At 33.2% G+C, this 130,000-nt stretch overlaps 2 protein-coding genes, 1 long non-coding RNA gene and 1 other non-coding gene across 5 annotated transcripts; 1 reads left to right on the forward strand and 3 right to left on the reverse strand.

Moving 5' to 3' along the window:
• Positions 1-24,174: 24,174 nt before the first annotated feature.
• On the reverse strand, positions 24,175-24,293 carry LOC136032513 (5S ribosomal RNA). Its single transcript, XR_010618728.1, has one exon. It is a non-coding gene; the product is annotated as a 5S ribosomal RNA (ribosomal RNA).
• A 17,227-nt stretch (positions 24,294-41,520) lies between these two features.
• Positions 41,521-51,967, forward strand: LOC136032400 (capping protein inhibiting regulator of actin dynamics-like). Its single transcript, XM_065712710.1, has 2 exons — positions 41,521-41,747; positions 51,752-51,967. Exons 1-2 carry the CDS (start codon positions 41,544-41,546, stop codon positions 51,965-51,967), a joined length of 420 nt encoding a protein of 139 aa, XP_065568782.1. The 5' UTR covers positions 41,521-41,543.
• A 31,852-nt stretch (positions 51,968-83,819) lies between these two features.
• On the reverse strand, positions 83,820-85,068 carry LOC136032385 (uncharacterized). The gene is made up of 2 exons (XR_010618714.1): positions 84,875-85,068; positions 83,820-84,136 (listed from the first exon to the last, which is right to left on the reverse strand). It is a non-coding gene; the product is annotated as an uncharacterized LOC136032385 (long non-coding RNA).
• A 1,109-nt stretch (positions 85,069-86,177) lies between these two features.
• LOC136031806 (eukaryotic translation initiation factor 4 gamma 1-like) lies at positions 86,178-100,932 on the reverse strand. Of its 2 annotated transcripts, none has more exons than XM_065711612.1 (5): positions 100,631-100,932; positions 92,997-93,342; positions 92,113-92,210; positions 89,304-89,579; positions 86,178-86,611 (listed from the first exon to the last, which is right to left on the reverse strand). In XM_065711612.1, exons 2-5 carry the CDS (start codon positions 93,256-93,258, stop codon positions 86,186-86,188), a joined length of 1,062 nt encoding a protein of 353 aa, XP_065567684.1. In that variant the 5' UTR covers positions 93,259-93,342; positions 100,631-100,932; the 3' UTR covers positions 86,178-86,185. The 2 variants fall into 2 exon arrangements, with proteins under 2 accessions (XP_065567684.1, XP_065567683.1); XM_065711611.1 differs by lacking the exon at positions 100,631-100,932 and adding an exon at positions 97,856-97,984.
• Positions 100,933-130,000: the final 29,068 nt, after the last annotated feature.

Consider the following 130,000-nt stretch of genomic DNA (forward strand, 5'->3'; position numbering starts at 1 on the left):
GTCCGTGGAAAAAATGAAGATATTAGACTATTTTATGATTGCACATGGTAAAGAATGTGATTAAAGGCTCTTTTTCTATTTCAAAAGTTTTAGTTTTCGGGGGTAATAGCTACGTCCGTGGAAAAAATGAAGATATTAGACTATTTTATGATTGCACATGGTAAAGAATGTGATTAAAGGCTCTTTTTCTATTTCAAAAGTTTTAGTTTTCGAGGGTAATAGCTACGTCCGTGGAAAAAATGAAGATATTAGACTATTTTATGATTGCACATGGTAAAGAATGTGATTAAAGGCTCTTTTTCTATTTCAAAAGTTTTAGTTTTCGAGGGTAATAGCTACGTCCGTGGAAAAAATGAAGATATTAGACTATTTTATGATTGCACATGGTAAAGAATGTGATTAAAGGCTCTTTTTCTATTTCAAAAGTTTTAGTTTTCGGGGTAATAGCTACGTCCGTGGAAAAAAATGAAGATATTAGACTATTTTATGATTGCACATGGTAAAGAATGTGATTAAAGGCTCTATTTCTATTTCAAAAGTTTTAGTTTTCGGAGGTAATAGCTACATCCGTGGAAAAATTGAAGATATTAGACTATTTTGTGATTGCACATGGTAAAGAATGTGATTAAAGGATCTTTTTCTATTTCAAAAGTTTTAGTTTTCGAGGGTAATAGCTACGTCCGTGGTAAAAATGAAGATATTAGACTATTTCATGATTGCACATGGTAAAGAATGTGATTAAAGGCTCTTTTTATATTTCAAAAGTTTTAGTTTTCGAGGGTAATAGCTACGTCCGTGGAAAAAATGAAGATATTAGACTATTTTATGATTGCACATGGTAAAGAATGTGATTAAAGGCTCTTTTTCTATTTCAAAAGTTTTAGTTTTCGAGGGTAATAGCTACGTCCGTGGAAAAAATGAAGATATTAGACTATTTTATGATTGCACATGGTAAAGAATGTGATTAAAGGCTCTTTTTCTATTTCAAAAGTTTTAGTTTTCGGGGGTAATAGCTACGTCCGTGGAAAAAATGAAGATATTAGACTATTTTATGATTGCACATGGTAAAGAATGTGATTAAAGGCTCTTTTTCTATTTCAAAAGTTTTAGTTTTCGAGGGTAATAGCTACGTCCGTGGAAAAAATGAAGATATTAGACTATTTTATGATTGCACATGGTAAAGAATGTGATTAAAGGCTCTTTTTCTATTTCAAAAGTTTTAGTTTTCGGGGTAATAGCTACGTCCGTGGAAAAAATGAAGATATTAGACTATTTTATGATTGCACATGGTAAAGAATGTGATTAAAGGCTCTTTTTCTATTTCAAAAGTTTTAGTTTTCGAGGGTAATAGCTACGTCCGTGGAAAAAATGAAGATATTAGACTATTTTATGATTGCACATGGTAAAGAATGTGATTAAAGGCTCTTTTTCTATTTCAAAAGTTTTAGTTTTCGAGGGTAATAGCTACGTCCGTGGAAAAAATGAAGATATTAGACTATTTTATGATTGCACATGGTAAAGAATGTGATTAAAGGCTCTTTTTCTATTTCAAAAGTTTTAGTTTTCGAGGGTAATAGCTACGTCCGTGGAAAAAATGAAGATATTAGACTATTTTATGATTGCACATGGTAAAGAATGTGATTAAAGGCTCTTTTTCTATTTCAAAAGTTTTAGTTTTGGGGTAATAGCTACGTCCGTGGAAAAAATGAAGATATTAGACTATTTTATGATTGCACATGGTAAAGAATGTGATTAAAGGCTCTTTTTCTATTTCAAAAGTTTTAGTTTTCGAGGGTAATAGCTACGTCCGTGAAAAAATGAAGATATTAGACTATTTTATGATTGCACATGGTAAAGAATGTGATTAAAGGCTCTTTTTCTATTTCAAAAGTTTTAGTTTTCGAGGGTAATAGCTACGTCCGTGGAAAAAATGAAGATATTAGACTATTTTATGATTGCACATGGTAAAGAATGTGATTAAAGGCTCTTTTTCTATTTCAAAAGTTTTAGTTTTGAGGGTAATAGCTACGTCCGTGGAAAAAATGAAGATATTAGACTATTTTATGATTGCACATGGTAAAGAATGTGATTAAAGGCTCTTTTTCTATTTCAAAAGTTTTAGTTTTCGAGGGTAATAGCTACGTCCGTGGAAAAAATGAAGATATTAGACTATTTTATGATTGCACATGGTAAAGAATGTGATTAAAGGCTCTTTTTCTATTTCAAAAGTTTTAGTTTTCGAGGGTAATAGCTACGTCCGTGGAAAAAATGAAGATATTAGACTATTTTATGATTGCACATGGTAAAGAATGTGATTAAAGGCTCTTTTTCTATTTCAAAAGTTTTAGTTTTCGGGGGTAATAGCTACGTCCGTGGAAAAAATGAAGATATTAGACTATTTTATGATTGCACATGGTAAAGAATGTGATTAAAGGCTCTTTTTCTATTTCAAAAGTTTTAGTTTTCGGGGGTAATAGCTACGTCCGTGGAAAAAATGAAGATATTAGACTATTTTATGATTGCACATGGTAAAGAATGTGATTAAAGGCTCTTTTTCTATTTCAAAAGTTTTAGTTTTGGGGGTAATAGCTACGTCCGTGGAAAAAATGAAGATATTAGACTATTTTATGATTGCACATGGTAAAGAATGTGATTAAAGGCTCTTTTTCTATTTCAAAAGTTTTAGTTTTGAGGGTAATAGCTACGTCCGTGGAAAAAATGAAGATATTAGACTATTTTATGATTGCACATGGTAAAGAATGTGATTAAAGGCTCTTTTTCTATTTCAAAAGTTTTAGTTTTCGAGGGTAATAGCTACGTCCGTGGAAAAAATGAAGATATTAGACTATTTTATGATTGCACATGGTAAAGAATGTGATTAAAGGCTCTTTTTCTATTTCAAAAGTTTTAGTTTTCGAGGGTAATAGCTACGTCCGTGGAAAAAATGAAGATATTAGACTATTTTATGATTGCACATGGTAAAGAATGTGATTAAAGGCTCTTTTTCTATTTCAAAAGTTTTAGTTTTCGGGGTAATAGCTACGTCCGTGGAAAAAATGAAGATATTAGACTATTTTATGATTGCACATGGTAAAGAATGTGATTAAAGGCTCTTTTTCTATTTCAAAAGTTTTAGTTTTCGAGGGTAATAGCTACGTCCGTGGAAAAAATGAAGATATTAGACTATTTTATGATTGCACATGGTAAAGAATGTGATTAAAGGCTCTTTTTCTATTTCAAAAGTTTTAGTTTTCGAGGGTAATAGCTACGTCCGTGGAAAAAATGAAGATATTAGACTATTTTATGATTGCACATGGTAAAGAATGTGATTAAAGGCTCTTTTTCTATTTCAAAAGTTTTAGTTTTCGGGGTAATAGCTACGTCCGTGGAAAAAATGAAGATATTAGACTATTTTATGATTGCACATGGTAAAGAATGTGATTAAAGGCTCTTTTTCTATTTCAAAAGTTTTAGTTTTCGAGGGTAATAGCTACGTCCGTGGAAAAAATGAAGATATTAGACTATTTTATGATTGCACATGGTAAAGAATGTGATTAAAGGCTCTTTTTCTATTTCAAAAGTTTTAGTTTTCGGGGTAATAGCTACGTCCGTGGAAAAAATGAAGATATTAGACTATTTTATGATTGCACATGGTAAAGAATGTGATTAAAGGCTCTTTTTCTATTTCAAAAGTTTTAGTTTTGAGGGTAATAGCTACGTCCGTGGAAAAAATGAAGATATTAGACTATTTTATGATTGCACAGAATGTGATTAAAGGCTCTTTTTCTATTTCAAAAGTTTTAGTTTTCGGGGTAATAGCTACGTCCGTGGAAAAAATGAAGATATTAGACTATTTTATGATTGCACATGGTAAAGAATGTGATTAAAGGCTCTTTTTCTATTTCAAAAGTTTTAGTTTTCGAGGGTAATAGCTACGTCCGTGGAAAAAATGAAGATATTAGACTATTTTATGATTGCACATGGTAAAGAATGTGATTAAAGGCTCTTTTTCTATTTCAAAAGTTTTAGTTTTCGGGGGTAATAGCTACGTCCGTGGAAAAAATGAAGATATTAGACTATTTTATGATTGCACATGGTAAAGAATGTGATTAAAGGCTCTTTTTCTATTTCAAAAGTTTTAGTTTTCGGAGGGTAATAGCTACGTCCGTGGAAAAAATGAAGATATTAGACTATTTTATGATTGCACATGGTAAAGAATGTGATTAAAGGCTCTTTTTCTATTTCAAAAGTTTTAGTTTTCGAGGGTAATAGCTACGTCCGTGGAAAAAATGAAGATATTAGACTATTTTATGATTGCACATGGTAAAGAATGTGATTAAAGGCTCTTTTTCTATTTCAAAAGTTTTAGTTTTCGAGGGTAATAGCTACGTCCGTGGAAAAAATGAAGATATTAGACTATTTTATGATTGCACATGGTAAAGAATGTGATTAAAGGCTCTTTTTCTATTTCAAAAGTTTTAGTTTTCGGGGTAATAGCTACGTCCGTGGAAAAAATGAAGATATTAGACTATTTTATGATTGCACATGGTAAAGAATGTGATTAAAGGCTCTTTTTCTATTTCAAAAGTTTTAGTTTTCGAGGGTAATAGCTACGTCCGTGGAAAAAATGAAGATATTAGACTATTTTATGATTGCACATGGTAAAGAATGTGATTAAAGGCTCTTTTTCTATTTCAAAAGTTTTAGTTTTCGAGGGTAATAGCTACGTCCGTGGAAAAAATGAAGATATTAGACTATTTTATGATTGCACATGGTAAAGAATGTGATTAAAGGCTCTTTTTCTATTTCAAAAGTTTTAGTTTTCGGGGGTAATAGCTACGTCCGTGGAAAAAATGAAGATATTAGACTATTTTATGATTGCACATGGTAAAGAATGTGATTAAAGGCTCTTTTTCTATTTCAAAAGTTTTAGTTTTCGGGGGTAATAGCTACGTCCGTGGAAAAAATGAAGATATTAGACTATTTTATGATTGCACATGGTAAAGAATGTGATTAAAGGCTCTTTTTCTATTTCAAAAGTTTTAGTTTTCGAGGGTAATAGCTACGTCCGTGGAAAAAATGAAGATATTAGACTATTTTATGATTGCACATGGTAAAGAATGTGATTAAAGGCTCTTTTTCTATTTCAAAAGTTTTAGTTTTCGGGGTAATAGCTACGTCCGTGGAAAAAATGAAGATATTAGACTATTTTATGATTGCACATGGTAAAGAATGTGATTAAAGGCTCTTTTTCTATTTCAAAAGTTTTAGTTTTCGAGGGTAATAGCTACGTCCGTGGAAAAAATGAAGATATTAGACTATTTTATGATTGCACATGGTAAAGAATGTGATTAAAGGCTCTTTTTCTATTTCAAAAGTTTTAGTTTTCGGGGTAATAGCTACGTCCGTGGAAAAAATGAAGATATTAGACTATTTTATGATTGCACATGGTAAAGAATGTGATTAAAGGCTCTTTTTCTATTTCAAAAGTTTTAGTTTTCGAGGGTAATAGCTACGTCCGTGGAAAAAATGAAGATATTAGACTATTTTATGATTGCACATGGTAAAGAATGTGATTAAAGGCTCTTTTTCTATTTCAAAAGTTTTAGTTTTCGAGGGTAATAGCTACGTCCGTGGAAAAAATGAAGATATTAGACTATTTTATGATTGCACATGGTAAAGAATGTGATTAAAGGCTCTTTTTCTATTTCAAAAGTTTTAGTTTTCGAGGGTAATAGCTACGTCCGTGGAAAAAATGAAGATATTAGACTATTTTATGATTGCACATGGTAAAGAATGTGATTAAAGGCTCTTTTTCTATTTCAAAAGTTTTAGTTTTCGAGGGTAATAGCTACGTCCGTGGAAAAAATGAAGATATTAGACTATTTTATGATTGCACATGGTAAAGAATGTGATTAAAGGCTCTTTTTCTATTTCAAAAGTTTTAGTTTTCGAGGGTAATAGCTACGTCCGTGGAAAAAATGAAGATATTAGACTATTTTATGATTGCACATGGTAAAGAATGTGATTAAAGGCTCTTTTTCTATTTCAAAAGTTTTAGTTTTCGGGGGTAATAGCTACGTCCGTGGAAAAAATGAAGATATTAGACTATTTTATGATTACACATGGTAAAGAATGTGATTAAAGGCTCTTTTTCTATTTCAAAAGTTTTAGTTTTGGGGGTAATAGCTATGTTTGTGGAAAAAATGAAGATATTAGACTATTTTATGATTGCACATGGTAAAGAATGTGATTAAAGGCTCTTTTTCTATTTCAAAAGTTTTAGTTTTCGAGGGTAATAGCTACGTCCGTGGAAAAAATGAAGATATTAGACTATTTTATGATTGCACATGGTAAAGAATGTGATTAAAGGCTCTTTTTCTATTTCAAAAGTTTTAGTTTTCGAGGGTAATAGCTACGTCCGTGGAAAAAATGAAGATATTAGACTATTTTATGATTGCACATGGTAAAGAATGTGATTAAAGGCTCTTTTTCTATTTCAAAAGTTTTAGTTTTCGAGGGTAATAGCTACGTCCGTGGAAAAAATGAAGATATTAGACTATTTTATGATTGCACATGGTAAAGAATGTGATTAAAGGCTCTTTTTCTATTTCAAAAGTTTTAGTTTTCGAGGGTAATAGCTACGTCCGTGGAAAAAATGAAGATATTAGACTATTTTATGATTGCACATGGTAAAGAATGTGATTAAAGGCTCTTTTTCTATTTCAAAAGTTTTAGTTTTCGGGGGTAATAGCTACGTCCGTGGAAAAAATGAAGATATTAGACTATTTTATGATTGCACATGGTAAAGAATGTGATTAAAGGCTCTTTTTCTATTTCAAAAGTTTTAGTTTTCGGGGGTAATAGCTACGTCCGTGGAAAAAATGAAGATATTAGACTATTTTATGATTGCACATGGTAAAGAATGTGATTAAAGGCTCTTTTTCTATTTCAAAAGTTTTAGTTTTCGAGGGTAATAGCTACGTCCGTGGAAAAAATGAAGATATTAGACTATTTTATGATTGCACATGGTAAAGAATGTGATTAAAGGCTCTTTTTCTATTTCAAAAGTTTTAGTTTTCGAGGGTAATAGCTACGTCCGTGGAAAAAATGAAGATATTAGACTATTTTATGATTGCACATGGTAAAGAATGTGATTAAAGGCTCTTTTTCTATTTCAAAAGTTTTAGTTTTCGGGGGTAATAGCTACGTCCGTGGAAAAAATGAAGATATTAGACTATTTTATGATTGCACATGGTAAAGAATGTGATTAAAGGCTCTTTTTCTATTTCAAAAGTTTTAGTTTTCGAGGGTAATAGCTACGTCCGTGGAAAAAATGAAGATATTAGACTATTTTATGATTGCACATGGTAAAGAATGTGATTAAAGGCTCTTTTTCTATTTCAAAAGTTTTAGTTTTCGGGGTAATAGCTACGTCCGTGGAAAAAATGAAGATATTAGACTATTTTATGATTGCACATGGTAAAGAATGTGATTAAAGGCTCTTTTTCTATTTCAAAAGTTTTAGTTTTCGAGGGTAATAGCTACGTCCGTGGAAAAAATGAAGATATTAGACTATTTTATGATTGCACATGGTAAAGAATGTGATTAAAGGCTCTTTTTCTATTTCAAAAGTTTTAGTTTTCGAGGGTAATAGCTACGTCCGTGGAAAAAATGAAGATATTAGACTATTTTATGATTGCACATGGTAAAGAATGTGATTAAAGGCTCTTTTTCTATTTCAAAAGTTTTAGTTTTCGAGGGTAATAGCTACGTCCGTGGAAAAAATGAAGATATTAGACTATTTTATGATTGCACATGGTAAAGAATGTGATTAAAGGCTCTTTTTCTATTTCAAAAGTTTTAGTTTTCGAGGGTAATAGCTACGTCCGTGGAAAAAATGAAGATATTAGACTATTTTATGATTGCACATGGTAAAGAATGTGATTAAAGGCTCTTTTTCTATTTCAAAAGTTTTAGTTTTCGAGGGTAATAGCTACGTCCGTGGAAAAAATGAAGATATTAGACTATTTTATGATTGCACATGGTAAAGAATGTGATTAAAGGCTCTTTTTCTATTTCAAAAGTTTTAGTTTTCGGGGTAATAGCTACGTCCGTGGAAAAAATGAAGATATTAGACTATTTTATGATTGCACATGGTAAAGAATGTGATTAAAGGCTCTTTTTCTATTTCAAAAGTTTTAGTTTTCGAGGGTAATAGCTACGTCCGTGGAAAAAATGAAGATATTAGACTATTTTATGATTGCACATGGTAAAGAATGTGATTAAAGGCTCTTTTTCTATTTCAAAAGTTTTAGTTTTCGGGGTAATAGCTACGTCCGTGGAAAAAATGAAGATATTAGACTATTTTATGATTGCACATGGTAAAGAATGTGATTAAAGGCTCTTTTTCTATTTCAAAAGTTTTAGTTTTCGAGGGTAATAGCTACGTCCGTGGAAAAAATGAAGATATTAGACTATTTTATGATTGCACATGGTAAAGAATGTGATTAAAGGCTCTTTTTCTATTTCAAAAGTTTTAGTTTTCGGGGGTAATAGCTACGTCCGTGGAAAAAATGAAGATATTAGACTATTTTATGATTGCACATGGTAAAGAATGTGATTAAAGGCTCTTTTTCTATTTCAAAAGTTTTAGTTTTCGAGGGTAATAGCTACGTCCGTGGAAAAAATGAAGATATTAGACTATTTTATGATTGCACATGGTAAAGAATGTGATTAAAGGCTCTTTTTCTATTTCAAAAGTTTTAGTTTTCGAGGGTAATAGCTACGTCCGTGGAAAAAATGAAGATATTAGACTATTTTATGATTGCACATGGTAAAGAATGTGATTAAAGGCTCTTTTTCTATTTCAAAAGTTTTAGTTTTCGAGGGTAATAGCTACGTCCGTGGAAAAAATGAAGATATTAGACTATTTTATGATTGCACATGGTAAAGAATGTGATTAAAGGCTCTTTTTCTATTTCAAAAGTTTTAGTTTTCGGGGGTAATAGCTACGTCCGTGGAAAAAATGAAGATATTAGACTATTTTATGATTGCACATGGTAAAGAATGTGATTAAAGGCTCTTTTTCTATTTCAAAAGTTTTAGTTTTCGAGGGTAATAGCTACGTCCGTGGAAAAAATGAAGATATTAGACTATTTTATGATTGCACATGGTAAAGAATGTGATTAAAGGCTCTTTTTCTATTTCAAAAGTTTTAGTTTTCGAGGGTAATAGCTACGTCCGTGGAAAAAATGAAGATATTAGACTATTTTATGATTGCACATGGTAAAGAATGTGATTAAAGGCTCTTTTTCTATTTCAAAAGTTTTAGTTTTCGGGGTAATAGCTACGTCCGTGGAAAAAATGAAGATATTAGACTATTTTATGATTGCACATGGTAAAGAATGTGATTAAAGGCTCTTTTTCTATTTCAAAAGTTTTAGTTTTCGAGGGTAATAGCTACGTCCGTGGAAAAAATGAAGATATTAGACTATTTTATGATTGCACATGGTAAAGAATGTGATTAAAGGCTCTTTTTCTATTTCAAAAGTTTTAGTTTTCGGGGTAATAGCTACGTCCGTGGAAAAAATGAAGATATTAGACTATTTTATGATTGCACATGGTAAAGAATGTGATTAAAGGCTCTTTTTCTATTTCAAAAGTTTTAGTTTTCGGGGGTAATAGCTACGTCCGTGGAAAAAATGAAGATATTAGACTATTTTATGATTGCACATGGTAAAGAATGTGATTAAAGGCTCTTTTTCTATTTCAAAAGTTTTAGTTTTCGGGGTAATAGCTACGTCCGTGGAAAAAATGAAGATATTAGACTATTTTATGATTGCACATGGTAAAGAATGTGATTAAAGGCTCTTTTTCTATTTCAAAAGTTTTAGTTTTCGAGGGTAATAGCTACGTCCGTGGAAAAAATGAAGATATTAGACTATTTTATGATTGCACATGGTAAAGAATGTGATTAAAGGCTCTTTTTCTATTTCAAAAGTTTTAGTTTTCGAGGGTAATAGCTACGTCCGTGGAAAAAATGAAGATATTAGACTATTTTATGATTGCACATGGTAAAGAATGTGATTAAAGGCTCTTTTTCTATTTCAAAAGTTTTAGTTTTCGAGGGTAATAGCTACGTCCGTGGAAAAAATGAAGATATTAGACTATTTTATGATTGCACATGGTAAAGAATGTGATTAAAGGCTCTTTTTCTATTTCAAAAGTTTTAGTTTTCGAGGGTAATAGCTACGTCCGTGGAAAAAATGAAGATATTAGACTATTTTATGATTGCACATGGTAAAGAATGTGATTAAAGGCTCTTTTTCTATTTCAAAAGTTTTAGTTTTCGGGGTAATAGCTACGTCCGTGGAAAAAATGAAGATATTAGACTATTTTATGATTGCACATGGTAAAGAATGTGATTAAAGGCTCTTTTTCTATTTCAAAAGTTTTAGTTTTCGAGGGTAATAGCTACGTCCGTGGAAAAAATGAAGATATTAGACTATTTTATGATTGCACATGGTAAAGAATGTGATTAAAGGCTCTTTTTCTATTTCAAAAGTTTTAGTTTTCGGGGTAATAGCTACGTCCGTGGAAAAAATGAAGATATTAGACTATTTTATGATTGCACATGGTAAAGAATGTGATTAAAGGCTCTTTTTCTATTTCAAAAGTTTTAGTTTTCGAGGGTAATAGCTACGTCCGTGGAAAAAATGAAGATATTAGACTATTTTATGATTGCACATGGTAAAGAATGTGATTAAAGGCTCTTTTTCTATTTCAAAAGTTTTAGTTTTCGGGGGTAATAGCTACGTCCGTGGAAAAAATGAAGATATTAGACTATTTTATGATTGCACATGGTAAAGAATGTGATTAAAGGCTCTTTTTCTATTTCAAAAGTTTTAGTTTTCGAGGGTAATAGCTACGTCCGTGGAAAAAATGAAGATATTAGACTATTTTATGATTGCACATGGTAAAGAATGTGATTAAAGGCTCTTTTTCTATTTCAAAAGTTTTAGTTTTCGGGGTAATAGCTACGTCCGTGGAAAAAATGAAGATATTAGACTATTTTATGATTGCACATGGTAAAGAATGTGATTAAAGGCTCTTTTTCTATTTCAAAAGTTTTAGTTTTCGAGGGTAATAGCTACGTCCGTGGAAAAAATGAAGATATTAGACTATTTTATGATTGCACATGGTAAAGAATGTGATTAAAGGCTCTTTTTCTATTTCAAAAGTTTTAGTTTTCGAGGGTAATAGCTACGTCCGTGGAAAAAATGAAGATATTAGACTATTTTATGATTGCACATGGTAAAGAATGTGATTAAAGGCTCTTTTTCTATTTCAAAAGTTTTAGTTTTCGAGGGTAATAGCTACGTCCGTGGAAAAAATGAAGATATTAGACTATTTTATGATTGCACATGGTAAAGAATGTGATTAAAGGCTCTTTTTCTATTTCAAAAGTTTTAGTTTTCGAGGGTAATAGCTACGTCCGTGGAAAAAATGAAGATATTAGACTATTTTATGATTGCACATGGTAAAGAATGTGATTAAAGGCTCTTTTTCTATTTCAAAAGTTTTAGTTTTCGGGGTAATAGCTACGTCCGTGGAAAAAATGAAGATATTAGACTATTTTATGATTGCACATGGTAAAGAATGTGATTAAAGGCTCTTTTTCTATTTCAAAAGTTTTAGTTTTCGAGGGTAATAGCTACGTCCGTGGAAAAAATGAAGATATTAGACTATTTTATGATTGCACATGGTAAAGAATGTGATTAAAGGCTCTTTTTCTATTTCAAAAGTTTTAGTTTTCGAGGGTAATAGCTACGTCCGTGGAAAAAATGAAGATATTAGACTATTTTATGATTGCACATGGTAAAGAATGTGATTAAAGGCTCTTTTTCTATTTCAAAAGTTTTAGTTTTCGGGGTAATAGCTACGTCCGTGGAAAAAATGAAGATATTAGACTATTTTATGATTGCACATGGTAAAGAATGTGATTAAAGGCTCTTTTTCTATTTCAAAAGTTTTAGTTTTCGAGGGTAATAGCTACGTCCGTGGAAAAAATGAAGATATTAGACTATTTTATGATTGCACATGGTAAAGAATGTGATTAAAGGCTCTTTTTCTATTTCAAAAGTTTTAGTTTTCGGGGGTAATAGCTACGTCCGTGGAAAAAATGAAGATATTAGACTATTTTATGATTGCACATGGTAAAGAATGTGATTAAAGGCTCTTTTTCTATTTCAAAAGTTTTAGTTTTCGAGGGTAATAGCTACGTCCGTGGAAAAAATGAAGATATTAGACTATTTTATGATTGCACATGGTAAAGAATGTGATTAAAGGCTCTTTTTCTATTTCAAAAGTTTTAGTTTTCGAGGGTAATAGCTACGTCCGTGGAAAAAATGAAGATATTAGACTATTTTATGATTGCACATGGTAAAGAATGTGATTAAAGGCTCTTTTTCTATTTCAAAAGTTTTAGTTTTCGAGGGTAATAGCTACGTCCGTGGAAAAAATGAAGATATTAGACTATTTTATGATTGCACATGGTAAAGAATGTGATTAAAGGCTCTTTTTCTATTTCAAAAGTTTTAGTTTTCGAGGGTAATAGCTACGTCCGTGGAAAAAATGAAGATATTAGACTATTTTATGATTGCACATGGTAAAGAATGTGATTAAAGGCTCTTTTTCTATTTCAAAAGTTTTAGTTTTCGAGGGTAATAGCTACGTCCGTGGAAAAAATGAAGATATTAGACTATTTTATGATTGCACATGGTAAAGAATGTGATTAAAGGCTCTTTTTCTATTTCAAAAGTTTTAGTTTTCGAGGGTAATAGCTACGTCCGTGGAAAAAATGAAGATATTAGACTATTTTATGATTGCACATGGTAAAGAATGTGATTAAAGGCTCTTTTTCTATTTCAAAAGTTTTAGTTTTCGAGGGTAATAGCTACGTCCGTGGAAAAAATGAAGATATTAGACTATTTTATGATTGCACATGGTAAAGAATGTGATTAAAGGCTCTTTTTCTATTTCAAAAGTTTTAGTTTTCGAGGGTAATAGCTACGTCCGTGGAAAAAATGAAGATATTAGACTATTTTATGATTGCACATGGTAAAGAATGTGATTAAAGGCTCTTTTTCTATTTCAAAAGTTTTAGTTTTCGAGGGTAATAGCTACGTCCGTGGAAAAAATGAAGATATTAGACTATTTTATGATTGCACATGGTAAAGAATGTGATTAAAGGCTCTTTTTCTATTTCAAAAGTTTTAGTTTTCGGGGTAATAGCTACGTCCGTGGAAAAAATGAAGATATTAGACTATTTTATGATTGCACATGGTAAAGAATGTGATTAAAGGCTCTTTTTCTATTTCAAAAGTTTTAGTTTTCGAGGGTAATAGCTACGTCCGTGGAAAAAATGAAGATATTAGACTATTTTATGATTGCACATGGTAAAGAATGTGATTAAAGGCTCTTTTTCTATTTCAAAAGTTTTAGTTTTCGAGGGTAATAGCTACGTCCGTGGAAAAAATGAAGATATTAGACTATTTTATGATTGCACATGGTAAAGAATGTGATTAAAGGCTCTTTTTCTATTTCAAAAGTTTTAGTTTTCGAGGGTAATAGCTACGTCCGTGGAAAAAATGAAGATATTAGACTATTTTATGATTGCACATGGTAAAGAATGTGATTAAAGGCTCTTTTTCTATTTCAAAAGTTTTAGTTTTCGGGGTAATAGCTACGTCCGTGGAAAAAATGAAGATATTAGACTATTTTATGATTGCACATGGTAAAGAATGTGATTAAAGGCTCTTTTTCTATTTCAAAAGTTTTAGTTTTCGGGGTAATAGCTACGTCCGTGGAAAAAATGAAGATATTAGACTATTTTATGATTGCACATGGTAAAGAATGTGATTAAAGGCTCTTTTTCTATTTCAAAAGTTTTAGTTTTCGAGGGTAATAGCTACGTCCGTGGAAAAAATGAAGATATTAGACTATTTTATGATTGCACATGGTAAAGAATGTGATTAAAGGCTCTTTTTCTATTTCAAAAGTTTTAGTTTTCGGGGTAATAGCTACGTCCGTGGAAAAAATGAAGATATTAGACTATTTTATGATTGCACATGGTAAAGAATGTGATTAAAGGCTCTTTTTCTATTTCAAAAGTTTTAGTTTTCGAGGGTAATAGCTACGTCCGTGGAAAAAATGAAGATATTAGACTATTTTATGATTGCACATGGTAAAGAATGTGATTAAAGGCTCTTTTTCTATTTCAAAAGTTTTAGTTTTCGGGGTAATAGCTACGTCCGTGGAAAAAATGAAGATATTAGACTATTTTATGATTGCACATGGTAAAGAATGTGATTAAAGGCTCTTTTTCTATTTCAAAAGTTTTAGTTTTCGGGGTAATAGCTACGTGTGGAAAAAATGAAGATATTAGACTATTTTATGATTGCACATGGTAAAGAATGTGATTAAAGGCTCTTTTTCTATTTCAAAAGTTTTAGTTTTCGGGGTAATAGCTACGTGTGGAAAAAATGAAGATATTAGACTATTTTATGATTGCACATGGTAAAGAATGTGATTAAAGGCTCTTTTTCTATTTCAAAAGTTTTAGTTTTCGAGGGTAATAGCTACGTCCGTGGAAAAAATGAAGATATTAGACTATTTTATGATTGCACATGGTAAAGAATGTGATTAAAGGCTCTTTTTCTATTTCAAAAGTTTTAGTTTTCGAGGGTAATAGCTACGTCCGTGGAAAAAATGAAGATATTAGACTATTTTATGATTGCACATGGTAAAGAATGTGATTAAAGGCTCTTTTTCTATTTCAAAAGTTTTAGTTTTCGGGGGTAATAGCTACGTCCGTGGAAAAAATGAAGATATTAGACTATTTTATGATTGCACATGGTAAAGAATGTGATTAAAGGCTCTTTTTCTATTTCAAAAGTTTTAGTTTTCGAGGGTAATAGCTACGTCCGTGGAAAAAATGAAGATATTAGACTATTTTATGATTGCACATGGTAAAGAATGTGATTAAAGGCTCTTTTTCTATTTCAAAAGTTTTAGTTTTCGAGGGTAATAGCTACGTCCGTGGAAAAAATGAAGATATTAGACTATTTTATGATTGCACATGGTAAAGAATGTGATTAAAGGCTCTTTTTCTATTTCAAAAGTTTTAGTTTTCGAGGGTAATAGCTACGTCCGTGGAAAAAATGAAGATATTAGACTATTTTATGATTGCACATGGTAAAGAATGTGATTAAAGGCTCTTTTTCTATTTCAAAAGTTTTAGTTTTCGGGGTAATAGCTACGTCCGTGGAAAAAATGAAGATATTAGACTATTTTATGATTGCACATGGTAAAGAATGTGATTAAAGGCTCTTTTTCTATTTCAAAAGTTTTAGTTTTCGGGGGTAATAGCTACGTCCGTGGAAAAAATGAAGATATTAGACTATTTTATGATTGCACATGGTAAAGAATGTGATTAAAGGCTCTTTTTCTATTTCAAAAGTTTTAGTTTTCGAGGGTAATAGCTACGTCCGTGGAAAAAATGAAGATATTAGACTATTTTATGATTGCACATGGTAAAGAATGTGATTAAAGGCTCTTTTTCTATTTCAAAAGTTTTAGTTTTCGGGGTAATAGCTACGTCCGTGGAAAAAATGAAGATATTAGACTATTTTATGATTGCACATGGTAAAGAATGTGATTAAAGGCTCTTTTTCTATTTCAAAAGTTTTAGTTTTCGAGGGTAATAGCTACGTCCGTGGAAAAAATGAAGATATTAGACTATTTTATGATTGCACATGGTAAAGAATGTGATTAAAGGCTCTTTTTCTATTTCAAAAGTTTTAGTTTTCGGGGGTAATAGCTACGTCCGTGGAAAAAATGAAGATATTAGACTATTTTATGATTGCACATGGTAAAGAATGTGATTAAAGGCTCTTTTTCTATTTCAAAAGTTTTAGTTTTCGGGGGTAATAGCTACGTCCGTGGAAAAAATGAAGATATTAGACTATTTTATGATTGCACATGGTAAAGAATGTGATTAAAGGCTCTTTTTCTATTTCAAAAGTTTTAGTTTTCGGGGTAATAGCTACGTCCGTGGAAAAAATGAAGATATTAGACTATTTTATGATTGCACATGGTAAAGAATGTGATTAAAGGCTCTTTTTCTATTTCAAAAGTTTTAGTTTTCGAGGGTAATAGCTACGTCCGTGGAAAAAATGAAGATATTAGACTATTTTATGATTGCACATGGTAAAGAATGTGATTAAAGGCTCTTTTTCTATTTCAAAAGTTTTAGTTTTCGAGGGTAATAGCTACGTCCGTGGAAAAAATGAAGATATTAGACTATTTTATGATTGCACATGGTAAAGAATGTGATTAAAGGCTCTTTTTCTATTTCAAAAGTTTTAGTTTTCGGGGTAATAGCTACGTCCGTGGAAAAAATGAAGATATTAGACTATTTTATGATTGCACATGGTAAAGAATGTGATTAAAGGCTCTTTTTCTATTTCAAAAGTTTTAGTTTTCGAGGGTAATAGCTACGTCCGTGGAAAAAATGAAGATATTAGACTATTTTATGATTGCACATGGTAAAGAATGTGATTAAAGGCTCTTTTTCTATTTCAAAAGTTTTAGTTTTCGGAGGGTAATAGCTACGTCCGTGGAAAAAATGAAGATATTAGACTATTTTATGATTGCACATGGTAAAGAATGTGATTAAAGGCTCTTTTTCTATTTCAAAAGTTTTAGTTTTCGGGGGTAATAGCTACGTCCGTGGAAAAAATGAAGATATTAGACTATTTTATGATTGCACATGGTAAAGAATGTGATTAAAGGCTCTTTTTCTATTTCAAAAGTTTTAGTTTTCGGGGGTAATAGCTACGTCCGTGGAAAAAATGAAGATATTAGACTATTTTATGATTGCACATGGTAAAGAATGTGATTAAAGGCTCTTTTTCTATTTCAAAAGTTTTAGTTTTCGAGGGTAATAGCTACGTCCGTGGAAAAAATGAAGATATTAGACTATTTTATGATTGCACATGGTAAAGAATGTGATTAAAGGCTCTTTTTCTATTTCAAAAGTTTTAGTTTTCGGGGTAATAGCTACGTCCGTGGAAAAAATGAAGATATTAGACTATTTTATGATTGCACATGGTAAAGAATGTGATTAAAGGCTCTTTTTCTATTTCAAAAGTTTTAGTTTTCGAGGGTAATAGCTACGTCCGTGGAAAAAATGAAGATATTAGACTATTTTATGATTGCACATGGTAAAGAATGTGATTAAAGGCTCTTTTTCTATTTCAAAAGTTTTAGTTTTCGAGGGTAATAGCTACGTCCGTGGAAAAAATGAAGATATTAGACTATTTTATGATTGCACATGGTAAAGAATGTGATTAAAGGCTCTTTTTCTATTTCAAAAGTTTTAGTTTTCGAGGGTAATAGCTACGTCCGTGGAAAAAATGAAGATATTAGACTATTTTATGATTGCACATGGTAAAGAATGTGATTAAAGGCTCTTTTTCTATTTCAAAAGTTTTAGTTTTGGGGTAATAGCTACGTCCGTGGAAAAAATGAAGATATTAGACTATTTTATGATTGCACATGGTAAAGAATGTGATTAAAGGCTCTTTTTCTATTTCAAAAGTTTTAGTTTTCGAGGGTAATAGCTACGTCCGTGGAAAAAATGAAGATATTAGACTATTTTATGATTGCACATGGTAAAGAATGTGATTAAAGGCTCTTTTTCTATTTCAAAATTTTAGTTTTCGAGGGTAATAGCTACGTCTGTGGAAAAAATGAAGATATTAGACTATTTTATGATTGCACATGGTAAAGAATGTGATTAAAAGCTCTTTTTTTATTTCAAACGTTTTAGTTTCGGGGGTAATAGCTACGTCCGTGGAAAAAATGAAGATATTAGACTATTTTATGATTACACATGGTAAAGAATGTGATTAAAGGCTCTTTTCCTATTTCAAAAGTTTTAGTTTTCGGGGGTAATAGATACGTCCGTGGAAAAAATGAAGATATTAGACTATTTTATGATTGCACATGGTAAAGAATGTGATTAAAGGCTCTTTTTTTATTTCAAAAGTTTTAGTTTTCGGGGGTAATAGCTACGTACGTGGAAAAAATGAAGATATTAGACTATTTTATGATTGCACATGGTAAAGAATGTGATTAAAGGCTCTTTTTCTATTTCAAAAGTTTTAGTTTTCGGGGGTAATAGCTATGTTTGTGGAAAAAAATGAAGATATTAGACTATTTTATGATTGCACATGGTAAAGAATGTGATTAAAGGCTCTTTTTCTATTTCAAAAGTTTTAGTTTTCGGGGGTAATAGCTATGTTTGTGGAAAAAATGAAGATATTAGACTTTTTATGATTGCACATGGTAAAGAATGTGATTAAAGGCTCTTTTTCTATTTCAAAAGTTTTAGTTTTCGAGGGTAATAGCTACGTCCGTGGAAAAAATGAAGATATTAGACTATTTTATGATTGCACATGGTAAAGAATGTGATTAAAGGCTCTTTTTCTATTTCAAAAGTTTTAGTTTTCGAGGGTAATAGCTACGTCCGCGGAAAAAATGAAGATATTAGACTATTTTATGATTGCACATGGTAAAGAATGTGATTAAAGGCTCTTTTTCAATTTCAAAAGTTTTAGTTTTCGGGGGTAATAGCTACGTCCGTGGAAAAAATGAAGATATTAGACTATTTTATGATTGCACATTGTAAAGAATGTGATTAAAGGCTCTTTTTCTATTTCAAAAGTTTTAGTTTTCGAGGGTAATAGCTACGTCCGTGGAAAAAATGAAGATATTAGACTATTTTATGATTGCACATGGTAAAGAATGTGATTAAAGGCTCTTTTTCTATTTCAAAAGTTTTAGTTTTCGGAGGTAATAGCTACGTCCGTGGAAAAAATGAAGATATTAGACTATTTTATGATTGCACATGGTAAAGAATGTGATTAAAGGCTCTTTTTCTATTTCAAAAGTTTTAGTTTTCGAGGGTAATAGCTACGTCCGTGGAAAAAATGAAGATATTAGACTATTTTATGATTGCACATGGTAAAGAATGTGATTAAAGGCTCTTTTTCTATTTCAAAAGTTTTAGTTTTCGGGGTAATAGCTACGTCCGTGGAAAAAATGAAGATATTAGACTATTTTATGATTGCACATCGTAAAGAGTTTGATTAAAGGCTCTTTTTCTATTTCAAAAGTTTTAGTTTTCGGGGGTAATAGCTACGTCCGTGGAAAAAATGAAGATATTAGACTATTTTATGATTGCACATGGTAAAGAATGTGATTAAAGGCTCTTTTTCTATTTCAAAAGTTTTAGTTTTCGAGGGTAATAGCTACGTCCGTGGAAAAAATGAAGATATTAGACTATTTTATGATTGCACATGGTAAAGAATGTGATTAAAGGCTCTTTTTCTATTTCAAAAATTTTAGTTTTATGGGGTAATAGCTACGTCCGTGGAAAAAATGAAGATATTAGACTATTTTATGATTGCACATGGTAAAGAATGTGATTAAAGGCTCTTTTTCTATTTCAAAAGTTTTAGTTTTCGAGGGTAATAGCTACGTCCGTGGAAAAAATGAAGATATTAGACTATTTTATGATTGCACATCGTAAAGAGTTTGATTAAAGGCTCTTTTTCTATTTCAAAAGTTTTAGTTTTCGGGGGTAATAGCTACGTCCGTGGAAAAAATGAAGATATTAGACTATTTTATGATTGCACATGGTGAAGAATGTGATTAAAGGCTCTTTTTCTATTTTTAAAGTTTTAGTTTTCGAGGGTAATAGCTACGTCCGTGGAAAAAATGAAGATATTAGATTATTTTATGATTGCACATGGTAAAGAATGTGATTAAAGGCTCTTTTTCTATTTAAAAAGTTTTAGTTTTATGGGGTAATAGCTACGTCCGTGGAAAAAATGAAGATATTAGACTATTTTATGATTGCACATGGTAAAGAATGTGATTAAAGGCTCTTTTTCTATTTCAAAAGTTTTAGTTTTCGAGGGTAATAGCTACGTCCGTGGAAAAAATGAAGATATTAGACTATTTTATGATTGCACATGGTAAAGAATTTGATTAAAGGCTCTTTTTCTATTTCAAAAGTTTTAGTTTTCGAGGGTAATAGCTACGTCCGTAGAAAAAATGAATATATTAGACTATTTTATGATTGCACATGGTAAAGAATGTGATTAAAGGCACTTTTTCTATTTCAAAAGTTTTAGTTTTCGGAGGTAATAGCTACCTCCGTGCAAAAAATGAAGATATTAGACTATTTTATGATTGCACATGGTAAAGAATGTGATTAAAGGCTCTTTTTCTATTTCAAAAGTTTTAGTTTTTGGGGGTAATAGCTATGTTTGTGGAAAAAAATGAAGATATTAGACTATTTTATGATTGCACATGGTAAAGAATGTGATTAAAGGCTCTTTTGCTATTTCAAAAGTTTTAGTTTTCGAGGGTAATAGCTACGTCCGTGGAAAAAATGAAGATTTTAGACTATTTTATGATTGCACATGGTAAAGAATGTGATTAAAGGCTCTTTTCTATTTCAAAAGTTTTAGTTTTTGGGGGTAATAGCTATGTTTGTGGAAAAAAATGAAGATATTAGACTATTTTATGATTGCACATGGTAAAGAATGTGATTAAAGGCTCTTTTGCTATTTCAAAAGTTTTAGTTTTCGAGGGTAATAGCTACGTCCGTGGAAAAAATGAAGATATTAGACTATTTTATGATTGCACAGGGTAAGGCTCTTTTCTATTTCAAAAGTTTTAGTTTTCGAGGATAATAGCTACGTCCGTGGAAAAAATGAAGATATTAGACTATTTTATGATTGCACATGGTAAAGAATGTGATTAAAGGCTCTTTTTCTATTTCAAAAGTTTTAGTTTTCGAGGGTAATAGCTACGTCTGTGGAAAAAATGAAGATATTAGACTATTTTATGATTGCACATGGTAAAGAATGTGATTAAAAGCTCTTTTTCTATTTCAAAAGTTTTAGTTTTCGGGGGTAATAGCTATGTTTGTGGAAAAAAATGAAGATATTGGACTATTTTATGATTGCACATGGTAAAGAATGTGATTAAAGGCTCTTTTTCTATTTCAAAAGTTTTAGTTTTCGGGGGTAATAGCTACGTCCGAGGAAAAAATGAAGATATTAGACTATTTTATGATTGCACATGGTAAAGAATGTGATTAAAGGCTCTTTTTCTATTTCAAAAATTTTAGTTTTCGAGGGTAATAGCTACGTCCGTGGAAAAAATGAAGATATTAGACTATTTTATGATTGCACATGGTAAAGAATGTGATTAAAAGCTCTTTTTTTATTTCAAACGTTTTAGTGTTCGGGGGTAATAGCTACGTCCGTGGAAAAAATGAAGATATTAGACTATTTTATGACTGCACATGGTAAAGAATGTGATTAAAGGCTCTTTTTCTATTTCAAAAGTATTAGTTTTCGAGGGTAATTGCTACGTCCGTGGAAAAAATGAAGATATTAGACTATTTTATGATTGCACATGGTAAAGAATGTGATTAAAAGCTCTTTTTTTATTTCAAAAGTTTTAGTTTTCGGGGGTAATAGCTACGTACGTGGAAAAAATGAAGATATTAGACTATTTTATGCATGGTAAAGAATGTGATTAAAGGCTCTTTTTCTATTTCAAAAGTTTTAGTTTTCGAGGGTAATAGCTACGTCCGTGGAAAAAATGAAGATATTAGACTATTTTATGATTGCACATGGTAAAAAATCTGATTAAAGGCTCTTTTTCTATTTCAAAAGTTTTATTTTTCGAGGGTAATAGCTACGTCCGTGGAAAAAATGAAGATATTAGACTATTTTATGATTGCTTATGGTAAAGAATGTGATTAAAGGCTCTTTTTCTATTTCAAAAGTTTTAGTTTTCGGGGGTAATAGCTATGTTTGTGGAAAAAAATGAAGATATTAGACTATTTTATGATTGCACATGGTAAAGAATGTGATTAAAGGCTCTTTTTCTATTTCAAAAGTTTTAGTTTTCGAGGGTAATAGCTACGTCCGTGGAAAAAATGAAGATATTAGACTATTTTTTGGCTAATATTTATTCTAATTTTTTGGTCTAATATTTATTAGACTATTATTTAGACAACAAAAATATAAATAGTTTCGCTTAATTCATTTTTCCAAATCTTCGACAAAAAAGAAAAGGTTTGATACAAAAAGTTTAGACCTTAAAAAAGACTGTTGTTATTTGTATTGTTTTCTTATTTAACAATACAACGCATGAATCGCAATCTTTGTAAAAAAAAAAGAAGAACCACAGATTACCTAGAAATAAATCGCTAGGCCTCTGAGCAGAATTTGTTCACCCAGGTAGAGCAGTTCCCTGAATATATGTTAGAATATACGATACAAAATGTTTAGACTCTAAGAATGACTGTTGTTGTTGGTATCGTTTTCTTATTTAACAGTGCAACACATAAATCGTAATCTCTGCAAAAACAAAAAGAAAAACCACAGATTACATAGAAATGACTCGCTAGACCTCTGAGCAAAAATTGTTTGCCCAGGTAGAGTGGTTCCCTGAATATACGTTAGAATATACGATACAAAAAGTTTAGACTCTAAAAATGACTTTTTTTGTTGGTAGTTTTTTCTTATTTAACAATACAACACATGAATTGCAATCTTTGCAAATACAAAAAAGAAGAACCAGAGATTACCTAGAAATGACTCGCTAGGCTTCTGAGCAGAAATCGTTCGCCCAGGTATAGCGGTTCCGTGAATATACGTTAGAATATACGATCAAAAAGAAGAACTACACATTACCTAGAAATGACTCGCTAGGCCTCTGAGCAGAAATTGTTCGCCCAGGTAGAGCGGTTGCCTGAATATACGTTAGAATATACGATACAAAAGGTTTAGACTCTAAAAATGACTTTTGCTGTTGGTATTTTTTTCTGATACAGATTACCTAGAAATGACTCGCTAGGCCTCTGAGCAGAAATTGTTCGCCCAGGTAGAGTGGTTTCCTGAATATACGTTAGAAGATAGAATACGTTAGAAGTTTTTGATTTAAGTCAGTTGTTTTCGCCATGCTCTTGAAGGAGCAAGTACATTGGTGTTATTGATGCTACTAAAAGACATACTAGTTGAACTGTACAATAAAGTTGAGGCCGAAAACATCTGAAGGGACTTTGAACATAGACCAATCAAAGACTAACTTTAAAGTTAGTTTTTGATCTAAGACAATTGCTTAGGTGATGCTATTGAAGGAACAAATAGACTTTTGCTATAGGTGCGATTGAAAGACCAAGGCAATTTGATTCGTACAATAGAGTTGGGCCTGACAACATATGAAGAGGATTTGGACATGGACAAATCAAAGACTAATTTTAAATTAAGTCTTTGATTTAAGTCAGCTATTTATGCGGCGCTATTCAAGGAACAAGCAGAATTTTGGTGTAGATGCTATTGAAAGACAAAGGTATTTGAACTGTTCAATGGAGTTAAGCCCAAAAATATATGAAGACGATTTGAACATAAATACACTGTTCAATCAGCTTTTATCATAAATTGCTGGTAAATTGCCCCCAATGGAATATATGGAATGACATGCCGTATTTTTGGAAATCAGAAATGAGTGTGAATCCACTGTTGTTTTGGCTTAGGTGATGAGCCAATAAATAAAGTCAAAAATTATGACTTGTGACAAAAGTAAAAAGTGACATTATAAGCCCCCAGTATATTTGACAAATCAAGGCGATGCCCCATGGACTGAAGAATAAATTCCGGCATATAAGAATTAATCATTTAAAACTGTATGTTTCTTGGTGGCTTTCAACTTCATTTAATTGCCGGAATGGTCAACTGAAATATCTTGGGGTTTTATAATGTCACTGGTCACAATTTTTAGCTTTATTTATTGACTTAGATAAATGTGAGTCAAGTGATGACATTTTTTTTATTACCGATAGATAGAAATCAAGGAGATGTCCAACCTAGTCTCTTCTTTTCTTGTTATAAAAGATGTAATAAGCTTGGCGCTTTTATAATAAGGAAACGAGTTTGTTACCATGAACATTATTTTACTTTGAAAAAAATCATTATAATATATATATATATATATATATATATATATATTAAAAAAAGATGCTAACAGCACCCGGTGTTCCCAGGCGGTCACCCATCCAAGTACTGACCTGGCCCGATGTTGTTTGATTTCCAAGATCTGACGAGACTGGGTACTTTCAACGTGGTATGGCCGTTGGCTGAGAAATTTTGTAACAAAATGATTGTTGGTCTACAAACTGAAAAGAAATAAAATGCCTAGTTTTAGAGTCATGAACCAAGGTTTTTAGTAAACAAGTATTTAAAAAGAATCTAAATATGTTTATTAATTATTTTTCTTAAAACAAACCTTTATTCCTTCTGAAAAAATGACAAGCCCCCCAAAATGATTCTACTTTTGAGATTACTACCCTATGGTTTCCTAGGCTAGTTTAGATCAGTCGAATTAGAGGGTCTTTGAAACCTTATTAATTGTAACAAAATAGTTTAGCCTCAAATATATATTTAGATTTTGCTGGGGTATAATTTAAGGATTTTTAAGAAGAATATCTCCCCAGCCTCCGGTAAATTCGTGTCCTTTGTTACTAGATAAATGTGAAAGTTTTCCTTTGCACATTCAGCATCCTTTTTTTCATAGCTTTTTCCATCCCAAGAGTGGTTAGATGCTATAGAGTGATTCAATGAATTTGTAGCCTTGAAAAGGGCTGTTGGTTAATTTATGGTAGGTCGTGGAGCTAAAATTAGATTCATTTAGGCCTTTGCCGGTTTTTCAGTCTTCTGTGGTAGAAGGACTGCTTGAATATTGGGCAATACGCCTCCTTGGGTAATGGTAACCCCCGACAATAGCTAGTTCAGTTCTTCATCGTTTCAAATCGATTCGGCTAGCTAAAGGTGACGAGAACGATGGTGATTTCTCTTTTCATGATACATTCTGATAATTCTACCGAAATGTTTCTAAGACAAAATGGTCACTGTAAAGATGCACATCTATAAAAAAAGCAATTTTTCTAGTTTCATAAGTTTTATACATTTTGAATATTCTGACTGTATAATATTTATCGATTATCAAAAGGCTTTATTTAATTCCTTTTATCAAAAATATTGATAAAATTTAAATCGTAAAAGATTACTCTAATTTTTGTCAAGAGTTAATAATCTCTTAATCAAATTTCCATTGTTATTTTTAATATACTTTTCTTCTATTCAGCATACAAATTTAACCATATTTTTTGCACGATAAGAGATATATTGTCATTTTTCAATGTTTATAAATTCTATTTCTTAGATTATTTTGAGCTGTCTTATTTTACTATTCACTTTACAGTTGTATATCTATAAAAAAGAAGATTTTTTCCGACAACTCTATCGAGATGTTCTCAAGTTTTTAGAACAAAATGGTCACTGTACAGTTGTATATCTATAAAAAAGAATCTATTTTCCTAGTTTCATAGTTTTATACATTCTGATAACTCTATCGGAATGCTCTAAAATTTTGAAAACAAAATGACCACCTTACAGTTGTATATCTGTAAAAAACAAGCTATTTTCTTAGTTTCATAGTTTTATACATTCTTATAATTCTATTGAAATGTTTCTAAGACAAAATGGTCACTGTAAGGATGTGCATCTATAAAAAAAAACAATTTTTCTAGTTTAATAGGTTTTATACATTTTATAATACTTTATAATACTTTATAATAAGACTGTATAATAATTTACGAATGTTAAAAGGCTTTATTTAATGCCTCTTATCAAAAATCTTGATAAAATTTAAATCGTAAAAGATTACTCTAATCTTTGTCAAGAGTTAATAATCTCTTAATCAAATTTCCGTTGTTATTTTTAAGATACTTTTCTTCTATTCAACATACAAATTTAACCATGTTTTTGCACGATAAGAGATATATTGTCATTTTTCAATGTTTATAAATTCTATTTCTTAGATTATTCTGAGCAGTCTTATTTTACTATTCTTATATATGTGTAATGCTACACCATTTTCTAAATCAAAATCTTCATCATACAATTGAATAAGTCTGAATTATATGCGAGGTAAATTAAAATTAATACCCAGACAACTTTTATTTCATTTTACTAAACATATTAAAACTAGATTAGAATGTCATTAGCAAGGTTAACATGACCCTGAAAAATTCATTTTAATTTAAAAAAAAAATTCAATTTTGGATTTATATATCTAATAATTTAGATTATATAGCATTAATTGTTATATTTTCATTCTCCTTATATAATTTTTAATTTCTCTTTAATCATTATTAATCTGTCATAAATTATTTTCATAGAATTTGGGTATGTTAGTTCTTCTAAATTAGAAAAATCTCATTTTTTGATTATACCATTCACTTGTTTAAGAAGAAAATTTCTTTTACTTTGTTCATTCCCAAATCAACACATTCTTAGTAAATATTATTGTCCAAACAATTAACGTGTCTAACTCATCTTGTATTCTTGTTGCATACAGACAATGTATCTCTAATTTAGGTTGAGCATATAATATTGTGTTGTGGTGTTAAATATAACTGCATTCTAATTATAATATGCTCACATTACTTCCTAAAGAATAGTTTAAATACCAAATCAAGCTTCGGCATTGATTATAATCCTTTTTTTTTATAGTAGTTATTTGGATTTGTTTTCCTTCTGGCTATAAACATTTTTTTCAATTATAATAAAAGATTATTTTATATTTATATTCAATATAAAAATATAATAATAAATATTTAATACTATTTTATTATTTTAAAAATACATAGAAAAATAAGGGAACATGTAGTTATGTTTACTTTCTAAGGGTTGAATAGCTGAAAAATTTTATTTGCAATTTTTAGTTTATGTATTATGTAAAATATAATACTACTACTACTAATAACTCACTGCAGCACCAAGCCGCCTGAGGCCAACACAGCTACGCACGCTCCTCCTCCAACCTAATCTATTTAAAGCCTCCCTCTTTACACCCTCCCAGGAAGTTCCCATTTCCTTTAAATCCTTATTTATGACATCCTCCCAACCCAGACAAGGACGACCTGCTTTCCGTGTAGCCCCAGACGGTTGGCCAAAAAGGACAATCTTCGGTAATCTGTCATCCTTCATCCGTAGAACGTGGCCTAGCCATCTCAACCTTTCTTTCATTATAGCCCCAGAAAGCGGGATTGAACCACACTTTTCGTACAACCTACTGTTTGAAATACGGTCAGTCAGCCGGGTACCCAGAACTATCCGTAGGCAATTTCTCTGGAAAACATCTAGTAAATTTTCATCTGCTTTTCGGAGTGTCCATGCTTCAGAGCCATATTTGACCACTGTCATCACTGTAGCTTCCAATATTCTAATCTTGGTTTGTAGGCTTATCTTTCTATTCTTCCAAACTTTTTTTAACTGTGAAAAAACTCCCTGAGCTTTAGCTATTCTACTTTTAACATCTTCACTACTCCCACCATCTTTACTAATAATACTACCAAGGTAACTGAAGCTCCCAACCTGATCAATCTTTTCGTTACCTAAGGTCACCTGTTCATCTTCACTTATTCCTAACCTTAGTGACTTAGTCTTCTTAACATTAATTTTCAAGCCTATTTTAGCACCCTGAACTCGTAAAACCTCTAAAAGTTCATTCATTTTGCTCACACTTTCATCTAATATGCTTAAATCATCAGCATAATCTAAGTCCAGGAGCGTTCTTCCTCCCCATTTGATTCCATGGTCTCCAATTGCCTTTCCTGTGCTCCTTAAGACGAAGTCCATCAAAATGATCCATATAAAGGGGGATAGAACACAACCCTGCTTAACTCCTGATTTAATACAAAACCAGTTGCTAACCTCATTTCCTACCTTAACCGCAGCAGTATTATTCTCGTACATAGCGCAAATCACTTTAATGTATTTTTCTGGTATACCATATAACAATAAGACCTTTGTTAACGTTGTTCTATCAACAGAATCGAAAGCTTGCTCATAATCGATAAAACTAAGGACCAAAGGTGTTTGACAACGAAGGGACTTCTCAATTATTAACCTAAGAGTGAAAACATGGTCGACACATCCTCTACCTTTTCTAAAACCGCATTGTTCTTCCCTTAAAACTTTGTCTACAGCATGTCTCAGTCTAAAAAGTATCATATTACTCAGTAATTTGCTACCTACAGAGACCAGACTAATGCCTCGATAATTCCGACATTCACTCTTGTCACCTTTCTTATACAGTGGTTTAATTAAGGTTTTCCTAAAATCATTGGGTACTTCCCCTTTTTCAAAAATCATGTTCATAATCTTCAGTAGCTTATTCCTAACCTCAGAGCCACCATATTTAAGGAACTCATTAATCATACTATCAGCACCTGGGGCCTTATTATTTTTTAATCCTTCTAGTACTGTCGCTAATTCTTCCTCACTAAACAAATCTTCCTTCACATCCAAGGTATCAGAAACTTTTTCATTTTCATCTATATCTTTTCCTGCAACTGTATCTCGGTTTAGCACATTCTCAAAATGTTCCACCCATCTTTCTTTAACTTTTTCTTTATCACTAATTGTGACCCCATTTCTATCTTTAACTGGGACTAGTCCGGATCGGCTACTCCCTTTCAATTTATTAACATGCCAGTATAATATTTTACTATTATGCCGTCTAGCCGCATCTTCCAGATCCTCAGCAATTTTATCCATCGCCTCCATTTCACATCTCCTTAGTTCATATTTTAATGCTTTCTCCACTTTCTTTACATTCCTTTTGTTTTCATACGACCTATCGCTCAGATAATTCTTATACAAACCCCTTCTACTCTCTATTAAACCTAAAGCTTTTTCACTAATATTCCTAGTTGCTGTCTTAGCACTCTTCCCTAGGACACCATCAGCAACTTCAAAAATTGTTTTTCTGAAATTATTCCATCCATCTTCCACATTGTCAAATTTTAAACCCTCAAGTTTAGTACTCAACTGTTCCTGGAATTTTTTTCTCAAATTTTCATCCTGAAGTCTACCAACATCATAACTTCCCGGGAGGGAGTTACTCTTCCGAAATTTCAGCTTTAAATTAACCTTAGACACTACTAGATGGTGATCTTTACTTTTAACATCAATAACGGCACTCCTATACACCCTAGTATCTTGTATTGATCCTGCTAGTCTTCTGTTTACAATAACATAATCAATAAGGTTTGCTGTCTTACCATCACGTGAATACCATGTCAACCTATGGGCCATTTTGTGACCAAACACCGTATTGGTTATAACTAGGTTGTTATACCTACAAAATTGCAAAAGCCTATAGCCATTACTGTTTTCTTTTCCTACACCAAAATTACCTAGGCTAGGATACCATCTATCCCTATTTCTACCAACCTGGGCATTAAAATCTCCTAGCAAAAACACCATATTTCTACCTGGTACCCTGTCTATTTGCTCCTGTAACTGTTAGTAAAATTCATCTGAGTCACTAGTATCTCCATCAGTTGGTTCAATGGGGGCATATACTACTATAACTGATACCCTAAACTTTTTAGTCATAAAATGAGCAATTAGTATTCTATTATTAATACCTTCCCAGCCTAAACAAGACTTAGCAGCTTCCTTATTCATCATGAGCCCTACTCCCTGTCTATGTACCCCATCCTTCCTTCCTGAGTAAACAAATTCTATGTCACCTAATTTCATACTTCCTACCCCTGGGATATGAGTTTCTGAAACTCCTAATAAATCCAGTTCAAACCGTCTGAATTTGTCAGTCAAAATGTCGATGCGATAGTCATTTTTTAACGTCGTAACATTCCAAGTTCCAATTTTCATGTTCTTTAAATCTTTGAAATTATTTTGGCCTCAAGAAAAGCAGTGATCCCGGATACCAGTGCAGGATGGGGACCAACATATCTTCTCAAGTCTAAACCGAAGCGCTTAAGCCGGCTTAGAACCGGACAGCAAGAAGTCCCTGGGACCTCCAGTAAGTTGGAGGCTTTGTGCAATCCTGGGCCCATCTTGGTCACAACATGGTTTTCAGCACTTGGCGATGCTCTTCTATCAACAAGAGTCGAAATCCTGCACAGACAGTCCCAAGCCTATTACCTCCGACTCATTATATATTCATGCCTACAAATATTATGCTACTACGGGGAGGCAGCCCATAGTAGATAAATTAGCTAGAAAGAGGTTTTTCAGCCCGAAAACGCCCATCAAAACAAACCAAGCCCAGAAAATTATCCAATAATCAGAATCCCGTACGAGTGCTGTGTTGTTTACTAGGCTATAATTTCCTCGAGGGGCGCAACTCCTCAAGTGGGAAAAATTGACCGCAAGTTTCCCAGTCTTGCAGGTACCCCGAAAGGGTCGAGGCAGCCCTTTACAGAGGCCGTTGTCCATAAATCTGGATCTTACGCCCTGCCGCAGTTGTCCTCCTATAGAGGATCCTCCCACGATGGTGTTCTGCTTCACCATGCAATTTAACCCATTACTGGGAGAAGGTTTGTAACTCATCTGACGCGTGAACACGGCAGTTGGCCCTGCTGAGTGTACATTTGAGGGGCCTTCTTCCTCCTCCACCTGAAATTATGACCCCCGGGGGAGGGTTTCCCAGTTTCTATTATGGGCCCCACTGGGACAAGGTCCTACTTGGCCTAAGCCTCCTATGGAGCTACTCTACCTATCTATAGGGCTTACATATATACATATATATATATATATATATATATACACATACATATACATACATATACATACACACGTACATATACACATACACACATATACATATACATACACATATACTCACTAACGTGCAAATATATACCCTGAATTGGTATAGGCTAGGTCTGTATATGGTGAATATTAATTTCCTTTCTGATGCAAATGCACAATAACTTTGGATTCAGGATGCAATTCTGACTATAGAGATAAGTATTTTTCTTACTTGAAGTGTATGTGCACAATTAGAAATTCTGCTGGTACTACAAAAGTAGACCTAAGTAGCCAATTTAGCCTGTCTGAAACATCTCACAAGCCAACACCTTATAAAAAAAAAAAAAAAAAAAAAAAAAAAAAAAAAAAAAAAAAAAAAAAAAACACCTTTGATAATTTAAATGAATAAGAAAACTTATTAGAAATTCTGCTGATACTGCAAAAGTAGACCTAAGTAGCCAATTTAGCCTGTTTGAAACATCTCACAAGCCAACACCCTATAGAAAACACCTTTGAGAATTTAAATGAAGAAGAAAACTTATTAGAGAATCTGCTAATACTGCAAAAGTAGACCTAAGTATCCAATTTAGCCTATTTGAAACATCTCACAAGCCAACACCCTATAGAAAACACCTTTGACAATTTAAATGAATAAGAAAACTAGTTAAAAACTCTGCTAATACTGCAAAAGTAGACCTAAAATATAATGATATTTACAATATATTATTATTGAAGATTGAATTTATATTTTATAAATTTATTAATAGTATTCACTAAGTTGTACACGAGTAACAATAAATATCTAATTTTATTACAAGATGTTAAATTATATATCAAGATAATTAGTAGAATAATCTTAAAAAAGATATGTTAAAACTTAAGAAGTGTTACGTTCTTATTATAAAGTCAGTAATTATGTAAATTATGTGAATTATTGCTTATAATATTTTATTGTATAAAGATTATCAAGAATATAACCATTTATTCCTTAAATCATTTTTTGATAGAACTTTATTATCGAAAAATTTGATTTCAAGTTTTTAAGAAACTCAAAAACTATATTTCAAACATTTTTTTTTCTTATTCACATGATTACGTAATTAAATATAAAATAAAAATAGTATTTTTAGAAAACTCCTAAAATAACACGTAAATTAATTATACGTTTGATAATAAGCACATTAAGTTTAATGAAAATTACATTTCATACTAAATCACATAATTAATTATTAGTTTTTAACAAATTATATCATCAAGACATTAGCATAAGTATATCAATAAATATGAGATTAAAATATAATCTTTAACTAATTTTTTATCTAAAAATGATTTCACAATATAAAATAGAGCTATAAAAATAATGCAAGTTTTTCTACATTAACAATAATATAATTATGAAAAATAAATCTATCTTCTACTTTTTACATAAATACATACTTTGTTTATTGACAATCCTTAGAAAAACTTCAAATTAATATTATAGGATTGCAAATTACTGGAAAAATGTATGAAGATTTATTTTTAAAAAATCAGATTTAAGATAAGATAAAAAGATAAACCTACTATTCATAATTATATTATTGTTAATTGTAGAAAAACTTACATTATTTTTATAGCATTATTTATATTTTGAAACCATTTTTAGATAAGAAATTATTTAAAGATTAAATTTTAATCTCATATTTATTGATATACTTAAGCTAGTGTCTTGATGATATAATTCGTTAAAACCTAATAATTAATTATATGATTTAGTACCAAAATATAATTTTCATTAAACTTATTATGTTTATTATCAAACGTATAATTATTTTACGTGTTATTTTATGATTTTTCAAAAAATACTATTTTTATTTTATATTTATTTATGTAATTTACATGTGAATAAGAAAATACAATGTTTGAAATACCGTTTTTGAGTTTCTTAAGAACTTGAAATCAAATTGTTCGATAATAAAGTTCTATAAAAAATGATTTTAGGAATTAATGGTTATATTCTTGATAATCTTTATAAAATAAAAGATTGCAAGCAATAATTCATATAATTTACATAATTACAGACTTTATAATAAGAACGTAACACTTCTTAAGTTTTAACATATCTATTTTAAGATTATTCTACAAATTATCTTAATATATAATTTAACATCTTGTAATGAAATTAGATATTTATTGTTAATCGTGTACAACCTAGTGAATAATATTAATAAATTTATAAATATTAATTCAATCTTCAGTAATAATATATTGTAGATATCATTATATTTTATATAATATTTAAACCAAAAATTGAAAATACAATTTTGCTGTTATTCAACCCTTAAAAAGTAAACATAATTACAAGTTTCTTTATTTTTCTATGTATTTTTAAAACAATAAAGTAGTATTAAATATTTCTTATTATATTTTTTTATTTAATATGGTATTTTTTATTTAATATTTGTTATTTACATAAAATACATACTTTGTTTGTTAACAATCCTTAGAAACACTTAAAATTAATATTATAAGATTACAAATTATTGGAAAAATGTAAGATTTACTTATAAGAAAGTCATATTTAACAATATAGTGTGATTCGTATGTTACTAAACGGGTTTTACATAAAAATTAGTTATTATATTATATTTGGTTAAAGGATAAAATGTTCGAAAGAATTTAATTATAACAAATTAGATTAATATAATATTAATTATCGTCAAAAAATGGTTTTTGACTTGATAATTTAATCTTTTAAAATTGATTATCAATTATAGAAAAATTCTATGGATGATGTTATTTTATGTTTCATTGAATTTGGATTGCTTACATAAATTATAATTATTTCAAATTTTTTTTTTCAAAAATTATTATTTCTCTCTTTTGATATATGCATAAATTAACCTTGATTCTTCATAAGAAAAAAGGTAAAATTTCTTTATTCTAAATAATTATAAAATGAAACTATTCATAATAATTTTACTTAAATTATAGTTATAAAATTTTAAAATTAATTCTAGTCATCATTAGATATACAACTGTACAGTGGTCATTTTGTTCTTAAAATTCGAGAACGCTCCGATAGAGTTATCGGAATGTCTAGAACTATGAAACTAGGAAAATAGTTTCTTTTTTATAGATATACAACTGTAAAGTGGTCATTTTGTTCTCAAAATTTGAGAACATTCCGATAGAGTTATCGGAATGTATAAGACTTTGAAACTAAGAAAATAGCTTCTTTTTTAATAGATACACATATTTATACATATTTACACATAGAGTGGCCATTTTGTTCTCAAAATTCGAGAACATTCCGATAGAGTTATTGGAATGTATAGAAATATGAAACTAGGAAAATGTTTTTTTTTATAGATATACAACTGTACAGTGGTCATTTTGTTTTCAAAATTTGAGAGAATTCCGATAAAGTTATCGGAATGTATAAAACTATGAAACTAGGAAAATACTTCTTTTTTATAGATATAAAACTATGAAACTAGGAAAATGGCTTCTTTTCTTATAAATATACAACTGTAAAAAGGTCATTTTGTACTCAAAATTTGAGAACACTCCGATAGAGTTATCGGAATGTATTAAACTACGAAACTAGGAAAATAGCTTCTTTTTTATATATATACAACTGTACATTGGTCGTTTTGTTCTAAAAATTTAAGAACATTCCGATAGAGTTATCGGAATGTATATAACTATGAAACTAGGAAAGTAGCTTCTTTTTTATAGATATACAACTATACAGTACTCATTTTGTTATCAAAATTTGAAAACAATCCGATAGAGTTGTGGAATATATAAAACTATGAAGCTAGGGAAATAGCTTCTTTTATAGATATACAACTCTACATTGGTCATTTTGTTCTCAAAATTTGAGAGCATTCCGATAGAGTTATCGGAATGTATAAAACTATGAAACTGGGAAAATTGCTTCTTATTTTAGATATATAACTATACAGTGGTCATTTTGTTCTCAAAATTTGAGAACACTCCGTTAGAGTTATCGGAATGTATAAAACTATGAAACTAGGAAAACTTCTTCTTTCTTATAGATATACAACTGTAAAGTGGTCATTTTGTTTTCAAAATTTGAGAACATTCCGATAGAGTTCTCGGAATGTATAAAACTATGAAACTAGGAAAATAGCTTCTTTTTTATAGATACGCAACTGTAAAGTGGTCGTTTTGTTCTCAAAATTTGAGAACATTCCGTTAGAGTTATCGGAATGTATAAAACTATGAAACTAGGAAAACTTCTTCTTTCTTATAGATATACAACTGTAAAGTGGTCATTTTGTTTTCAAAATTTCAGAACATTCCGATAGAGTTATCGGAATGTATAAAATTATGAAACTAGGAAAATAGCTACTTTTTTACAGATATAATACTGTACAGTGACCATTTTGTTCGAACATTTGAAAAAATCTCGATAGAGTTATTGGAATGTATATAAAACTATTCCGATAAATTTATCGGAATGTATTAAACTACGAAACTAGGAAAATAGCTTCTTTTTTGTAGATATACAACTGTACATTGTTCATTTTGTTCTCAAAACTTGAGATCATTCCGATAGAGTTATCGGAATGTATAATACTATGCAACATGGAAAATTGCTTCTTTTTTAGATATACTGTACAGTGGTCATTTTGTTCTCAAAATTTGAGAACATTCCGTTAGAGTTATCGGCATGTATAAAACTATGAATGTAGGAAAACAGCTTCTTTCTTATAGATATACAACTGTAAAGTGGCCATTTTGTTTCCAAAATATGAGAACATTCCGATAAAGTTATCGGAATGTATAAAACTATGAAACTAGGAAAATAGCTTCTTTTTTATAGATATACAACTGTACATTGGTCGTTTTGCTCTCAAAATTTGAGAACATTTCGGTAGAGTTATCAGAATGTATAAAACTATGAAAATAGGAAAATAGCTTCTTTTTTATAGATATACAACTGTACAGTGGTCATCTTGTTTTTCAAAATTTGAAAACCTTCCGATAGAGTTATCGGAATGCATTAAACTATGAAACTAAGAAAAATAGCTTCTTTTTATAGATATACAAATGTACAGTAGTCATTTTGTTCTCAAAATGTGAGAACATTCCGATAGTGTTATCGTAATATTTAAAACTATGAAACTTGGAAAATAGCTTCTTTTTTATAGATATTCAACTGTACAGTGACAATTTTGTTCTCAAAATTTGAGAACATTCCGATAGAGTTATCGGAAGGTAAAAAACTATGAAACTAGGAAAATAGCTTCTTTTTATAGATATACAACTCTAAATTGGTCATTTTGTTCTCGAAATTTGAGAACATACCGATAGAGTTATCGGAGTGTATAAAACTATGAAACTTGGAAATTAGCTTCTTTTTTATAGATATACAACAGTATAGTTTGTTCTCAAAATCTAAGAATGTTCCGATAGAGTTATCAGAATGTATAAAACTATGAAACTAGGAAAATAGCTCCTTTTTTATAGATATACAACTGTAGAGTGGTACTAGACATTTCCTTTTTTAAAATCCCCTCGAGGAAGATTTTCCCTTTAATTCCCCCCCCACCCAACTTCCCCTGAATGTCTTCAGACATTTTTATACTTCAGTTTGCCCGCTCCCACCTGAAATTTGGCTTTCAAATATCTTCTGCATAATTAAAATATCCACAGATACCGGTTAGTTTTCTTTATTATATCTTTACCTATAGGGTACCATGCGGCTCAAATATCTGTTTACGCTGTCATTTTCAGTTGATTTGGGAAAACTGGCTCTCCCCACTCAGGATTTTGACGAAATTACGCTACTGCCGAAAAAGTGGGAGCATTTGCTTCCCCCTTCCTGCTTCTTTCCCACCACAGAAAAGTCCAACTGAGTTTATTCCCTCCCCCACAATGCCCCACTATATTTTCAGATGTTTATTACTATAGACACTGAAGTTTTATTCGTCTGTTCAAGTCAGGTTCCAGTGTCTATCCTTCTCCCTGAAAAAACTTTTGCAAGAAAAATACACACACGAAAAACTTTCCATAGGAGAACTTTTCTGGGAGGATATTGGGGGAGGGGGTTTGCATTTCTTAGGGGAAGGGGGTATATTTTAGGAGACCCTGGTTTCTGCAGATTTTTTATCATTTTTCAGCTTTCAAACTTACAGCTGTCAAATGATGCAAATCATGGAAAATTGTTGCAATTTTCAATGGTTTATTTAATAGTAAGAATATAAGCATAAACTTAAACTTAACGTCAAAAAAATAAACTTCTTGAAAACTTTCCCAATTATTCGCTATTGCTTTGTCCAGAGTTTTCAATTGAGATTTCATATGAAAATATATATAAAAAAATGCTTCTTTTTTTGAACATTATAAAGGTTTGAAGTGCGGACTATGGGGGGGGGGTTCATCTTGAAAGACATAATTTCCGAATGTCAATTACGTTGAACAAAATGGCTATATCAATATTTTGATTGGATTTATTTGGGGACTTTGTCCTCCAGTCACTTTCGACTAATAAAAAGGGCACTGGCCCTTTCAGTTTTTAATCGAATGAACTCTTTTTGAAGTTTCTAAGACAACAAACGGCCATTTCAAAATGTTTATCAGATGCATTTTCGGAATATGCGAGGCGTCACCACTCTGAATACCAAAAAAAGCACTAAAACCACTGATTAGCATTATAATATGTCCCTTCCAAAGGTTATAAGATCACCCTTTCTATATAAACTTTACATGTCCCCAAGGTATAACTTACAACCCTTGCCCTGAGGGCTTTAGGAAGGGGAGGGTGTCATGTTCAAATACATAATTTTAGGACCTTTAAAAGAAGTTGAACAGAATAGCAATCTAAAAATTTGGATTGGATATGTTTGGGAAAATTATGAGCATGGGAAGGGGATTAGTTGTCCTCTAATCACTTTTGACTATTTATAAGGCACTAGCCCTATCAATTTCTAATTGAATGAGCCGTTTTCGAAGTTTCTACGACAACTTTTTTGATACAAAGTGCCTAGTCTAAAAAACGAAAAAGAAATAAAAACATTGTGCCCACATTACTCTCGCTTTTCAATTAGGCTGCCTATGAAATTTATCTTTGAAAAGGCATGTTTTGAATAATTTTGGGTATTGCCCTTAGTCTTAATGTTCACCTCCTCCCATTTAAGTTAATTCTGTTTACTTTTCCACAATTCTGATTTACATTGCTATCTACAAATTTCCATTGAATACTTTCTGCTGACCTACGCTCCCGCCCTGACATTTTCGAAAAAAAAAATTCAATTCACCAAGTTCATCATTTGCCAGAAAAATCTAAGGCAAATAAGGCAAAATGCCTCCATCACAGAGAAAATGATAAATACAAAGATGAAACAGATTCAGTGTGTTTGACAAAATTTTACTCTTTGTTTTGAGAACTCTAAAAAAAGGTTTGTCACAAAAATTGGAGCATATAAATGAAATCTAAATAATACAAAAAAGCTTAATTTCTAACAAATTATTGAATCTATGAAGTACTGTAATAAATTCTTCAAACCCATTGAAGACGAACAATTCGTTTAAATGTCGATTTTCCTCAATTTTCAATAAATAAAGCTCTTCTTTCGCTAAAAATCCTCTATCTAATATTTATACTCCCCTTAAGAATTGGTGGTTTTTGTCATCTACCTCAATGACCCTACAAGAATATTTTTCAGAGTGGCTGGTCACTTTCTCAGAAATCAAGTACTTTAGGTGACACGTCCGAAGTATGGTGGAACTTTCAATTTATCAGAAAATATTACTGTTGAGGTTTCAAGATTTCATCTGTAAAAATGTATGATTTTGTATTTTTTTACCAGAAAACAGATCATAGATGCGTGTTTATTTTTTTAATCTCCAGGGGCTATTGATATGGAAAACATACAATTTGCTTTCCCCAAATGTTTCAAAGAAATAGACATTCTTGAGTTGGTTTGTGTTAAATTTCAAGGTTTATGTAAAAACTAATGCAGACAAGAGACGCATTTATTTCGGTTTAACATATAGAGTTTGAGAGGAACGCAAAAGTAGAAGGCAAAAGAGGCTCCGTATGCCCCTTTAAGGTATGATTTAGAAATTAATGCTAGAAACATGTTCAACAGAAAGAGAGCTTCTATATAATGTGCTGTTCGACAGTTTTTTCCTAAAAATAAAAGGCGCTCCTTTGGCGTAACTCAAACCTCGATAACGTTCAAAAGGAAAAAAAAATTTGCTTAATGGTCATATGAAATATCATTTGAAAACTTTGGGAAAACTCCTGGCTTCAACAGGTTAAAAAAGCCTTCAGTTTCAAAGCTTCCCTATGACCATGGAGTGCCAGAGGTTAGCTCCCATAAGTTTTTGAATATAATGTTGTTAATATTTTTTGGAGGGAGGGAGGTGTAAAAGGGGATGGAATTTGATTTCGATCCACAAACAACGTTTGATTTTAATTAGGAAAAACAAGGAGTGTATTACAATGGAATCACTGTATCGACTATCCTGCTATACTTTTGTGTTTAAATATTTAACTGGTGAACTGACATTTTCTATTAAGAAGTTATTCCGATTTATCTCTAACGGGCATATTCATCAGACCCGATTAGGATGAAACCTGCCCATTCCCATCCCCGACCCTTCTATCGGATTAGACTCATAATATAACATGTACAATTATATGGAGTCTGAACCCAAAGAGCTCAAAAGTAGGAGCACTCGTCTGAGTCATTAACAATGAAATATCATTTATTAGCATTACTAAAGATTAGTCTTTTTAGCTTGTTTTTTCTTCGTTTTCATTTTACTGCATTTCTTATAATGGGATGGTGTCGACAAGGGCTAGAACCAGGAGAGTATTTAGTTAGCATAATTGATTATTATTATTGTCTTGTCACGGGCAGTGAACGGGGAAAATGTTATTCCCTTTACTGTCCTTTTTATGGGGTCACCAAGCACAGGCAGTAATTTTGTATATATACATATATATATATATATATATATATATATATATATATATATATATATATATATATATATATATATATATATATATATATATATATATATATATATATATATATATATATATATATATATATATATATATATATATATATATATATATATATATATATCAATATATATATATATACATATATATATATATATATATATATATATATATATATATATATGCATATATATATATATATATATATATATATATATATATATATATATATATATATACATATATATATGTATATATATATATATATATATATATATATATATATATATATATATATATATATATATATATATATTACTGGGCCCAGACACTCGGCATGTGTTAGGCTTCTATATATGGATAATTATTGTCGTTTGTCTTCAAAACGCAGACGATTTAAGCCTTTTCTTGATGTCATGACAACAAAAAAGACCTTAAATTAGAAGAAGTGCCTTTGTAAAATTTCTTCTTTTTTTTTATTGGTCCTTTAACTTTTGCTTTATCCATGTTAAAATTCAGAAACCTATTTTATTATGAAACCCGAGCTATCATTTTCAATTTGTTTTTTTCATTTTTCCTCGGCTTGTCTTGTCATTATAAAATACATATCACAAAACCTTTGTTTTAGCAAAGATATGGTAGGGATTGATGACCTTATCCATGTCAAAATCCCAAACTCAATCATCATCGCTATCATTTTCATTTTTTGACACGTTTTGATTCTCGCTCTCCAGGCTGATTTTCATTGACTCGGTCACATGCTCATATAACCGCGTTTGTCTTTGCTCTTCATTTCATTATTGACATGCCATCACTTTTTTTTCAACCGCGTGTATATTTACACTTCACTTTCCTTTTTGACTTGTTCGCATGCTTGGTGCCGCATGTCTTCTAACCATGTGTGTCCTTGCTCTTCATTTTCATTTTTGACATGCTCTAACTGTCGTTTTTTATATCTTCTAACCGCTCGTATCTTTGCTCTTCATTTTGATTTTTGAGAGGTTTTTGTATTTTGAGTACTTCAGACAATTTAGCAATGGCCTTTGCTTTAGCTGTCCGTATTGGTGTTGTTGCAATTGATGGTCTGGGTTGTCGATTTTCACATCTTATCAGGTTTGATAGTTCAGGTGTTGGTTCCAAAGAATCATCATTCATAGTAACTGCAACTGTAAATTTTGGTTTTGTGGGCTTTCCATCAGACCATATATTATATAAATAACTGATGTGTTGGAAACTCAATAATTTTACTTATGCTAAGTATGTGCAAATATTTTTTAAATCGCGTTAGACCACGAACAATAGACGCTTTAGGCTCAGCAAATTTGAGTGGACACAGATGATATAAAAATAGTATTCAAATTTTTCCGCTTTAATATTGTGGATATATCGTTGTATTTTGTGGTTGAATGCTTCCACAGTATGTGACTTGTATTTGACCTGTGGGTTTTGAGATTGGAAGTGATAATGCTGCTGAAAAATGCAATATTTCAGAGACCCAAAAGTGCTTGCCAAAGTTGCCAAAACTTTGTTTTACTGGCTGAAAATGAACGCTAAAGTTTCCACCATTTTGAGGCAATACTATTTGAAATATAAAATCCATGTCCTTTTCATGGTCTCGGATAAAATGTTACATTAAACCATTTCTATTTTGAAGCTTCCCTTTCTTTGGTAATTCTGTCTTTTCATCATCTAACTCCTTCATACTACCTTTTCAGGAGGAGGAAAGAATGCGAAATACTTGAGAACAATTAAGTGAAGAAAGGGAAAAGATGGAAGGCCAAAGGCAGGAAGAGCAACGCCAACAAGTACGCCTTGAAGAGGAACGTACACTATTTGAAGAGGAGAGAAGGAAATTCGAACAGGAAAAAAGAAAATTGAAAGATGAAGCTCAAAGAAAATGTGCAGAAGAAAAGCATCAGCTTGAAAAAGAGAGGGCTCGAAAAGCAAAGGAGCTGGAAAAACAAATGGAGGAGGTTATTTTAATGTTTTGTTATGATAATAATTTTATCCAAGTATATCCAAAGAAGTCTAATTTTATATTCACCAAAATTTTCATGGTACTGCCAATTTTTTTTTGGTATAGTCACATTAAAAAGCGATGCCAAAAAAAACAACAAAAAAACAAAGAAAACAAAACAGTTATCAATCCTCTTGATTTTCGTTATACATTTTTACAAAACTAGGTATACAACTCTTCGCTAACCGCTGGTGGGCACAGCATACCAGCTGACGTTTGTCAATAGGGACTGCAACCCTGCGTGGGGGTCGTTTGGTTGTGGATTGAGGGGGGGGGGCTTGTGGATTGGGCGGATCAAAGATTTTCGTCCAAAATCCATGCAGAGTTTCTCTCTTCTTTTTTCCCGAGTCTGTATTTTAAACTTTGTCAGCTGCTCTTCATACAACATTTCTGCCTGCTTCAAAACTATCATTAGAGCTCTTTTCTGAACTCTTTCAAGCCTGGCGCTTTGCTCAGCCGTCAGTCCAAAACGCCATACAGGAGCTGCATATTCCAGAATTGGGCGAACAAAAGATGTAAATATTAGGAGGAGGTGATCTGGAGGGGCACTATGTTTTGACATAAGCTTGAGCATCTGCAGCCCAGCATTACCCCTTTTTACTAGACTAGTTGTGTTTGATTCCCATTTTAAATCACTGGTTATAATAACTCCAAAGAGTTTAATCTTACTGACTTTAAGTGAATCAGAGATAGCTGGTATTAAATTAGGTTCAGAAGAATTTAAAAAAAGAAATAGTTAAAATAGAAGGTTTACTGTCATTTACTGTCATATTTGAAACGGAAGTTTTAGTCTTTACATTATCAATTAAAATTTGAGCTTTGCTACGTTCATTTGCTTTACAAATTTCTCCAAGGGTAAGGTCATCAACATATTTCCAACGGACTTCACAATCGTTTGCAATATTATTAATCATAACTAGAAAAAGAATAGGACCCAGGATGGTACCTTGAGGTACACCACATAAAACTGGCTCAGGCTCAGAGAAAGACTTCTTATATTTTAAAATTTGGAACCTATTCATTAAAAAACTCTGAATAATTTTCACAACAGCAGGGTTCACTCTAAAATCAATTAAAAGCTTCGAAATCAAAATGTTATGATCAATCAGATCGAAACTCTTTTTAAAATCAATTGTCATTAAGTTTAGCCATTTACCAGGCTCATCAACACGTTTAAAAATAAAATGTTAAAAATTGACTAGATAATGGGATGTTGATGTATTTTTTCTGTTACCGTACTGATGAGGATCTAGGAGGGGTTCAACTTCAGCTTTTAGCTAATTTGCTACAAAGCTTTTGTACATTTTGCTGAACAAGGGGGTCAAAGTGATTGGTCTCACGCCGTCGAAATTAAGTTCAGTATCTTTTTTAGGCATTGGAGTAACATATCCTGTTTTTGATATCTGTTGGCAAACTGAAGAAGTTTAAATGCAATTAAAAATTTGCGTTAGTGGCTTAGTCAATTTGTCAGAAAATGCTTTTATAAGTTCAATCGGAATATCAATAGAAGTTATACTAGTTCGATTAAGTTTCTTTATTTTACTGAAAACTTGATCCTCAGAAATAGTAGGTAAAGGTACGTCGTCTTGTGGTATTTTCTGATACTCTTGGGTAGTTTTATTTACATCAAGAGGCGGCAAAGATTGGATTATTCTGGCCAAATGACAATTTAACTAGTTAGCAACTTTTTCATCATTAGAATCCGAAAAAAATCAACACCACTAGGGGATTTTCCACAAATTCTTTTTATTTCCTTATACCATATGCTAGGCTTTGATTCAAAAAGGTTATCAATTTTTTTGTGGTAGTACTCAGCTGCAGTTTTTCTTGTCATTTTACATATTTTGTTACGGAGTATATTAGGATTTCCTATTTTCCCTTTTTTTCTTAGTTGAATTTTATACCAAATAAAATCTTTAATTTCTTGGGTTATGTAAGGACGATCTGTGTTGCACCGCTTGGAGGTTTTCTCAGGGAAGCATTCTTCATATTTGTTTCTTAATTTATCTTGCAGAAATTTAGCTTTTTCATTGGAGGACTCTAAAATTGCTACCTCATCCCAGGACTGGGATGTAATCCAGTTCCAAAATTATACTATTGTTTTACCTGAAAATTATAATATTTTTTAAATATTGTACGAATTTAATTAGATGAGAAAATATTAGTAACAAAAACGTATTCATAGCGTCTTTCAACAACCATCAGAAAAGCCCATTGGATTGTTTATCATGGCCTTAATGTCCTTATAACCTGATATACATTCAAAGTTTTAAATATAAGCAAAAAGAAAACCTAGAATGAATCATTATTAGCTTCCTAGAAAATAACGTTTCTGTCAACTCTTGAACTGGTCAACATTTTCTGCCTTCTTTTGGCTGAAGGTTGACAATTCCACACCTGTTGTTTTGGAAAACACCAAAACAAGATGCTCATTGAGTACTCCAAGCTTTTGACAGTAATCATAAATAACTTCGGTTTTCATCACAATGAGAAAAGGATTTGAACTAAAATGTTTCCCAAAAGCTTCTGACCGATATCGATTTGACATTAATAAACAAAAATTGAGTATTATTTTTAAACCTTGCGTTATCACCTAAATTAAAAACAAACAAGATAATCACCTAATGTGATGAGAGAATTACCGTGATCACCTAAGACAACTAAATTTGAAAAAGCTAAAAAAAGCTTTTCCCATGCTGACCAAGGGTTCATGTGGCTGGGGTTCTGACACCCTGATTTAATTCCCTCAGCGTAGAGTCCAAATTTACCAAATAAATTTTACAAAATTAAAATGCAGTTTCCAGCTTAACATACAATCAAAATAAAACCTTAATAATTGAAACTTAAAAGTTTAGAATGTACAATTCAGACCCATTTTGTTTTCTAAGACATAAGGAATATCAGCTTCACTAATTTATCTTAGAAGCATTCATGGATAAAAGAAAACTACAATTAGAATATCTTGCCAATTCATCCAGGTGTTCATTAGCCTTTTCAAGGAAAAGAATTACACTAGATGGTGAAACTATAAACACCTCATCACCAATGACTGACGTAAGTAATCCCCAGGGATGTAAAATAAATGTTATTTACACAAGTCAGGCACAGTACACATTAAAATTTATGGAATAGTGCAGCAGAAGTTAACCAGAAATGCACCAGAAACCATCAAGACTCACTCTAAGCATTGTCTCTGTAGGATACTATTCAAACCAGTACCAAAATATATCTTTAACCCCTAAGCAACTTACCCTTCTCAATCACATCTTAAGAAAAAATATTAAAAACCTCTAAAATCTAATAAAATTAAGGTTTTAATTCACCGTGTTCCAGCGCAGAGTTTATAAACATGCTAGACTGCGCGAATAGTATAAGGGTGTTTCCTGAATCCGAACCGCGCCTTCTCAAAAAATCTCTACAGGCTTGGGGGATTATAGAATTTTTTATTCATAATATTGTCATTTAATTTTGAGAATAAAGGCAACATCGAAATTGGTCTCCAGTTTAAGGGTCATTTTAGTATCAACATGCTTTCACTTAGTATTCAATACATCAAATTGTATTTATATACTGTATATTGAATATTAGTAAATTAGTATTTACGGTATTATTACTTAAATACTAATTTCAATATTTACGTTATAAGACCATCACTCCCAGATTAATAATAAATCCTATTATTAGCTTAATTCCAACATATAATGGAGATAATTGGAAACAGAAATCATAATTCCTTCCCTTCTAAAGGAAAGTTCTCCTAAGAGAACATCTAAACATTTAAGATCTTAATGTAAGATCCCTTCTATAGGGTCTTAGTTATGAGCAAAGGTAGCATATGTTCCGTGCTTTAGTAGATAACAAACTTAAAGATCAAAGCAGAAAATAACACACATGAAAAAAAAAATATTCACCTAATATCGCCGGTATTACAAGAATTTTATTCACCTATCTTTGTGCATACATTACTTGAGACGTAGAAAATCGCTAATAATTTTATGATTGTTATCATTTTACCTTTCATATAAATAACAATATTATACGATTTTTTTTCTCTATATATTCAATCTTGTGTGGGCCCCGTAACATCGTTCAAGGAACCTCAAATTAATTTTAATTTTCCAAGGACTACCTGAGTGATCCTAAGGATGCCTTCGGGTTCGTTGGGGCCAGTTTGGATACCACTGATGTAAATACATGAACTTCAGAATCCCTTAGCATCATACCTTAGGTATTAATGACACAACATGGAGTAGGCATTGATGATTTATGATTGGTACTAGAGATATAACATGACGATAAGATAAGATTTTTCGCAAAATGGACTATCATATGCCCTGATGGGCTAAATTTGTATTTCAGGTGTTCAAAACAAAAATGAAATTAATATAAAATAAAAAAATCAAATAAAAAAAACACAAAATTAATGTGGTAGCATAAAACTAAAATGAAAACTATATAAGGTAAAAAAACTCATCTACCTATATAAGTGGTGTTAAAAATTATATAAGGCAAAAAAAACTCATCTACCTATATAAGTGGTGGTATCAATTAATAAGTGGTGGTAAAAATTATATTAGGCAAAAAAAAAAACTCATCTACCTACATAAGTGGAGGTGTCAATCAATCACTCCGACTAGTAACTAATCTAGAAAAAATCATTTGAGGGTTCTGACAAGTACCTGAAGTAATTCTTCACTGTACAACCAGGTTCAGTTGGTTTCAATGTATAAACAATATACCAAAATATTTCAGTGCTGGTGGTTTGAGTATAAATAAGGAAAAATCACTCTACATTTTCTTCGAATTTAAACTAGTTTAAAAAAAAATAAAAAAAAAATCTTTTTTGAAACCACAACAACAGCGAAATTTAATTAAAAAAACAGTACATGATGTTGGAAAGACAAAAAAAAATTTTGTCACCATCTTGAGCATTGTTGTCAATTAGAGGGTCAGGAGGACTTTACCCCCTAGATTTTAGTGGCCAAGCCCTTTATTCTCAAAAATGTCTTTTTTTGGCGGCATTTCCGTTGAACTTTCTTTTTTGCTGTGTTCACTGAAAAATTGGAAAAATGACAAACTTGGTTAAACCCCCTAGATATTGAAAATATACTCTCTCACCCCTAAGTCCTTGTAAATTTATGCCACTGATTTCGAATATGCAAGTTTTCTCATACAACAAACGTCTCAGATGGCCACTTCTGACGTGAGTTTAAAATACTATTTTCAAAATGTGGTTCCTCAAACCACAGGTATTATGGACAGAAAAGTCAATGTTTTTTAAATTTTCTTTCTTTAAAGTTGATTGTTCTCCTTCTTCTTTTATGGTGTGACTTTTCCTTTTTCTTATTCCTTGTCTTTTTATGAAGATATCTATTATAAACGGCATGGTCTGGTTTGTCAGACTATCGACAAAAAAAATGAATATAATAACTAAAATTCTTATAAAGAAGATTGTTTACAAAGAAGGAGATTGTTTAAGTTCATAACAGTATCTTTTATACTCTTGTTTGTGTAATTACACTTTTTAATTTTGGTTCGTTTCGGGTTTTATTTATTTATTTATAGTGATTTCTGTTCGTCTTGCGTTTGAATTATTACATAAGTTTCTTTTGCGTGTCTTAGGATTTTAGAATTTCTGCAATTTTTTTGTGCAAGCGTGTAATAGGGGTTTTGCGGAGGGGTGATTGCTCCTCTTGTTGCTGAAAACTTCTTTTTGTTTTCTGTAACATAAAGGACTGAATTCTTTTGCTTATTAAATAAAAAAACTAGTTTTTTTTAACTGAAAATAATGGGCAACATTAAAAACTAAAGCGAACCGAAATTATTCCGTATTCATAATGGGGTGTCCCCTCCTCAACGCCCCACCTTTACGATAAAGTTTTTTATTGCTTTAAAAAGTAGAGTTCTGAGAGAGAGGCAATCTTTAGCGTAAAGAGCGGGGTGTTTAGGAGGGGACTGCCCCTCTCATCTACAGATTAATTTATGTTTGTTTAAAGTTTTAATGTCACTGCTTACTTTCAGATAAAAAAATTGTTGTTGTTTTTTTTTAATTTCTGAAGATTTTTTAAATAATGCGTTTTGATTTTGACCCACCGTACATGAATAATTAAAACAAAAATTGAATATTAATTTTAATTATTTAGCTAAATGGCCTTTTCAAAGTTTTGATTGGACGATTTTGAGAAAAAAATTGCAGTAGAGGAGGCCTAGGTGCCCTCCAATTTTTTTCAGATACTTAACAAGGCCACTGGCACTTTTAATTTTATTTACGAACGTTTTTATTAGTGATAGTCGCTAGTAACTTACAAATTGACTTACGTGACGAACTTCTGTATTCGTATATTTTTATTACTTAAATAAGGGGGTTCGTCCTCTCGTCAATACCTCGTTCTTTACGCTAAAGTTTGAATTTTGTTCGAATCCCTTAAGAATGACCCCTGAATCACAAAGGCCGTTTAATTAGAATAAATAGCTCTTTTGAAAGTACTAAAAATACTTTAATGTAAAGAGCGAGGTATTGAGGAGGGAACGAACCCCCTCATATACGTATTAATTTATGTTCGTTTTAAGTTTTAATATTGCTCCTTACTTTAATTTAAAAACGTGCTTTTTTACTCAATTTCTCGTTTTTTTCAAATAACGCTGAAAAATCCAGTACCCCCTTCATAGAAATTATCCTCCCTCATAATAAATTTGTCCATGGAAAGAACCTCTCACGCAACCCCCTCAACACCATTAGAAAAAATCCCCCTGAAAACGTCAGTATACTTCCCAATAACCAATACTATGTGTAAACAGTGGGCAAAGTTTATAACACACAGCACTCCTCCTGGGATTGTAGGGGATTAAGTCGTCCTCAAAGACATAGTCATTATATTTTTTGACTATACTGAACAGATTGGCTATCTAAAAATTTTTGTCAGGTGACTTTGAGAAAAATGAGAATTGCAGGGGGCCTAGTTGCCTTCCAATTTTTGGTAACTCAAAAAGGGCCCTAGAACTTTTAATCTCCGTTAAAATGAGCCCTTTGGTGACATTCTAGGACCACTGTGTCGATACGATCATTTCTGGAAAATAAAAAACAAATAAACACGCATCCGTGATCTCTCTTCTGGCAAAAAAAACAAAACAAAATTACACATTTTTGCAGATAGGAGCTTGAAACCTCTACAATATGGTTTTCTGATACGCTGAATCTGATGGTGTAATTTTCATTAAAATTATATGACTTTTAGGGGGGTGTTTCTCCCTTTTTTGATAAATAAGGCCAATTTTTGCAGACTCATAACTCTTGAATGGTAATATCAAACTTGATGGAACTTGTTTATTTCAAATTAGCGTAAAATTTCGATTCTTTTGATGTGTATATTGGTATCAAAATTCCATTTTTTAGAGTTACGAATGCTATTGAGCCTTGTCGCTCTTTACAGTTCGCTACCACGAACTGTTTGATCGGCCGAAATCTAGAGGGGTGGGTCTGGGATTATCAAGAGTACAGCCAAAAAACTTCTAAAGGGATAAATGCTACCAGTAGCTTTGCTTTTACTGACTTCTGAATTTTCATTCCCCTCCCCCATACAATTATTCATGGGGTAACTCTTTATAAGCAAATAACCTTGTCCGAAAAACTTTTCATAAGAAAAATTGGAAATAATAGACCTATAATTCATTTTTGATATTTCAGATCATCCTCCCCCTCCCCTCTCCTTGCTTTATAAGTACACAAAGGGTCAAAAAGCTTTTCATTTGCATTTTTAAGACTAATTTACAGGTCGACAAAATGAAATTTTTCTTTTTTTTTAGAACAAATAGTGTTTTTAGTTGCATTCATGCGACCAATATTATGTCAGATGTTGTTTTTTATTGTAGGGGGAGAAGGGGGGGGGCTCAAACATGGTAGCTCTCTTTCCTCTGTTTACGTACCTGAAACTGGCAGTTTTCGTTTTTCTTTTATAATGGCATTAACTATATAAAACGAAGTGTTTGATTAAATCAGAGATTAAAATTAACACTTGAAACGAATAGAAGTTATCCTTCATATAAGGGTGGATGCCCCCTAACATTTAATTTAAGTTTTATTTGTGTTTTTCAGATGTCATTTTTGAATAAAACAATTATAGCCAGTTGTAAATCGCATGTGCTTTATTTACCAATTGCCTTTCGAAGGAGTCGAATTGAAAATTTTACTGTTTTAATTAAATGCGTGTTGATAATGTACATACACTTTTTTTTACTGTGAAAAAAAAATTAATGTCCGTTTGTCTTGGTGTTAAGCATGTTTTTTTCAAAGGGGGCGAGTAAAAGTCATATTTTTGAAATTGAGGTTTTGAAAACAGGAAGTAAATTTTTCGAGTTTACATATTTTTAAATATTTGTAGCTATGAATTTATAAATTATAAGTTAATAATCATGTTTATAAATGAGTATTTATAAATCTTAGATGTGTAAATCTGTATATATATATATATATATATATATATATATATATATATATATATATATATATATATATATATATATATATATATATATATATATATACATATATATATATACAAAGTAGAAATTTTTGAATAATCATAAAAAATGTTGTCTTTCGGTACATATGTTGCTATAAAATTTCTCCTATTCTAGAGTTTTGCTACTATTCCGAGGTCAATTTTTTACTCTTAGTTATTTGTCACACTGTCTGATATACCATTTTTTATATTGTTTATTATTATGTAATTTTATACTTGTCTTCAATACTTCGTACTATACATAAGGTATTATCGATAGAAAATACAATCTTTTTTTTTTATCTTTCTTCTTCTACTTGGTTGGTCTTTCTCTCAGTTGAACTTCACTCAATCACATTATGTTTTTAAGATGGATAAAAGAAAGCAAGATATTGAAAAGCAACTGCATGAGGAACGGAAAAGAAATGAAATGCTGGAAGTGGAAAAGGAGCACCTTCGTGGAGAACAATTACGTCTTGAAAAAGAACTTGAAGTATTTAAAGAGGAAGTACGTAAATTCGAACAAGAAAATTTGGAATTAAAAAGAGAGGCTGAAAGAAAATATGAACAGGAAAAAAACTAATTTATCAAGACTAATTTATTCAAGATAGAGTTTGACGGTAAGACAAAGTTATGCTCTTCGGTATGTGGGTGGTGTCTCTTTGGATATAAAGTCGAGGCAACAACTTCTTGTTTTCAGGTCGCAAGAAATTTAGAGATATATAAAGATCTCTGGGAGATACATTTCTCTCGCCTTATTACTTCCACACCGCAACACCCCACTGAACCACAATGTAAAAATTGAGGAACACATATTTCTTTTAGAAAGTACCGATGGCTGCCTTACCCTGTATGCAGGGAAAGAAAATAAAACTGAAATTTCTTTTTTTTTTTAACGTTTTCAGTTTTATAACTTAAATAAATAAAAAATGCTTGAGATTTTAATGAATAATTGAGTAAAGGTCAAATTTTTGAAATTGAGGTTTTGAAAGTAGGAAGTAAATTTTTCGGGTTTACATATTTTTAAATATTTGTAGCAATATATTTATAAATTATAAGTTAATAATCATATTTATAAATGAGTATTTATAAATCTTAGATATCTAAATCTGTATATATATATATATATATATATATATATATATTTATATATAAAGTAGACATTTTTGAATAGTCATAAAAAGTGTAGTCCTTCGGTACATATGTTTCTATAAAATTTCCCTTTTTTAAAGTTTTGCTACAATTCCGGGGTCAATGTTTTACTCTTAGTTATTTGTCACACTGTCTGATATACCATTTTTATATTGTTTATTATTACGTAATTTTATGCTTGTCTTCAATACTTCGAACTATACATGAGTTAATACCGATAGAAAATACAATCTTTTTTTTTATCTTTCTTTTTCTACTTCGTTTGTCTTGCTGTCAGTTGAACTTCACTGAATCACATTATGTTTTTAAGATGGATAAAAGAAAGCAAGATATTGAAAAGCAACTGCATGAGGAAAGGAAAAGAAATGAAACGCTGGAAGTGGAAAAGGAGCACCTTCGTGGAGAACAATTACGTCTTGAAAAAGAACTTGAAGTATTTAAAGAGGAAGTACGTAAATTCGAACAAGAAAATTTTGAATTAAAAAGAGAGGCTGAAAGAAAATATGAACAGGAAAAAAACTACTAGAGGAGAAGTGGTGCTTAATCAATGCTAAAGAATTGATTAAGTGTCAAAAACAGTTTGAGGATGCACAGAAACTGCTAGAAAAAGAGAGGGCTGAAAAAGTGGAGGAATTAGAAAAACAGCTAGAGGAGGTAATTCCTACTTTGTTATTATCAAAATTCCACTGAACTACATTTGTAGAAATTTTTCTAGAGGGGGGGGGTAAATATTAAGAAATAAGGTTTAGCCTAAGCAACATCAATTTTTAACATTTTACAATTTAATAGAACGTAAGTGTTCTATATCTACTAGGGATGGTAAATTTATTACCCACTGCCCTTGTATGAGGGCAACTACGCAAGGTGTCTAAATTAGTACCACGTTATAGTCTATTTTTCCACTTTTAACATAGGTTTATTAAAATAATGAAACTTAACCCAAATTTATGGAAAGTATATCAACATTTACAATTACTGTTGTTCCAACCGATTAGAAGCTTGAAAACAACGTAAATCTTAATGAGTAAATTCTTTTTAAAATGTTTTTCCTGTTCTTTCTCAAGACCTGTATTATTAACACTGATTTATTCAAGACAGAGTTTGACGGAAAGACAAACCGTTGGCTCTTCGGCATGTAGGTTGGGTCTCTTTTTCAAAGTTTTTCCTGTTTTTTCTCAAAACGTATATTATCAAGACTAATTTATTCAAGATAGAGTTTGACGGTAAGACAAAGTTATGCTCTTCGGTATGTGGGTGGTGTCTCTTTGGATATAAAGTCGAGGCAACAACTTCTTGTTTTCAGGTCGCAAGAAATTTAGAGATATATAAAGATCTCTGGGAGATACATTTCTCTCGCCTTATTACTTCCACACCGCAACACCCCACTGAACCACAATGTAAAAATTGAGGAACACATATTTCTTTTAGAAAGTACCGATGGCTGCCTTACCCTGTATGCAGGGAAAGAAAATAAAACTGAAATTTCTTTTTTTTTTAACGTTTTCAGTTTTATAACTTAAATAAATAAAAAATGCTTGAGATTTTAATGAATAATTGAGTAAAGGTCAAATTTTTGAAATTGAGGTTTTGAAAGTAGGAAGTAAATTTTTCGGGTTTACATATTTTTAAATATTTGTAGCAATATATTTATAAATTATAAGTTAATAATCATATTTATAAATGAGTATTTATAAATCTTAGATATCTAAATCTGTATATATATATATATATATATATATATATATATATATATATATATATATATATATATATATATATATATATATATATATATATATATATATATATATATATTTATATATAAAGTAGACATTTTTGAATAGTCATAAAAAGTGTAGTCCTTCGGTACATATGTTTCTATAAAATTTCCCTTTTTTAAAGTTTTGCTACAATTCCGGGGTCAATGTTTTACTCTTAGTTATTTGTCACACTGTCTGATATACCATTTTTATATTGTTTATTATTACGTAATTTTATGCTTGTCTTCAATACTTCGAACTATACATGAGTTAATACCGATAGAAAATACAATCTTTTTTTTTATCTTTCTTTTTCTACTTCGTTTGTCTTGCTGTCAGTTGAACTTCACTGAAGCACATTATGTTTTTAAGATGGATAAAAGAAAGCAAGATATTGAAAAGCAACTGCATGAGGAAAGGAAAAGAAATGAAACGCTGGAAGTGGAAATAGAGCATATTCGTGGAGAACAATTACGTCTTGAAATAGAACCTGAAGTATTTAAAGAGGAAATACGTAAATTCGAACAAGAAAATTTGGAATTAAAAAGAGAGGCTGAAAGAAAATATGAACAGGAAAAGAAACTACTAGAGGAGAAATGGTGCTTAATCAATGCTAAAGAATTGATTAAGCGTCAAAAACAGTTTGAGGATGCACAGAAACTGCTAGAAAAAGAGAGGGTTGAAAAAGTGGAGGAATTAGAAAAACTAATTAGAAAGTACCGATGGCTGCCTTATCCTGTATGCAGGGAAACAAAATAAAACTCAAATTTCTTTTTTTTTAACGTTTTCAGTTTTATAACTTAAATAAATGAATAATGCTTGAGATTTTAATGAATAATTGATTTGTATTTTTTTTGTAAAGTGCAAATTATGTTCTGGCCTTGAGAAGGCATAAGGATTGTGAGCCTTACTAATGTTACTTTTTGCTTGTTTTGGGTCTGACTCGGTTATTTATTACAATTTCTTTTTCTTTTGGGTTTTATTTGTTTATTGAGGCTGACTTGTGGAAGTTCTACGCTTGATAAATAATTTGATTTTATTTTGGCTTATTTTTGGTTTAATGAAGTTCTTTACTTTTTGTTGAAAAACTTGTTTCGTGAAAAAGTATTTTAATTAATTTCTGTTTTAAACAATAGTTTAATCTAAACGTTCCCTAAAACTTTTAACTTAGTGCCCTTACTGTTATTAGTTACAGTAACCGTGCAAGCATTATTAAAAGTATACACATAGGCTAGTGTCTTCAGGCTAGTTCAAGATCTGCCACAACTTACCCTGAGAGGTCTAACTTGTGCCGTTATTGTGATATTTTTTTGTCACCCTTTTGACGATCTACATGATCATAGTTCGTTTTTATTTAGTTTAGTAACTTGTATATCCGCCTAAATATTCCTTGAAAGCTGCGCCTTAATATCCTTAGCTTGTGTATTAGCAATAGTTGTAGTAGTAATTGCAGCATTAGTACCATTATGCAAATAGCCCCCTTCAACACTCTATGAAAGTTTCAACTTAATACCATTAACCGATCCTGAAGCATGGCTTATGCGTCGTCTTGACAACCTATGCGGGCGTAATGTATTTTGGTATTTTTCAATACAATTTAAATATTGCCCAAAATTCTCACATCAGCACCCTTAGCTTTAGTAGCAGTAGTACCAGCACCAGTAGTTATAGCAGTAGCAGTAGAATTTATGGTAGAGGTATCAGCCTTAGTACCAGTAGTAGTAGAAACGGTAACAATAATAATAGCAGTCATAGTAGTTGTAGGAGTCAAAGCAGTAGTATTATGATTCAGATATTGTCTGTTGGTTTGTTCAACATCCCCAACAATACGCCTTTTAAAATTAATTTCACACACAAATTTTTTTCTAAGATATTGCTGATATGCTCTTCTAGATTCCCTATATACGAATGGCATGCTGTGACTCAGTTTACCTTCCGCCTATAACTTCTCTGAAAATTTCACCTGCCTACCCTTAGGTCTAGTTGTAACAGAAGTCACATCAATAGTATTTTACTAAACTTTAAACTTTTAGCCATTGCTGTGACATCGTCGATATGTCCCTTTGATAACCTCTATATTCACATACATGTACTTCGTAAAATTTTCATCTTAATGCTCTTAGTCTTACAAGTAATCTCAACAGAAGAATTAGTTGGAACAATAGTAATAGTAGTAGTAGAACTAGTAAATCTATCAGGAGTAGTAGCAGTGTGCACATATTGCCTGTTGGTCAGTTGCTCTTCCCCCTTAAGAAATCTCACTGCCTTTTGGTCAATTTTTCTTCCCCTTTAAGAATTTTCTGAGAATTCCAACTTACTACACAGATCAATTCTTAAGATCCACTCTTTTGAAAATCTATATCCACATAGTGCCTTTTGTGAGCTCGAAATTGCCATCAATATTCTCTCGAAGTTTACCTTCATAGACTTAGCCTTAATAGTATTAGTATCACAGTAGTTGCGTTGGTAAAGGGAGAAGTAGTTGCTGTTGTATTAGTAGTAGTGGTAACAGTGGTAGCAACAGCATTAATAGCGGTAGCAGCATGTATATCTTGCCTTTTGGTCAGTTGAGCATCTCTTTCATGATGCCCTGGAAGTTTCACCTTGATAACAGGTAAGCCGCTCCCAAAACATGGTTGATGCGTGCTTATGAAACCCCTTTTACATCATTTCCATCTTAGTTGCAGCAATTGAAATTTTAGTTTAGTAGCAGTAGTAGGGTTAGTAAAAGTAGTATTGGTTGTAGTGTTAGTAGTGACATGTATATATTACCTTTATGTCAATTGATCTTCCCCTTTAAGTATTCTCTGAAAGCTCCAACTTAATACCCAATTCCATGCTTGACATACTGCCTTAGGACAATCTGCATGCATGAAGTGTGTTTTAATTTAGTTCAAATTCCCCCTCAATATTCTATTAAATTTTCACCTTCATACTACTACTACTACTAGTTATAACTCACTGTAGCACAAATCCGCCTAAGGCCAACACAGCTACTCACGCTCCTCCTCCAACTTAATCTATTCAAGGCTTCCCTCTTCACACCCTCCTAGGAAGTTTTCATTTCCTTTCAATCTTCATTTATGATATCCTCCCAACCCAGACAAGGACGACCTGCTTTCTGTATAGCCCCAAACGGTTGGCCAGAAAGGACAATCTTCGGTAATCTGTCATCAATCATCCTTAGAATGTGGCCTAGCCATATCAACCTTTCTTTCATTATAGCCCTAGAAAGTGGGATTGAACCACATTTTTCGTACAACCTACTGTTTGAAATGTGGTGAGTCAGCCGGGTACCCAGAACAATCCGTAGGCAATTTTTCTGGAAAACAGCTAGTAAATTTTCATCTGCTTTTTGGAGCGCCCATGCTTCAGAGCCATATTTGACCAATGTCATCACTTTAGCTTCCAATATTCTAATTTTTTTTCAGACTTATCTTTATATTCTTCCAAACTTTCTTAACTGTGAAAATACACCCTGAGCCTTAGCTATTCTACTTCTAACATCTTCACTGCTTCCACCGTCCTTACTAATAATACTACCAAGGTAAGTGAAGCTGCCAACCTGATCAATCTTTCAGTTACCCAACGTCACCTTTTCATCTTCACTTATTCCTAGCCTTAGTGAATTAGTCTTCTTCACATTGATTTTCAAGCCTATTTTATCACCCTGAACTCGCAAAACCTCTAAGAATTCATTCATTTTGCTCACACTTTCATCTAACATGCTTAAATCATCAGCATACTCTTAAGTCCAGGAGCGTTTTTCCTCCCCATTTTCACCTTCATAATTGTAGCATTATTTGCACTAGTATCAAAGTAGTAATGGTAGTAGTAGGAACAGTAGTAGTAGTAGTAATAATGTATTATTATTAGTAGTAGTAGCAGGTACATTTTGCCTTTTGTTCAACTGAACATCCAACTCATGATACCCCCAAAGTTTCCTCTTGATACGATAAGCAGTTCCAATATTGTTACTGATACGCCTGTATCAGCAATCGGTATGCACATTTTATTTATTTTTTTATTTAGTTAAACTTTCCCTTCAACGGTTGTTCTGATGTATATTTCAATATCTGCAACCTCAGTAGTACTTGCTATGGAAGTAGTAGTCTTAGTTATAGCAGTGGTAGTAGTAGATGCGGTATCAGTAGAAGCAGAGGTAGCTGTAGTAGTGGTAGCCTGAAAATATTGCCGTTTCGGTCAACTGATAATCTCTCTTATCATTTCCTGAAAGTCCAAAGGTAATAAATACTCAAGGTAATAAATACTCAATCATTCCGGGTTACCCCCTTTTGACAACCCTTATACACATAACACTTTTTGACATAATTCAACACTCCCCTTTACATACTCTGAAAGACAAAGCTTAATGCCTACCTTTTTTCAATAACATATACTATATGTAAACAATGAACCAGTTGCCTGACCTACATCCCTTGCCCTGAGGTCTCCAGGGGGGGGAGGGTGACATCCCCAAATGTATAATTAGAGAACATTTCAGCAAAGCTGAAAAAATTGATATTTCGAAACTTAGTTTGGAGATTTGCTTTAGGATATGATGGATGTAGGGGGGAGGGCTGGTTGCTCTCAAATTACTTTTGGCTCTTCAAAAGGGCACTATAACTTCCAATTTTAAATCAAACAACCCTCCTCTGAAGTTTATATAACCACACATTCTATAAAAGCCTTACATGCCCCCAGGGTATACCTGACAGTCCTTGCCCCAGGGCTCAAGGGACTTGTATCACAATTGGAGGTGTTGTTATTTTTTCTATTTTTTTTACTATTTCGAACAAAATGGCTATCTCACGATTTCAATCAGATGCATTTGGTGAAAGGAGGTGTAGTTGGGAGGGCTAGTTGCCCTCCATCCCTATTGACTCTTAAAAGGGAACTAGAACTTCCGATTTTCAACCAAATGAGCTACCTCTAAAGTCTATACAAATATCTCTTTCCTAAAAACTTTAAATACCCCCGGGGCACAGCTTACAACCTTTGCCCCCAGGCTTTGATTGTTCGTATCAACCCCAAAGCCTTGTTAAGTGATCTTTGGAAAAAATTTTGAATAAAATACTGTCTCAAATTTCTATTAAGTAAATACGACGTTGGAGGGACGGTAGCTACCCTCTGATGACTTTGACTCTTACAAAGGGAACTAGAACTTCTGATTTATAATCCAATGAGCCCTTTCCGAAGTTTATACGACTATCTTTTCTATAAAAAACTATATATGCCCCCAGGGCATAACTTACAACACTTGCACTGAGGGCTAGGGGGGGGGTCATCCTTAAACATATAATTTCTATATCTTTCAACTACGCTGAACAAAATGGCTATCGGAAAAACTTGGATTGGAAGTGTTTCTGGAAATGATATATATACATATATACATATATATATATATATATATATATATATATATATATATATATATATATATATATATATATATATATATATATATATATATATATATATATATATATATATATATATATATATATATATATATATATATATATATATATATATATATATATATATATATATATATATATATATATATATATATATATATATATATATATATATATATATATATATATATAATAAGTTGTCTCTGTGTCTGTGTGTCGACTGACGTCATGATTGTCGACTGACAAAATTACAGACCGGGACATCAGGACACAAATGACAACCGGGACACCGGGACATAGGGAATATAAATGACGACCGGGACACTCAAAGAGAAGGCGACCAGGACACAAGAAATGTTCGATTAGCAATCACCATCAACAAAGCACCAGGACACAAATGACGAGCGGGACACAGGGAATATAAATGACGACCAGAACACTCAAAGAGAAATTACAGACCGGGGCATTTAATTCAAGTTTCATTTGTGTTTTTCAGATGTCATTTTTGAACAAAACAATTATAGCCAGTTGTAAATCGCATGTGCTATATTTACCAATTGCCTTTCGAAGGAGTCGAATTAAAAATTTTGCTGTTTTAATTAAATGCGTGTTGATAATGCACATACACTTTTTTTTTACTGGGAAAAAAAACATTCATGTCTGTTTGTCTTGGTGTTAAGCATGTATTTTTAAAGGGTGGCGAGTAAAGGTCATATTTTTGAAATTGAGGTTTTGAAAGTAGGAAGTAAATTTTTTGGGTTTACATATTTTTTAATATTTGTAGCAATATATTTATAAATTATAAGTTAATAATCATATTTATAAATGAGTATTTATAAATCTTAGATATCTAAATCTGTATATATATATATATATATATATATATATATATATATATATATATATATATATATATATATATATATATATATATATATATATATATAAAATATATATATACATATATATATATATATATATATATATATATATATATATATATATATATATATATATATATATATATATATATATATATATAAATATATATATATATATATATATATATATATATATATATATATATGTATATATATATTTATATATATATATATATATATTTTTGAATAGTCATAAAAAGTTTAGTCTTTCGGTACATATGTTTCTATAAAATTTCCCTTTTTTAGAGTTTTGCTACTATTCCGGGGTCAATTTTTTACTCTTAGATATTTGTCACACTGTCTGATATACCATTTTTATATTTTTTATTATTACGTAATTTTATGCTTGTCTTCAATACTTCGAACTATACATGAGTTAATATCGATAGAAAAAGCAATCTTTTTTTTTCTCTTTCTTTTTCTACTTCGTTGGTCTTGCTGTCAGTTGAACTTCACTCAATCACATTATGTTTTTAAGATGGATAAAAGAAAGCAAGATATTGAAAAGCAACTGCATGAGGAAAGGAAAAGAAATGAAACGCCGGAAGTGGAAATAGAACACATTCGTGGAGAACAATTACGTCTTGAAAAAGAACTTGAAGTATTTAAAGAGGAAATACGTAAATTCGAACAAGAAAATTTGGAATTAAAAAGAGAGGCTGAAAGAAAATATGAACAGGAAAGGAAACTACTAGAGGAGAAATGGTGCTTAATCAATGCTAAAGAATTGATTAAGTGTAAAACTGCTAGAAAAAGAGAGGGCTGAAAAAGTGGAGGAATTAGAAAAACAGCTAGAGGAGGTAATTCCTGCTTTGTTACTATCAAAATTCCATTGAACTACATTTGTAGAATTTTTTTTCTAGAGGGAGGGGGGGAGATAAATATTAAGAAATAAGGTTTAGCCTGAGCAACATCAATTTTTAACATTGTACAATTTAATAGATCATAAGTGTTCTATATCTACTAGGGATGGTGCATTTATTACCCACTGCCCTTGTATGAGGGCAACTACGCAATATGTCTAAATTATAAGTACTACGTTATAGTCTATTTTTCCACTTTTAACATAGGTTTATTAAAATAATCAAACTTAACCCAAATTTATGGAAAGTATATCAACATTTACAATTTCTGTTGTTCCAACCGATTAGAAGCTTGAAAACAACGTTAATCTTAATGAGCAAATTCTTTTTAAAATGTATTTCCTGTTCTTTCTCAAGACCTGTATTATTAACACTGATTTATTCAAGACAGAGTTTGACGGAAAGACAAACCATTGGCTCTTCGGCATGTAGGTTGGGTCTCTTTTTCAAAGTTTTTCCTGTTTTTTTCTCAAAACGTGTTTTATCAAGACTGATTTATTCAAGATAGAGTTTGACGGTGAGACAAAGTTATGCTCTTCGGTATGTGGGTGGGGTCTCTTGGGATATAAAGTCGAGGCAACAACTTCTTGTTTTCAGGTCGCAAGAAATTTAGAGATATCTAACACCGAGATGTCAGCTATTAGTTTGGTTAAAAGAACCAGCAAAGTAATGCAGATCATATAAAAGTCCCCCTGTTTGTACAGGGATATAGTAGGGTCAGTACTTGCCAAAATCCTTACGCCAAAAACGGAAGTCAATAGTATATATGGAAGAAAATGGGAGATACATTTCTCTCGCCTTATTACTTCCACACCACAACACCCCACTGAACCACAACGTAAAACTTGAGGAACACATATTTCTTTTAGAAAGTACCGATGGCTGCCATACCCTGTATGCAGGGAAAGAAAATAAAACTGAAATTTCTTTTTTTTTAAGGTTTTCAGTTTTATAACTTAAATAAGTGAATAATTGATTTGTATTTTTTTTTGTAAAGTGCAAATTATGTTTGGCCTTGAGAAGGCATAAGGGTTGTGAGCCTTACTAATGTTACTTTTGGCTTGTTTTGGGTCTGACTTGGTTATTTATTACAATTTCTTTTTGTTTTTGGTTTTATTTGTTTATTGAGGCTGACTTGTGGAAGTTCTACGCTTGATAGATAATTTGATTTTATTTTGGCTTATTTTTGGTCTAATTCAGTTCTTTATTTTTTTTTGAAAAACTTGTTTCGTGAAAAAAGTATTTTTAATTAATTTCTGTTTTAAACAATAGTTTAATATAAACGTTCCCTAAAACTTTTAACTTAGTGCCCTTACTGTTATTAGTTACAGTAACCATACAAGCATTATTAAAAGTATATACATAGGCTAGTGTCTTCTGGCTAGTTCAAGGTCTGCCACAACTTACCCTGAGAGGTCTAACTTGTGCCGTTATTGTGATATTTGTTTGTCACCCTTTTGACGATCTACATGATCATAGTTCGTTTTTATTTAGTTTAGTAACTTGTAAATCCGCCTAAATATTCCTTGAAAGTTGCACCTTAATATCCTTAGCTTGTGTATTAGCAATAGTTGTAGTAGTAATTGCAGCATTAGTACCATTATGCAAATAGCCCCCTTCAACACTCGATGAAAGTTTCAACTTAATACCATTAACCGATCCTGAAGCATGGCTTATGCGTCGTCTTGACAACCTATGCGGGCGTAATGTATTTTGGTATTTTTCATTACAGTTTCAATATTGCCCAAAATTCTCACCTCAGTACCCTTAGCCTTATTAGCAGTAGTACCAGCACCAGTAGTTATAGCAGTAGCAGTAGAATTTATGGTAGAGGTATCAGCCTTAGTACCAGCAGTAGTAGAAGCGGTAACAATACTAATAGCAGTCATAGTAGTTGTAGGAGTCGAAGCAGTAGTATTATGATTCAGATATTGTCTGTTGGTTTGTTCAACATCCCCCACAATACGCCTTTTAAAATTAATTACACACACAAAATTTTTTCTAAGATATTGCTGATATGCTCTTCTAGATTCCCTATATACGAATTGCATGCTGTGACTCAGTTTACCTTCCGCCTATAACTTCTCTGAAAATTTCACCTGCCTACCCTTAGCTCTAGTTGTAACAGAAGTCACATCAATAGTATTTTACTAAACTTTTAGCCATTGCTGTGACATCGTCGATATGTCCCTTTGATAACCTCTATATTCACATACATGTACTTCGTAAAATTTTCATCTTAATGCTCTTAGCCTTACAAATAATCTAAACAGAAGAATTAGTTGGAACAATAGTAATAGTAGTAGTAGAACTAGTAAATCTATCAGGAGTAGTAGCAGTGTGCACATATTGCCTGTTGGTCAGTTGCTCTTCCCCCTTAAGAAATCTCATTGCCTTTTGGTCAATTGTTCTTCCCCTTTAAGAATTTTCTGAGAATTCCAACTTACTACACAGATCAATTCTTAAGATCCGCTCTTTTGACAATCTATATCCACATAGTGCCTTTTGTGAGCTCGAAATTGCCATCAATATTCTCTCGAAGTTTACCTTCATAGACTTTGCCTTAATAGTATTAGTATCACAGTAGTTGCGGTGGTAAAGGGAGAAGTAGTTGCTGTTGTATTAGTAGTAGTGGTAACAGTAGTAGCAGCAGCATTAATAGCGGTAGCAGCATGTATATCTTGCCTTTTGGTCAGTTGAACATCTCTTTCTTGATGCCCTGGAAGTTTCACCTTGATAACAGGTAAGCCGCTCCCAAAACATGGTTGATGCGTGCTTTTGAAACCCCTTTTACATCATTTCCAAGTTAGTTGCAGCATTTTTAATTGTAGTTTAGTAGCAGTAGTAGGGTTAGTAAAAGTAGTATTGGTTGTAGTGTTAGTAGTGACATGTATATATTACCTTTTTGTCAATTGATCTTCCCCTTTAAGTATTCTCTGAAAGCTCCAACTTAATACCCAATTCCATGCTTGACATACTGCCTTTTGACAATCTGCATGCAGGAAGTGTGTCTTAATTTAGTTCAAAGTCCCCCTCAATATTCTATTAAATTTTCACCTTCATGCTACTACTGCTAATAGTTATAACTCACTGTAGCACCAAGCCGCCTAGGGCCAACACTGCTACGCACGCTCCTCCTCCAACCTAATCTATTCAAGGCTTCTCTCTTCACACCCTCCCAGGAAGTTTCCATTTCTTTTAAATCTTTATTTATGATATCCTCCCAACCCAGACAAGGACGACCTGCTTTCTGTATAGCCCCAGACGGTTGGCCAAAAAGGACAATCTTCGGTAATCTGTCATCCATCATCCGCAGAATGTGGCCTAGCCATATCAACCTTTCTTTCATTATAACCCTAGAAAGTGGGATTGAATCACATTTTTCCTACAACCTACTGTTTGAAATGTGGTCAGTCAGCCGGGTACCCAGAACAATCCGTAAGCAATTTTTCTGGAAAACAGCTAGTAAATTTTCATCTGCTTTTCCGAGCGTCCATGCTTCAGAGCCATATTTGACCAATGTCATCACTGTAGCGTCCAATATTCTAATTTTGTTTTGTAGACTTATCTTTATATTCTTCCAAACATTTTTAACTGTGAAAATATACCCTGAGCCTTAGCTATTCTACTTCTAACATCTTCACTGCTTCCACCGTCCTTACTAATAATACTGCCAAGGTAAGTGAAGCTGCCAACCTGATCAATCTTTCAGTTACCCAACGTCACCTTTTCATCTTCACTTATTCCTAGCCTTAGTGACTTAGTCTTCTTCACATTGATTTTCAAGCCTATTTTATCACCCTGTACTCGCAAAACCTCTAAAAATTCATTCATTTTGCTCACACTTTAATCTAACATGTTTAAATCATCAGCATACTCTTAAGTCCAGGAGCGTTTTTCCTCCCCATTTTCACCTTCATAATTGTAGCATTATTTGTACTAGTATCAAAGTAGTAGTGGTAGTAGTAGGAACAGTAGTAGTAGTATAATGTATTATTATAAGTAGTAGTAGCAGGTGCATTTTGCCTTTTGTTCAACTGAACATTCAACTCATGATACCCCCAAAGTTTCCTCTTGATACAATAAGCAGTTCCGATAAAGTTACTGATACGCCTGTATCAGCAATCGGTATACACATATTATTTTTTTTATTTAGTTAAACTTTCCCTTCAACGGTTCTTCTGATGTATATTTCAATATCTACAACCTCAGTAGTACTTGCTATAGAAGTAGTAGTTTTAGTTATAGCAGTGGTAGTAGTAGATGCGGTATCAGTAGAAGCAGAGGTAGCTGTAGTAGTGGTGGCCTGCAAATATTGCCCTTTCGGTCAACTGATAATCTCTCTTATCATTTCCTGAAAGTCCAAAGGTAACAAATACCGGGTCATTCCTGGGTTACCCCCTTTTGACAACCCTTATACACATAACACTTTCTGATATAATTCAACGCTCCCCTTTACATACTCTGAAAGACACAGCTTAATACCTACCTTTTTTCAATAATATATACTATATGTAAACAATGAACCAGTTGCCTGACCTACAGCCCTTGCCCTGAGGTCTCCAGGGGGGGGAGGGAGACATCCCCAAACGTATAATTAGAGAACATTTCAGCAAAGCTGAAAAAATTGATATTTCGAAACTGAGTTTGGAGGTTTGCTTTGGGATATGATGGACGTAGGGGGGAGGGCTGGTTGCTCTCAAATCACTTTTGGCTCTTCAAAAGGGCACTATAACTTCTAATTTTAAATCAAACAACCCCCCTCTGAAGTTTATATAACCACACGTTCTATAAGAGCCTTACATGCCCCCAGGGTATACCTGGCAGTCCTTGCCCCAGGGCTCAAGGGACTTGTATCACAATTGGAGGTGTTGTTATTTTTTCTATTTTTTTTTACTATTTCGAACAAAATGGCTAGCTCACGATTTCAATCAGATGCATTTGGTGAAAAGAGGTGTAGTTGGGAGGGCTAGTTGCCCTCCATCCCTATTGACTCTTAAAAGGCAAAACTTCCGATTTTCAACCAAATGAGCTACCTCTAAAGTCTATACAAATATCCCTTTCCTAAAAACTTTAAATACCCCCGGGGCACAGCTTACAACCTTTGCCCCCAGGCTTTGATTGTTCGTATCAACCCCAAAACCTTGTTATGCGATCTTTGGACAAAATTTTTAATAAAATACTGTCTCAAATTTCTATTAAGTAAATACGACGTTGGAGGGACGGTAGCTGCCCTTTGATGACTTTGACTCTTACAAAGGGCACTAGAACTTCTGATTTATAATCCAATGAGCCCTTTCTGAAGTTTATACGACTATCTTTTCTATAAAAAACTATATATGCCCCCAGGGCATGACTTACAACACATGCACTGAGGGCTAGGGGGGGGTCATCCTTAAACATATAATTTCCATATCTTTCAACTACGCTGAACAAAATGGCTATCGGAAAAATTTGGATTGGAAGTGTTTCTGAAAATGATATCTATATATATATAAATAAGTTGTCTGTATGTGGATCATAATTAAGTGTGTCTGTCAGGTGACGTCATGTTTCTGTGTCGACTGATGTCATGAAGTTAGTTGTCGTCATTTTTGCTATGACGGTGACATCGTTAAAGATATTTAAGACATATATGTTCACGTAGAAATCTATTAATGTTTAAGTTTAAAATGACTGATGAACTTACAATGGCAAAAGCCGATGAAGATGCTCAAAGAGTCTATGCTAAAAAACTTGCTGCTGATAGAGAAAGTCAGAAAAGAAAGCGTGCCGAGGAATCAAAAGAACAGCAAGGAAACAGGCTTGAGGCTAATAGAGAAAGAAAGAACAGAAAGCGTGCCGAGGAACTACCTGAGCAACGCGAAAGCAGACTTGCTGCTAAAAGAGAAAGTGAACAAAGAAGGCGTGCCGAGGATTCAAAAGAACAGCAAGGAAATAGGCTTGAGGCTGATAGAGAAAGAGAGAACAGAAAGCGTGCCGAGGAACTACCAGAGCAACTCGAAAGCAGACTTGCTGCTAAAAGAGAAAGTGAAAAAAGAAGGCGTGCCGAGGAATCACAAAAACAGCAAAAAATCAGGCTTGCTGCTGATAGAAAAAGTAAGAAAAGAAAGCGAGATACTGCAGCTTTTACTTCAAGGCCAATCGGTGGTTCATAGGCATGACATTACGGCCCGTGTCTTCCGGCAAAAGTTGAAATCACTGATAAACTACATAGTAAAACTTGAAGTATTTGGGTCAATGCGATGCTGGATGTACTCAGTGGAATGGCAAAAATGAGGTTTGCCACACGCACATATACTAATCTGGCTACATAAAAAAATTACTTAAAACGAAATTGATGATGTGATTTCCGCTGAAATCCCTGATAAAAATGTCAATAAGGGGTTACATGATATTATTGTAAAAAATATGATACATGGACCTTGCGGTGCACTGAACGAAAATTCACCATGCATGGCCAAAGGAAGGTGCACAAAGCAATATCCTCGACTTTTAGTATCAAACACAATTACTGGCAATGATGGTTACCCAAAATATAGAAGAAGATCTACTGAAGATGGCGGTAAAACAGCAATAATAAAGAAGCGTAACGGTACCACCATCGAAGTAGATAACCAGTGGGTTGTTCCATATTCCCCATTATTATCAAAAACATTTAATGCACACATAAACGTTGAATGCTGTAACTCCGTAAAGGCAATCAAATACATATGTAAATACGTCAACAAAGGCAGTGACATGGCAGTTTTTGGCTTGCAGCCCAAAATCAAAGATTTCGACGAAATCGTACAATATAAGGCTGGAAGATACATAAGCAGTAATGAAGCTGTTTGGCGAATTCTTTCATTTCTGATACATGAACGTAGTCCAGCTGTTGTTTTCTTAGCGGTATATTTACAGAATGGTCAACGTGTTTATTTCTCGGAAACCAACGTGCAACAAAGAGCCCTGAATCCACCGGATACAACATTAACAGCTTTTTCTCGCTTTGCAAAAATGATTCTTTTGCAAAAAAACTGCTGTATACTGAAGTGCCTTCGTATTAAACGTGGAATATTAAAAATAAAGTATTTGAACGTCGAAAACAGGGTAAGTCAGTCGACGGCCAACCTACCATCTTCAAAGATACCACGATAGAAAGACTCTACACCGTTCACCCCAATCAACATGAATGCTTCTTTCTACGCCTGCTTTTGGTGAATGTACCCGGTCTGACATCCTTTGAGTATTTGAGAACTGTAAACGGTGCTATACATGAGACTTACCGTAGTGCATGCCAAGCTCTGAATTTATTGGAGAATGACCAACACTGGGAAAACTGCATCAATGACATGTGCGAAACGTCAACCCCAAGTCAAATTCGTGCATTGTTTGGCATCATTTTAACAACTTGTTCTCCATAAGCTCCTACAGAGTTATGGGAAAAATATAAGTCAAAAATGTCCATAGATATACTCCATCGAAAACAGTTAGAGACGTCAGATATGACTTTTGATTTTACGTCAGAAATTTATAACTACACTTTAGTTATTATAGAAGATTTTTGCGTACGTATGGCAAACAAACCTCTTCAGGATTTGGGAATGCCTTCACCTAACCGTATCGCTGCTGTTTCGACATGTGTAGAATTGGATCGTGAACAAAGTTACAGTACGAGTGATCTATTGTCGTATGTAAAAAATAACATTTCCAAATTAACGTCGGAACAAAAAGACATTTATGATACGATAATGCATTGTGTCGATAACAACGTTGGAGAAATTTTCTTTTTGGATGCGCCAGGAGGTACTGGTAAAACATTTGTGATAAAACTGATTCTGGCATCAATTCGATCAAAAAATGATATAGCGTTGGCAATTGCGTCGTCCAAAATAGCCGCAAAATTGCTGTCTGGTGGAAGAACTGATCATTCCGCTTTGAAATTGCCTCTGAATTTGCATTCTACAGAAACTTCCACGTGCAATATTTCCAAATCATCTGGGATGGGTAAAGTATTGCAGCAATGCAAACTTATTATTTGGGATGAGTGCACAATGGCACACAAAAAATCGCTCGAGGCTCTGGATCAATGCTTGAAAGATTTGAGAGGGAAGTCGAAACCCTTTGGCAGCACATTAATATTGCTTGCGGGAGATTTCAGGCAAACATTACCTATAATACCTAGATCAACTCCTGCAGACGAAATGAATGCTTGCCAGAAAAATTCTAATTTATGGGCACACGTAAAAATATTAAAATTAACTACAAATATGCGTGTCCGATTGCACAACGATGACTCTGGTCAAACATTTTCAGATCAATTGCTGGCAATTGGAAACGGTAAGCTCCCAGTAGACTCAATTTCAGGAGGTATACAACTACCTGCTGATTTCTGTTATTTAGTGACGTCCAAAAATGAATTGATTGAAAAAGTATTTCCGAATATTCTGACAAATAATAAAAATAATAAATGGCTAAGTGAAAGAGCGATTCTCGCACCCAAAAATATAGACGTCCACGAAATCAACAATATTGTTTTGACCAAGATTCGAGACCAGGCAGTCCCTTACAAGTCAGTCGACACAGTTTTGGAACCAAATGAAGCGGTTAATTATCCATCTGAATTTTTAAATTCCATAGATCTGTCAGGGTTTCCACGACACGTGCTACAACTAAAAATAGGCGTACCAATAATACTTTTAAGAAATATCAACCCACCAAAGCTTTGCAATGGCACGCGACTTGCCGTAAAAAAAAACAATGGAAAACCTAATAGAGGCCACAATCTTGACAGGGCCTTTTGAGGGTGAGGCCGTTCTTATTCCTCGCATTCCCATGATTCCAACGGATCTGCCTTTTCAATTTAAAAGATTGCAATTCCCAATTCGATTAGCAATTGCAATCACTATTAACAAAGCTCAAGGTCAATCATTATAAAAATGTGGTATAGATCTTAATACTGATTGTTTTTCCCATGGACAATTGTACGTTGCATGTTCGAGGGTCGGTAAACCTGACAATCTATTTATATGCAGCGACAATTGGACAGCGAAGAATGTTGTATATTCGCAAGTTTTACGCAGTTAATTTGTATTGTATCTATCTATCTATCTATCTATATAAAAACGAGTTGTGTGTATGCATGTTTGTTTGTTTGTAAAAAGAGCGTTTGCATATGACGTCATTATTAGTACATACGGCTTTGTATATGCACAGACAATGGGAAAGCCAAGAATGTTGTATATTCGCAATTTTTACGTAGTTTGAAACACATATATAAATCTATCTATATTCACAGGTGGGACACAGGGACACAACTACAATGGCGCGTACCTAATATGGCGCGTAACTAATATGGCGCGTAACGACTAATGCGCACGGGAGGGGCTTCAGGGGGCGCGAAGCGCCCCACCAACTAGTATATATATATATATATATATATATATATATATATATATATATATATATATATATATATATATATATATATATATATATATATATATATATATATATATATATATATATATATATATATATAAATAAGTTGTCTCTGTGTCTGTTTGTCGAGTGACGTGATGTTTGTGTGTCGACTGACGTCATGTTTGTCGACTGACAAAATTACAGACCGGGACATCAGGACACAAATGACGACCGGGACACCGGGACATAGGGAATATAAATGACGACTGGGACACTCAAAGAGAAAGCGACCGGGACACAAGGAATGTTTGATTAGCAATCACCATCAACAAAGCACCAGGACACAAATGACGAGCGGGACACAGGGAATATAAATGACGACCAGAACACTCAAAGAGAAATTATAGACCGGGACACCGGAACAAAAATAACGACCGGGACAAAAATGACGACCGGGACACCAGGACACAGGGAATATAAATGACGACCGCGACACTCAAAGAGAAATTACAGACTAGGACACCGGGACACAAATGACGACCGAGAGACAGGGAAAAAACAACAACGGGGACGCCAGGGGGCACAGGGGGATATATAAATGACGATGGGGACAAAGGGAATGTTCGATTAGCAATCACCATCAACAAAACTCAAGGGCAATCATTAGAATAATGAGGTATAGATCTGAATACAGATTGTTTTTCCCATGGACAATTATATGTTGCATGTTCAAGAGTCGGTAAACCTGACAATCTATTTATACGCACAGACAATGGGACAGCCAAGAATGTTGTATATTCGCAAGTTTTACGTAGTTAAAAATATATCTATATCTATCAATATTCACAGGTGGGAATCTGGGACACAACTACAATTGCACGTAACTAATATGGCACGTAACGAGTTACGCGCGGGGGCCCAACAATATGCTAGCAAAGTTCCCCCCAACAGCTAGTATATATATATTTATATATAAATATATATATATATACTAGCTGTTGGGGTGGCGCTTCGCGCCACCCCAACACCTAGTTGGTGGGGGCGCTTCGCGCCCCCCCCAAGCCCCCCCGCGCGCGTAAGTCGTTACGCGCCATAATAGTTACGCGCCATTGTAGTTGTGTCCCTATGTCCCACCTGTGAATATAGATAATATATATATATATATATATATATATATATATATATATATATATATATATATATATATATATATATATATATATATATATATATATATATATATATATATATATATATATATATATATATGGTTTTAACTACGTAAAACTTGCGAATATACAACATTCTTTGCTGTCCCATTGTCTTTGCATATAAATAGATTGTCAGGTTTACCGACTCTTGAACATGCAACATATAATGGTCCATGGGAAAACAATCTGTATTCAGATCTATACCTCATGATTCTAATGATTGCCCTTGAGCTTTGTTGATGGTGATTGCTAATCGACCATTCCCTGTCCCGGTGTCCCGGTCGTCATTTACATCCCCCTGTTTCCCCCGGTGTCCCCGTTGTAGTTGTGTCCCTGTGTCCCGGTCGTCATTTATATTCCCTGTGTCCCGGTCGTCATTTGTATCCCGGTGTCCCGGTCTGTATATACATTCGTTTTTTAGTTTTGTTTTTCTCCTTTATTTTTTTCCTTTTTTTTCTTTTTTAGCTTATTTAGATTTTTAGATTTTTTAGTTTTTTTATTAGTTTTTAGTTTTTTTTCTTTTTAGTTTTTTGTCCCGGTCGTCATTTATATCCCCCTGTTTCCCCCGGTGTCCCCGTTGTAGTTGTGTCCCTGTGTCCCGGTCGTCATTTATATTCCCTGTGTCCCGGTCGTCATTTGTATCCCGGTGTATTTTTTTTTATTATAGTCAAAAAATATAATAACTATGTCTTTGAGGACGACTTAATCCCCTAAAATCCCAGGGGAAGTGCTGTATTTTATGAACTTTGCCCACTGTTTACAAATAATATTGATTATTGGGAAGTATACTGACGTTTTCAGGGGGATTTTGTTCTGGTTGTGGAGAGGGGGTTGCGTGAGAGGATTTTACTATGGACGAATTTATTATGAGGGAGGATAATTTCTATGAAAGGGGTACTTGATATTCCATCGTTATTTGAAAAAAACGAGAAATTGACTTGAAAACAAGTTTTAACATTAAAGTAAGGAGCAATATTAAAACTTAAAACGAACAGAAATTATTACGTATATGAGGGGGTTCGTTCCCTCCTCAATACCTCGCTCTTTACACTAAAGTGTTTTTAGTAATTTCAAAAGAGCTATTTATTCTAATTAAAAGGCCTTTGTGATTCAGGGGTCATTCTTAAGGAATTCGAACAAAATTCAAACTTTAGTGTAAAGAACAAGGTATTGACGAGGGGGCGAACCCCCTTATGTAAGTAATAAATATAAACGAATATAGAAGTTTGTCACGTAAGTTAATTTGTAAGTTACTGCTATCACTAATAAAAACCTTCGTAAATAAAATTAAAAGTGCTAGTGGCCTTGTTAAGTAACTGAAATAATCGGAGGGTACCTAGTCCTTCTCCAACGCAACTTTTTTTCTCAAAATCGCTAGTCTATAATCGGCAGCGAGAGTATCAAGATTAGAATTGATTTGATTTGAGAAACGGAAAAACCTGTGGAATTTAGTGACTTTGGAAAAATGTTTGATTCTAAGTGATGATTTTCAAGAGTTATCAATTCAAAGGAAAATATTCTCCTAAAGAATCCTTGAAGTTGTAACAAAAAATTGTTCTCCATCTTTGAGCTGTTGTATGACACTCTTACATCATGGGCCACATGTATTTACTCAATTTGTTGACATACTAATTGAAACAAAATAAAATGATATTGTGGTATTGCTTTTGAATACTACCTAAGCCCCCCCCCCCAAAGCCCCCCCCCCCGCGCGCGTAAGTCGTTACGCACCATATTAGTTACGCGCCATAAGTCGTTGCGCGCCATATTAGTTACGCGCCATTGAAGTTGTGTCCCTGTGTACCACCTATGAATATAGATAGATTTATATATGTGTTTTGAACTACGTAAAACTTGCGTCAATAACAAATATGTCAATTTGTTGACATACTAATCGAAACAAAATAAAATGATATTGTGGTATTGCTTTTGAATACTACCTAGATTCAAACAACAAATACGTCCAATAAGTTTTTTTATCGTCCCACGATTAATCCTCCTCGTAGAAAAAATTCCTTATATCGATCCAAAGCTAGTTTTATTTTGGAAGTGAGGTAGTCAACATTTAAAAATGTTTTACATATGTCCATTATGTTTATATAATTGGGTAGCTGGTCATCCTATGAGAATTTTACTATTATTGATGACAATGACGAAAAGTGTAGATTATGTAACCCATTTTAATTGTATAGTCCGCGAACGTAAGTCGTTACGCGCCATATTAGTTACACACCATTGTAATTGTGTCCCTGTGTCCCACCTGTGAATATTATATATATATATATATATATATATATATATATATATATATATATATATACTAGATAAAAAAAAGTTGCCAGTTTTTTACTCTTTAAGAAATTCAATCTCTTTTCATACCGTTGTCTTTTCAAAGATATTTGATTATTCAAGCAAGCCGATTAACAGACCAAGTGAAACAGACATAACAGACAGACAACTTATTTTCTTATATATATATATAATATATATAGATAGATAGATAGATAGATAGATTTTTGAAGTTACCAGTTTTTACTCTTTAAGAAATTCAATCTCTTTTCATACTGTTGTCTTTTCAAAGATATTTGATTATTCAAGCAAGCCGATTAACAGACAAAGTAAAACAGACATAACATATATATATAGATATAGATAGATAGATAGATTTTTGAAGTTACCAGTTTTTTACTCTTTAAGAAATTTAGTCTCTTTTCATACTGTGGTCTTTTCAAAGATATTTGATTATTCAAGCAAGCCGATTAACAGACAAAGTGTAACAGACATAACAGACAGACAACTTATTTATATATATACATATATATATATATATATATATATATATATATATATATATATATATATATATATATATATATATATATATATAGAACACCTAATATATATATACCGGGGGGGGGGGGGGGCCCCGGTTGTCATTTGTGTCCAAGGGTCCCAGTTTTTTAGTTTTTAGTTTTTAGTTTTTTTACCTTTTTTTCTATTTTTTATTTGTTTTTTAGCTTTTTTAGTTTTTTAGTATTTTCTTTTTAGTTTTTTTGTGGTTTTTACCTTTTTTAGTTTTTTTTCTTCTTTTGTATTAATGCTAAGGCCAAGGTTCGAACCTGGAACCTCTCGGACCTAGAACCTGGACAATAATGCTTTACAATTAGCCATGACTTCCCACAACTGCTTGATTTTAATGCATGAGAATATAGCATATGATTTAAATAGACTTGTCCTGGCTGAAGCTTACTATTTTGAGTTGATGTTATAGTTGTTAATGATTTTTATGTTTATTTTCTGCTGAATTTGAAAAGCTTACCAATTGGACATTTAGCAGTTGTTTGAGATCTTGCACAAAACAAATTTAGGGTCTAATTATGGCTTCCTTTTGATTGTTTTAAAGGACATTCAGTGTAATTTTTACTTGGGCTGTTCAAAAAATAACCAAAGTCTGTAGTCTTCAGGACACAATTCATTATTTTTAATGACAAATATCTTCTCTCTTCTTTGCTTAAAGAAATAATACTCATTTATTTGTTTTTTTTTAAAACTGGCAACCCTGAAAAAATTAAATTTAAACTTGAAAGGAATAGTTAACTTACCCTTAGAACACATAGACAGGTATCTAGTATTGGAGGTTTTACTTTGAGTTTGAGTCAAGCGGACCCGTAAATTTTCTGAAAGGACACCAAAAATGCCCTTTTTTGCATATTTTGACATGGATCCCAGAAGAAATGGCAACTTTGGGCTCAACACACCCAAAATATATTTATCCTATCTCTCCTTACACATTTTATCACTAATATAATCCATTATTTTTGGGATATGTTATAATCAATGGGGTTTTGTTGCGGGAGGGGGTATACAAAACCTAATTTTACAACCACACGGATTATTTATTTATTTGCATTTTTTTTACTTTTTAACAAATTTGACCAAATTTTTAATTTTAGGGGTGTCTGAGCTCTACCTTTCGTAACCAAGTATTTATTTTTTCCTAAAAAGAGTTGAATGTTCAAAAAAAGTAGTTCTTTTTATTGGTCTTAAGAATAAAGCTCTGAGTACACATTAAGGTGGTATACTTATTTACAGAAGAGCAGAAAGTGCAGAGAAGAGTCAGAAATTTTGAAAATTGTTTCTGCAGGACAATTTATTCCCTCCCCTTTGCATTATAGTGTAATTTTTTTTATTTGAGGCTCGTGTTAAAAGAGCTGTAGGCAAACAAATATGACGAAGTATTACAATAACACTTATAGAATTGATTAAACGCCATACGCTGAGCAAGTTTACTTTCGATTTAGGTCGAGTTTCGCTTTCGGTTTACTTTTAATTTAGAGATGAAGAAGGTATATCCTAAGGGCCATTCAGATTGATATTTCAGAAATACCCTTATTTAAGCGAACCAGATTTTAAAAATTTCTAATTGACTATAAAATTAGAATTGGGTTAATTTGGAGCCAGCTACGTGCTATATACAGCTACCACGCATTTCTCCAACGTTGTTATCGACACAATGTATTATCCTATCATAAATATCTTTTTGCTCAGACGTTAACTTTGAAATATTATTTTGTGCATACGACAATAGATCACTCGTGTTGTAACTTTTTTCACGATATAATTCTATACATGTCGAAACAGCAGTGGTACGATTAGGTGAAGGCATTCCCAAGTCCCGAAGAGGTTTGTTTGCCATACATAAGCACAAATCTTCAATAATAACTGAAGTGTAGTCATAAATTTCTGATGTAAAATCAAAAGTCATATCTGACATCTCTAACCGTTTTTGATGGAGTATATCCTCGGCCATTTTCGATTTATATTTCTCCCATAACTCTGTAGGAGCTGAAGGAGAGCCAGTTGTTAGTATGATTCCAAACAATGCACGAATTTGACTTCGAGTTGATGTTTCACACGCGTCATTGATGCAGTTATTCCAGTGTTGGACGTTCTCCAATAAATTCAGAGCTTGGCATACACTACGGTAAGTTTCATGTACAGTACCGTTTACAGTTCTCAAATACTCAAAGGACGTTGGACCGGTTACATTCACTATAACCAGGTGGAGAAAGAAGCATTCATGTTGATTGGGGTGAACGGTGTTGAGTCTTCCTATTGTGGTATCTTTGAAGATGGAAGGTTGACCGTCGACTGACTTACCCTGTATTTTTAGCATTCCACGTGTAATACGAAGGCACTTTTCAGTAAACAGCAGTTTTTTTTTGCAAAAAAATCATTTTGGCATAACAAAAAGAGTGCAGTTAACGTTGTATCCGGTGGATTCAGGGCTCTTTGTTGCACGTTGGATTCCGAAAAATAAACACGTTGACCATTCTGTAAATGTACCGCTAAGCCAACAACAGCTGGACTTCTTTCATGTATCGGAAATGAAAGAATTCGCCAAACAACTTCATTACTGCTTATGTATCTTCCGGCCTGATATTTTACGATTGTAACGATATCACTGGTTTTGGACTGCAAGCCAAGAACTACCATTTCACTGCCTTTGTCGACGTATTTACATATGTATTTGATTGCCTTCACGGAGTTACAGTATTCAACGTTTATGTCTGCATTAAATGTTTTTGATAATAAAGGGGAAAATGGAACAACCTTCTGGTTATCTACTTCGATGGTGGTACTGTTACACTTTTTTATTATTGCTGTTTTACCACCATCTTCAGTAGATCTTCTTCTATTTTGTGGGTAACCATCATTGCCAGTAATTGTGTTGGGTACTAAATGTTTAGTATATTGCTTTGTGCACCTTCATTTGGCCATGCATGGTGATTTTTCATTCAGTGCACCGCAAGGTCCATGTAACATATTTTTTACCACAATACCATGTAAGCCCTTATCGACATTTTCATCAGGTATTTCAGCGGAAATCACATCGTCAACTTCATTAGAAGTAATTTTATCATGTAGTCAGATTAGTATATTTGCGTTTGGCAATCTTCAGTTTTGCCATTCCACGTACATCCAGCATCGCACTGACCCAAACTCCTTAAGTTTTACCATGTAGTTTATCATTGATTTCAACTTCATGCATATGACGGGGACTGCCAGCATATGACGAAGGTCATGTGGTGCGAAGCGCCACACCAACAGCTAGTTGAATATATAAAGTTTGAGTCGGAGCTAGAAATTTGGCGACCTCTTTATCGGGTTCAGTCTATTGAATTTAACAGGAGCCTGCCCGATACCAGCATGATATATCTCTTTTATAGATAGATGAATAGTGGCGATCATTTACGTAAAATATCTTTTGGTTAATTACAATAGTTTTCTGACATTGCATGTTTCTTCATAATAAGTCATTAAACACCTCTCAATAATGTTATAATACCCGGTTAGCTTTGGAGAAGAAAGATGAAATAAATACGGTTGATGCAAAAATACTGTCTTGGCAGTTCTTTTCCTAGCTACTTAAATAATTTGATTTTCCATTATGTTAAAGTCAAAAGACTTAAACAACCAGGATATTTTTGAATCACCACTAATATACTTTCGATTTTCTCCAACTGAATAGATCATAATTAAATGTACCAAATTGAAACAAACCGTCCATTTTTTCCTTCTCCATAATTGAAGGTACAACTATGTCTTCTTCAGCTGTATTGGCTAGTTCAGACTCATCCTGTTCTGGTATTATTATAATACGGCTGTCATAATACGGCATATCATTATAAGTTGGCATCATAGATTTCCTAAACCAAAACAGTTCATATGCTGGAGAAACTCCTCTGGTTTTGTCTTTTAACCACTTACTTTGATTAAAAGCACTCCCTTTTCTAAGGTCAGCGAACTCCCCAACAATTGCTGGACCTGTTCGGCATCTTTTCTTATCATACAGAGCTACAATATACAATTGGTCCGTTTTCACTACATAAAGGCAATGTTTTTTATTCAGTGCCAGAAATTCACCAAGACATTCTGCGATGGGGGAAAACTCCCAGAGTCCCACTTTAATACCTTTTTTGAAGAACTCTTCCATGTCAAATGTTGCTAAAAATTTAAACTGAGCTTCTGTGATAAGAAATTCCCTAGACTTTGCCAAAGTTAACCCATCAACGCCAATAATAGCAGCTTCCTGAATACCTTTTGATAGTAGTTCATTCTCAATCTGATTAATCCACGAATTCATAATTAATAATAATTGAATTACGAACAAGAATCATTTCATAATAAATGAGAGGATCTTTCCATGGACGAATTTATTATGAGAGAGGATAATTTCTATGAAGGGGGTACTGGATTTTCCAGCGTTATTTGAAAAAAACGAGAAATTGAGTAAAAAAACACGTTTTTATATTAAAGTAAGGAGCAATATTAAAACTTAAAACGAACATAAATTATTACGTATATGAGGGGGTTTGTTCCCTCCTCAATACCTCGCTCTTTACACTAAAGTATTTTTAGTACTTCTAAAAGAGCTATTTATTCTAATTAAACGGCCTTTGTGATTCAGGGGTCATTCTTAAGGGATTCGAACAAAATTCAAACTTTAGCGGAAAGAACGAGGTATTGACGAGGGAACGAAACCCCTTATATAAGTAATAAAAATATACGAATACAGAAGTTCGTCACGTAAGTTAATTTGTAAGTTACTAGCGAAATCACTAATAAAAACGTTCGTAAATAAAATTAAAAGTGCCAGTGGCCTGGTTAAGTATCTGAAAAAATTGGAGGGCACCTAGGCCTCCTCTACTGCAATTTTTTTCTCAAAATCGTCCAATCAAAACTTTGAAAAAGCCATTTAGCTAAATAATTAAAATTAATATTCAATTTTTGTTTTAATTATTCATTTACGGTGGGTCAAAATCAAAACGTATTATTTAAAAAACCTTCAGAAATTAAAAAATTACAACAACAAGTTTTTTTATCTGAAAGTAAGCAGTGACATTAAAACTTTAAACGAACATAAATTAATCTGTATATGAGAGGAGCAGTCCCCTCCTAAACGCCCCACTCTTTACGCTAAAGATTGCCTCTTTCTCAGAGCTCTACTTTTTAAAACAATAAAAAACTTTACCGTAAAGGTGGTGCGTTGAGGAGGGGACAGCCCATTACGAATACGGAATAATTTTGGTTCGCTTTAGTTTTTAATGTCGCCCATTATTTTCAGTTAATAAAAACTAGTTTTCAATATCTAGGGGGTTGAGCTAAGTTTGTCATTTTTCCAATTTTTCAGTGAACACAGCAAAAAAGAAAGTTCAACGGAAATGCCACCAAAAAAAACATTTTTGAGAATAAAGGGCTTGGCAACTAAAATCTAGGGGGTAAAGTCCTCCTGACCCTCTAATTGACAACAATGCTCAAGATGGTGACATAGTTTTTTCTTGTCTTTCCAACATCATGTACTGTTTTTTTTAATTAAATTTTGCTGTTGTTGTGGTTTCGAAAAAGATTTTTTTTTTTATTTCTTTTAAACTAGTTTAAATTCGAAGAAAATGTAGAGTGGTTTTCCTTATTTATACTCAAACCACCGGCACTGAAATATTTTGGTATATTGTTTATACATTGAAACCAACTGAACCTGGTTGTACAGTGAAGAATTACTTCAGGTACTTGTCAGAACCCTCAAATGATTTTTTCTAGATTACTTACTATTCGGAGTGATTGATTGACACCACCACTTATATAGGTAGATGAGTTTTTTTTGCCTTATATAATTTTTACCACCACTTATTGATTGACACCACCACTTATATAGGTAGATGAGTTTTTTTTGCCATATATAGTTTTCATTTTAGTTTTATGCTACCACATTTAATTTTATGTTTTTTTTAGTTTGATTTTTTTATTTTATATTAATATCATTTTTGTTTTGAACACTTGAAATACAAATTTAGCCCATCAGGGTATATGATAGTCCATTTTGCGAAAAATTTTATCTTATCGTCATGTTATATCTCTAGTACCAATCATAAATCATCAATGCCTACGCCAAGTTGTGTCATTAATACCTAAGGTATGATGCTAAGGGATTCTGAACTTCATGTATTTACATCAGTGGTATCCAAACTGGCCCCATCGAACCCGAAGGCATCTTTAGGATCACTCAGGTAGTCCTTGGAAAATTAAAATTAATTTGAGGTTCCTTGAACGATGTTACGGGGCCCACACAAGATTGAATATAGAGAGAAAAAAAATCGTATAATATTGTTATTTATATGAAAGGTAAAATGATAACAAACAAAAAATTATTGGCGATTTTTTACGTCTCAAGTAATGTATGCACAAATATAGGTGAATAAAATTCAAGTAATACCAGCGATATTAGGTGAATATTTTTTTTTTCATGTGTGTTATTCTCTGTTTTGATCTTTAAGTTTGTGATCTATTAAAGCATGGAACATATGCTACCTTTGCTCATAACTAAGACCCTATAAAAGGGATCTTACGTTAAGTTCTTAAATGTTTAGATGTTCTCTTAGGAGAACTTTCCTTTAGAAGGGAAGGAATTATGATTTCTTTTTCCAATTATCTCCTTTATATGTTGGAATTAAGCTAATAATAGGATTTATTATTAATCTGGGAGTGATGGTCTTATAACGTAAATATTGAAATTAGTATTTGAGTAATAATACCGTAAATACTAATTTACTAATATTCAATATACAGTATATAAATACAATTTGATGTATTGAATACTAAGTGAAAGCATGTTAATACAAAAAGAGACCCTTAAACTGGAGACCAATTTCGATGTTGCGTTTATTCTCAAAATTAAATGACAATATTATGAATAAAAGATTCTGTAATCCCCTAAGCCTGTAGGGATTTTTTGAGAAGGCGTGGTTCGGATTCAGGAAACACCCTTCTACTATTTGCGCAGTCTAGCATGTTTATGAACTCTGCGCTGGAACATGGTGAATTAAAACCCTAATTTTCCTAGATTTTAGAGGTTTTTAATATTTTTTCTTAAGATGTGATTGAGAAGGGTAAGTTGCTTAGGGGTTAAAGATATATTTTGGTACTGGTTTGAATATTATCCTACTGAGACAATGCTTAGAGTGAGTCTTGATGGTTTCTGGTGCATTTCTGGCTAACTTTTGCTGCACTATTCCATAAATTTTAATGCGTACTGTGTCTGACCTGTGTGAATAACATTTATTTTACATCCCTGGGGATTACTTACGTCAGTCATTGATGATGACGTGTTTATAGTTTCACCATCTAGTGTAATTATTTTCCCTGAAAAGGCTAATGAACACCTGGATGAATTGGCAAGATATTCTAATTGTAGTTTTCTTTTATCCATGAATGCTTCTAAGATAAATGAGTAAAGCTGATATTCCTTATGTCTTAGAAAAAAAAAGGGTCTGAATTGTACATTCTAAACTTCTAAGTTTCAATTATTCAGGTTTTATTTTGATTGTATGTTAAGCTGGAAACTGCATTTTAATTTTGTAAAATTTATTTTGTAGACTTGGAGTCTAGTCTGAGGGAAGTAAATCAGGGTGTCAGTACCCCCGCCATATGAGCCCTTGGTCAGCATGGGAAAAGCTTTTTTTAGCTTTTACAAATATAGTTGTCTTAGGTGATCACGGTAATTCTCTCATCAAATCAGGTGATTATCTTGTTTGTTTGTAATTTAGGTGATAACGCAAGGTTTAAAAATAATACTCAATTTTTGTTTATTAATGTTAAATCGATATCCGTCAGAAGCTTTTGGGAAACATTTTGGTTCAAATCCTTTTCTCATTGTGATGAAAACCAAAGTTATTTAGGAATACTGTCAAAAGCTTGGAGTACTCAATGAGCATCTTGTTTCGGTGTTTTCCAAAGCAACAGGTGTGGAATTGTCAACCTTCAGCCAAAGGAAGGCAGAAAATGTTGACCAGTTCAAGAGTTGACTGAAACGTTATTTTCTAGGAAGCTAATAATGATTCATTCTAGGTTTTCTTAAAATAGGAAATCCTAATATACTCCTTAACAAAATACGTAAAATGACAAGAAAAACTGCAGCTGAGTATTACCACAAAAAAATTGATAACCTTTTTGAATCAGAGCCTAGCATATGGTATAAGGAAATAAAACAAATTTGTGGAAAATCCCCTAGTGGTGTTGATTTTTGTTCGGATTCTAATGATGAAAAAGTTACTAACTAGTTAAATGGTCATTTGGCCAGAATAATTCAATCTTTGCCGCCTCTTGATGTAAATAAAACTACCCAAAAGTATCAGAAAATACCACATGACGACATACCCTTACCTACTATTTCTGAGGATCAAGTTTTCAGTAAAATGAAGAAACTTAATCGAACTAGTGTAACTTCTATTGATGTTCCGATTGAACTTATAAAAGCATTTCCTGACAAATTGACTAAGCCACTAACGCAAATTTTTAATTGCATTTAAACTTCTTCAGTTTGCCAACAGATATGGAAAACGGGATATGTTACTCAAATGCCTAAAAAAGATGCTGAACTTAATTTTGACGGCGTGAGACCAATCACTTTGACCCCCTTGTTCAGCAAAATGTACAAAAGCTTTGTAGCAAATTGGCTAAAAGCTGAAGTTGAACCCCTCCTAGATCCTCATCAGTACGGTAACAGAAAAAATACATCAACATCCCATTATCTAGTCAATCTTTAACATTTTATTTTTAAGCATGTTGATGAGCCTGGTAAATGGCTAAACTTAATAACAATTGATTTTAAAAAGGGTTTCGATCTGATTGATCATAACATTTTAATTTCGAAGCTTTTAATTGATTTTAGAGTGAACCCTGCTGTTATGAAAATTATTCAGAGTTTTTTCATAAATAGGTTCCAAATTTTTAAATATAAGAAGTCTTTCTCTGAACCTGAGCCAGTTTTTGTGGTTTACCTCAAGGTACCATCCTGGGTCCTATTCTTTTTCTAGTTATGATTAATAATATTGCAAATGATTGTGAAGTCCGTTGGAAATATGTTGATGACCTTACCCTTGGAGAAATATGTAAGGCAAATGGACGTAGCAAAGCTCAAATTTTAATTGATAATGTGAAGACTAAAACTTCCGTTTCAAATATGACAGTAAATGACAATTGTAAATATTCTATTGTAACTTTTTCTTTTTTAAATTCTTCTGAACCTAATTTACTGCCAACTATCTCTGATTCTCTCAAAGTCAGTAAGATTAAACTGTTTGGAGTTATTATAACCAGTAATTTAAAATGGGAAGCAAACACAACTAGTCTAGTAAAAAGGGGTAATGCTGGGCTGCAGATGCTCAAGCTTATGTCAAAACATAGTGCACCTCCAGATCACCTCTTCCTAATATTTACATATTTTGTTCGCCCAATTTTTGGAATATGCAGCTCCTGTATGGCGTTTTGGACTGACGGCTGACCAAAGCGCCAGGCTTGAAAGAGTTCAGAAAAGAGCTCTAATGATAGTTTCGAAGCAGGCAGAAATGTTGTATGAAGAGCTGCTGACAAAGTTTAAAATACAGACTCGGGAAAAAAGAAGAGAGAAACTCTGCATGGATTTTGGACGAAAATCTTTGATCCGCCCAATCCACAAGCCCCCCCCCACTTAATCCACAACCAAACGACCCCAGTGCAGGGTTGCAGTCCCTGTTGACAAACTTCAGCCGGTATGCTGTGCCCACCAGCGGCTAGCGAAGAGTTTTATACCTAGTTTTGTAAAAATGTATAACGAAAATCAGGAGGATTGATAACTGTTTTGTTTTCTTTGTTTTTTTGTTGTTTTTTTGGCTCCGCTTTTTAATGTGACTATACCAAAAAAAAAATTGGCAGTACCATGAAAATTTTGGTGAAAATAAAATTAGACTTCTTTGGATATACTTGGATAAAATTATTATCATAACAAAACATTAAAATAACCTCCTCCAATTGTTTTTCCAGCTCCTTTGCTTTTCGAGCCCTCTCTTTTTCAAGCAAATGCTTTTCTTCTGCACATTTTCTTTGAGCTTCATCTTTCAATTTTCTTTTTTCCTGTTCGAATTTCCTTCTCTCCTCTTCAAATAGTGTACGTTCCTCTTCAAGGCGTACTTGTTGGCGTTGCTCTTCCTGCCTTTGGCCTTCCATCTTGTCCCTTTCTTTACTTAATTGTTCTCCAGTATTTTGCATTCTTTCCTCCTGCTGAAAAGGTAGTATGAAGGAGTTAGATGATGAAAAGACTTTTCTAAGGAAAAGGACAAAGGACTAAGGAAATTCAGAAGCTACGGTAGTTTTGTCGATAGAGCTTGTTGAGCTTAAAACGTCAGATTGTAAGCCTAAGTTGTAAGTTTAAGTAAGTCTTAAGTCAGCTTAAGCTTGAAAAAAAAATTTATTCCAAGGGATCTTAAGTCATATCAGCCGAATTAATATTAACTTGTAATATGAGGTACAGTCCCATTCAGGCTAAAACTTTAAACAATAAACAAATACAGATTAAAGCGAATCTGTTCAAAGCAATTTTGCAAGTTCTACATCTTTTGGACATTTCAACCTCTGCTGCAATAATGAGCAAAGAGCCAATCCAGCTCTTGTGACTTGATTAATATACACATTCATTTTCTTATTTATGCCCCCCTCCCCTCCTCTTGCTATCTACTTATCTGCGTAACAAAATCCCTTTCTTGTCTGTATGTTTGAATTATGTTTCGATTCATTTCTCACAGGTCAGTAGTGGATATTCATCTTATTATTTGATTTACCGATTTATCGCATAATTAACGATTTATTGTTCTGTGATTAGATTATTTTCTATTTCTATATACTTGTCGTCAGATTTTCATCTAATAACTTATAAATGTACAAGATAGGATATGGTGAAACTAAAAAAAAAAAAAAAAAAAAAAAAAAAAAAAAAAAAAAAAAAAAAAAAAAAGAGCTTACCGAACTAATAAGTTGCTCTACATTATCACTAGTTTTGGCTCCAAAGGATTCCCAAGTAAGACCGGAAGCGTGCCATAAACAAGCCGCTGACTTCTTTATCCTGAAATTACGGAAATACACAGTTGAAAATATGCTACGAGTCAATGTCGACACTGAAGAAAAACTTTGTCTTGGTATCAGTCCTGTTGAGCAAAAGCCACCTTATTGAATTCTGTTGAGTAGTTACATCATCATCATGCATGCATTTCAGAAGCTAAATTGACCAAGCCCACTTTTTTTCAGGGTTTTCCTTGATATAGGCACTAAAGGATCCTAATCTTCATGGAGCCAAAAGGTCCCTGTGTTTCCCAAAACATAAAGATTATAATCAACAATGAAAACAAATCTTTTTGCCACAAAAAACCAATAACCGTTTTAGAGGTAAATTTGGGAAAGTCCGTTTAAATAAATCCTGTTTCTATTGGTTAAAATAAACTTCGTATGGTTTTTATTTGTGACTGATTAAGATAGCATGAAATTAACCAAGCATATAATCAAAAACCACCAAATAGGTGGGGGATTAAAATGAAAACCGGCATTGAATTAATTTTCAGAACTTCTCCAAGTGTTTTTCACTGGGTCAAGCTGGTCATTGAATGGTTTCGGTTACTATGGGCTGGAGAATATTTTTTACTCGGCTGCGTCTAACGCCACAATCATGATATTGAAATCAGTGCATTTATTTCAGCGTCAGTAATGTCCCATTCACAACGGGACCTCACCAGTACTGAAATTTAGCTAAAGCTTAAGCCAATCATAAAAATATTATTGTGAAAGGGGCTGTCAGAGATCTTCAATGGGAGGAGGGAACACGTATTGAGATTCCTATCATTCGTATTCATATTTTGTCAAGCAAATAACGCATGATCAGGCCCAAATTTGTTTTCCTTTTGAAAGAAAAAATTTATTAAAAAATCGCTTTTAAATTCGCGTTAAGCCTAGAACTTTATTGGTCAGCCTTAGTAAATAACGATTAGAGGAAGCAAATATACGTATTATGTTTTAATGGTTTTATTTTACTTCTTTTAGTTCTTTTACTTTTATTTTACTTTATTTTACTTCTTTTGGAAAAGAAGGGTTTTATTTTACTGCTTTTAGTTCTACTTCTCTTTACTTTTACTCAAACTCCTTTACTTCTACTCCAACTTCTTTACACTTTACTTTTACTTTTCTTTGCTTTGGCTCTTTTACTTCTACTCTAAGCTCAGCGCATAAAGTCATATAGACATTAATTTTTAAATAAAGGACATGATTCGGCCGGCTAAATTTGTATCATAGGTTTGGAATTAAACATAACTGAGAGACAAAAGAACTTACTTTTGATTTTACTAACTCAGTTAAAACTGCGGCCGCCAAACGTCCCCTCGTCGTTATCTCTTCAGACACTAAATGTTCCATATCTTTAACTGCATGCAAACATTGAGCATCTTGCTCCAAGGCAGGCACTAGAATTTGAGCTAAATTCTCAACTAGTTTAGGCTTATCCACAATTATATCAAAAGCTCCTTCCAAGATAGTCCTAAAACCTTTAATAAATCCTTCACGGGATATCAATTGCTTCGTCAATAGCTCCCTGAGAAGTTTCCCAAAATCAGCTCTTGCAACTGGCTCACGTTCAATAACGTTATTGAGGCCATTCTCGATGAACTGCACAATTGACTTATCGTACATCTGTTCTTTGACACAATCAACAGCTTCCTAAAATGACAAGGCAAGTATAAGTACAACTAGTGACAAGGCAAGTATCAAGTATAAGTTGGCCTACGGCAAAAAAGTCAACTTTTGAACTAAGACAGATAGATTTTTTTTTTTCGGCGGCAGTCGATAGCTTTTGATGAGCTGATCAAAGTATATCTCATCCATTTTTTTGTACAAAAATTCCTTCATGAGATATATCAGTTTGAAAGTTTAAAGGGGTTGACAACTTCAGTAGTAAGGTACACACTGAAACCAAAAATAGGCCGATACCAATTGTGAGACATATAGGGGAGTTGTAAGCAACAGTTGGCTGTTAGCTCATAATCATCCTCGTTAATGAGGGGTTCGCAACTCTTACTAGTTGGTGTACCTATTTTTTGTTTCCGTTGTATTTGATGGTAAGACCAATTTGGTTCCAGTGGTAAGACATGTAGGGGACTTGTAAGTCCCCTACATGTCGGCTGTTAGGCTAAAATCATCCTCAGCGATGAGGGGTTTGCAACTTTTGCTAGTTGCAATGAGGGGTTTGCAACTTTTGCGAGTTGGTGTACCTATTATTTGTTTCCGGTGTATTTGATGATAAGACCAATTTGGTTCCAGTGTTGTTGAGTAAGACATGTAGGGGACTTGTAATTAATAATCAGCTGTTAAGCTACAATCATCTTCAGTGAAGAGGGGTTTGTAACTTTTGCTAGTTGGTGTAGCCTACCCATACTAACTGTAACCCAGAATTAAGTGTTTACACAACAGGTACAAACGATAACGTAAAACAATGAGGTAGTTTCGTAATAATTAGTGTCACCTATGTTATTTTAACCCTGAAAAGTTACGGATAGCTTTATAATACCAACTAGATTATATAAAATATTGTTCCAAGTTTTCGTCCGTCACGATGTCTACAATTGAAAAGCATAAAGTTCAACTGGCTGCAAAGTCAATTTAGTCCCTTCTTTAGATATTCTTTTGATATTGTTGTTTTTTCAACGCTGAGGAATAGCCTTTGATCATATGATTACTGATCGCGTTCTTCTTTGAACATAACGTTTTAAAAGCTTCGATAGGCTGACAACTTCAGGGTTTAACTGATAGCAAAGACACAAAACCAAAGTGTTGCTCTCGCAACACTTTGTTCGGCAAAGCCGAAGAAAGGTTGCCGCAACACTTCACGTTGCTCAGGCAACGTAGGTCTAGTTTTATGTTCCTTCATTAATATATTCTGTTGAGTCGGGTGTTACGTTTATATTTAATGGGGTGTTATATTCACACTTAAGAATCTAGAACCGGAGCGTGCTCTAGGCTATTATGTTAGCTTTTGACCCTTTTTCCAAGATGGCGTATCATGTAAAGCTATGATATAATTCCTTGAAATCTGGTTTGCACTTTATAACACAAGTCTCTCGATTTTATATCGGTAAAATGCCTCTTTCGAAAATTGCATCGTCCTCAAATGAAAGGATTTTATTTTTATTGTGCAAGCTAGGTCATGAGTTTGTGAATCCGGTTGTGTGATGAGTTTCATAGTAGAGTATATATATATATATATTCATAGGCGTGACAAGGCAAAAAAAATTAACCGAGCAGGAACGCAGAAATTTCTTGTAAACATGTGAGATTGTGTAAAAAATTTCGGTTTGCTAGATAATGAGGGTTTCTTTTGTAATACAATATGTAAAAAAAAACGAAGTAATCTTTCAGCGAGACGTGTTCGAGCAATTTTTGTTCGGATCATAACTAGCAACTCTTTGTTCATGAAGCAAATATGCTTCAGCAGACGAGGCAAAGAAAGATTCTTTTAAACTTACTTCGATTATATTGATTATATGCCAACTTCATAATTTCTTTTAGTTTCAGCTGCGACCCAATACGATACATTAGGTACCAAGCAAAAGTAAAGGAATGCAGATGAATAATAAATTAAAAAATGATAAACGATCTAAATGTATTACATGACTGAAAGGTGTACCAATTTATAATATAAAACATACAATTTCAATATATCAACATATAATATCAAAATGTAATATAAAACGTACAAATTCTTTTCGCTAAAGAGGAGGATGATATCGGCAGTGAATTAAAATCGAATAGTCGTGGGCATCAAGCCATGGCTAGTTGTATAAAATGTTAATGGGCATCAAGCCATTGCTAATCGTAGAAAAAGCCAAGACAGATAGTCTAATTGAGTGAGAGGTAAATCTGACATAAGCCTTGTTGGGATTATAAAAATGATTTCAGATAGAAAGGTAGAACTAAGATATAACACAGATAGATAAATAGATATAGTGGCCCAACATAGATAGATATGGATATAGAACACATAGATTGATATAGATAGAACATAGATAGATAGAACTAAGGTTGAATTAAAATCAAGTAGTTGCGGGCATCAAATCATGGCTAATTGTAGAAAAAGCCAAGACAGATAGTCTGATTGAGTGAGATACAAATCTGGTATTAACCCCCTTATTAGGATTGTATAAAAATGATAGTTCATTTGTTAATAGACAAGTCTATTTATTATCCGTCCATGCGTCATTCCTAGGACAGAAGAACTAAGGTATCTAACTAAGGAATCTATAATTTTCCAAGTGCTTGGTTAAATGACACGGGTAAAGGGCGGGAGTTCAGATATAAAATATAGAAAAAGACAAACCATTCACGAGGAAAGAACAAACTTTCTCAACAACTTTACCTGGAGATCACCATTATACAAGAACTCGTTGATAATGTTATCTGTTTTCCTCTGAATCTCGTCTTCGGTAAGATCGGGCTTGCCTTTTAGTTCTGATTTAGCTTGGAAAGGTACTTGTTCAGTTGTTGGAGTCGCAGCACCTTGTCGCGATAGTGAACTTTCCCTGGAAACCTGCTGACTCCGAGACCGTGTAAAGCTACGAGTTGCTTGAACAGCCTTTTGACGTTCGGTTGGAACAGGTCCCATTGACTTTTGGATTGCAGAAAAACTAATCATCTTCAAGAAGAAGAAAAAACAAATTATAAATGTCACTCAAGTTTCATATGCAGCCTGTCCGTTATCACAATAAAAGCACAGGCACCACAATAGCAGGAAACTAAGTAAAGAGGAAATTTGGCAAAATGCATATAATTTTTTTCTGATCAAGGCACTTCGTATAGAAGTTGTCGTAGAAACTTCGGAAGGAGCTCATTCGATCGGAAATTGAAATTTCTAGTGCCCTTTTTCAGAGGCAAGTGATTGGAGCCCCACCCCTGCCCCTCATTTTCCTAAAAATATCATAACAAAATTTTGAGATAGGCATTTTGTTCAGCATAGTTGAAAGGTCCAGTAATAATGTCTTTGGGAAGGTAACCCCCCCCCAGCCCTCAGGACAAGGGCTAAAATATATGGTAGATGCCTATTATCAACAAATCATGTTTTTATGAAAGGGGTGATCGTAACTTGGGTGATCATGACTTTTGGTGGGGGCTTATTCAATGGGAAATGGGAAGTTATAATGCCCTTTTTCAGAGTCAAAAGTGATCGGAGGGCAGCTAGCCTGGGTGACAAGGATTGCAAATTATTCCCCGGGAGCATCTAAGGTTTTTTTTAAAATAAAAGGAATGGTCTTATAAACTGTGGAAGAAGCTTATTGCAAAATGAAAGTTCTAGTTCTCTTTTAAGAGTCAAAAGTGATCGGAGGGCAACTAGGTCCTCCCCCCCATTCTCCTTTCTACAAATACATCCGGTCAAATTTTTCAGATTACCGTTTCGTTCAAAATAGTTTAAATATCGAACTCAGGGGGAAGGATTGCAAGTTATGGCTCGGGGCAAATTAGGACTTTATGGAATGGGTCGTCATATGCTTTGGAGGGGGCTCATTTTTATTGGAATTTGAAGTCCTGGTGCACTATTTATGAGCTAAAAGTGGTCAGAGGGCAAGCAGTTCTACCTCAATACCTACGGAGCATACGCACCTTACCTGAATCCAAATGAAAGATCATAATGCAACAGAAAATGTCCAATGTGAGAGGCTAGCTTTCTCAGCGCCATTTTTCGCCTCTCAGTAAGTACTGATGCCCTAAGCATACTTGAAAAAAAAACAGCTCTGAATGTATCAAGATCCTTTAAGGACCATCCAAAGAAATGTAATTCACAGCAACACCCAATTACAACGCACTATTAGATATCTATTAGGCCTCTTAACTACTTGTTAAAAGGCCTAATGAATGAATCCTTAAAATGAATCCTTTAATAAATGAATCCTTTAATAATGAATGAATCCTTAATTTTTATCGCAAAACATACAATCTGCCTTAATAAACAGTGAACTATTAAAAAAACATAGTTTAAAAGATGGTTACTCAAATGAATAGACCGAACATCTTTTCTAAGATAGGCTCATACACAGGAATTCATTTTTGGGAGGACGGAGGATTTTTAAAGAGAAAAAATATATTCGGTTAAATTTTGGCTACCTCTTGACATAGGCGGCGTAATAGTATTTCCTAAGAAAGGAGCGATATTGCTTCAATATATCATTTCTTTTCAGGCCACTTCGTATAAAAGACGTTATAGACCCTTCGAAGGGGGTTTTAGTCGACCGTAAATCGAAAGTCCTAGCGCCATTTTTAAGCACTCTCAGGTCTTTTCGAAGCTCTAGCTCTACCATCCGTCAACCTTTAAGACATTCGAGTACATTCATTTTAATGAGTCAATTCTAATTCATTCATTAAGCCTTTTAACAAGTAGTTAAAAGGCCTAATAGATATCCCTCTTAGGATGACAGGAACCCCCCTCTCCATAGTCCCGGGGACAAGTGCTGTAAATAATGCCAGTTGCCTTATTGTTTAGATACTGGTTTTATTATTGGGAAAGAGAAGTATGTTTGATACTGTGTGTGCGAAAAGATTAACGATATTAAGGTGAAATTTTCATTGAACAATGTGGTGGAGAGGGGGGATTGATGATGAAGCAAACCTTTACATTAGGTGCATCTAGATTGTAAAAAGAGCGTATCTGCAATATAATATTTATAAAATTTTTGGTGAAGAAACAATGCTACTCTGTTCTAATTCTGTTTGTGCTAATTTCTATTAGTTTTAGGATGGACTCGGTTATTAATTATGATTTCTGTTTTACACGTTTTAGGTCTCATTTACTCATTGATAGTGATTTATTTTCATTTTAAGCTTGAATTATTATTTGGCTCTATTTTGCCGTCTTTGTCTGAATTATATTTCAACATTTTGCCAAACAAATTTAATCGAAGTGGTTACGGTTTAAAACTACAAGTACATTTTTGAGTTAGAAAAGAACACAACAACCCCACATTAAGGAATCCAAATTATGAAATATATTATAATTAATTATAATTATAATCGTAATGCCTACACTAGTATTGTCAAATTATAATCATAATCGTAATACCTACACTGGTCTTGTAATACAAGTCATTTAAATGCACTCAGTTTAAGATTTACCCAAAACAGAATATTGTTTGATTCAAGACAGACAAAAGCGAAGAAGAATAAAAGCAAAAACTTACCATTTTGGGAGGAGGGTGGTAAGAAGACTGATCTAGGCCAATAAGCGAGCCTTTCGTCCCTTGGCTTAATTGCCATCCTCCTTCGTCAACAGCTGACCCTTCAAATTGAAAAAAGAATAATTATTCAACAGTAATATGAGATAAAAAAAAAAGAATTACAGGAGAAAATTAAGATTAAATTAATCATATTTAATCCTTAGATCTTATACCTAATTTTAATATATCTATTCATTTTATATCTAACTGAAATTTTCATTTTACAATTTGACTTATTTTACTAGTTAATTTCCAATTATTTTTTGTTTCAAGTTATACCAAAATCCATTCTGTTAAATTGTATACAAGAAGATATTCTATATTAACAGACAGAAAATCTTTATATATTCTTATTAGGTTAAAAAAAAGAATAAAATAAAAAAAATATCGGTTAATTCTTCCTGAAGAAATGTTGGCTTTATTGGCAACAGTCTTAGAATTTGTTGCTTTAAAGAATTCCAAACAAGACTAGCCAATAGGCTTCTTCTGCTATCCTTTGCAATGACAACCAAAAACGGCTTCTATTACTCAATGGAAAAAAAAAACACAACAAACTTCAGCGACACAACTTAAACTGGTGGTAGTAAATGCAAGACTGAAATTACGAGACAAAGCACAAAAATCAACAAAAGCAACAGTATCAAAAATAAAGTTATAAAATATCCAAAAGATTTCTTATATTTTGAACTAAATTCGATGAACGGAAAGTCCCTCTCATTAAGTCTGCTCTGATTTACAAGTCAAAATCAAGCAGAAATGCGGGCAACTAAGGAATTTAATTTTTTTAGGCATTACATCTTGTAATAAGGATTTGGAACCTGAACCTAAACACAATTTCGGAGACTTACTAGATTTTTTCGTTTCATCGCCCCGTCCACCATCTCGTCTTTGTGACGGATATCCCATCTGAGGCTGTTTGATCATATCTTCTTGCAAAGATAATTCTTTTTCGAGCCTTTCTTTTTCCAATTCACCACAAATTTCATCAATTGTCTTTGGTTTTTCTTCTTCTCGGCGTGGCACCCACCGATTTTGCTTCAACTCAAGAACGTCCATTAACATAAATCGAATGCGAGATGACAAATCTTCGCTCCGGCTTAATTTCCTCATTTCGTCGAGATAAACATCAAGCTTCGTTAGCTGAATCTGCAATTGCTTTCCGGAGCTTTTAGATTCAGCAACTGCTCTTTGGTACTAAATATAAAATAAAGGTGGTTATTTTTTTTTGTTGATTACTTTATGAATGCATAAAAATTAGGGACAGAACACACTCCCCACTATTATTCCAACGATGAATCATAAAACAGAAGAAAAAAAATTCACTGGTATTCTTTATTTCCATTTCGTTGAAAATATTGATCCTAAGATTGGAACAAAACTTTCTTTAGTATCTCTCTTTCTACGCACAGACTCTATATCAAAATAAAGCACAGGCCATATTTCATTGTTTAATTCCGTTACTCATTAGATGTATTTTGCTCAAAACATGTTTTTCAGAAATGCCAAGGGGATTAAAGATGTGCTAAGACACGTTCTGTTCTGTTGTTTATGCGTTCTGTTCTTATTGTACTATGTGGTCTTGAGTATAAGATGGACCAAAACAAAGATAAACTAGACCTAAGTTGCCAGGGCAAAGTGAAGTGTTGCGGCAACCTGTTCTGTTCTGCAGCCTGTTCTGCTTCAATTCAATTAGTATCCCTCCACTGATGTATATGAACCCTTTTTGACCTGTCATTCAATCTAAGGTCCCACAAAATTTACCTCAAATGATTTTGAACATATATATATATATATATATATATATATACAATGTTAATATAGCAAGAGCTAAGAGCTCACATGGCACTTGTGACGAGGTCAGAAGAGCCAAGAGGCTCATATAGCATGAGCTCTAGCAAAATTCTAAGAACCAATAGATTGATTTAAAAGGAAAATCAGATGCTTAATGCCGGTCAGGATTTAAAATAAGAGCTGAGACACGTGGTCCTTCTAAATATCAAAATTCATTAAGATCCGATCACCCACTCGTAAGTTAGAAATATCTCATTTTTCCAATTTTTCCACTCCCTTCAGCCCCAAGATGGTCAAACCGGGGAAAATGACTTTATCAAGTCAATTTGTGCAGTTCCCTGACACGCCAACCAATTTTCATCGTCCTAGCACGTCCAGAAGCACCGAACTCGCCAAAGCACTGGACCCCCCCCCAACTCCCCCAAAGAGAGCGGATCCAGTCCGGTTACGTCATTCACGTATCTACAACATTTGCTCATTCTACCCACTAAGTTTCATCCCGATCTCTCCACACTAAGCGTTTGCCAAGATTTCCGATTTCCCCCCTTCAACTCCCCTTAATGTCACCAGATCTGGCCGGGATTTAAAATAAGATCTCTGAAACATGAGTTCCTTCTAAATATCAAATTTCATTAAGATCCGATTACCCACTCGCGTTAATAATACCTCATTTTTCTAATTTTTCCTCTCCCTTCAGCCCCCCAGATGGTCGAATCGGGGAAAACGACTTTATCAAGTCAATATGTGCAGTTCCCAGACACACCAACCAATTTTCATCGTCTTAGCGCGTCCAGAAGCTCCGAACTCACCAAAGCACTGGAACCCCTCCCAAAAAAAAAAATTCCCCCAAAGATAGCGGATCCAGTCTGGTTACGTCAATCACGTATCTACAACATTTGCTCATTCTACCCACTAAGTTTCATCCCGATCTCTCCACTCTAAGCGTTTCCCAAGATATCCAGATTCCCCCTCCAATTCCCCCCAATGGCGCCAGATCTGGCCGGGAATTAAATTATGATCTCTGAGACATGAGTTCCTTCTAAATATCAAATTTCATTAAGATCCGGTTAACCGTTCTTAAGTTAAAAATACCTCAATTTTTGTAGTTTTTCCGAATTAACACCCCCCGAAAGATATCGAATTCAGTCCAGTTATGTAAATCACATATCTAGAGCTTGTGCTTATTCTTGCCACCCAGTTTTATCCCGATCCCTCCACTCTAAGCGTTTCGCAAGATTTTAGGTTTCCCACTCCAACTCCCCCCCCCAATATCACTGGATCCGGTAGGGAGTTAAAATAAGAGCTCTGAGACACGATATCATTCTAAACATCAAATTTCATTAAGATCCGATCACCCGTTCGTAAGTTACAAATACCTCATTTTTTCTACTTTTTCCGAATTAACCGTCGCCCCACTCTCCCCCCCCCCAGATGGTCAAATTGGGGAAACAACTATTTCTAATTTAATTTGTCTGGTCCCTGATACGCCTACCAAATTTCATCATCCTAGTTCATCTGGAAATGCCAAAACTGAACTAACGTCGTATATTTTGAAAATTTAAAACCATATCAGTATTAAGAGACAGTACAGTACTAGAAAAGTAATAGTAGATAAAAACCCCTAGAATGAAAGGAGTTTTAGACATTAGCCTAGAAAGAAAAAGTTTAATGTAATCATTTTAAAAATGAAAAAGCTATATTCTTTAATCATTGTGAACCACAGCAATATGAGAAGTAACGAAGTTAGAAATTACAAAATTCAAAAGAAAAGACATAGAGGAGAAAACCCTATAGAACAGAAATTAAGTTACGTGGAATATACTCTTTCAGAATTTAGAAAGTATTAATCATAATTTCTAATATCCATAGTGCTCTCAGACGACCAAGACATTCTAGGCATTCTATGGATTAGACTGAATAAAAATACGTTGGATGCAATCGATTGATAAAATTAAAAAAAAAATGTTATTCTTTAATTACTGTAAACAACAGCAAACTGAAAAAAGCCTAGATAGAAATAATAAGAAAAGAAAATAAGAAAAAAAATAAATAGAACAAAATCAAATGAATTTACATAGGAGATGATACTGTCTCGTAAACCTAATGCAAACAACATAATTAGACAATCAAGTCTTTGGTGCCAAAGTGAAACTACATCGCTTAAGTTCCCTACGATAACTTTACTTCTTAGAAAGAAAAAAAAACACACACACACATAGAAACACACAAAAAAAATAATAAAAAAAGATTGATATACAAATAGATTCACCCCGTCAAAAAAAAAAAAAAAAAAAAAAAAAAAAAAAAAAAAAAAAAAAAAAAAAAAACAAACAAGAGCTAAGAGCTCATATGGCACTTGTGACAAGACAAGAAGAGCTAAGAGCCAAGAGCTCATATGGTATGAGCTCTAAGAAATTATAAGAATCAATAGATTGATTTAAAAGGAAAATCAGAGGCTTAATGCCGTTCAGGATTTAAAATAAGAGCTCTGAGTCACGATGTCCTTCTAAATATCAAAATTCATTAAGATCCGATCACCCACTCGTAAGTTATAAAAATCTCATTTTTTTATAATTTTTTCTCTCCCTTTAGCCCCCCAGATGGTCGAATCAGAGAAAACGACTTTATCAAGTCAATTTGTGCAGCTCCCTGACACGCCTACCAATTTTCATCGTCCTAACACGTCCAGAAGTACCAAACTCGCCAATGTGATGGTCGAATCGTTTCCCCGATTTTAATATAATCTGGTATGGTCCCTGATACGCCTGCCAAATTTCATCATCCTAGCTTATCTGGAAGTGCCTAAACTAAACTAACGTCGTATTTATTGAAAAATAAAACCATATCAGTATTAAGAGACAGTACAGTACTAGAAAAGTAATAGTAGAGAAAAAACCCTAGAATGAAAGGAGTTTTAGGCATTAGCCTAGAAAGAAAAAGTTTAATGTAATCATTTTAAAAATGAAAAAGCTATATTCTTTAATCATTGTGAACCACAGCAATATGAGAAGTAACGAAGTTAGAAATTACAAAAATCGAAAGAAAAGAAATAGAGGAGAAAACTCTATAGGACAGAAATAAAGTTACGTGGAATTAACTCTTTCAGAATTTAGAAAGTATTAATCATAATTTCAAATATCCATAGTGCTCTCAGACAACCAAGACATCTAGGCATTCTAGGGATTAGACTAAATAGAAATACGTTGGATGCAATCGATTGATAAAAAAAAAATGTTATTCTTTAATTACTGTAAACCACAGCAAATTGAAAAAAAGCCTAGATAGAAATAATAAGAAAAGAAAATGAGAAAAAAATTTAAATAGAACAAAATTTAAATGAATTTACGTGGGAGATGATACAGTTTCGTAAGCCTAATGCAAACGAAATGATTAGACAAAAAAAAAAAAAAAAAAAAAATCCTGCCTTTGGTGCCAAAGTAAAACCACGTCCCTTAAGTTTCCAATAATGACTTTAATTATCGGAAAACAAACACACACAAACACAAAAAAAAACTGATCAATGATTTTTTTTTAATAAAAAAAAAAAAAAAAAAAAAAAAAAAAAAAAAAAAAAAAAAAAAAAAAAACACTTATCAAAAACGTCAAATTGTATAAAAGCCATCAGAATCTTTGAATCAAGACTAAATAGTTGAACCAAACGCATTTAGATAAAATACAAATTATGAATTATTAAAAACAGAAGAATTTATATGCAAAATGGAGATTTCAAAAAGGGTTCTTGGCCCTAAGACCCCCAGGATATAATACCATTACATCGGATATAACAATAAAACCATTACATCTTTTATCTTCTCTTTTTGAGGGAGTAACTCCGCCAGTGCATTTATATATTTAGAAGAGGACAATAAATAAATTTAATAAATGAGTTATCTCGCATAAAGAACGGTGAACTTACTTTGGCATCATATTCTTCTTCATAAGTTTTACCAATTGTGAAAATCAATTTGCAGAGACATTCCAGCTGCTCCTCATCACGAGATTTAAGGAGTTTTGAAATACAAAAATTCATAATTTTTATTGTCAGCATCCGTAATTTGAATAATTCACCGATAAAGACAGGAGCTAAAGGACTACCAAACTTCAAAAAAGTCTCTATCTCTTTTTTTTCTTCTTTTTTTTTCTTAGAACAGCTGATTAAGCAAAGAAGCTTAAGGAAATTATGGAAATGAAAATTCCGATTAAGGTAAGGAAATTTTCTCAAAGTTTGATTTCCTGACTAAGCAAACAAAGGAAAAGAAACCCTAAAAGATCCTGAAGAAAATTGAGGATTTATGATTTCTTAGCAGGATTAAGGAAACAACAACAGAACCTTTTAAATTTCACTTGGTAATCAGACTAAAAATACATTCTAAGACCACACTGTTTATAAACGACGTTCAAAAAAACTCAAAAAATGAAAAAAAAACTAAAATAAATAAGAAACCAAAAGAGTGTGATTTTCAGAAGGAGATAAAATATAAATAAAACAAAACCAACAATCTTGGTTCGTTTTTTACTTTCTAATTTGCCTCTCCCTCATCTGTCCCCTCCAAAAAATCCTGATTTAAGAGGAAACTTTTCCCTTTGATTTTCTTATTAAAGAAATAATAGGAAAGGAAACCTTAAAAGATTCTAAAAAGATTAAAATTAAAAATTCCTTAACAGGGTCAAGGTAACAAAAACAAAACCTTTAAAATTTTCCTTGGTAATTAGGTTTAAATAGTTTCTAAGACCATACTATCTTTCTTTACACGAAGTTAAACGAAAAATAAGAAGAAAAATATACACAAATAACTAAGGAATCTTGAACGAGGGTGATTTGCAGCTAAAAAAAAAAAAATGAAGGTATTTTGACAAAGTAGTCAAAATACCTTTATTTGATCTCCACCGTCCTCAGAGCTCAAAGAAGGAAGGAAAGAAGTTTATATGAAACGAAAACTGAGAACCTTAAAGGGTCAATTTTTATTTTGTATATATCTTGTTTTTTCCTGAATACGCCTTGGTGGAGATTAACCAGCGGTATTTTCGTTGTTTTTATTTATTTTTTTTTACACTTGTTGAAAGTGTAAGAGCAAGAATTTGCTATAAAAACTGGTGATTACTTTGCACTGGAAAAACTCCCCCTCCCTGGTTTTAAATAGTTTTTCTTTATTTTCTTTAGAAGCAACCTGTCATCTATACAATTGATAATCTTTCTATAGAAAATACGGGTTTTAAAGCCTTATTAGAGATTATATAGTCACAATGTAACTTCAACATTTTGGTTAATGTGATTCATTAAGAGTTTATCGACATTGTGGCGCGCAAACCCGAACGTTCTAAGGCGCAAAAACTCAATAATTCCAAGTTTAATACTACAATTTATAGTACTGAGCTAAGGAGGCAATTACACCACACACCACTCTATTCTAAATGTAAATTATCCAGTGGTAATTGCTAAGCAAAACCATTTTCAACAGCCAGATTTCACTTTTACATTCCTTGGTCGTAAGTAAATTTTCATGATGAACCAGATCAATAAGAAGCAAAAGAGGCTGTCAACCAACGACTACAAACGGAGAAATGGCTGCTGAATCTCGCCTAATCACACCTTGGAGTGATTTTGTGGCATGGTATTATTTTGCTTGCTTCGTCCTTATTAATAGTTCGTACATAATGCCAAATAAAGCCCCCTCCCTTTCCGAAAAAAACAACACATTTTTGTATGTAGCGTAGGATAAAGGTGACGGCATTTGTTAAATATTTCCAAGACTATTTTTTTCCAAAAGGTTTTTTTTTTCTTTTAAAAAAATAAAAATAACAAAAAGGGTGTTGTTCAATGAAAAAAATTTGTGGACAAATTAACCCCCCCCCCACCCTGCGGATTTTTTCAAGACTAAATAGTTGAACTAAAAGCAAAAAGATACAATATTGAATTTATGAGTTATTGAAAACATAAGAAATTTATATGCGAAATAGAGATTTCTAAAAGGATTCTTGGCTCTAAGACCCCAGGATATAACCCTACCTCTGAATCCAGGGTATAACACATTTCGATTAATACGATTCATTAAGTGTATCAGGATTGAGGCGCATGAACGCATTGTGCCGCATAAAACCAAACGTTCTAAGGCGCACAAACTCAATGATTCCAAGTTTGAATGCTACAATTCCAAGTTTGAACACTACAATTCCTAGTGCTGAGCTAAGGAGGCAAATACACCACACACCACTCTATTTTAAATGTAAATTATCCAATGGTGTTCGCTTCATTTTGTATTTAACTCGATATCAGTTTGCTTTGAAAAATTATTTAATTTTTACAAGAAAAACCACAGACCTTTACTAAGAACAGACACGTGCACAGAAGAAGGAGCGCGGCTCAAGTTCTGAACATCCTGACATCTCTTAATTGAATAAAACCTTAATCATAATATCCTATATTTTCTGAAGTTATAGCATTTCTGATATACCTCTTCCTTACCGCCACCCCCCTCTTCAAAAAGGATTCATTTTAATATGTGAAGAGTAACAACTATTTTTTATAAATAAACGTGTTATTTTCCAGAAGCTGAATGTCAAATCATATCTGTGATGAGCATTGCGCTTGTAGAAATAATATTTCTTCACGTCAATTTAACAAAAGAATAGCATACATTATACTAAATATGTAATATACTTTCCAGGTCAAAAAGATATTTTGATAATTTACCTGATATTTCCTAACAGGGTACGTTTTGTTTTTGCTATCCTTTCGTTTAATTCCATTTGTAATTCTTTCTTTTTTTCTTCTGTATCGGCTTCTTGTAAGGCTTTCTGTTTAGATAAAATTTCTTCTTCGTCCTTTTTCTCCTTTTCGAAAGTCGCCAGACATCTGTCGAGAAGAAGTTTTCGAAAACTGACCTTCCCAGTTCCACTAGCCGAGGGCACTTCTTTCTCAGACATCAATTTACACAGTTCAGCGTAAATTGGAGCATAGATATTTGAGCAAATTGGAGCATAAATTGGATCATCAACGGCCTAAATAAATTTGTGTATGTCTTTGCAAATATGTAAAATGTTTAAATAATGCATAACATGTATAAAACAAGAAGAAATACGGTTTCTGCGAGCCCAGCAAAATTACATTACTTGATGTAACGGAATTAATATATTTGATTTATTAAACTCAATAATATTATAAGCGAGACAAATTTTCCTAGCCTTTTTTTTCACTTTAGGGAGGATGAGATGCTTGTTTCAAGAAACTACTATCACAAGCCCCGAAGGGCCAAAGTCGTATCTCGGGTAAATAAATAAAACAGGACATACAAAAAGTATAAATAACAACGAAAACAAAGAAAAACACCAAAATTAAAATTATCATAATTAAAATGCACTCATTAGTCATTAATTAAACGGATGACCATATCGCAAAATAATAAATATAAATATTTTTTAAGGAACATTAAAAAAGGAATAGAAAAGGCACAAACACAAAACGAGGGCAGCGTCTTATTTTTTTCTTTTTTAGTTCTTTTAGTTTTTACCTTTTTTAGTTTTTTTTAGTTTTTTAGATGAAAATTTTTTTTAGTTTTTTCCTTTTTTTTTTAGTTTTTTATTGGTTTTTACCTTTATTTTAGCTTATTTTTCAGTTTTTTCCTTTTTTTTAGTTTTTTTTTATTTTTTATGTTTTTTAGTTTTTTACCTTTTTTTAGTTTTTTTAGTTTTTTTAGTTTTTTAGCTTTTTTACTTTTTTTTATTAGTTTTTAGTTTTTTTTGTAGTTTTTGCCTTTTTTTAGTTTTTTCAGTTTTTTTTTAGTTTTTTATTGGTTTTTACCTTTATTTTAGCTTATTTTTCAGTTTTTTCCTTTTTTTTAGTTTTTTTTAGTTTTTAGTTTTTTTAGCTTTTTACCTTTTTTTAGTTTTTTTAGTTTTTTTAGTTTTTTAGCTTTTTTATTTTTTTTATTAGTTTTTAGTTTTTTTTGTAGTTTTTGCCTTTTTTTAGTTTTTTTAGTTTTTTAGCTTTTTTATTAGTTTTTAGTTTTTTTTGTAGTTTTTGCCTTTTTTTAGTTTTTTTCTTTTTAGTTTTTTTGTAGTTTTTACCTTCTTTTTAGTTTTGTTAGTTTTTTTTTTACTTATGTCCTGGTCGTCATTTATACTCCCTGTGTCCCGGTGCTTTGTTGATTGCTAATCGAACATTCCTTTTGTCCTGGTCGCTTTCTCTTTGAGTGTCGTCATTTATTTTTCTCTTTTTTAGTTCTTTTAGTTTTTACCTTTTTTAGTTTTTTTTAGTTTTTTAGATGAAAATTTTTTTTAGTTTTTTCTTTTTTTCTTTTTAGTTTTTTATTGGTTTTTACCTTTATTTTAGCTTATTTTTCAGTTTTTTCCTTTTTTTAGTTTTTTTTTATTTTTTATTTTTTTAGTTTTTTACCTTTTTTTAGTTTTTTATAGTTTTTTTAGTTTTTTAGCTTTTTTACTTTTTTTATTAGTTTTTAGTTTTTTTTGTAGTTTTTGCCTTTTTTTAGTTTTTTCAGTTTTTTTTTTAGTTTTTTATTGGTTTTTACCTTTATTTTAGCTTATTTTTCAGTTTTTTCCTTTTTTTTAGTTTTTTTTAGTTTTTAGTTTTTTTTAGTTTTTTACCTTTTTTTAGTTTTTTTAGTTTTTTTAGTTTTTTAGCCTTTTTTATTTTTTTTATTAGTTTTTAGTTTTTTTTGTAGTTTTTGCCTTTTTTTTAGTTTTTTCAGTTTTCAGTTTTGTCACCTGATCCAGTTTTTTCAGGTGACGTCACCTGATCCATTTTAGTTTTTTAGTTTTTTTTAGTTTTTTTTTTTTTAGTTTTTGCCTTATTTTAGTTTTTTTAGTTTTTTAGCTTTTTTATTAGTTTTTAGTTTTTTTTGTAGTTTTTGCCTTTTTTTAGTTTTTTCAGTTTTCAGTTTTGTCACCTGATCCAGTTTTTTCAGGTGACGTCACCTGATCCATCCACAGATCCACACACAGACAACTTATTTATATATATATACTAGCTGTTGGGGTGGCGCTTCGCGCCACCCCAACACCTAGTTGGTGGGGGCGCTTCGCGCCCCCCCCAAGCCCCCCCGCGCGCATAAGTCGTTACGCGCCATAATAGTTACGCGCCATTGTAGTTGTGTCCCTATGTCCCACCTGTGAATATAGATAGATATATATATATGGTTTTAACTACGTAAAACTTGCGAATATACAACATTCTTTGCTGTCCCATTGTCTTTGCATATAAATAGATTGTCAGGTTTACCGACTCTTGAACATGCAACATATAATGGTCCATGGGAAAACAATCTGTATTCAGATCTATACCTCATGATTCTAATGATTGCCCTTGAGCTTTGTTGATGGTGATTGCTAATCGACCATTCCCTGTCCCGGTGTCCCGGTCGTCATTTACATCCCCCTGTTTCCCCCGGTGTCCCCGTTGTAGTTGTGTCCCTGTGTCCCGGTCGTCATTTATATTCCCTGTGTCCCGGGTCCCGGTCGTCATTTGTATCCCGGTGTCCCGGTCTGTATATACATTCGTTTTTTAGTTTTGTTTTTCTCCTTTATTTTTTTCCTTTTTTTTTCTTTTTTAGCTTATTTAGATTTATAGATTTTTTAGTTTTTTTATTAGTTTTTAGTTTTTTTTTCTTTTTAGTTTTTTTGTCCCGGTCGTCATTTATATCCCCCTGTTTCCCCCGGTGTCCCCGTTGTAGTTGTGTCCCTGTGTCCCGGTCGTCATTTATATTCCCTGTGTCCCGGTCGTCATTTGTATCCCGGTGTACCGGAGTTGTGTCCCTGTGTCCCGGTCGTCATTTATATTCCCTGTGTCCCGGGTCCCGGTCGTCATTTGTATCCCGGTGTCCCGGTCTGTATATACATTCGTTTTTTAGTTTTGTTTTTCTCCTTTATTTTTTTCCTTTTTTTTTCTTTTTTAGCTTATTTAGATTTTTAGATTTTTTAGTTTTTTTATTAGTTTTTAGTTTTTTTTTCTTTTTAGTTTTTTTGTCCCGGTCGTCATTTATATCCCCCTGTTTCCCCCGGGTCGTCATTTATACTCCCTGTGTCCCGGTGCTTTGTTGATTGCTAATCGAACATTCCTTTTGTCCTGGTCGCTTTCTCTTTGAGTGTCGTCATTTATTTTTTTCTTTTTTAGTTCTTTTAGTTTTTACCTTTTTTAGTTTTTTTTAGTTTTTAGTTTTTTTAGTTTTTTACCTTTTTTTAGTTTTTTTAGTTTTTTTTAGTTTTTTAGCTTTTTTATTTTTTTATTAGTTTTTAGTTTTTTTGTAGTTTTTGCCTTTTTTTTAGTTTTTTTAGTTTTTTAGCTTTTTTATTAGTTTTTAGTTTTTTTTGTAGTTTTTGCCTTTTTTTAGTTTTTTTAGTTTTTTAGCTTTTTTATTTTTTTTATTAGTTTTTAGTTTTTTTTGTAGTTTTTGCCTTTTTTTTCTCTTTGAGTGTCGTCATTTATTAGTTTTTTCCTTTTTTTTTTAGTTTTTTATTGGTTTTTACCTTTATTTTAGCTTATTTTTCAGTTTTTTCCTTTTTTTTATTTTTTTTTATTTTTTATTTTTTTTAGTTTTTTACCTTTTTTTAGTTTTTTTAGTTTTTTAGCTTTTTTACTTTTTTTATTAGTTTTTAGTTTTTTTTGTAGTTTTTGCCTTTTTTTAGTTTTTTCAGTTTTTTTTTTAGTTTTTTATTGGTTTTTACCTTTATAGTTTTTTTAGTTTTTTAGCTTTTTTATTTTTTTTATTAGTTTTTAGTTTTTTTTGTAGTTTTTGCCTTTTTTTAGTTTTTTCAGTTTTGACGTCACCTGATCCAGTTTTTTCAGGTGACGTCACCTGACACATCCATCCATCCATCCACAGACAACTTATTTTTATATATATAGATATATATATATATATATATATATATATATATATATATATATATATATATATATATATATATATATATATATATATATATATAGATACATATATATATATATATATATATATATATATATATATATATATATATATATATATTACCTGACATATTTTATCGACTATGAGTACCAAATCAGTAAAGTGAAGATGTTAGTACATAAAAGTTTTGCAAGCCATTGTTACTCACGAGACAAATTAAATAAAAGTTTTATCGAATATAAATTATGGAGCTAAATGTTATAATCCAAGCTTAGCCCAAAAAGACAATTAATTAAGTCCGACTGTCTCGAAGTCACTGATACCACCTTCGATATCGATAATTCCAATAACTAGCTACGCACTAGGAATAGTTTAAACTTTTCTAACGAGAAAAATTCAATAAAGTTTTATCGAACATATGGAACTAAATGTTATAATCCGAGCTTAGCCAAAAAAGACCATTAATTAAGTCCAACTGTCTCGACGTCACTGATACCACCTCTAATATCGATATCTCCAATAACAATAACAAGATTAAAGTAGAAATAGTCGCTTCCCCGATTCTACCATATGGGGGCAAATGGAATAACGGTTAATGACGGTTAAGTCCAAGAACTAGGAATAGTTTAAACTTGGCAAAAAAAAATCCAGAGAAATATTCTTAATTTAAAGATTCATAAAATAAAAAGTAGATAAAAAAGCTTCAGTTAAAGTTTGGTATGAATATTACCCATGTTATTGTAATTTGCCTTTTTATATAATCAAATAGGCCGATAGTTCCCACAAAGTAGGCAGTAAGGTATATTATCTGAGGGCCAATGCTTGAATCAATACACAAATAATTCCGACGTATTTTAACTTCATCCATATCACAAAGAAAAAAACATTCGTTATTCATTCTATCTTACAATATTTACCTTGTCAAAGATGATTTGAACCATAGCACTTAATCTTTCCTCTGTATCAACCTCCATTTCAAAAATGTTCTTGGAAATTTTATCGTAATTTTCAGGCGTCAGCTTATTTAGTCTACCTCTGATAGCTTTTTTTAGATCCTGCGCAAAAGAAACCGTCATTAGATACAATAGTTTAGAATAAAATGAACACTTTACAAAATTAAACAAAATCAGTCCCGTTGAGCAAAAACCACCATCGTATTGGTCTGGTCATAAATGTTAATTTTCATCATATTAGCGACAAAACGCTGATAACTGAGTAAAACGAAACTTAAAACATTCCATTGATATAAAAAGTTCTATTACAGAATTTATATTTATAAATCCATATATGAGGGGAGGAGAGGGGCAGCAAGCATTCCGTGTAGCAGATGTGGTCTGAAGAGGCGAACGCTTAAAATGGTTAGAAGACCAATTTCATTAGTTATATTAAAATTTCGACCCCGTATCACGGCTTTGGTTTAGGATCAATAATTTTATGATTAATTATTTATAGGATCAATAATTTAGTCGAATATTTAAGCGCCGGTTGACAAAAAACTCCTTAGCTTTTTAATTGGGTCCTAACTCGCAGTTAAAAAAGAACATGATTTTTAAGATGATAATATTTTTATTAATATGCCTTTACTAGAGCTCATGGCTTTAAATGTGATTAGCAGTGGAACATCTTCAAACCCAAACTATCAGTGAATATTTAGTAGGAATATGATCATAATCACAACCGATCCCTCTTAATAATGATAATGTTGCATTATTTTGTTACATTTACCCCCCCCCCCCCCCCCGAGAAAATGTAAAGGGTAATCAGTGAAAGGCAGAATTGACTGTTAAAACATTACTCAACTAGACAAACATGATATAAAGATTATTTTCACTAGAGGTAAATATTCCCATTTTAAGAAGACAAATGAATACCATAATTCTCAGTTATTTCAGATTAATGGTTAGTACGAAGCGCTTCTATCAAACGGTTTAAAATCCGTCTTAAGAGCCTCGATTCTTGGGCTACTAAGATGACAATATTTTTATTAATATGCCTTTTCTAGAGGTCACAGTTTAAATGGGCTTAGCAATGGAAGTTCTTCAAACCCCAACCATCAGAGAATATTTAGTAGGAATCTGATTATAATCACAACGGATCTGACTTAATAATGAGAGTGTTGCATTACGATGCTAGATTTACGCCCCCCCCCCCCTGAGAAAATGTCAAAGGATAATCAGTGAAAGGCAGAATTGACTGTTAAAACATTGACATGGTTTCATTTTTGAATTTTCTTTAGCGGATTTACTGTAAATCTTGCAATGCTGCTTATTCATAATTCTTATAATAATTATGCCCATAAAAATAATTTTATAGTAATTAAAATGATAATTTTTATCATGTTTCATTTACTATTTTAATCGCCAACCTTCACTCTGATTGTATATCATAAATTTGTACATTTGAAAAATCGAAAAACGACAAACTCACTATATTACACAAGATGAAACATTGGGATTGAGCTTAAATATATTTCTATGGAAAATCATGAAAACAGTGTGATCTGAGTAATATGAAACCCAAGTTAAAGTGTGCAGTCTATATCAAATTACTCAACATATTTCCATAAAAGACATGACGGTAAGCTATATATGCTTATCTGATGTCTAACTTTCTTTTAAGAAAAATCTACGTGAAGCGTAAAGGCACAGATATACCAATACATCAAATATAAAACATAAAGACGGTAAAAAATAATATACAATAAGAGAAGATACTTTCAAGAAAAAAATAATAAAGCAAAACAAAAATGCAAATAATATTAATTTACTGTCCCACTATGCTTTATAAACATTACACGGAAAAACATTGAAAATTAATTTGCAAAATACTTTAAATTGAAATTTAATAGAGCCACATGGCCAAAGCCATGCTAAAAGCAAAATAAACCCACATGGCTAAAGCAAAATCATGCATGTAAAATTGGAGAACTAGGCTGGGAAATTGCAAGAAAAGGAAGAAACATAAAATTGATGAAAACATAGAAATTAAAATATAGAGAAGAAGCACAACATACTTGAGCCAGTGCAATTGCGTCGTCCCTTTATAGGATATATAGGAGATTCTTTGAATATCCTATAAAGGTGACTTCTGGGTGAATCCCTCGTGAATTCCAAATTTTTCTTAGAAAAGAGATGTAATACAATCATTCAATGCTTGAAAAAATCTCAAAACCAAACAAAGAAATGAGGAGTGAGGAGAAATGAGGATCTTACTTGACAAATACAAGGGAGGTTTGATCAAAGCACAATACGAACTGCATTTGGTTCAAGGTAAATTGATTTTTGAAAATTTCTCTGGGGCATGCTAGGGGACTGGCTTGGGTTGTATTAAAGCTTGTGAGCTTTGGTTCTTCGATTAGTTAAGAACACATCGATTATAGCCTATGACGTCAGTTCAAATTTAGAAGGGCATTTGTAATCTACAGCAATGTTCACATTACAATTACAGTACTATGTTTCTACTGAAAATGAAAAAACGGTCTGATTAGCATTCTCATCAGATAGAGTGACTGCTCTACAACCTACTAACAGCTGTCTATTGTTCTACAGTCTCTTTCCAGTCTCATTAGAAACAGTAAACTGTTTAACTGCCTCATTAGACTATCGGAATTACAAATTTCTGAATTTTCGCATTCAGAAATTCACCTTCACCGAGTCCGGCTTCACCTTCGATGCCCAACTATTTTTCAAATGACGTTAACTACCCTTGGGTTCCAGTGAGTTTCAAAACTGTGGAACTGTCTTAAAATATTAAGAAACGACAATTAGCCAATAAAAGAAATACAGAAATTTAACGTTTTGAGTTCAGGTTTTGACGAGTCATTACCCTTCAAGTAAAGCTTCATTTCAAATGTGGGGCGACTGGGGATAGTTTCTTAATTAGTATTCCCGGGCATTGCCCATGCACGTTCAAAGGAAATCTTGGATAAATTAAGAGACAAGTTAATTTTAAAATAAACATTTTTTGTGTGTTTTAGATTAATCAAGTAATATAGTTTAGATAGGGCTACGCAATGGTGAAACACTGAAGAAAACTCCACAAACAGTTTTTGTTTCTTCTATCGAAAATAAAAACGCACTGAGCCAACGATTGCATTATAATGATTCCCTGAAATCCCAGTATGATATGTAGAGTTAAGTTTACTATTTAAATGGAATACATACAGAGGGGAGAGGGGACACTTTAAAGTTGCAAGAAAAGTGAACGATTTGTCTATTGTAACTCAAGAGGGGTTATGTTACATACTACACAGTCAACATTTTTATTTAACAGGGAATAAGAGAAGAGTAAAATGTATTCGGCAAGTTGACTATTGTTAGGGAACAGTTACCCATCAAAAGTTACGAGCCTGATAAAATTTGCTTTATTTTCTAAAATGGGGGGAGACATCGCCTAAAAGTCATAGAATGTTAACGAAAATCACACCATCAGATTCAGCGTATGGGAGAACCCTACTGTACAAGTTTCAAGCTCTTATCTACAAAAATGTGAAATTTTGTATTTTTTGCCAGAAGACAGATCACGGATGCTTGTTTATTTGTGTGTTTGTTGTTTTTTTTTTTTTTCAGGGGTGATCGTATCGACCCAGTGGTCCAAGAATGTTGCAAGAGGGCTCATTCTAACGGAAATTAAAAGTTCTAGTGTCCTTTTTAAGTGACCAAAAATTGTAGGGTACTTAGTCCCCCTCCCACACACACTTTTTCCTCAAAGTCACGGGATCAAAATTTTGAGATAGCCATTTGGTTCAGCTTAGTCGAAAAACTAATAATTATGTCTTTGGGGACGACGTAATCCCCCACAGTCCCCAGGGGAGGGGCTGCAAGTTACAAACTTTGACCATTTTTTATACATAGTAATGGTTATTATGAAGTGTACAGGCTTTTTCAGGGAGACTTTTTCGCATTGGTGTGGGTCGGGGGGAGGGGGTTAAGTTGGAGGTTCTTTCCATGGAGGAATTTATCATAACGGAAGAGAATTTCCATGAAGAGGGTGCATAATTCTTTTAGAATTATTAAAAAAAAAAAAACAATGAGAAAATAGATAAAATTTTTGTCAACTTGAAGTAATGAGCAGCATTAAAACTTAAAACGAACATAAAATATCACACATATAAGGGGATTTGTCTCCTTCACAATACCTTGCTCTTTACGATAAAGTGTATTCAGTAATTTCAATATTTTATTTTACAGCCTTTGTGATTCAGGGGTCATTCTTAAAGAATTTGGGATAAAATTTAAGCTTTAGTGTAAAGAGCGAGGTATTGACGAGGGGACAAACCCCTTCATATACGTAATAAAAATACCCACAAATATAGAAGTTCATTACGTAAGTTAATTCGTAAGGTACGTATGTTTATTACTAACAAAAACATTCGTAAAAAAATAAAAGAATCTACGTGAATTTTTAAGTAACCAAAAATTGAAGGGCAGCTAGGCCTTCTCCCCAACCCCTTTTTATTATCTAAACCGTTCGATCAAAACTAAAAGAAAGCCAGCCATTTAGCAAAAATAAAAAATAAATTAATATGCAAATTTTGTTTAAATTATTCATGTGCGGTGAGCCGAAATCAAAATGTGCGTTAATTCAAAAACGTTCAGAAATGAAATAAACAAACAAGTTTTTTTTAACTGCAAGTAAGGAGCGACATTAAAACTTAAAACCAACAGAAATTATTCCGTATATGAAATATACGGCTCAACACCTCGCTCTTTACGCTAAAGTTTTTTTACTGTTTTAAAAAGTCGAGTTGTGACAAAGAGTCAAACTTTGGCTCAATCCCTGAAAATTCCCACCCCACATAGAATCATCACCGTGGAAAATCCCCAAAGTAAAAATTATCCCCCCCCAAAAAAAAAATTATGCTTCCCAATAACAAATCCTATATGTAAACAATGTATAAATGTCGGGACTTACAGATTTTTCTGTTATTGGATCTTTCAACTATGGTGATCGGAGGGCAGCTACCCTCCCCCTTCGTCGTGTTTTTTCCGAAATACACCAAATAGAAGCTTTGAGATAGTATTTTATTCAAAATATAATCCAAACATCGTATAACAAGGCTTTGGGGTTTATACGAACCATCAAAGCCTGGGGGCTAGGGTTGTAAGCTATGTCCCGGGGGCATTTAAAGTTTTTAGGAAAGGGATAGTTGTATAGACTTTAGAAGTGGCTCATTTGGTTGAAAATCAGAAGTTATGGTTCCCTTTTAAGAGTCAATAGGGATGGAAGGCAACTAGCCCCTCCCCCCCAACTACACCTCCTTTCACCAAACCAATCTGATTGAAATTGTGAGATATCCATTTTGTTCAAAACAGTCCAAAAAAAAACAACAAATAACAATACCTCCAATTATAATATAAGTCCCCAGAGCCCTGGAGCACGAACTGTAAGTTATGCCCTGGGGGCATGTAAGGTTTTTATGGAATGAGAGGTTATATAAACTTCAGACGTGGTTCGTTTGATTTGAAATTGGAAGTTATAGTGCCCTTATGAAGAGCCAAAAAGGATTCAAGAGCAACCAACCTACGTCCATCATTTCCCAAAGCAAACTTCCAAACAAAGTTTCGAAATATCTTTTTTTTTTTAGCTTTGATGAAATGTTCTCTAATTATACGTTTGGGGATGTCACCCCCCCCCCACCTTGGAGACCTGAGGGCAAGGGCTGTAAGTTAGGCAATTTGTTCATTGTTTACATATAGCATATGTTATTGAAAAAAGGTAGGCACTTTTGACTTCTACTTTCCCAAAATACGAAGGGCATTGAGCTGAGTCTTTCAGGGAATGAAAAGGGGAGCGTTGAATTATATCAAAAAGTGTTATGTGTATATGGGTTGTCAAAAATGCGTAACCCACGAATGGCTGAGTATTTATTACCTTGGGACTTCAGGAAATTTAAGAAAGTTTATCAATTGACCGAAAAGGCAATATTTGCACGCTACCACTACTCCAGCTACCACTGCTTCTATTGCTACCGCAACTACTACTACCACTACTATAACTGAAATTACTACTTCTATAGTCAGTACTACTGAGACTGTGGATATTGAAATAAACATCAGGAAAAACATTGAGGGGAATGTTGAACTAAATCAAAAAAATACTATGTTCATACAGATTGCTGATACAGACGTATCAGTAACATTTTCGGAAGTGCTTATCGTATCAAGAGGAAACTTTGGGGGCATCATTTGTTGAATGTTCAGTTGACCGAAAGGCAAAATGCACCTGCTACTACGACTAATAATAACACACTATTACTGCTACTACTGTTCCTAATACTACAAGTACTACTTTGACACTAGTACAATTAATGCTACACGTATGAAGGTGAAAATTTAATAGAATATTGAGGGGGAATTTGAACTAAATTAAAACACACTTTTGTATGCAGATTGTCAAAAGGCAGTATGTCAAGCATGGAATTGGGTATTAAGTTGGAACTTTCAGAAAATACTAAAAGGGGAAGATCAATTGACAAAAAGGTAATATATGCATGTCACTACTAACACTACAACCAGTACTACTTTTACTAACACTACTACTGCTACTAAACTACCAATTCAATTGCTGCAACTAAAATGGAAAGGATGTAAAAGGGGTTTCAAAAGCACACATCAACAATATTTTGGGAGCATCATGAAAGAGATGTTTAACTGACCAAAAGGCAAGATATACATGCTGTTACCGCTATTAATACTGCTGCTACTACTGTTACTACTACAACTAATACAACAGCAACTACTTCTCCCTTTATCACCGTAACTACTGAGATACTAGTACTATTAAGGCTAAGTCTATGAAGGTAGACTTCGAGAGAATATTGATGGCAATTTCGAACTCACAAAAGACACTATGTGGATATAGATTGCCAAAGAGCGGATCTTAAGAATTGATTTGTGTATTAAGTTGGAATTCTCAGAGAATTCTTAAAGGGGAAGAGCAATTGACCAAAAGGCAATATGTGCACACTACTACTACTCCTGCTACATTTACTAGTTCTACTACTACTATTACTAATGTTCCAACTACTTCTTCTGTTGAGACTACTTGTAAGGCTAAGAGCATTAAGATGAAAATTTTAAGAAGTATGTGAACGTAGAGGTTATCAAAGGGACATATAGACAATGTCATAGCAATGGCTAAAAGTTGAGTAAAATACTATTGATGTGACTACTGTTATAACTAGACCTAAGGGTATGCAGGTGAAATTTTCATAGAAGTTATAGGGAGAAGGGAAACTGAATCACAGCGTGCCATCCGTATATAGGCAATCCAAAAGAGTATATCAGCAATATCTTAGGAAAAATTTCTTCTTTGAAATTAAAACTTAAAAGGCGTATTGTGGGGGATGTTGAACTAACCAACAGACAATATTTAAATCATAATACTACTGCTTCTACTCCCACAACTACTATGACTGCTATTATTATTGTTACCGCTTCTACTACTACTGGTACTAAAGCTGATACTTCTACCATAAATTCTACTACTACTGCTATAACTATTGGTGCTGGTACTACTGCTACTAAAGCTAAGGGTACTGAGGTGAGAATTTTGGGCAATATTGAAACTGTATTGAAAAATACCGAAATACATTACGTCCACATAGGTTGTCAAGACGGCGCATAAGCAATGCTTCAGGATCGGTTAATGGTATTAAGTTGAAACTTTCATCGAGTGTTGAAGGGGGCTATTTGCATAATGGTACTAATGCTGCAACTACTACTACAACTATTGCTAGTACACAAGCTAAGGATATGAAGGTGCAGCTTTCAAGGAATATTTAGGCGGATATTCAAGTTGCTAAACTAAATAAGAACGAACTATGATCATTCAGATCGTCAAAAGGGTGACAAAGGAATATCACAATAACGGCACAAGTTAGACCTTTCAGGGTAAGTTGCGGTAGATTTTGAAGTAGCCAGAAGACACTAGCCTATGTGTATATACTTTTAATAATACTTGTACGGTTACTGCAACTAATAATACTAAGGGCACTAAGTTGAAAGTCTTAGGGAACGTCTAGATTAAACTATTGTTTAAAACAGAAATTAATTAAAAATACTTTTCACAAAGTTCATTTTTCAAAAAAAAGTAAAGATCACGTCTTCTTGCTTCACTCTGTCACGAGGTTAAAAATGACTGTTGAATCTTCATTTGAAGGAGTAGACAGAGGAACTTTTAAGAAAAACGTTCACAGAGAGATCATTCCAAATCGAAATGCAACGTCAAAAAAAGATGTTCATTAAGTACTTTTGTTTTTGGAATGTCATCTTTATGAAAATCAGACCAAGTTGTGTGCCATTGTGTCTGCCTTGCCAGTTTGACCATGGGGGCCTTAATGCAATAAAGCTTTACAGAAGGAGCTGAATTCATGTACTTGTTGAAAACATCCATCTATTTTCTACCTGTCCTATTTCTACTCTGGATCCTCTCAAATAGTGCCACCAACGTTTTTGGAGCACCTGCACACAGTGGGCATTCACATTTGGTAATGGGTCAGATGCAAGATCTGTAAAGTGGCATGATCGAGCTGTGTAGTAGAAAACTTTAACAGCTGAGAGTCCTCCCCAGTTTTCTTGCACAAGAGTTTTTTTTACTGTGTAGAAGTAGATTCTCAGGAGGCGAAGTGTCGTCGACACTTCTTATAAAGTCATTCGAAATTTTTTTTAGAAAGTAAGTAAAAGGGTTTTGGTGTATGCGTGGCTCTTTTGATAGGGAGACCGGCAGTTATTTGATTCTGATGCATTGAAATTGACTGTCCATGTCTTAGACCACTTTTCAGGTTTTGAGAGATCCGTATGTAGGGGTAGGAAAGCTCGAGTTGAGTCGCCGTGTTTTGGGACGGCTACGTGTGTCATGGTGTTGTCGGCAAAATAATGAAGAGGCCAACTTATAATTATATACGACTTGACTACCTGTCCATGGATTATTCTTTATGGTTGATTGTGTATGGCTATGCTGTGTGACCTATGTGATTGTATGGATGAGTAGGGTTAAGGCCTCATTCAAGTGCTGGTCTATATTAATCACTAATTTAGGAAAACAGTCTTCCTTTTCTCCTTCTGTCTCTCTTTTTTTTCTTTTTTTTTCTTTTTTTTGTGTTTGTGCTGTTGCACTGGTGATTTCTCTTTTCAAGATATATATATATATATATATATATATATATATATATATATATATATATATATATATATATATATATATATATATATATATATATATATTATATATATATATATATATATATATATATATATTATATATATATATATATATATATATATATATATATATATATATATATATATATATATATATAATTAACTACGTAAAACATGCAAATATACAACATTCTTTGCTGTCCCATTGTCTGTCCAAATAAATAGATTGTCAGGTTTACCAACTTTTGACTATGCAATATAATAATTGTCCATGGGAAAACTATCCGTATTCCAATCTATACCGCATTTTTCTAACGATTGCCCTTGAGCTTTGTTGATGGTGATTGCTAATCGAACATTCCAGGTGTCCCCGTCGTCATTTATATATCCCCCTGTGCTCCTGGCGTCCCCGTTGTAGTTGTCTCCCTGTGTGCTGGTCGTCATTTATATTCCCTGTGTCCTGGTCGTCATTTGTGTCCCGGTATCCCACACTGTAATCTCTCTTTGAGTGTCCCGGTCGTCATTTATATTCCCTGTGTCCCGGTGTCCCGGTCTGTAATCTGTCTTTGAGTGTCCCGGTCGTCATTTGTGTCCCGGTGTCCCGGTCTGTAATTTTTCTTTGAGTGTCCCGGTCGTCATTTCTATTCCCTGTGTCCCGGTCGTCATTTGTGTCCCAGTGTCCTGGTCTGTAGTGTCATCTTATAATCACGTCATATACAAAGCCTTATATACTTATAATGACGTCAAATGCAAACCCACAAACAAACAAACATGCATATATACAACTTATTTATATATATATATATAGATACAGTTTCTTCTTTAGTTTTTTTTTGTTTTTTAGTTTTTTCTTTTTTTTAGTTTCATCTTTTTATTGATTTGTTTTCTTCAATTTGTCAATTTTTATTCAAACATTGACACTTGAAAAAATCTTTACGTGCCAAGCATGCTAAAGCTCCAACAATTTGTATTAAACCTCAACTTTGGGGTTTCCAAATTACTTTTTAAGGTTTTCGAATCACTGTTTTAAGGTTTTCGAATTACTTTAATCTATTGTCAAAATATATTGAAATAGTTGTGAAATTCCCATTTTTTTTAGTTTTTTCTTTTTTAATTTTTTAACTTTCTTTAAGTATTTTTTTTTTTTTAGTTTTTATCTTTTTTATTTTCTTACATTTTTCTTTTTAGATTTTTTCTTTTTTTAATTTTTTTAATTTTTAATTTTTTTTTTAGTTTTTTCTGTTTAGTTTTTTTTAGTTTTTTACCATTTTTTACCAAAGAAACTTGCAATGTCAGAAAACTATTGTAATTAACCAAAAGATATTTTACGTAAATGATCGCCACTATTCATCTATCTATAAAAGAGATATATCATGCTGGTATCGGGCAGGCTCCTGTTAAATTCAATAGACTGAAACCGATAAAGAGGTCGCAAAATTTCTAGCTCCGACTCAAACCTTATATATTCAACTAGCTTTGAGTGTGGCGCTTCGCGCCACATGACCTTCGTCATATGCTGGCAGTCCCCGTCACATGCAGGAAGTTGAAATCACTCATAAACTACATGGTAAAACTTAAAGAGTTTGGGTCAGTGCGATGCTGGATGTACTCAGTGGAATGGCAAAACTAAGGATTGCCACACGTAAATATACTAATCTGGCTACATGATAAAATTACTTCTAATGAAATTGACGATGTGTTTCCGCTGAAATACCTGATGAAAATGTCGATAAGGGCTTACATGGTATTGTGGTAAAAAATATTTTACATGGACCTTGCGGTGCACTGAATGAAAAATCACCATGCTTGGCCAAATGAAGGTGCACAAAGCAATATACTCGACTTTTAGTACCCAACACAATTACTGGCAATGATGATTAGATCTACTGAAGATGGTGGTAAAACAGCATTAATAAAAAAGTGTAACGGTACCACCATCGAAGTAGATAACCAGTGGGTTGTTCCATTTTCCCCTTTATTATCAAAAACATTTAATGCAGACATAAACGTTGAATACTGTAACTCCGTGAAGGCAATCAAATACATATGTAAATACGTCGACAAAGGCAGTGAAATGGCAGTTTTTGGGTTGCAGTCCAAAACCAGAGATATCGTTACAATCGTAAAATATCAGGTCGGAAGATACATAAGCATTAATGAAGTTGTTTGGCGAATTCTTTCATTTCCGATATATGAAAGAAGTCCAGCTGTTGTTGGCTTAGCGGTTCATTTACAGAATGGTCAACGTGTTTATTTTTCGGAATCCAACGTGCAACAAAAAGCCCTGAATCCACCGGATACAACGTTAACTGCACTCTTTTTGTTATGCCAAAATGATTTTTTTGCAAAAAAAACTGCTGTATACTGAAAAGTGCCTTCGTATTACACATGGAATGCTAAAAATACAGGGTAAGTCAGTCGACGGTCAACCTACCATCTTCAAAGATACCACAATAGGAAGACTCAACACCGTTCACCCCAATCAATATGAATGCTTCTTTCTCCACCTGGTTTTAGTGAATGTAACCGGTCCAACGTCCTTTGAGTATTTGAGAACTGTAAACGGTACTGTACATGAAACTTAGCAGTGTATGCCAAGCTCTGAATTTATTGGAGAATGTCCAACACTGGGATAACTGCATCAATGACGCGTGCAAAACATCAACTCGATGTCAAATTCGTGCATTGTTTGGAATCACACTAACAACTTGCTCTCCCTCAGCTCCTACAGAGTTATGGGAGAAATATAAATCGAAAATGGCCGAGGATATACTCCATCAAAAACGGTTAGAGATGTCAGATATGACTTTTGATTTTACATCAGAAATTTATGACTACACTTCAGTTATTATTGAAGATTTGTGCTTATGTATGGCCAACAAACCTCTTCAGGACTTGGGAATGCCTTCACCTAATCGTACCGCTGCTGTTTCGACATATAGAGAATTATATCGTTTACAAAGTTACAACACGAGTGATCTATTGTCGTATGCACAAAATAATATTTCAAAGTTAACGTCTGAGCAAAAACATATTTATGATAGGATAATGCATTGTGTCGATAACAACGTTGGAGAAATGCGTGGTAGCTGTATATAGCACGTAGCTGGCTCCAAATTAACCCAATTCTAATTTTATATTCAATTAGAAATTTTTAAAATCTGGTTCGCTTAAATGAGGGTATTTTTGAAAGGTATACCCTAAGGTGAAGAAGGTATATCCTAAAGGCCATATCCTAAGGCCTAAAGGCTTTATGATATACCTTCTTCATCTCTAAATTAAAAGTAAACCGAAAGCGAAACTCGACCTAAATCGAATACTTCGTCATATTTGTTTGCCAACAGCTCTTTTAACAAGAGCCCTAAATAAAAAAAATTACACTATAATAAAAAGGGGAGGGAATAAATTGTCCTGCAGAACTAATTTTCAAAATTTCTGACTCTTCTCTGCACTTTCTGCTCTTCTGTCAATAAGTATACCACCTTAATGTGTACTTAGAGCTTTATTCTAAAGACCAACAAAAAAAAACTACTTTTTATGAACATTCAACTCTTTTTAGGAAAAAATAAATACTTGGTTACGAAAGGTGGAGCTCAGACACCCCTACACTTAAGAATTTGGTCAAATTTGTAAAAAAGTAAAAAAAATGCATATAAATAAATAATCCGTGCGGTCGTAAAATTATGTTTTGTATACCCCCTCCCGCAACAAAACCCCATTGATGATAACATATCCCAAAAATAATGCATTATATTAGTGATAAAATGTGTAAGGAGAGATAGGATAAATATATTTTGGGTGTGTTGAGCCCAAAGTTGCCATTTCTTCTGGGATCCATGCCAAAATATGCAAAAAAGGGCATTTTTGGTGTCCTTTCAGAAAACTTACGGGTCCGCTTGACTCAAACTCAAAGTAAAACCTCCAATACTAGATACCTGTCTATGTGTTCTAAGGGTAAGTTAAATATTCCTTTCAAGTTTAAATTTAATTTTTTCAGGGTTGCCAGTTTAAAAAAAAAAATGAGTATTATTTCTTTAAGCAAAGAAGAGAGAAGATATTTGTCATTAAAAATAATGAATTGTGTCCTGAAGATTACAGATTTTGGTTATTTTTAGAACAGCCAAAGTCAAAATTACAATGAATGTCCTTTAAAACAATCAAAAGGAAGCCATAATTAGACCCTAAATTTGTTTTGTGCAAGATCTCAAACAACTGCTAAATGTCCAATTGGTAAGCTTTTCAAATTCAGCAGCAAATAAACATAAAAATCATTAACAACTATAACATCAACTCAAAATAGTAAGCTTCAGCCAGGACAAGTCTATTTAAATCATATGTTATATTCTCATGCATTAAAATCAAGTAGTTGTGGGAAGCCATGGCTAATTGTAAAGCATTATGTACCAGGATCTAGGTCCGAGAGGTTCTAGGTTCGAACCTTGGCCTTAGCATTAATACTAAAGAAGAAAAAAAAACTAAAAAAGTTAAAAACTACAAAAAAACTAAAAAGAAAATGCTAAAAAACTAAAAAAGCTAAAAAACAAAAAAAAAATCTAGAAAAAAGGTAAAAAACTAAAAACTAAAAACTAAAAAAAACTGGGACACTAGGACACAAATGACGACCGGGGCCCCCCCCCCCGGTATATATATATATTAAGTGTTCTATATATATATATATATATATATATATAAGTTGTCTGTCTGTTATGTCTGTTACACTTTGTCTGTTAATCGGCTTGCTTGAATAATCAAATATCTTTGAAAAGACACAGTATGAAAAGAGATTAAATTTCTTAAAGAGTAAAAAACTGGTAACTTCAAAAATCTATCTATCTATCTATCTATATATATAAAAATAAATTGTCTGTCTGTTATGTCTGTTAAACTTTATTTATTTATTTATTTATTTATTTTCTTTATTTCCCAGAAGGTCTGAAATTTAGGAAGAGGAGGGACGGGAACAATACGTGAGGCAGAGCAACAGCGCTATACATACGACCAAGGACGTCCCGACGGTAAAGACCCCGAAAACGAATTAAAAGACCAAATTCCTTGCGTAGTTTCATCTGAACATGCTGAACCAGGACTGGTTTGAAATCTCTTTTCGAAGCAGCATAAGGTAATCCCAAATAAGTGACTATTGGCAACGACTGAAAAATAACACCATTGCCGCAATCGAGAGTCGCCCTGACATTATCCTCTAAACAATTTACAACAAAAAATTGACATTTTTCAAAACTGATAGAAAGGCCCAAACCTTTTAAACAATTAATTAAAATATTAAAATTAGAAACAAGACTAGACTTGGGCCGGCTTAGAAGGATAATGTCATCAGCATATGCAATGTAAGACAGATTTCGAGATAATGAAACAAACGAGCAGGAAAGAGAATTAAGGGCAGTAGCTAAACAAGAGTTGAATATATAAGGAGAAATAATTTCTCTACCCACTTGAATTAATTTGGACTGAGATGAAGACGAACTCGGACAGATACGGATCTTTAAACCAGAATACCAAGAGCGAAGGACTCGTATGACAGCTAGGGGCAATCCAGCATGGATTAAAGTGAGCAGAGTGGATGCATGAGAAATGTTATCAAAGGCCCCTTTGATATCAATCAAGAGGGCGTATAGTGGTTGCCCAGAGATTCTCGCTTCTTCAATAACTTTGCTGAAAGATGCATGGGCATGGTCACATCCCAAACCTCTCTTGAAACCAACTTGATTAGAACCAGTGTCAAGAATTTCAAGAAGATCCTTCAAACACAACTCAAACACTTTCCCAATCATAGAACCCCTAGTAATTGGCCTCCAGGAACTACAAGATGACAAGTCTTTTTTCCCGCTCTTAGGAATAGGCGTAACTATGCCAATATAGAATGACGATGGTACTAAACCAGTAGTAAGTAAAAGGTTGAAAAATCTTCTTCTTCTTCTTGTTTCAGGACACAAGCTCTTCAGCTCTCCCTGGCGCTATGATCTGGCAGACGGTTGAGTGCCAAGCCGCTCGGTCGTGTGTGTGTGGTGCACATATTTCAAGCCACTGCTTGTCCCATCTTCGGCCGTGTCGTCGGAAACCACCAATCGGCTCTAGGTCCGCCTTGAGTGTGTTAAGCCAGGTCTTGACTTGTCCACCTCGCTTCTTCTTCCAGTGTGCGAGGGGTTTGCAGTATAGCGCCTTTTTAGTGAGGGTGTCATCTGACCTCCGACAAACATGGCCAAACCAAGTTAGGCGGCGTTTTTTTATTAGGGCTTCAATGTCATGCTTCTGGTGGCATCGTCTACGAATTTCGACGTTGCTAATTCTGTCTCGGAGGGAGACACCGAGGATTTGTCTCAGGCAGGAGTGGTCGAATACTTTGAGAGCATGAACATCCGCTGCTTTCAGGGGCCATGTCTCGCATCCGTAAAGGAGTACGGAGCGGACGGTTGCTTCAAAGATCTGGATTTTTGTTTTTAGTAGGACGTCTCTTTGTCTCCACAGGTTCTTCCTAAGTTGAGCAAAGACTATCGATGCTGATGATATTCTGCTCTGGACTTCCGTACTGCAGCCGCCGGAAATGTCGATGAGGGATCCCAGGTACTTGAACTGGTCAACGACCTCTAAACGGGAATTGTCGATAGGGATAGCCATTTTGAGAACATCCTCAGAATTCGTCAGAATTTTGGTTTTATCCCTACTGATCTTCAGCCCAACCGAATCTACAGTAGCAGCAACATTACACAGCATGGCTTGGGCATGATCTTTATCATTTTTTAGCAAGGCAATGTCATCCACATAGTCAAGGTCTTTGATGGAGAAGTCAGGGCTTACTTCAACGCCTCTGGCAGATTGCATGGCGCGCTTCATGATCCAATCGATAACAAAGTTGAAGAGGATGGGGGACAGGATGCAGCCCTGTCTCACCCCGAAATCGATGTCGAAGAGGGAGAACAGCTCTCCATCAGCTTGTATACAGGCACGAACGTGTTGGTAGTATGCCTGAATAAGGCGTATCAGCTTATCAGGGACGCCGTCCTCTTGCATCGCAGCCCATATGCCATCTCTAACGATCGAGTCAAAGGCCGTTATAAAATCTATGAAGACGGCTATAGTAATCTGATTGTGTTTCATGCGGTGTTCGAGAATTTGCCGGAGTGTAAAGAGCTGATCAATGCAGCCCATTCCTGGCCGAAAGCCCGCCTGGTTTGGGCGTGTGGTTGTGTTTCTGATTGAGCTGAAGCGGTTGAGTAAAATCATGGCAAATATTTTGGCAGCGATGCTTATGAGCGATATCCCCCGGTAATTCTTGCATTCAGCTTTATCCCCTTTTTTATACAGGGGGATGATAATTGAAACTTTCCAATCGTCTGGGAGAACCTCCTGTACCCAAATTTTCTTGAGCAGTTTTTCTAGGTTCTGTGCAAGAAGCCTGGGGCTTGCCTTGTAGATTTCTGCTGGTATGGCGTCAATTCCTGGCGCTTTATGATTCTTCAGCTTCTTTATTGCTGCCAGGATTTCCTCTTCGTCAGGGGGCTCTATTTTGACTCCTGCGTATTGGTTAATGAGCGTTGATGAAGGAGGTGGGGGAGGTTGGGTCACTTGAAGATTTGGAGCAGGTGATGAAGGGTGGACTTGGGGATTTAGGAGTTTCTGGAAATGGCGCTTCCAATGGTCAACGACTTCGTCACGACTCGCTAGGATGTTACCGTGTTCGTCTCTTACAGAGGCCGAGTTCTTCGACCTCTTCCCAGTGGACTCTTTAAGCAGCTGATACAGTTTCCTAGTATCAGACAGGCTAGCTGCTTTTTGCATCTCCACCGCCATATTCTCCCAGTACTTCCTTCTGTCTTTTCTGCCCGACTGGTGACATAGCTTGCGTAGCTGTTTGAATTCAGCTGAGTGGCGTGATGGTAACAGACTTTTCTTCGTTGCAAGTCGGATGGTCTCTTCGGACATCCACCGTCTTCGCTTTCGCTTCACTCTTCCAAGAGTTTCGAGAGCTACCTCCTGTAGTGTATTTCGGAACTTCTGCCAATCTTCGTTAACCGACGACCCGCTCGAGTTCCCGTCCTCAGGAGACTCATTTGAGTGTTCATGCTCGAGGGCGGTGAAACGATTTGAAAGTTGAACACGGAATTGTTCTACTACTGTCGGGTCCTTAAGACGGGCAACGTCAAATCTTTTTGGGGGTTCCTTCCGTTTACGAGCCACTAGCCTGATCTTCACAGACATTTTGACCAAGGTATGATCCGACCCGCCCTTGGAACCTGTGTCAGGTCCTCTGTAGGCTCTGCAGTTCTGGATCGAGCTTCTCCAACGTGACGACACGAGTAGGTAGTCCAGCTGGGAAGATGTCCTTCCATCTCTGGATCTCCAGGTTATGACGTGTGAGGGCTTGTGTCTGAAAAGGGTGTTTGCTATTACGAGGTTGTTCGCTTGGGCGAATTGGACCAATCTGGTTCCTCGTTCGCATCTTTCGCCGTACCCGTGAATTCCAAGGCTCCTATCGCCGTTTGCCTGTCTACTGCCGACGTGTGCGTTGAGGTCGCCACCGATAATGAGGAGGTCACGTTTGGGGGTCTTTTTTACAGCTTCGTTGAGTTCGGCGTAAAACGTATCTATTGCTTGTTCAGAGCTGACCCTTGTGGGTGCGTAGACCGCAAACACTGTAACATTAAACAGTTTGCTTCGGAATCTAGCTTTTGCAAGGCGAGATGATACAGTCTCCCATTCTATTAGGGCTTATTGTGCTTGGATATTAAGGAGAAATCCAACCCCTGCACTGCCACTACCATCTTTGGGTCCTGAGTTATAAAAGAAGAAAGAGTTCTCTGAATCTGGTGTTGCTATCTCATGGTTTTCTAGTGTGTCATTTATTCTTGTCTCTGATACACAGAGGTTCGTACGATACACTGTTAGAATCGTACCAAGTCGACAACTTAGAAAAATAATTTTCCCACTCTTTCAGCAATGGTGTGGAATTAGTATCAGGCATGTTAATCCGCCTATTGCCTCGGAGAACATTCCAAAGGAGATTCTTGTCCTTGTCGTTATCAATATTTGAAGAAGCTTCTTCTATGACCAGGTTATTATGACGACGGAGCTCTGCTTGGAATTCAGGCTTTCTCTTTTTCATTAGCAAAAAAACTGGATGCGAGTCTCTTGGCTTACCGAGGGCCCGCCATTCCCAATACGCTTGTTTAGCCGCCTTATTAGAATTTACCAAAAAAGGATTGAGGCTCCAAAAAGGTTTCTGCGCGCCCAATCTTATCCTATTAGTAGGAAAAACTGCCGGAGCACCATACTTTAAGCAATGGATTAATTCAAAATAAAGACAATTAATAGTCAAAGAGGGATTACTATCCATTGAATCCAAACTATCAGGGATATAGACTTTATCAATCAAAGTCCCAACTCTTTCTTGGTAAAGCGGTCTAAAATTTGGATTCCAATCAACCCGATCAAAAAATTTAGGAAGCTTATTACCAGAAAAGAGATTGAATTTCTTAAAGAGTAAAAAACTGGTAACTTCAAAAATCTATCTATCTATCTATCCATCTATCTTCTATATATATAAAAATAAGTTGTCTGTCTGTTATGTCTGTTAAACTTTGTCTGAAAAGAGATTGAAAATCTTAAAGAGTTTTACTCTTTAACTGGTAACTTCAAAAATCTATCTATCTATCTATCTATATATATATATATATATATATATATATATATATATATATATATATATATATATATATATATATATATATATATAAATAAGTTGTCTGTCTGTTATGTCTGTTACACTTAGTCTGTTAATCGGCTTGCTTGAATAATCAAATATCTTTGAAAAGACAACGGTATGAAAAGAGATTGAATTTCTTAAAGAGTAAAAAACTGGTAACTTTATTCGCAAGTTTTACGTAGTTCAAAACACATATATAAATCTATCTATATTCATAGGTGGTACACAGGGACACAACTACAATGGTGCGTAACTAATATGGCGCGTAACGACTTATGGCGCGTAACTAATATGGTGCGTAACGACTTACGCGCGCGGGGGGGGCTTTGGGGGGCCCAAAGCACCCCCACCAACTAGGTGTTGGGGTGGCGCGAAACGCCACCCCAACAGCTAGTATATATATATATATATATATATATATATATATTTAAATATTCACAGGTGGGACACAGGGACACAATTACAATGGCGCGTAACTAATATGGCGCGTAACGACATACGTTCGCAGTTTGGTGTTGGGGTGGCGCGAAGCGCCATCCCAACAGCTTGTCCTTTATACAATTTAAATGGGTTACATAATTTACACTTTTTGTCATTGTCATCAATAATAGTAAAATTCTCATAGGATGACCAGTTACCCAATGTATATAAACATAATTGGCATATGTAAAACATTTTTCAATGTTGACTACCTCACTTCCAAAATAAAACTGGCTTGGGATCGATAAAAGGAATGTTTTCTACGAGGAGGATTAATCGTGGGACGATACAAAACTTATTGGACGTATTTGTTGTTTGAATCTAGGTAGTATTCAAAAGTAATACCACAATATCATTTTATTTTGTTTCGATTAGTATGTCAACAAATTGAGTAAATACATGTGGCCCATGACGTAAGAGTGTCATACAACAGCTCAAAGATGGAGAAGAATTTTTTGTTACAACGTCAAGCATTCTTTAGGAGAATATTTTCCTTTGAATTGATAACTCTTGAAAATCATCACTTAGAATCAAACATTTTTCCAAAGTCACTAAATTCCACAGGTTTTTTTATGTACACTAAACTTTAGTGTAAAGAACAAGGTATTGACGAGGGGGCGATCCCCCTTATATAAGTAATAAAAATAAACGAATATAGAAGTTTGTCACGTAAGTTAATTTGTAAGTTACTTCTATCACTAATAAAAACGTTCTTAAATAAAATTAAAAGAGCTAGTGGCCTTGTTAAGTAACTGAAATAATCGGAGGGTACCTAGTCCTCCTCCAGCGCAACTTTTTTTCTCAAAATCGCTAGTCTATAATCGGCAGCGAGAGTATCAAGATTAGAATTGATTTGATTTGAGAAACGGAAAAACCTGTGGAATTTAGTGACTTTGGAAAAATGTTTGATTCTAAGTGATGATTTTCAAGAGTTATCATTTCAATGGAAAATATTCTCCTAAAGAATCCTTGAAGTTGTAACAAAAATTTGTTCTCCATCTTTGAGCTGTTGTAGGACACTTTTACGTCATGGGCCACATGTATTTACTCAATTTGTTGACATACTAATTGAAACAAAATAAAATGATATTGTGGTATTGCTTTTGAATACTACCTAAGCCCCCCCCCCCCCCAAAAGCCCCCCCCCCAAAGCCCCCCCCCCCGCACGTGTAAGTCGTTACGCACCATATTAGTTACGCGCCATAAGTCGTTACGCGCCATATTAGTTACGCGCCATTGTAGTTGTGTCCCTGTGTACCACCTATGAATATAGATAGATTTATATATGTGTTTTGAACTACGTAAAACTTGCGTCAATAACAAATATGTCAATTTGTTGACATACTAATCGAAACAAAATAAAATGATATTGTGGTATTGCTTTTGAATACTGCCTAGATTCAAACAACAAATACGTCCAATAAGTTTTTTTTATCGTCCCACGATTAATCCTCCTCGTAGAAAACATTCCTTTTATCGATCCCAAGCTAGTTTTATTTTGGAAGTGAGGTAGTCAACATTGAAAAATGTTTCACATATGTCCATTATGTTTAATTCATTATGACAAACTTCTATATTCGTTTATTTTTATTACTTACATAAGGGGGTTCGCCCCCTCGTCAATACCTTGTTCTTTACACTAAAGTTTGAATTTTGTTCGAATTCCTTAAGAATGACCCCTGAATCACAAAGGCCGTTTAATTAGAATGAATAGCTCTTTTGAAATTACTAAAAACACTTTAGTGTAAAGAGCGAGGTATTGAGGAGGGAACGAACCCCCTCATATACGTAATAATTTCTGTTCGTTTTAAGTTTTTATATTGCTCCTTACTTTAATGTAAAAACGTGTTTTTAACTCAATTTCTCGTTTTTTTCAAATAGCGATGGAAAATCCAGTACCCCTTTCAAAGAAATTATCCTCCCTCATAATAAATTCGTCCATAGAAAGATCCTCTCACGCAACCCCCTCTCCACAACCAGAACAAAATCCCCCTGAAAACGACAGTATACTTCCCAATAACCAATATTATGTGTAAACAGTGGGCAAATTTCATAAAATACAGCACTTCCCCTGGGATTTTAGGGGATTAAGTCGTCCTCAAAGACATAGTTATTATATTTTTTGACTATACTGAACAGAATGGCTATCTTAAAATTTTTGTCAGGTGACTTTGAGAAAAATGAGAGTTGGAGGGGGCCTAGTTCCCCTACAATTTTTTTGTAACTCAAAAGAGCACTAGAACTGTTAAATTCCGTTAAAATGAGCCCTCTGGTGACATTATAGAACCACTGTGTCGATACGATCATTTTTGGAAAACAAAAAACAAATAAACACGCATCAGCTGTGGCAAAAAACAAAACAAAATTACACATTTTTGCAGATAGGACCTTGAAACCTCTAGAGTATGGTTTTCTGATACGCTGAATCTGATGGTGTAATTTTCATTAAGATTATATGACTTAGGGGGTTTTTCTCCCTTTTTGATAAATAAGGCCAATTTTTGCCAAGTCTTGAATGGTAATATCAAACTTGATACAACTTGTATATTTCAAATTAGCTTAAAAATTTCGATTCTTTTGATGTGTATATTGGTATCAAAATTTCGTTTTTTAGAGTTACGAATGCTATTGAGCCTGTTTGCTCTTTACAGTTTGCTATCACGAACTGTTTGTTCGTACCAAAACCTAGAGGGGTGGTTCTGGGAGCATCAAGAGTACAGCCAAAAAACTTCTAAAGGGATAAATGCTACCAGTAGCTTTGCTTTTACTGACCTTTGAATTTTTTTCCCCTCTCCCATGCAATTATTCATAGGGTAACTCTTTATAAGCAAATAACCTTGTCCGAAAAACTTTTCATAAGAAAAATTGGAAATAATAGATCTTTAATTCATTTTTGATTTTTCATATCATCCTCCCTCTCCCCTCTCCTCACTTAATAAGTACACAAAGGTTCAAAAAGCTTTTCATTTGCATTTTTAAGACTAATTTACAGATCGACGAAATGTAATTTTTCTTTTTTTAGAACAAATAGTGTTTTTAGTTGCATTCATGCGACCAATATTAAGTCGGATGTTGTTTTTTGTTGGGGGGGGGGCTCAAACATGGTAGCTCTCTCTCCTCTGTTTACGTACATGAAACCGGCAGTTTTCCTTTTTTCTTTTATATAACCAAGTATTTAATTAAATCAGAGATCAAAATTAACACTTGAAACGAATAAAAGTTATCCTGCATATAAGGGTGGATGCCCCCTAACATTTAATTCAAGTTTTATTTGTGTTTTTCAGATGTCATTTTTGAATAAAACAATTATAGCCAGTTGTAAATCGCAAGGGCTTTATTTGCCAATTGCCTTTCGAAGAAGTCGAATTGAAAATTTTACTGTTGTAATTAAATGCGTGTTGATAATGCACATACACTTTTTTTACTGTGAAAAAAATTCATGTTCGTTTGTCTTGGTGTTAAGCATGTATTTTTAAAGGGTGGCGAGTAAAAGTCATATTTTTGAAATTGAGGTTTTGAAAGCAGGAAGTAAATTTTTCGAGTTTACATATTTTTAAATATTTGTAGCTATGAATTAATAAATTATAAGTTTATAATCATATTTATAAATGAGTATTTATAAATCTTAGATATCCAAATTTATATATATATATATATATATATATATATATATATATATATATATATATATATATATATATATATATATATATATATGTATGTATATATATATATATATCTCTATTCACAGGTGGGACACAGGGACAAAACTACAATGGCGCGTAACTAATATATAATATATATATATATATATATATATATATATATATATATATATATATATATATATATATATATATATATATATATATATATATATATATATATATATATATCTCTATTCACAGGTGGGACACAGGGACAAAACTACAATGGCGCGTAACTAATATATATATATATATATATATATATATATATATATATGTTTTTAACTACGTAGAACATGTGAATATACAACATTCTTTGCTGTCCCATTGTCTGTGCATATAAATAGATTGTCAGGTTTACTGACTCTTGAACATGCACCATATAATTGTCCATGGGAAAAACAATCCGTATTCAGATCTATACCTCATTATTCTAATGATGTGTCCCTGTGTCCCGGTCGTCATTTACTTTCCCAGTGTCCCGGTCGTCATTTGTGTCCCGGTATCCCAGTTTGTAATTTCTCTTTGAGTGTCCCGGTCGTCATTTATATTCCCTGTGTCCCGGTGTTTCGGTCGTCATTTGTGTCCCGGTCTGTAATTTCTATTCGAACAATCCCTGTGTCCCGGTCTTCATTTATATATCCCGCCTGTGCCCCCAGCGTCCCCATTGTAGTTGTGTCCCTATGTTCCGGTCGTCATTTATATTCCCTGTGTCCCGGTCGTGATTTGTGTCCGGGTGTTCCAGTCTGTAATTTCTCTTTGAGGTTCCCGGTCGTCATTTATATTCCCTGTGTCCCGGTCGTCATTTGTGTCGCGGTGTCCTGGTATGTAATTTCATCAGTTGACAAACATGACGTCAGTCGACAAACAACTTCATAACGCATACAGCTCAATCCTTATAATAACGTTAGTTGACAAACATGACGTCACTCGACACACACACACACACAACTTATTTATATATAAATATATATATATATATATATATATATATATATATATATATATACATATATATATATATATATATATATATATATATGTATATATATATATATATATATATATATATATATATATATATATATATATATATCTATATATATAAAAATA

This window comes from Artemia franciscana, chromosome 10 (genome assembly GCF_032884065.1).
Source record: "Artemia franciscana chromosome 10, ASM3288406v1, whole genome shotgun sequence".
Classification (NCBI taxonomy): Eukaryota; Metazoa; Arthropoda; class Branchiopoda; order Anostraca; family Artemiidae; genus Artemia; species Artemia franciscana.

What these genes read in the sequence shown, in the direction of transcription:
- LOC136032400 (XM_065712710.1), top strand. Translation starts at nt 41,544, where the DNA reads ATGGAAGGCCAAAGGCAGGAAGAGCAACGCCAACAAGTACGCCTTGAA. An exon ending in TGGAAAAACAAATGGAGGAG is followed by an intron (nt 41,748 to 51,751) that starts GTTATTTTAATG and finishes TATGTTTTTAAG; the next exon opens with ATGGATAAAAGAAAGCAAGA.
- LOC136031806 (XM_065711611.1), bottom strand. Translation starts at nt 97,969, where the DNA reads ATGAATTTTTGTATTTCAAAACTCCTTAAATCTCGTGATGAGGAGCAG. An exon ending in CGATGAAACGAAAAAATCTA is followed by an intron (nt 92,211 to 92,996) that starts GTAAGTCTCCGA and finishes TTCAATTTGAAG; the next exon opens with GGTCAGCTGTTGACGAAGGA. An exon ending in TGTATAATGGTGATCTCCAG is followed by an intron (nt 86,612 to 89,303) that starts GTAAAGTTGTTG and finishes TTGTCATTTTAG; the next exon opens with GAAGCTGTTGATTGTGTCAA.